General features: G+C 36.2%; 1 protein-coding gene across 1 annotated transcript; it reads right to left on the reverse strand.

Annotated features, from left to right (window-relative positions):
• Positions 1-5865: 5865 nt before the first annotated feature.
• On the reverse strand, positions 5866-99358 carry GABRG1 (gamma-aminobutyric acid type A receptor subunit gamma1). The gene is made up of 9 exons (XM_005892924.2): positions 99162-99358; positions 73976-74124; positions 49781-49848; positions 29972-30192; positions 29045-29127; positions 26313-26450; positions 26038-26190; positions 21686-21897; positions 5866-12099 (listed from the first exon to the last, which is right to left on the reverse strand). Exons 1-9 carry the CDS (start codon positions 99263-99265, stop codon positions 11830-11832), a joined length of 1398 nt encoding a protein of 465 aa, XP_005892986.1. The 5' UTR covers positions 99266-99358; the 3' UTR covers positions 5866-11829.
• Positions 99359-144179: the final 44821 nt, after the last annotated feature.

Raw genomic sequence — 144179 nt, forward strand, 5'->3', positions numbered from 1 at the left:
TATCCTGTGACTTTACTATATTCATTAATTAGCTCTATTAATTTTCTTATGGAATCTTTAGGGTTCTCTATATATGGTATTATGCCTTCTGCAAGCAGTGAGAGTTTTGCTTCTTCTTTTCCAATCTGTATTTTTTTTTTAATTTCCTTCTCTTCTCTGATTGCTGTGGTTAGGACTTCCAAAACTATGTTGAATAATAGTGGCACCCTTATCTTGTTCCTGACCCAACAATTCCAATACTGGGCATATGCTCTGAGGAAATCATAATTGAAAGAGATACATATACCCAAATGTTCATTGCAGCACTATTTACAATAGCTAGGACATGGAAGCAATCTAGATGTCCATCAACAGATGAATGGATTAAGAAGTTGTAGTTCATAAATACAGTGGAATATTACTCAGCCATAAAAAGGAATGCATTTGAGTTAGTTCTATTGAGGTGGATAAACCTAGAGCCTATTATACAGAGTGAAGTAAGTCAGAAGGAGTAAAACAAATATTGTATATTAACACATATATATGGAATCTAGAAAAACCGTACTGATGAACCTATGTTACTGATGAACCAGCAATGAAGACACAGATAGAGAACAGACTTGCAGACATGGTGGGGTAAGAAGAGGGTGGGATGAATAAAGAGAGTAGCACTGAAACATATACATTACCATATGTAAAATAGGTCAGTTCAGTTCAGTCGCTCAGTCGTGTCCAACTCTTTGTGACCCCATGAATCACAGCACACCAGGCCTCCCTGTCCATCACCAACTCCCGGAGTTCACTCAAACTCATGTCCATCGAGTCGGTGATGCCATCCAGCCATCTCATCCTCTGTTGTCCCCTTCTCCTCCTGCCCCCAATCCCTCCCAGCATCAGAGTCTTTTCCAATGAGTCAACTCTTCGCATGAGGTGGCCAAAGTATTGAGTTTCAGCTTCAGCATCAGTTCATCCAATGAACACCCAGAACTGATCTCCTTTAGGATGGACTGGTTGGATCTCCTTGCAGTCCAAGGGACTCACGAGAGTCTTCTCCAACACCATAGTTCAAAAGCATCAATTCTTCAGTGCTCAGCTTTCTTCACAGTCTAACTCTCACATCCATATGTGACTACTGGAAAAAACCATAGCCTTGACTAGATGGACATTTGTTGGCAAAATAATATCCCTGCTTTTGAATATGCTATTTAGGTTGGTCATAACTTTCCTTCCAAGGAGTAAGCGTCTTTTAATTTCATGGCTGCAATCACCATCTGCCAGTGGGAATTTGTTGTATGACACATGGAGTTCAACCCTGGGCTCTGTTACAACCTAGAGGGATGGAATGAGGTGAGAGAGGGGAGGGAAGTTTAAGAGGGAGAGGATGTATGTATACTTATGGCTGAGTCCTGTTAATGTATGGTAGAAACCAGAACAGTGTTGCAAAGAAATTATCCTCCAATTAAAAATAAATTTAAAGAAAAGAGTATAGGTTCTTTCTTTCCTTACTCATCCTTGAGAAGAGACAGGGAAGATGGGAGGGATTATGCACACAGTACAAATGGTTCTAATTCTTTTGTGATAGTCCTTAAAATCCAGAGTTTACATTATAAACACAGAACTTACAAGCAAAAAACTTGAACCTGACATGTGCCATGTTATCAGGGTCACCCAAGCTTATGGTTTCTAGTTAACCAAATGAAATGCTTACTACTGCTTATTCATATGGCATAAGCTTTTTTACTTGTCAGCTGAGAGTATTAATTTTAAAATGTGTACCAAAAGAGTATTCTAATACTAATTATTAAGATGAATGTAAAGTGAGGTTTTCACAGTTTCAAAATTTTATTGAGAATAATCTTTTAAAAAGACAAGCCATAATGAAGAGTTGAAATTTTTGCACAGTAATTTGAAGGTAAACAGTAAAAAATTAAAAATCTAAATCTTAATATGAATATAAACAATTTTTCAGTAGTGCACTTGAATCAGTATTCAGAGATTTGATTTATGGTAAATGTTGAATATTTCATTATTAAAGTTACCTATTATGTAGTATTATATTAAAGATGCTTTCCTATTTAGTCAGAGTATAAAACTTTTAACACACTAATTTTTGTGACTATTGGAATTGTAAATTTTAATTACTGAAGTGCACATACTGAAAGGCAGAGAGAAAGCACATGAATAATGTGCAAAGTAAATCAAATATTTATTCCAATAAAATTATTCAGAAAGAGCTGTTCAGATTTTGATACTGTGAAAAATGTTAAAAGCAAGATAATGCATTGGCAAAAACAGCTTTAATGAAGAAACATCCTTTATGCTGTCTAAAGGGGGAAAATATTACAATTACTTTAGTAGTTGCATTTATCACTTTTCTTGTACTTAAAGCATCATGTGTCAATTTTAGTGGTAGCAGCACTCTTCTCTCTAGATTAATCTACTTTATCTACTTCAGAAAACATTGAAATAATTATGAAGCATGCATTTGAATTAATAAAACAGATTCACAACAGTTTTTTAAGCAGATTTAAAAAAAAGATCATAGCTGTGATTAATGTCTCTGAGAGGAATTGAGACTGTAAAGTACAGTGAAGAGCAATGAATTGCATTATTGGGTTGGCCAAAAACCTCATTCAGATTTTTCTGTAATATCTTATGGAAAAACTCACAAAAACCTTTTGGCCAATGCAGTATTTTTTAAAAATCAAGAAAATGCATTTAAAAACATGTGGTGCCTTTTAAATAGCCCAATAAAGTTATTTCAAAAAAAAGGGGCCAATTTTTTCTGTAAAGTGCCAGAGGGTAAATATTGAGGCTTTATGGACCACTTGATCTCTGGTACCTACTCAACTGGGCTTCCCACCTGCCAGTGCAGGAGACATATAAGGGCTGTGGGTTGACCACTGGGTTGGAAAGATCCCTTGGAGGAGGACAGCATGGCAACCTATTTCAGTATTCTTGAGAATCTCATAGACAGAGGAGCCTGGTGAGCTACAGCCCAAAGTTTTGCAAAGAGCTGGACACAACTGAAACTCTTAACACATATGCACACACACCACTACTCAATTCTGACAATACAGTGGAAAAACAGCCCCAGACAATACATAAATGAAGGGGTATGGCTGTGAACCAATAACTATTGCTGTGATAGAGAGCCACCTTCTTTTCTAAAAGGTAAATGTAGGCATAGCTCATTTTATTGTGCTTTGTCGATCTTGTATTGTTTACAAATTGAAGATTGGTGGCAACCCTGGGTCAAACAAGTCTGTTGGTGCAAATTTGTCCAACTGCATTTGCTCATCCTATTTCTGTGACACGTTTTGGTAATTCTCTCAATATTTTGAAACTTTCCACTGTTTCTTTTGGTAATCTGTGATCAGTGATCTTTGCTGTTACTCTTATAATTATTTGGTGGTGCCACAAACCACCTCATATAAGGTGGCAAACTTGATTGTTGAAATGATAACAAAAAATTGAGAATATTACATAAACCTAGTTGACAAAGCAAAGGTAGGGTTTGAAAGATTAACTTCAATTTTGAATGATGAAGACGTCTTCTGTGTGTAAAAAGCTATCAAATAGCACTCCCTACCCTGCTTATTTAACTTATATGCAGAGTACATCATGAGGAACGCTGGGCTGGAAGAAGCACAAGCTGGAATCAAGATTGCTGGGAGAAATATCAATAACTTCAGATATGCAGATGACACCACCCTTATAGCAGAAAGCAAAGAGGAACTAAAAAGCCTCTTGATGAAAGTGAAAGAGGAGAGTGCAAAAGTTGGCTTAAAGCTCAACATTCAGAAAACGAAGATCATGGTATCTGGTCCCATCCCTTCATGGGAAATAGATGAGGAAACAGTGGAAACAGTGTCAGACTTTATTTTTCTGGGCTCCAAAATCACTGCAAATGGTGACTATAGCCATGAAATTCAAAGATGCTTACTCTTTGGAAGGAAAGTTATGACCAACCTAGATAGTATATTCAAAAGCAGAGACATTACTTTGCCGACAAAGGTCCGTCTAGTCAAGGTTATGGTTTTTCCAGTGGGCATGTATGGATGTGAGAGTTGGACTGTGAAGAAAGCTGAGCACCGAAGAATTGATGCTTTTGAAGTGTGGTGTTGGAGAAGACTCTTGAGAGTCCCTTGGACTGCAAGGAGATCCAATCAGTCCATCCTAAAAGGAGATCAGTCCTGGGTGTTCACTGGAAGGACTTGATGCTGAAGCTGAAACTCCAATACTTTGGCCACCTCATGCGAAGAGTTGCCTCATTGGAAAAGACCCTGATGCTGGGAGGGATTGGGGGCAGGAGGAAAAGGGCACGACAGAGGCTGAGATGGCTGGATGGCATCACTGACTCAATGGACATGAGTTTGAGTGAAATCCGGGAGTTGGTGATGGACAAGGAGGCCTGGCGTGCTGCGATTCATGGGGTCACAAAGAGTCTGACACAACTGAGCGACTGAACTGAACTGAACTGAACTACAGAAATATAATTCTTGAAGAGTAAGTTGATATGGAGAACTCCATTTTTTGTCTTACTTTAAGAAATTGCTGCAGCCACCCAATCTTTATTACACCCACCAGTTCAGTCAGCGGCCATTAATATCTAAGTAAGACTCTCCACCAGGAAAAAGATTATGACTTGCTGAAGGCTCAGATGATGATTAGTATTTTTCAGCAATATTTTTAAGTTAAGGTATGTACCTTTTTAATAAACAAAACTATTGTACACTTAATAGACTACAGTGTAGTGTAAATATAAGCTCACTATTAACTGTATTGGGAAACCAAAAAGTTTATGTGGCTCATTTTATTGCAATATTCACTTTATTGCAGTGGTGTAAAACTGAACCCGCAGTATCTCTGAGGCATGCTGTGCAGTCTGTATTATATTTGATTAGATATCAGGGTAATTTTTTAGAACACTTTTAGCACCTGTTTAAAATGTTTCGGCTGACATTACATCCATATTAGATAAAGATTATGTTCTTACTGAATAATATAGGATTTCTGTCCCTAAACACAATTGAGTAGATGTTTTTTTCTTAAGTTGAAATGCCTCTTTCGGAAAGCGATCTTGTTCTAATGTTGAAATGTGAACAATTTTGTTGTCATCAGAGTAGTTCCTTGTAATTGAAAGAGAAGCATCTGTACAACTTAAGGTACATATGTTTCTTTAGGTATATGAGCCTAGAGAATGCATTTAACATATTGATCCTCAATTTTTCCATCTGTTACATATAGCTCTTTACTTTGAAGACTAGGCTATTCATATATAATGCACTTAAAGTTTTAGACACATGGCAAGTGCTCAGAAAACGCTAAAACCTCCCACATTTTATTCAGTTTTTTATAGAAACAGCATTGGACGTTAAGGAAGAATCACAAACTCCCCTCCTCCGTTTTTTAAAGTACTATATTTTAGTGGTAGAGAATTTTCCTTCACTAGCTGTTTCCTCGAATGAAATAATACATTTTCATATCAGGGTATTTGGAATGGCCTGGGTATTAATCCTAGCTAATACATATTGTTCTCATTGATTCATGTGGGGAATACTATCTGGCTGTTCTGATTAAGATGAAATCACAGGTTGTTAAAATAATCCAGAGATTCATTGTTTTTGCAGTGAGAATCATGCATAAACATTAACTATCTTTGCCTAAGCTTTTAGTTCATTTAGCTTAATTCATTTTCAGATCTCTGTGTCAAAGAGAAACTCTTAAATTTATTTCCTTAATTGGAAAAAATGTGAAATGACATTATCAGAAATTAACTTCTATGCTAAAATCATCGTTACAGATTCAGAACCAAAAAAGTGACCTATCTGTATGAAAACTGCAAAAAAGACACACTGTAAGAGAATGTAACTTTTTGTTTCATAATAAGTTACTGCATTTATTTGCACTTAGAATCATTAAAGGACAGAAGGCTGATAAACTGAGATACTTTTGGCACACACTCACAAAATGCTCCCCAAAATGATGTCAGAAGCTGACAACAGAAGCCATTGCAATCACAAGCCATAAAATTTTATTATACAAAGTGACTATGTATGGACACAAATAACTGTTATTACAGTGGTTTATCAAGATCCAAACCATTTATATTTAGATCATCTATATCTTAAAAGTCTTTTAATTAGTAACTCTTTTCAGCTTAACTGCATTATAGTTATCATAGGCTCATCTTAACTATTCACACAGATTCAAAGGTACCAGGTACATTCCATTGTCCAACAATAATTTATTTTGAGACAAATACTTCAGAAATTGTTTGAGAATCAGAAATCAACTTCCTGGATTTGTCTGGTCACTCAGCCACCTATTTCTACTCACGCTTCTCCCTCCTTCCTCTCTTTGTCCAAATATAATATTTTTCCTTAGTTAGAGAGAAAGAAGAGAAAGTTACTTGAAGAGAAAGCCCTTTCAGTGAAGGAACAGATTTTTACAAAATAATAATAATTTGGACAGACTGTACTTCAGGAGATTATTCTTTTTTGTCATCCCTAATGTGGGAAAACCTTAGATCAGTAGGAAAAATAAGCATGTGATTAAAATGTTACAAGTAACAACAAGATCATAATACTTCCAAAATTACCTTGTAATGTTTTACTGTCAGTTTACACTCACATACCTACAATGCAATACAGGATCCCCTCTCCTACCCACAGCATGTCACTTAGTTAATATTGTCTGTTAATCACAGCTTCTTGTTTGCCTTTTTTTTCCTTTTATTTCAGGATCTATCTTTCCCCCTACTCCATTGAATTTCTATTCCTATTTCTATTTCTATTCTATTCATTCTCTCTCCTTCCATGTATTATAGTAGAAGCTTCCTAACTGGTTTTTCTTATTCTAAGCATCACACACCAGTAGGATGAAACTTTCATGATATTAATAATGATGCTTCTGTACTCATGTAACATCATAAACTCCTCAAGAATTGGTATCACCCAGTTCTGTTCAGTAGCTCAGTCATGTCTGACTCTTTGCAACCTAATAGACTGCAGCAAGCCAGGCTCGTTTCACCCAGCCCTCTGAAATTTGTATTCTTGCCTGTCTATCATGGGGCTAGACCTATCTATCTAGCCTCATCTTTGCTTGTCCCTGTATGAATTTTAACCTTCAATTAAAATGAACTTTTATGTGTACCCAAATAAAAGCAAACTTTTATTTGATTCTGCTTCTTTATTCAAGATGTTTACTCAACTGGAAAATGTGTTCTCTATTAACCTCACCTATTGACATACTGAATTCTCAAACTCCCATTTCTAAGCACATATTCTCCAAGAAACTTTCTCAGAGTTACCCTCCCTCCCTTAGATTGTATAACTCATCTTCTGATGATATGATGATTTTCCTAAGAAAGTTCATTTTTATATTCCCTCTTGTACCTCATTACCTTATACATAGGAAGTGCTGCATAAATATTTGAATTAAGTTATGTTATTTTCAAAATGAAAACACAAGAAAAGCAGACCTGACCTTACATTGACTAGAGCAGTGTGGTCAATAGTGTCTGGAAACAACATTTAGAAAATTTGTTAGAAGGTTGGGAATGGACTTTACTATGGTAAAGTAAAAGTAAAGCAAATGGACTTTACTATGGTAAAGTTTACTATGCTTTGTCAAGGGCTCTCCAGCAGCAAAAACCATGACGACCAAAAGAAACAATACAAGTAAGTCTGGACTTTGTCTGGTGTGACAAAGGGAGTTACATAAATTTGATGATGTAAAGAAAAATAGCTTGGTCAGAAATTATTTTCAAAATGTTATTCTTGGGACAAATGCTAAATCATTAAAGGTCTATGGAACCACTTCACTTAAACTCTAGCACTAAGATCAATGAAATATTGTAATTGAAAATGTGGTATCTTGCTGAATTTTTCAAGAGTGAAAATAGGCACTGGTATAAAACTTTGGGGACTTCCCAGGTGGTTCAGTGGTAAAGAATCTGCCTGCCAATGCAGGAGACACAGCGGGCACAGGTATGGTCCCTGAATCAGACAGATCTGGAGGAAGAAATGACAACCTGTTCCAGTATTCTTGCCTGAAAAATCTCATGGAGAGAGGAGCCTGGTGGGCTACAGTTGATGGGGTGATAAAGAGTCAGACATGACTGAATGAGCAACAAAAAAATAAACCTATGATTTTATACATGCATTTATTTATTATGCATTTATTCATTTATTGGTAATCAATTTAAATTTTAAACTCAAACATATCATCTGATCTAAATCTCTTGCATAATCAAAGTACAAGATGCCTTTCTTCACAACACACTTGACTTGAATTACAATTTCACATCTTACAGTTAGGGGCCCTTGATGTGAGAGCCCTGTCAATCATTATTTTTGATGTTGAATCCTTGGAAAGGATGTAGCTCTCAATATGGGTCTTGTTATTAAGCTGAAATATAAGATATTTTATGATTAAATTTAATATCAGAATATGGGAAAACACTAAAGGGGGAAAAAACCTTGGGGATTGTTTCAATATTTACCCACATTTATTATGAAAAGTGAAATGTTAGTCACTCAGTCGTGTGTGACTCTGTGACCCCATCAACCGTAGGCCGCCAGTTTCCTATGTCCATGGAATACTCCAGGCAAGAATACTGAAGTGGGTTCAGTATATTTCAGTATACTGAAATACTGAAGCTATTCCCTTCTCCAGGGGATCTTCCCAACCCCTGCCTGCAATGGGGAATGAACCTGAGTCTACCTCATTGCAGGCAGATTCTTTACCATCTAAGCCACCTGCTGCTGCTGCTGCTGCTGCTGCTAAGTCGCTTCAGTCGCGTCCGACTCTGTGCGACCCCATAGACGGCAGCCCACCAGGCTCCGCCGTCTCTGGGATTCTCCTGGCAAGAACACTAGAGTGGGTTGCCATTTCCTTCTCCCCATATTTATTGTACTTTAAACTAAAGTTAATAAGTTTTAAAAACTCCTTAGTGAAATCTATATCTTTAAAATATGATGTATCCAATGAATTGTCTAATTTCTGCTTATATATACCTTCTATATAGCTAGATTTACTCTTGAATTATGCTCTTCTGAATTCTCAGAAAATCTAAGTTCTTTTTTTTTCAGAGATGACTTGAAATTTTAGGAATTTGATTTCAATTGAGTCTATCTATGCAATTCAAAAATAGATAAAATATTTTCATGCACTCATAAATCCAAGAGAATAAAATCATGCTAGTCACGATTTTCCTTTTCAATACTTCTAGATCCTGGTAACATATTTAGAGGATAGTGCTATGTGAATTAACACTTCTCCAAATTATTTTAAGTCCCTCTGGTCCAATTATCCTTTCTCTATCTATATCTTTTTTTTTTTTTTGGTGTATGTTATTCGGTGTATATTTAAACAGTCAGAAAACACAAGTACCAGTGAATCCAATAAAATCAAGATGTAACTCACATGGAGAAAGAGGAGGAATTTTTTTTTAAGAAATCTTTCTTAAGATAATAAAAATAATACTTGAAAGAAGAGAGAAACAGGGATTAGACTGCATTTCCTTTTAAAGTAAGATCTACTTGATTTGTAAAAATAATCTAATTGTAACTTCTTTTCATTCTCATTTTTAGAAAGAATAAAATTTGTACACACTTCCCTTTCTGATCCACATGTTTAAACAGAACTGCTCAGAATACCACTGGCTTTGAAAACAAATCAGATGTCTTGATGGTATATACAATGAATGTACATAGAAAAGCATCTGTCATATTTTTATCTAATTTTTATCATATTTTATTTTCTCTTATTCACAATGTGAAAATTGTTAATAGTGAAGTCGAGTTAATGGAACACAGTGAGAAAAGCAAAGTTGTTCATATTAATTTTTAAGAATTTTGAAGTATGGTCATGCTCAGATAGACTTGAAAGAATAGCAGAATTAAAACTGCCCCCATGATAATGAGCAGGCCAGAGCTTAAAACATGGAAATACCCATGATACATTTTAATGAAATGATTTATTCTTCATTGGTACTTCATTTTTCATTTATCTTTAAATGAATGTTTACTTTAAGAATATTCTCAATATGCAATGTTATAAAAATGAAAGCATGAGCACTTTGTAAGTGATTATATACATGGCCAAAGTTTAATTTGGCTCTCCATTCAAAAAAAGCAGTGTCGGTGGATATTTGGGCAATATCACTTAATTCATGGTTACTTTTCCCCAAGATTTATAAGCAAAGTGAAAAAATTCAGATGTAGGCTGTTGATACAAAATGAAATATACTAGACTGAAAAAAACCCTATATATTCTCAAAACCTAAGTAATACCATGCCAGAGCATAATCATGTATTCACTAACCATGTGGTGTCAAGTGCCCAAGGGATAGCTTCCTCCACATACCATAAGATGGTCAGGACCATAAAACGCTTTGTCCTGATGGTTGCTGTTGACAATGGAAACAATTTTTAAAAGCTACCCTCAAGATCACTCTGGTGATTTTCCAAATGATTAGGTTATGGTGAATGAATAGGGAGTTCTTATAAATAACTGATATGCCAAACTAGTTACAGGAATATAATAATTAAAGCCTGAGTTTAACTCGCCTCTTAACAAAACAGACATTTGGAAACTATTAACCAACAGGCTCTAAACTATAGTAAGATTATTTTTGTTCCTGTCTCTCAGAATTGAGAGTTCCATACACTCATTTTCATTAGAGGTACCTCTAACAGAATTTCACCTTTAATATAATTTCTGTGCCTGCTCACATTTTCTAAAAAAGAGAATGTCATTACAATTTGTAACAAACTCGTAAACCTGACCAAGTTGAAATTTAGGAACTGGAAATGACGATATACAACACAGTCCTGAAACTGTGTTTCCAGAATATTACTGGTCTGACAAATGTTAATAGCATGTACTTAAGACAATATCCTTAAATTGAATTTCAAATCAATTTGCTGGATAATATTCTTTAGCCACATGAGTAAATACAAGCCCTGTTCCTCAATGTTTGTTGTTGTTAATTTAAGGAATATAACACTTTTGTAAAAGGTTAAGAAAAAGTCATAATTTCAAGGTTGGTAGATCTAAACATTTCAATATTAATTTCTTTGTTCTTCATAAATGCTATGAAACAAGAATAAAATGGTTAAATGTAATATTTTTCATTTATTTTCACCTTGTATTTAAGTGTCTTTGATAGTTTCCATCCTAGTTTGCAAGCCACCAAACCTAAATATTTCATCAGGAAATGAACTAGATTAAAGGTAAGCTAAAAACTGGCTTTTTCTTCTTTAAAAAATAAAAATTGTAAAATTAATTTGTTTGGAGGAGTAAAGCTTCTTAGAAATCAACCCAATGAAATCATGGTTCACTGTTTTCAACTAGTTCTATTCCAAACAAAGCATAAAAATAAAAAGCAAAAAAAAAAAAAAAAAATCAAATTAACAATATTTTCTAGGCAAAAACAGATTACATAGTATTAGGCATTAGATTAGGCTACCATTACAAATGATTGATTAAACTTAAATAAAATTTGTAATAAATTATTCCATTTTTAAAATATGAATCACAGAACTCATAAATTCAAACTCCTAATAGGATATATGTAAAAATAAAGAAAATTAAAGTACAAATATACAATACTATTTTAATAGGCTGAATTTTGCAATAATCTGTTTTATATAAAGTACATTAAACTGAAAGCCACTACTTTATTTACCTATGAAAGCCATAAAATAGGTAAAATAACTATTCACATTTAAACCATTGGTTTCTCTGCATTTTAAATTCAAACTTCATGCAGTACTGAAGGACAGTAGATTATATTGGATTTAGTCAGACTTCTTTTTCATTTTTTCTAGTAAGTAGAATTTATAAGTAAAGATAGCCAACCCAATAAACCAGATTGAACAGGGCAAAAGCTGTTGGGAAAAATATTCGAGAATAAGAATCAATTTTGGCAATGCGTATGTGTATCCTCCCTTCCCTCCAAGATCCTGTTCTGCAGTCTTCAAAGCAACAGAAGAAGCTGGCACAATCTTTGCCCTCCAAACACTGGTAGCCATAATCATCTTCTCCTTGTGGCAGAGAAAGGCTATTCATTGGAATCAGAGTAGATCCAGGATGGAGTCCAGAGGACATCTGAGTAAGATAATAAATGAGTGTTGAGAAAAAAAATAGCCTAAAAAAGATCAATTTGTCCCCTCAAGGCAAACTCTAAGAGTGATATGCAGTAAAAAAAAAAATCATATTTTTCAAAAATCAAACAAATATTCAATCCTAACATCTTTTTTAGACTATAATTTACTTTGTAGCATATACCAATATTATTTTATGGTCCAAAGATTTTGAGGGAAAAATACACTAAAAAATGAAATATATTTTTATACCTTTAAAAAGATGATCTACTAAATTATTATTGACCATGAATCTAATTCTAAAATGAGGATAAACTATATTTTCTATGATATTTTACAGTAAAATATTTAAAATACTATAAACATCTGTTGGTTTGCTGTGGTTATATTCTATACTGTATTTTAGTCATAATGAAAACAAATAATAAAGATTCACAAGTTGGTATTGATTTTCTTATCACTTAATACCTGTATAGCATATGTTCAAATGTTAATCAGAGTGAAGGTGGTTAAAATACAAGATTGTTAGTATCTGATTTTGGTAAAGCAGAAAATTTTAAGAAGGTGTAAATGAATAAAAAATATTTGAGGTCTGGAGTTGTGGATAAGCACAAAGCATTGTGTTTGGGAGAAAGAACATGCAGGAGTTAAAAACTCAGCTTGGAAACAACTGATATTCAAAATTTTGCTCATTCTACCAAAATTTGTCTCATTCCAGTCTTCCCCATAGCTGGGGAAGAATTATATTAATGAATGCTTAAATTAAATGGCAAATAAATTATGAATGAAAATTGCCATTTTTAGTAACCCTTATTCTTTAGGACATCCACGTATTTCAGGGGTTATTTTAGATGTGAATCTCACAATATAGTATAATCAGTGGTTTTATTTTATAAACACTGAATACAATGCTGAGATTATCACAATTGTTTTATCCTGATTTTCAATTCTAATGAGAATGTTTATAAAAAATTTTTCATCCTAAATTCTGAAATAAATCTCAAAACTATGAAAATTAAACACTGTATGAGAAAGATTTAGAAAATCAAGCACAAAATGAGAATTTAAAAACATTTGGACTTATATTCAAACCCACTTTATTTCTAAAATAAACATAGAATCTGAACCAATAAACATTAAACATTCAGTAGATGCAAAAAAATAATCACATTTAATGATGTTTTAAAAAGATAAATCTATTACACAAGTTACACTATCCATATTAGAAAAAAACTGTGCAGCTCAAAGATAAACAATGCCCTAAAAACAAATAAATGTGTGACTGAACCTGTGCACACGCATCATGAACAACAGAGGCAATATATAATTATATGTTAATGATGATCTTCTGAGACTGTTACTTGGGTTTACTTGACTGGACTCCTAAATTTTAGTGGAGCACTAACTTATGTACAAAATTGAGATAAATTTGTATTAATTTTCTTATCACTTGATACTTAAATAGCATATGTTCCAATGTTAATAAGAGTGAAAGTGGGTAAAATATAAGATTGTTAGTATGCAATTTCAAGGCTATAAGACATAAAGCACATTCCCTTTATCACTCAGAACTGCCATAAATGGACACCGTGTGTTTGTTGGAAGATATCAATTTTGTATGAGAAGGATGATCAAACATAAAAGTGCACAAAAATGGAGGAAAACTGCAAATGTTTCACTTAAAATATGAACCAATCCCTGGTGGCCAAAATCATGGAGAACATCTATTGCAGAGACACTTCAGACTGATGGTTTTCTAGTTTCCTGCTATCTCCCTCAAAACACTACTAATCATAAATTGAAACTACACTTCATTGAATGATGAACGTGACTTGAAGTGAATTTTGCATGTGCTAAGAAAAATAACTAAAGAGTTGATACAATATCAGTAAAATAAAATATTTGTGATATACAGATTTGTAATCTGGATCCACTGAAATATGAATTGGAAAAGTATAAACATTATAAACTTTATTTATCTGAAATACAACTGCACAGCCTACCTTATAATTTCTCAAATAAAGATCCTGATGTCCACCCAAAATAACAAACATTGAGAATATAAAATAGACCTGTTTAAATAATATAAAGAAAACAACAATCGAATAGAATTTTCTTTTACTTCAAATGATGTAGTTTTGAGAATATACCATCTTTTTGTTATTTCAAAAAAATCATTAAGAATATAGCTGAACTTAACATTTTGAGGAATCAATCCCATTCTATTAAAGATACATATGCATCTGGTTATATACTAAATACTCTATTGCTTATAGTTTAATCATATAGTTTAATATACAAATCATATAGTTAATATACAAAATATACTTTAAGCACCAAGGCCAATACTTTCTATTTAGATCATATACTACTACCATTGATAATATTTAGTATTAGCAATTAGCAGACATTGCAGACATTATTAGGTCATGTTATTGATATTATGAAATATTGACTGGTATCACTATTATTAATTTTTCATCAAAAAGTTACATATGAGAATACTTAGTTAATTATCAGTCAAAATTTCAAATATTATGAAACTATATTAGTGTTAAAATAGATGTGAGGTAGATTTTCGTCAGAGTTGTCAATCTTGGTACTTCAAGAATATAGAAGTTAATGTAAATAATTATCAGAGGAAAGTGAAAAATAGAAAGTTAAAAAAATAAACAAATAAACCTAATTCTGAGGGTTGGGACCAAGGCTGATAAGCAGAGAACTTGTACATTTATACATTGTTTGATTTGTTCATTTGTTTCAACCATACACAAGTAAGCTTCTTACTGTATTTCAGATTTCACCAATATCAAATAACCAGTCCTGGGAGCTTTGCCAAATACCATTATAGGAAAGAAAGTTGATAATTGGTGAAACTGTGTATTGATACAGCTTTTCATTATTTTTGTGCTCTAAAAGGTAGAGGATTGCTTATTTATAAAGATATGATATGTATTAGCTGAAGAATGGGCTGTGGGTTGTGTACTCTGGACAAAACAAATACACACACACAAGAATACCTTTCACACTGTATTTCCACTCTTATATTCTAGTGACATTCTCAGTAATATATTACATCTTGAACTTGTGCAGTAGTCTGTATCTCCTTGCTTCTTTGGTAATTCAAAAGTATTCCATGCTACTTACAATTGTCTTTCAAAAATACAGAAATAAATATGCCATCTTTTTGAAAACATTCATAGCTTATCAGTGCTGACAGGGCAAAATCTAAATTTCTTAACATTGTGCTGGAGATTTCAACATCTTGGCAATAAACAACTTTTCTATCCTCAACTTGGCTTAATTTCTTTCCTAAGATTCCTATTTTTAAACCAGCATTGTCCAGAAGTTTCTACTAGTTACATGTGGCTATTAAGCACTTGAAATGTGACCACTGCTACTAAGATTTAAATTTTTGGTTGTTTTTAGTTAATTTAAATCAACCTAGCTAGTGGTTATTGCATTAGACAAAGAGCTTGAGAAACACACCAGTCTACTTTTTATTCTTATATGTAAACCTCAACCTGGATTACATGGTTCCTTCTCTCAAAGGTTCTTACTAATTTGTTTCCTGAAAACTGCAATTTATTCTTCAGAGAACTACTTCAATGATGTCATGCTCTCTTTGTAGTTTTCTCTATCAAATTCCCACTTGGAAGAATTAGTTTACATACACTTTGAATAAATTATTTACAGTGAAATGAGAGAAGCCCACCCACTGCACTGTCACTCACAATGGTATAGCTCTTTCTCAACACCATGTGCTTGTTAGTGTTTCACAAACTACATTACATAATGTCTCAAGATTCGTTTTGTGCATGAGACAGGCCACTTAGTTTGGACTCTGTGGTGGCTATCTCTATTTCAGTATGAACATCTTCAAATATGCTTAACATATCTGTCGTAGAAAATATTTTGCTACTGCAAAGGTATTTGAAACCAGTTATCTAACTTCTACTTCCTTACAGTGTCTTTGTTTACTTTCGATTTTTACATTGGACTGTTATTTGTACTGTATTTCTTATCTTCTGTTTATACTTCTAATTCATTTTTCCACAACTAGATTTACAGAGCCCTGAAAGCAGAGAACACATTCTGTCATTATTCTCTTTATAGTGTCTTGTCCATTCTTAGTCACTCAGTCGTGTCCAACTCTATGCAACTCCATGGATTGTAGCCCACAAGGCTTCTCTGTCCATGGAATTCTCCAGGCAAGAATACTGAAGTGGTTAACCAACCATTCCCTTATCCAGAGGATCTTCCTGACCCAGGGATCTAACTTGGGTTTCCTGCACAGCAGGGAGATTCTTACTTCAGAGACACTAGGGAAGCCCATCTTGCCCACTGTTGGTGAAATAAACTTCAAACATTTAACATTTCCACCAACTGAGAGATTACAAATAAGAAAGTTCCATCCTCAAATGGGTATACCAGGCTCCTAAAATAGGTATAAAATAGTTTTCTGGTATTTTTATCATCAAAGGGCTGAATATTTGAGTTTTAAAATGAACAACTCTTTATTTGGATTATTACCATTGATTTTCTGAGATCTTTACCTCTTTCATAGGGGATCTTGATTCTATAATTCAATATATTTAGTATACTAGATTTAACTGAAAATGGATATTGATACAAACATACCTGAATCATATTCTCAATGAATAGAAATAAAATCCTATTAAAATATATTCAGTTCAGATGCTCAGTCGTGTCTGACTCTTTGTGACTCCAGGGACTCCAGCAGGCCAGGCTTCCCTACCGTCACCAACTCCTAGACATTGCTCAAACTCATGTTCATCCAGTCAGTGATGCCATCCAACCACCTCATCCTCTGTTGTCCCCTTCTCCTCCTGCCTCCAGTTTATCTCAGCATCAGGGTCTTTTCAAATGAGTCAGTTCTTCATACCAGGTGGCCAAAGTATTGGAGTTTCAGCTTCAACAACATCCTTTCAATGAATATTCAAGACTGATTTACTCTAGGATTAACTGGTTGGATCTCTTTTCCATCCAAGGGACTCTCAAGAAGCTTCAACACAATAGTTCAGTTCAGTCGCTCAGTCATGTCTGACTCTTTGTGACCCCATGAACTGCAGCATGCCAGGCCTCCCTGTCCATCACCAACTCCCGGAGTTCACTCAAACTCACCTCCATTGGGTCGGTGATGTCATCCAGCCATCTCATCCTCTGTCATCTCCTTCTCCTCCTGCCCCCAATCCCTCCCAGCATCAGAGTCTTTTCTAATGAGTCAACTCTTCGCATGAGTGGCCAAAGTACTGGAGTTTAGTTTTAGCATCACTCCTTCCAAAGAACACCCAGGACTGATCTCGTTTAGAATGGACTGGTTGGATCTCCTTGCAGTCCAAGGGACTCTCAAGAGGCTTCTCCAACACCATAGTTCAAAAGCATCAATTCTTCAGCGCTCAGCTTTCTTCCCAGTCCAACTCTCACATCCATACATGACTACTGGAAAAACCATAGCCTTGACTAGACAGACCTTTGTTGGCAAAGTGATGTCTCTGCTTTTGAATATCCTATCTAGGTTGGTCATAACTTTCCTTCCAAGGAGTAAGCATCTTTTAATTTCATGGCTGCAATCACCATCTGCAGTGATTTTGGAGCCCAAAAAAATATACACAATCGTTACAAAGCATCAATTCTCTGGCGCTCAGCTTTCTTTATAGTCCAACTCTCCCATCCATACATGACTACTGCGGAAACCATAGCATTGACCTGGGTTCATGTACTGTTGAAGCTTGGCTTGGAAAATTTTGAGCATTAGTTTGCTAGCAAGTGAGATGAGCGCAATCATGCAATAGTTTGAACATTCTTTGGCATTGCCCTTCTTTGGGATTGGAATGAAAACTGACCTTTTCCAGTCTTGTGGCCACTGCTGAGTTTTCCAAACTTGCGGCATACTGAGTGCAGCACTTTCACAGCATCATCTTTTAGGATTTGAAATAGCTCAACTGGAATTCCATCACCTCCCATAGCTTTGTTCGTAGTGATGCTTCCCAAAGCCCATTTGACTTCACATTCTAGGATGTCTGACTCTAGATGTGTGATCACACCATCATGGTTATCTGGGTCTTGAAGATCTTTTTTGTATAATTCTTCTGTGTATTCTTGTCACCTTTTCTTAATATCTTCTTCTTCTGTTAGGTACATGCCATTTCTGTCCTTTATTGAGCCCATCTTTGCATGAATGTTCCCTTGGTATCTCTAATTTTCTTGAAGGGATCTCTAGTCTTTCCCATTCTATTGTTTTTCTCTATTTCTTTGCATTGATCATTAAGAAAGGCTTTCTAATCTCTCCTTGCTATTCTCTGGGACTCTGCATTCAAATGGGTATATCTTTCCTTTTCTCCTTTTCCTTTAGTGTCTCTTCTTTTCTCAGTTATAGTAATAAAGACCCCGTCAAAATGGAACTGACATTCACAATAAAAGATAAAGAAGAAAGAAATAAAGAAATACAGACATAAGAAAATGGTAGAAGGATGAAAAGAAGGATGAAAAGATAGAAGGAAGGAAGGTGGGGGATGGAGTAAAAGAAACAGAGAAGAGGTCCATTGTATAATATCACATGGAGAATAAGGTAGAAAGCATTTTTATTAACTTATACTTTTCTTAGAGAGATCATTGAAGCTAAAAATCTATTGTGTTCAAGTATCATCTCTTTCTCCTGGAGGAGGGCATGGCAACCCACTCCAGTATTCTTGCCTGGAGAGTCCATGGACAGAGGAGCCTGGATGGCTACAGTCCATAGGGTTGCAAAGAGTTGGACACAACTGAAGCAACTTAGTACTTACGCATGCATCATCTCTTCCTAAGTAAAATAAATTGAACTTTTCAGGGATTCTCAGCTAAGCAGTCAAAGAGATCTCAAGAATGGCCTTGAGTATCACTGAAATAGACACGTTGACCTTTCAATGACTCTAGGCAAGATCTTTGGTCCTGGCCCATTGCCATAAATAATTTGGTGAAGGAAAGGAAATGCTTGGTTTTAAACTATTCACAATTTGGGGCCTATAAAATAAAGTAGAGTGTTGGCAGAACAGAGACATAGAGAATGAGAAAGGAAGATAAACTCACAAACTATTGAAACAGGTATAAAGGCAATGTGCTGCAAGATTTCTGGGTCTAGGCTTGCCTTTGATTCTCCTGGCTGGAACAGAAGAAAAACACAGATTCCACAAAGCCCTTAAATAGAACATTTTGAGACAACAGCAAACAGAGCTATCTATTCTTCATAAAAGTGTGTTCTGATTTACCTGATTAGCGAGACCATATGGTTGAACACTGAACTAGGCAGGGAGTCAGCTTTGATTAGTGATCCAGTTTTTCACTTAAAGTGTCATTTAGTATTGAAAGAGCTAATGAAGCATGTAACTGAACAGAAAGAAGATACTATAGAATTTTATTTTAGATAGCTCTAAATATATTTCTTCTCTAGGTAGTCAATTACATGTTTAACTTTTTGATATTTATAATTTAATGCTTTTAAGCACTCATTTATTTTTTATTCCCTACTTTTTCAGCTTTAGTATTTAGCTTCTAGGGCTTGGTAATATATTGTAAATATTCAACATATAGATAATTTTTTTTCTTAAATAACTGTTCTAGAACAATACCTAGAACCTGGGTGTCCTTGATAAATATTTGATGAATGAACAATTATATGAACATCATAATTTTAAAGCTTGCACTCCAGTGTTTCAGCTTCCTGAGTGAGGCATCTGGTAAGGTGATTGAGAGCACATGACCTGGAGTCAAACTGATTATCTGTAGTCCTACAATAGCCTTAAACTATATTAGTATCTATATCACATATTCTTAGAATGAAATTCTAGAATCCTTGTGAGACTGTACATTGTTATCCTATAGTGTCAATTATTTTTATTTTAAACATTTTCATTTACAATGTTCAGAAATAAAATTGTCAAGGTAGTAATTGAGCATAGCTGTGGATGAGTAAATGATGAAATGGAAAATCCAGAGAGGATTCTTGGCTTGGATTAAAGGAAGAAAGTAGAAAACCTATGTTTTTCTTTACTTAAAAAAATAGCAACTGGGTATTAAACTTGAAGTCATTGCCTCCTGATGCTTTGTCCATTCAGAGCCCATAGTTAATCTTATTAATAAGCTAAAATGACATCAGTTTGAGAGAATCACAGGCTAATTTTACCACGTAAATTCTGAAACATGTACCACCAACAATGTGTTCTTCTTCCTTGGAATATTGTGGAAATTTGGAAGCAAATACATAAGGCTTTGGTCCTTGGAGTACAACATAATATAATTTTAAAGCGTGGCAAAATTATATAAACAAACTGATGAAAAATGAGGGACAGGAGAAAAAGCATTATATCTTAGAACTTACAAATTTAGCACATAACCTGAAAAATCCCATGCTTTGTTATGTATCTGCTATGGTAGGCTTGGGCTTCCCAGGTATTGCTAGTGGTAAAGAATGCATCCACTAAAGCATGAGACACAAGAGACCCGGGTTCAATCCCTGGGTCAGGAAGATAACCCTGGAGGAAGATTCCCCAGTCCAGTATTCTTGCCTGGAGAATCCTATGGACAGAGGAGCCTGGCTGGCTACAGTCCATACGGTGCAAAGGGGCAGTGTCTGAAGCAACTTAGCACACAAGCATGCATGGTAAGTTTACAAGCTTGCCACTCATGCATAACTGTTTTATATACTTTTCAAGTATATTGCTATTATGGAACAAATCTGCTTGGAGAACATTTAGTGAAATTAGCAATGAAGTGTCTTATTTTTCAGAATCTTTTAAGAACAGACAACATAAAGGAAGGGTTACAAGCTTGACCTCTGGCACCAAAAAAGACCTGGGTTTGAGTCTTGGATTCTTCACTTTCTAAGGCTGTCTTTGTGCAAAGTATTTATTAGGTGCCTATGAGCATAAATGAAATCATGCATGTAAAATAGAGGAGTTCCTGGCACACTCAGTAAAAGTATTACTTTAAGGTTGTTATAATGCCATTATAAAAAGAAATTATAGTTAGTCATCCAATACTTAATTATTTTAGAGTCAGTAGAATTAATTCTAATTAACAAACGATGTTTTATAAGTTAAGGTAGACATATGCTTACGAAGGGGGAGTGAGAGAGTACAACTGTATCTGTACAAAAGCCAAACAGATATCTTTTCTCTGACATAGAAAGCTGTGTTTTTCAAACACAGTTGAATACCAACATTAAAGAGGGATATTAATCTCTAAAAATTAGGTTTGTGGGACAACCATATTAGAAATTAAAGTCCTATCACAAAAATAGATTCAAAGAGAGAGCTTAAATAAGGAGTTTTCTAGGGCAAAGGATTTACTGCTTGTGGAAAACTTCACAGCATAATAACCACTCTTTGCAGAGGTGATTCAAAAGTAATTTCTAGGGAAAAAATATAAGTATACTTCTGCTAGTAGGAAATATTAGGTACTCAGTTTCATTTTAGTATCTTTTGTCAGGGTACCTCTAGCATCTATATCAGTCTAAGAAAATACAACATGAGAACTCAAAAGAGTATCTCCAACAGTAAGTTGTTTATAGAGATAATTTTTTTTTCACATACCGAGGTCTTGATTTTTGGCTTTTTTTCTCTAGTAGTCTTAACTTTTTTGTTGCTGGTAAAATAATGCAAGGTGCCATACTCCATCAAAGCTGCAAAAACAAAAATGAAACAAACAGAAACAAAGAGATCCATCGCAGTCACATAAGAAACCTTAGGTAAGGACTTCCTGGCAATTGTACTCAGAGTTGTCATAGTCAGCACTGTGGTGATACCTGTGGAGGGAGGGAAGAAAAATAGATGATGAAAATGATCTTAGACCATTTTTGTTCTTCCATTTGATATGGCAATATTGTTTGCATAAATAAAAAATAGAAACAAAAAATATGATTATTCATGATTTACAGGGGAAAAAAATCTGGTAACCATAGCTACATTGTGTTCAGTGTGTTCTTGTATGACTGTTAATCATGTAAATTCTCTGGACTGAAAGTAGGTAACTCCGCATATCTGTCCTTGCCTTCTTCCAGAATAATAGACTATCCAATTTTCATCTGGCCTGTGCCTGCCCGGAAGTACACATTTATTTGCCAGCATCCTTTAGCTATGTGTGGCCACAGGCTGAAATGTAGCCAAGAAGAATCAAGTCAAGGGTGTAAACAGGGACCAAAAGATGTCCTTAGACATTAGAGAGATAGGAAATGCCCTTCTTGTCCTCTTTCTCGGTTGATTTCTGCTGGAAAATGATGGCCAGACCATCAGAAGCCACGTTAGACCCCTGTCTAATTTAATCTACAGTGATTTAAGGTTTCCTGTCACACACAGTTCAAATTAATCCAAACTGCCATAACATTTTTATAACTTGTATTAAAACTATTTTTTTTAGTCTCACTAAAGAATACAGGCAAAATGATACCAAGGGACTATTTTTAAAAGACAAGAGTAAATCATATTTTGAAGAAGTCAACATATAAAATGAGGATGTCCCCCTGGACTGAAGCCCTGTGTATGGATCTCTGAGGCTGTCTATTTCTCTTTATCCATGGCCTTCTTGTGTTCTTACCACTGCTCATTTTACTCCCCCTGACAGATGCACATGCTCTACCTCCTCTTATCTAAACTCCCTTACTTCTCATTCTTTGTCTCATGAAACAGAGCACCATTAGTGGAATTGTTTTCTCTCCAAGAAGTACTAAATATAATGCCAGATGAATCTTAATTTGGGCAGTTATTTACACACTGGTAATATCTGGGTTGAAAAAAATAGCACCTCTTTTGTATGATGAAGTTAATAGCCAACTTTTTCTTTCGTGTCTACATTAAACCACACCTTAATAATTTCTTTCATATGCCCATCGTTTTATTTTTGTCATCACTTCGGATTGAAAAAAATTAAGGATGATACAGTTATGATGGGTTGGAAGTCATGGAGACAAGTTAAGTTCAAATTCTGACACTCCCACCTATTAATTCTGTGACCTCAGGGAAGTTTCTTAACTCATCTGTGTCCCTCAGCTAAAAAATTGACATGGAAATGTAATACATTTTGTTTAATATATTTATAAAAAATGTATTTACTTCACTTGGGTTTAAAGTAGATGTAAAATCTTTCTTCCCTTCTAATACTAGAGTTTAAATCTATAATTTCCCCCTCTAAGCAAGGCTTTAGCTGCATTTTACAAATATTTATATGCTAATTTCTTACTAAAATTCAGTTTGAAATGTTTTCTAATTTCTCTTATTTAACCCAGGGGCTATCTAAAAGATCATTTTAAAAAATTCCAAATAAATGAGGCCATTATTAACCTATAAAAAGTTTTATTAATTTTTCATTTACTTTCATTTTGTTCAGAAAATATATTCTGGAAAATTTTAGGCTTTTGAATGTTGTCAATACCTTGGTTAATGTTTTGTATGCATTTGAACATGTTGTATATTCTGTAGTTAGGTACAGTGTTTTATAAATATCAATCAGGTAAAGTAGGTTGATTATTTCATTTAAATTTTATATATCTTAATTGATTTTTCCATGTAGTTATTCTGTAAATGAAAAAGAAAGGGTATTAAAATATCCAATTATTACTGTAGATTTTTTGTATTTCTCTCATTATTCCTGACAGTTTTTGCTTCAATTATTTTTAACCCAAAATTATAATTAAAGGATTTTCATATAGTAAGTGTGAAATAATCTCAGTGACTACCACTCTTCTCTCTTCCTTGCTGAGTGCACTATTTTTTGTAATTTATTAAATCATAACATTCCTATGGTCAAAGGTAGATTTCCCAAGGTATCCCTTGCTTCCATTATTATGTCTCATTCCAAGTAGATTGATTTCATTATCAGTGATGAAATTAAATTTCACTTGACTAAAATACTATTACATATCTATTTCATGAAGTAAGGAAAACTATAGCAGAACTTAGCTTTTAGATATTTACCTATTTTATTTAGTGTTTATTATCACAGAGTTTAGCTTAAAAATAATATGGTGGATTTCCTATTAAAATATCTCTGAGTTCATGAAATTAAGAAAACATTTAGAATACCAGATATCCAACAGAGATTTCATTAGGTCTCTGCCACCTCCTCAGAGAGGACTAATCTAACTCCACAAGATAACATAGCAAATGAGTATCTACCCACATACCTTGTCATTCTCTAGCCATTTACTTTGATTTTTCTTTATAGCTGTTATTACTCACTGACATTTTATCATATGCTTTATACATGTGTACATCACTTTTGTACCCCGCTAAAACATACATGTTTCCTGTTTTAACATGAACATTAGCACTTTATAACATATGTTCACTGTTAACATTGCAGCACCTAGAACACTACGTATTTCACATAAAGCAGTTGAAAAATTTTGTTAAAATGCAATGTTGAATAAATGAGCTGAGGAAATTGTCATTCAGTGACATATATATGCATGTATGCATATATAATTTTTAAAATATCCTTGCTCCTCCAACTACATAGGATTCACAATTTTAAGAGATATTTTCTAAGTAGACTTGACTATGGCTTATGTTTATAGTTGATACGGTAACATTATAAAATATGAATTCATGTAAAAATACAATTCCACAATTGTCTATTCTCTTTGACATTATGGCATAGGCTTTTGGCTTTGTAGAAACCTAAAGGTATAAAAAATACATCCAAATTATCTTTGCAAAAATACGAAAATAATGTTTAAAAACAACATACAATATTTACTATACTCAGTTGTTGTTGTTTAATTGCTAAGTCATGTCCTAACTCTTTGTGATCCTGTGGACTATAGCCCAACAGGATCCTCTGTCCATGGGATTTTCTAGGCAAGAATACTCAGAGTAGCATACAAAAAGAATCTAAAGTAATTTATTTACCTTGTAACATAAAATAATTTGAAATAATTACAGAAACAACATTCAGATATGGATGCATTGTCCCCAGCTGTATCTATACCTCTCTTTAGACCCTCTGAGAGTTGCAGTTCCAAGTACAGAACTAGGTACTTCCTGTTTTATCTTGCTACTTTTATGTGATTTGAATTTTACAATTTTTTTTTTACTATTTACTAAATGGAGTTATTTATTTACCAGCTGCAATAGAACCACAGGAAAACCTCTTTATTTTTGAAAATAGAAACTGTCCCAACTTTTTTTGTTTTTAAGACACGATTATCAGTAGTGAGATTCATGCACTATACTGATGTGGGGAAGTAATCAATTAATCAATAATTTATCTTTGTATATCTATATAAGAGTTTAGGTTATCATTTTCTTTTAAACAAAATGTATAGTAATTAGGGACATTTTCTTATGCCTAATTACTGATTACACTGATTATTGCAACAGATTGCCAAAGAAAGAAAGGAAAAGTTTCTTTTATCAAGTACTAAATACTAATTACCCTTTTAATCAATACAGGCAACTCTCAAAAGTTCACAGAATAATAACACATTTTATAGATAACAGAAGCCCAGAAACTTCTTGTTCCTGTCCTTTGGAACAGTTGAATATTCATTAGTACCATTGTAAGAGCAGGGGATTTAAAAGCCTTCTAAATACACGCTAGTCAATAAATACTGCCTATTAGTGATTCAGCTAAAAATAGTCTTGATGAAAAGTATTGACAATACTGACCACATTTAAGATGCATGGATTATGTATGATTTTCATGCATTAATTCTTATTTAGCTTTTATGCTTCCCTTGACCTCTATTAAAAACATTTCTGAGATTTCCATCTCTTTACAATTCTATTTCTTACTTGTTTACATATATTCACTTCAACATCACACTGCACTAGAGTTATCTGTCCATTTTTGTCTGACTGTAGTCAGAGGAATATTTCTAATATATTAAATTATAAACTTTTAGCACATTAAAAGTTGTATGACACTATGGCATAATATTACATCATACCTAATGATGTTCTTGCAGGTACTGCATCTTTATTGATCCAAAAAGATACCCAAGAAAGTACAACTGTCAGAATACATGGAATGTACGTCTGAATAGTGAAATATCCCATTCGTCTACTCAGGTCAAAGAAAATTGTCATGATAATATAGTCCCCTAGAAGGAAAAAAAATATTTTGGATATAAAATACAAATAAGTATAGGATTTCAAGCCATAGATTTAAATACAAATGCCACTTGATGCTAGCATTAGTCATTGATTTGTGTTCCTTTCTTACCAGAGATTGTGTGAGAGATTTCAGTTGTGTTCCGTAATCCTACAAATGCAAACTGATATAATCTCCAGTATTTAGGATCAGCCACTTCTACAGAAGGCTTTTTCCACTTATACTCAATTTCATTTTTAGGATATCCATCTAAGTAAAAATTAAAATTAAAAATATATACATTAGCAGATCCAAATCTGTTACTGTTGCAATACCAACATTATCAAAAGACAAATGTTTGGAAATTCTTTCTCATTTTTATATTTTGATATATAAAAATACTGCATAAAATTGGTGAGTATAGTATAAAGAATAATCCTAATGATTAAATAATGATAGTCCATGCTAATTACATTTAAATCAAGAAATAAAATCTTGCTAGCATTTAAGAAAAACCTTGCATCCACTCCAATAGTGTTTCCCCATTCAACAAGAGGTAACCACTGACCTGATTTATGTGATAATCCTCCCCTTGTGATTTTGGTTATATATATTTTTGATAAGCAGTTCTTAAAAATATAGTTTAGGTTCTTTTTGAACTCTGCTTGATTTTTGCCATGCTGGATGTATTATTTTATATCTTATTTATTATAATATAGTGTTTATATTCATCATTCATGCTATTTTATGTAGCAGTAGTAAATTTTTTCTGTTGTAAAGATGTGCCAAAATGTATTCATCCATTTTACTGTGTCCACACTTGTAATCTTTCCTGTTGGCTATTACTAACACTGCAGTTTACAATATTATTCTACATGTCTCACAAAACACATATATGCAAAAGTCTCTCTGGTACAAATACTTAGACATGAAATAGCTGGGTTGGGGATTACATATACTTCCCACTTTATGAGATAGTGTCAATCTCTTTTCCATAGAGAATATATTAACCTCATCTCTCACCAGGCAGAGTTTGAAAATGCATGTTGATCCATGTTCTCATTAAAGTTTATGTGGACAGGCTTCTTTATTTTCACTGTAGAGTGTTTTTTTTGTTTTTTTTTCCCCTGAATACAAATGAAATCTAGAACAAATTTCACGTGCTTATTAGATTTTTGAGTTTGTTCTTTGGATCATTGCTTATTCAATTGCCCATTATTTTACTGTTTGGTTTTTTTTTTTTTTTTTTCCTATCTTTTCTTGGTCTGAATTCTTATATATATTCTGGATACTAGACCTTTGTTAGTTATCTGTGTTGAAAACATCTACCTTCTCTATAGCTGTCTAGAATGGAAGTGCATTCTTTTAAAAAATATATGCTTTTATTTTTGCTACATATCCTAGAAATACACAAGGTATTTTGGACCAAGTTAAGGAAATTTGGGAAAATCCCTGTTGGGTGGGCTTGTGATTAAATCCTCTCAAGGAGTTAATTCACTCAGGTATGCTGATTTAGACCTTAGTCAAATAAGACAGTGAGGTAGTTACTTAACCACTCTAAATTTCATGATTTTGAGTCTTAAAATGGGAACTATAATGACATCTTCTAAATATATTTGTTGTGAGATATTAGATGGATAAGGCTTAATTCTCTATTGGACTCATATAGAGTGTGTGAAAAAAAGATGGTTATAATTATTATGTTGATGTTAGTGACACCCAATTGCACTAACAGGGATAGAATATTCCCAGTAGAGACAATCAAAGCTAAAGAGATACTACACCAAGAATTTAGGCATGATATCTAGAGGAGAATATATCTTCAAATATTCCTGTATCAGCTACTCCTTGAATGTTCCTTTAATCAAGTCTTTGTTATTAATTGACTGTTTTATTCATTGAGAGGTCAATGCTAGAAAATCAAAGTAGTGAGACATGAGATTATGAATTAAAAAGGACATTTTAGTGAGATGAAAATTTTAAAAAGTCAAGAAAATCCTTAATAAAGGGCAATAAGAGATACATGGGAATGTTTAAAGTGAAGAAGCAGGATAAAGACTTATGAATACTTATAATCTACTGTAAATAAATTCTAGAAAATATCTTTAAAAATCAATTTTAAAATAGGAAAATAGAATTATATCATTCACAGACATAGGCAATATCATTTTTAAAGGTATTTTATGTGTTTTAAAGACTTGCTCAATTATATATGTAGAAAAATATTTTTATAAAAACATATGTGAGAATAAATGTTAATAAATATAAAATAAAACTGATATTGATATAGAAAGATTATAGCTATTTCCTTGCAACAAATATTCAGTTTATGTACCTAAATTATTTCTCTCTAGAAATTTATCTTTGTTTCATTCATTCTTTTGAATGAAATAAACATTTCTTCCTTGACTTTTCCAACTCATTAAAGTCTTCTTAAATATTTGCTATTTATGTGGTAAAATTCTTCACCAGACCAATTAAATATATTTTCAAATACAATGTAATAAACTTAAATCTGGCCTCCTAGAAGATGAATAAAATTTCAATCAACTTTTTATTCATGGCACTGTAAAAATATTTGAATACAAATCTATCTTCAGTAGTCCTTTAGTTAATCAAAATAGGAAAAGGATTCAGATAGAATGAATATTTGTAAATAATAAGATATATATTCAATATGCATTTTATTATCACTTTTGAAAGTAAGAAATAAATGTTATTTATAAATTTAAGACAGTTAAACATAATTTAAACTTCTGCTAATTGTATAAATCACAGTTTATCTCACATCATTTTACATTTTTAAATAAAAAGGGTCATAGACTATAAAGTTCTATGAAAATATCAAGCATTTTATCACTTACAACTTGAAAATTCCAATGGACATGAATGTTCATCCATAGGAAAGTTATGAAGCTGAAGATAACATTCTGCATTAATTGTCAGTCTATTTAGATGGAAAAACAAATATTAAATAATGAGAAATAATTTCAGGTATTAAAAATATTTTCTTTAATTTTAAAACATAATTTTGTCCTACAATAATGGACTGTGATACAATATAAAATAATATTAATTCTGAAGTCTCAAATCTTAAGCAGTAATATTATAACATTCTTAAATGGTTAATAAAATTCTGACATTTTTCTCTCCAGCCAACTAACTTGCCTCAATTAGCCCAAGTGTGGTTTCTGAGTTTGTGATTAAAATTTTATACTTCAGAATCTCAACAAACACACAGGCATACATACACAGGCAGATTAACAGAGTGTATTCAGTTAAGTATGGTAATTTTTTTTCTTTGGATCATAAACACCTTTCCATTAAAGGGATGATTTATAATGAGTCAATATGTTCAAGACAATGAATTAAATAAACCTGAATCTTACCTATTAACCCTCATTCAATCCTCTGTTAGGGATGTTTTACTACACCACTGAAAATCAAAGTATTTTAAAGTGTTATAGCAGGGTGGACTCCTAAAGAAAATCTTTGTCAATCGTTTGCCTTATAGGTTTAAAAATATAGTGTTTATGCCACAGCCTTTTCTGCTTCAAAACAGGGAAATCGAGGAGTTTTTCCTCTTTGCTTTCAGTCCTATTCACATACTGGTAATGCCAAGCTTAAACAAGTGTTTCCACAATATTTCACCTTTTTAAATTTTAGTGTATGAAAGAAGCTTCATATTTATTACTTTGCAACTTTGAAAAAGGGAAATTTATGCGCTTCAAATATTAATATGGAAACTAAATTAGAGCAACTACAAGTTTTTTTTTTTTTAACAGTAATACCTTAGAGTATATAGAACTCGTCCATCATTCCATATTCGAAGAAGACGATTAGGAGTTGTTATCCAATGAGCATCAGATTTTCTTGAGTTTCTGAAGAAAGTGTCAGGAATCCAAATTTTCCCAACCATATTACTGTTAAGCATGAGCACTTTCATGGTACTATTGAATTTTAGACGACTATCAAACCAGGTTTGGGCAAAAATTATATCTATTGTGTATTCCTAAAAGATAAAAAGAGAGTAATGATTCATGATAGTAAAGCTTCTATTTTAGTTATTCTCTTCAGAAGTTTGAATTTTTATATTTTAAAATTTCTGTAAGTAAATAGCACTTGAACTCAATCTTTTCATAGAAAAGTGTATGCCATTATCTTAACCTTTCTTTTTCATTGTTTACATGAGTCATGTAAAACAAAATCCAAGATTTCTAGCAATAACTGCTGTCCAGTGTCGCTTCACACACTTTTTGTAAATTGTATTCAACATTTTATAATATGGTTATTAATATAAAGGTCAATCACTTTCATGTTAACAACTATATAAAAATTTCGTGATATTTATGAGTGATTAAGTCACACAAAAAGGCACACACTAAAATATAAAAATTCAAGCACTCACCAAATTATCTAACACCATCAGATTATCCTTTGTCCAGAAAACTAATTTCAGTCATTTAGATTCAAATGTTTTAAAGCAAACACACTCTCTTTTTCTCTCTCTCTTTCACACATACACACACACACACACAGAAATTCATTAAGCACTTATAATATGCTAAGTATTGTGTTGAGTTCTGCAAGTATCAAAAATTGAGAGAGAGAGAGAAATAGAGTTTTGCATGTATCAGGGCTTCCCTGATAGCCCAGTTGGTAAAGAATCCACCTGCAATGCAGGAGACCCTGGTTCAATTCCTAGGTCAGGAAGATCTGCTGGAGAAGGGATAGGCTACCCACTCCAGTATTCTTGGGTTTTCCTTGTGGCTCAGCTGGTAAAGAATCCACCTGCAATGGGGGAGACATGGGTTCTGATCCCTGGGTTGGGAAGATCCCCTGGAGAAGGGAAAGGCTTCCCACTCCAGTATTTTGGCCTGGAGAATTCCATAGACTGTATAGTCCATGGGGTTGCAAAGAGTCAGACACGAATGAGCGACTTTCACTTCCAAGTATCATGTCATTAAATCCTTACTACAGTCCTATGAAATAATTACTACTATAATATTTATTTTAAGGAATGTTTATTAATAGAAACTGGAGAAGGCAATGGCACCCCACTCCAGTACTCTTGCCTGGAAAATCCCATGGACAGAGGAGCCTGTTGGGCTGCAGTCCATGGGGTCGCTAAGAGTCTGACACGACTGAGCGACTTCACTTTCACTTTTCAATTTCATGGGTGGAGAAGGAACTGGCAACCCACTCCATTGTTCTTGCCTGGAGAATCCCAGGGACAGGGGAGCCTGGTGGGCTCCTGTCTATGGGGTCGCCCAGAGTCAGACACGACTGAAGCAACTTAGCATTAATATAGACATAAAATAATTCTCCCTACATCACAGAGTAGATGGTATGAAAACTGAGGCATTGTTAAGTTGAATCCCAAATCCACATACATAGCAACCACATATAATGGTCATCATAGTGAGGCCTGATGGGTGCCATAATTAGAGGAAAGCCTCTGTTCATAATCAGAAAGACTGTAAATAGGAAATTGCATGGTTATGAGAAAATTCTTAGAAGTAGGTGCTTAGGTATAACCTACCTTTGTATCCTGACAGTTATGCCTACCATATTATAAAAGTAAAAAATAATTTGATAAAATTAATGAATAAGAATGCATAACCAATGCTATTGAGAAAGGAAAATAGGTGTATGTATGTGTGAAACTTTGATGTTAGAAGGTTAGGAAAAGAGTAAACCAAAAAGTATGAAGTTTTATATGAGTCATTTGAGGTGGGAGAGATTACTTGCTCACTCTTGATGTAATGCTAGCTCTTGTCCAAACTTACCCAGAAAGAAATATTTAATATAATAAATAGAAGTATGCTTGAGAGTTTGACTAATGAAATAAAAATCTTTAAATGGTAGAGAGAATTGAACAGCAGAAACTGCTTAAGATAAAGTAAGAGGCTAACATACCCCACCAGGATTATGGATTAACAAAGATACAACATTGGTTGGTAGAGGAAACCTTAAGCTACTTGGTATATTGGCTGCAGTATTCCTAATGAACAGGACATTAAAAATGACACTTGAGAACTAGCTTGTATAGGGCTGGGAAACAGCCCAGCAAACAGTTGTGGATCCTGCTTTTCAGCTGGCAGTTCCTTCTTTAGCAGACCTGTTTGTAACTGTGCTACTCACTGTTGGATGAGTTATGACTTCCAAAGCATCAAATTTTCTCAAGCAGAGATTTTTGGGAAAATGGGAAGATTTTTTCTGCTCACAATTCCCTCAATCTAGGTTCGAGAAGAGAAAGATACAGAGCATGTGTCTTGATAATCCATCCTTCCTAAACTTTTTGCAGAGGTTAATACTTCCAAGCTGTTTTAAATTACTAATCCTTAATAAATGCTTCACTGAGATAAGAAGTTATTCAAGCCTGTGCCATTTTATACATAATTGAAAAATCCCATTTTATTTGCTCATTTGTATTAGTGTAGTTTCAAGAAAATGATCAAACCCTGTTCTTGTACTTCATGTTCCTATTTACAGGTTATAATTATCTACATAATAACTAAGCAAAAGAAACATGAAAAGGAACTTCCAGTCACTCAGAACAACAAGGAGAATAGCTTCTAGGATAAACATTTCAAGACGAGGAGCAGTGCATTTAGCATTTCAGATCATATGTACATTGTGAAACTTTGCCTCCTTGCAGTTAGCCCAGAAAATAGCATTAGTGGGTAAAGGTGAAGAAGTGAGCCATCTTGACTTCTAACTCAATCAATCAAACCATAATTGATGAAAGTGAGTGTCATGCCCTTTTCCCACTTCACTGTCAGCTTGCAATTACGTGCTGTGTCTAAAACTTAAATGCACAGGTTAACTCAGTATCTTTTTTTAGTAATGAAATTAACATCACACAAAATGCAGACCTAAATAATTAACTTAGGTGCATAATTACATCATGAAATTGGGTTGATTCTCATCTGATCTTAGGAACCTGGCATTGATCTCTCCCTAAGCTATTGATTCACATGGCCAAAACAGTAAAATAGATCAGTGGTTAGCAGTGAATCAGATACTAAGGCTATAAACATGTAAAGAAAAGGTACAAGTGTAGCTAATCACCAGCACAAATAGCTTTAGTGATGCAAGTTCATAGGATTCTTCCCCACTTTGCTCAATTATTATAAAAGCACCAACTTCTTGATACAGTCACAAGATAAGAAAAAGACTTGGTATTCCTTTCTTCAAATGAAAAAGAAAAAAAGGTTTTGTCAGATACTTAAATCATTGAAGTCAGTCATCAATACATTGACGGATATTATGACATAAATCCTCCATTCAGTTACCAACTGGGTTCTATTTTTATGTCTGTAAATTTAGATTGCCAAAAGTACATAATGCCATGTACATTCATCAAATAACTTTTTAACAAATATTTTTCAGTGTTCAAGTTACTTCTATATTGTTCTCAGTTTACAAAGATGAATGTGAAGTTTTTCCGTTATGTATATTTACATAATAAAATTGGAAATTAATACTACTTAGGAGAGACAGAATTAAAGAGAAATAAAAACAAAAGAGATCATTTTCAGCTAGGAGAAATTAATAAAGACTTCATGATGGAAATTTTATTTAACCTGAATTGACTTTTAAACAGTTGCAAACTAACATTAGAGATTTTTGTCTCTAAAACAAAAGTTAATTATGCTGTCCAAATTCAAATACTAACACAAACATAGAATCAGAGAATTTCTGATGTATCATTATGCTTCTAGAATAGCAGTCTTCGCAGTATCATTGGAAGTGCTGGCTTCCAGTGTTTACTTATCACAAAATAGAGTTCTCTATGCAGATAAAACCAAAGCCTGTTGCAGGACTTGCACAACTTCTCCTAGAGAGATTTGTCATGATTTCTGTTATAGCAAAATGTTAAAAGTGGAGACTTTTAACAAGATTTATCTACTTCAGATTTTATTTAAATTGATGTGAGTTAAAATCCATTGCCCATCGGAAACCTAAGGCTTTCATACATTATTTAAAAGCCTTTGGACTGAAAAAAAAAAAAATATATATATATATAACACAACTAAGGAATAGGACATTCTCTTTAACTGTATGCTGCTGCTACTGCTGCTAAGTTGCTTCAGTCGTGTCCGACTCTGTGTGACCCCACAGACGGAAGCCCACCAGGCTCCCCCGCCCCTGGGATTCTCCAGGCAAGAACACTGGAGTGGGTTGCCATTTCCTTCTCCAATGCATGAAAGTGAAAAGTGAAAAGGAAGTCGCTCAGTTGTGTCCGACTCTTAGTGACCCCATGAACTACAGCCTACCAGGCTCCTCCATCCATGGGATTTTCCAGGCAAGAGTACTGGAGTGGGGTGCCATTGACTTCTCCGCTTTAACTGTATACATAATTTTAAACACTTTTAAGATAAACTACAACAAATACATCAAATGTGTGTTATAGTGAGAAGTTACGATGTAATCTAAAGAATACTGGTTGAATGGAGACAGGAAATCATGTCAGCTCCCAATTCTGTGAGTTCCTAGAGTAGGAAGCTGATTAAGTCCTTTATTCTTTTTCAATGGAAAAATGAGGGCACTACATAAAATTATCATTCTTATCTTTCCTAGCTCTAAGTTTCAGTGATCATATTCTAAACATAAGAATAAAGGCCCTGTTGACATTGTAGCACCCAGTGACTTATCCTTATAAAAATACTTCTGATTTAAGATATTGAGAGAGTCAATTCCTATGTGGTTGATAAGAAGTCCAGGGTCCCCAAGGAGGAGATTTTTCTTTTTTCTTTTTTCTCTACATTCCTCAGTGTTAGTCACATAAAACTTCATTTTCTTTAAGCCCAGAACTGATAATTACACAACAAACAACTCAGTTTAAACTCTGCACTAGGAATTATATAACAACAATGAATCCTGCTTGAGAGTGATTTCTCTTTCCTGAAAACCTTCTGACTAATTCTGATACCTTCACTTCAGTTCAGTCAGATAGTTCAGTCCCTTGCTCGTGTCTGACTCATTGCAACCCCATGAATTGCAGCACACCAGGCCTCCCTGTCCATCACCATCTCCCAGAGTTCACTCAGACTCACGTCCATCGAATCAGTGATGCCATTCAGCCATCTCATCCTCTGTCGTCCCCTTTTCCTCCTGCCCCCAATCCCTCCCAATTCAGAGTCTTTTTCAATGAGTCAACTCTTTGCATGAGGTGGCCAAAGTACTGGGGTTTCAGCTTTAGCATCATTCCTTCCAAAGAAATCCCAGGGCTGATCTCCTTTAGGATGGACTGGTTGGATCTCCTTGCAGTCCAAAGGACTCTCAAGAGTCTTCTCCAACACCACAGTTCAAAAGCATCAATTATTCGGTGCTCAGCTTTCTTCACAGTCCAACTCTCACATTCATACATGACCACTGAAAAAACCATAGCCTTGACTAGACAGACCTTTGTTGGCAAAGTAATGTCTCTGCTTTTGAATATGCTATCTAGGTTGGTCATAACTTTTCTTCCAAGGAGTAAGCGTCTTTTAATTTCATGGCTGCAGACATCATCTGCAGTGGCACTTCAGTTCAGTTCAGTTCACCCTTTGTGACTCCAAGAATCGCAGTACATCAGGCCTCCCTGTCCATCACGCACTGCCAGAGTCCACACAAAACCATGTCCCTTGAGAAGGTGATGCAATCCAACCATCTATCCTCTGTCATCCCCTTCTCCTCCAGCCCTCAACCTTTCCGAGTATCAGGGTCTTTTCCAAAGAGTCAGCTATTCATATCAGGTGGCTGAACTACTGGAGTTTCAGCTTCAACATCAGTCTTTCCAATGAACACCCAGGACTGATCTCCTTTAGGATGGACTGGTTGGATCTCCATGCAGTCCAAGAGACTCTCAAGAGTCTTCTCCAACACCACAGTTCAAAAGCTTCGATCTTCTGTGCTCAGCTTTCTTTATAGTCCAACTGTAACATCCATACATGACCACTGGAAAAACCATAGCCTTGACTACATGGACCTTTGTTGGCAAAGTAATGTCTCTGCTTTTTAATATGCTGTATAGGTTAGTCATAACTTTCCTTCCAAGGAGTAAGTGTCTTTTAATTTCATGGTGGAAGTCACCATCTGCAATGATTTTGGAGCCCAGAAAAATAAAGTCTGACACTGTTTCCCTATTTATTTCCCATGAAGTGATGGCACCGGATGCTATGATCTTAGTTTTCTGAATGTTGAGCTTTAAGCCAACTTTTCACTCTCCTCTTTCACTTTTATCAAGAGGCCTCTTTAGTTCATCTTTGCTTTCTGCCATAAAGGTTGTGTCATCTGCATATCTGAGGTTATTGATATTTCTCCCAGAAATCTTGATTCCAGCTTGTGCTTCCTCAAGCCAAGTGTTTCTCATGATGTACTCTGCATATAAGTTAAATAACTAGGGTGACAATATATAGCCTTGATGTACTCCTTTTCCTATTTGGAATCAGTCGAATGTTCCATGTCCAGTTCTAACTGTTGCTTCCTGACTTGCACACAGATTTCTCAAGAGGCAGGTCAGGTGGTCTGGTATTCCCATCTCTTTAAGAATTTTCCACAGTTTATTGTGATCCACACAGTCAAAGACTTTGGCATAGTCAAAAGCAGAAGCAAATGTTTTTTCTGGAACTCTCTTGCTTTTTTGATGATCCAGTGGATGTTGGCAATTTGATCTCTGGTTCCTCTGCCTTTTCTAAAACCAGCTTGAACATCTGGATGTTCACAGTTCACGTATTGCAGAAGGCTGGCTTGGAGAATTTTGAGCATTACTTTACTAGCGTGTGAGATAAGTGCAATTGTGCAGTAGTTTGAAAATTTTTCGGCATTGCCTTTCTTTGGGATTGGAATGAAAATTGAACTTTTCCAGTCCTGTGGCCACTGCTGAGTTTTCCAAATTTGCTGGCATATTGAGTGCAGTACTTTCATAGCATCATCTTTCAGGATTTGAAATAGCTCAACTGGAATTCCAATACCTTCAAAAGTTGTGTTCATAGTGATGCTTCCTAAGGCCTACTTGACTTCACATTCCAGGATGTCTGGCTCAAGGTGAGTGATCACACCCTTGTGATTATCCAGGCATGAAGATCTTTTTCTACTGTTCTTCTGTGTATTCTTGACAACTCTTCTTAATATCTTCTGCATCTGTTAGGTCCCTACAATTTCTGTTCTTTACTGAGCCCATCTTTGCATAAAATGTTCCCTTGGTAACTCTCATTTTCTTGACGAGATCTCGAGTCCTTCCCATTCTGTTGTTTTCCTCTATTTCTTTGTATTGATCGCTGAGAAAGTCTTTCTTATCTTTCCTTGCTATTCTTTCGAACTCTGAATTCAAATAGGTATATCTCCTTTTCTCCTTTGCTTTTCATGTCCCTTCTTTTCACAGCTATTTGTAAGTCCTCCTCACAGCCATTTTGCTTTTTTGCATTTCTTTTTCTTGTGGATGGTCTTGATTCCTGTCTCCTGTACAATGTCACGAACGTCCGTCCATAGTTCATCAGGCACTCTGTCTACCAGATCTAGTCCCTTAAATCTTTCTCACTTCCACTGTATAGTCATAAGAGATTTGATTTAGGTCATTCCTGAATGGTCTAGTGGTTTTCTCCACTTTCTTCAGTTTCACTCTGAATTTGGTAATAGGGAATTCATGATCTGAGCCACAGTCAGCACCCGGTCTTGTTTTTGCTGACTGTATAGAGCTTCTCCATGTTTGCCTGCAAAGAATATAACCAATATGATTTCAGTGTCAACCATCTGGTAATGTCCATGTGTAGAGTCTTCTCTTGTGTTGTTGGAAGAGGGTGTTTTCTACGACTAGTGCGTTCCCTTAGCAAAACTCTATTAGCCTTTGCCCTGCTTCATTCCGTATTCCAAGACCAAATCTGCCTGTTACTCCAGGTGTTTCTTGACTTCCTACTTTTGCATTCCCGTCCCCTATAATGAAAAGGACATCTTTTTTGGGTGTTAGTTCTAGTAGGTTTGTAGGCCTTCATAGAACTGTTCAACTTCAGCTTCTTCAGCATTACTGGTCAGGGCACTTGGATTACCGTGATATTGAATGATTTGCCTTGGAAATGAACAGAGAACATTCTGTCGTTTTTGAGATTGCATCCAAGTACTGCATTTCGGAGTCTTTTGTTGACTATGATGGCTACTTCATTTCTTCTTAAGGGATTCCTGCTCACAGTACTGTAGATGTAATGGTCATCTGAGTTAAATTCACCCATTCCAGTCCATCTTGTTTCGCTGATTCCTAGAATGACGATGTTCACTCTTGTCATCTCCTGTTTGACCACTTCCAATTTGCCTTGATTCATGAACCTAACATTCCAGATTCCTATGCAATATTGCTCTTTACAGCATCAAACCTTGCTTCTATCACCAGTCCCATCCCCAACTGGGAGTTGTTTTTGCTTTGGCTCCATCCTTTCTTTCTTTCTGGAGTTATTTCTCCACTGATCTCCAGTAGCATATTGTGCACCTACCGACCTGGGGAGTTCATCTTTCAGTGTCCTACCTTTTTGCCTTTTCATACTGTTTATGGGGTTCTCAGGGCAAGAATATTGAAGCGGTTTGCCATTCCCTTCTCCAGTAGACCACATTCTGTCAGACCTCTCCACCATGACCCATCTGTCTTGGGTGGCCTGACACAGCACGGCTTAGTTTCATTGAGTTAGACAAGGCTGTGGTCCATGTGATCAGATTGGCTAGTTGTCTGTGATTGTGGTTCAGTCTGTCTGCCCTCTGATGCCCTCTCTCAGTGCCTACCATCTTACTTGATTTTCTCTTACCTTGGACGTATCTCTTAATGTATATTATGGGAGTAGGTCTGGTCAGTACAATTCAGTCACTAAGTCCTGTCTGACTCTTTGAAACCCCATGGACTGCAGCACTCCTGGCCTCCCTGTCCGTCACCAACTCCCAGAGTTTACTCAAACCCATGTCCATTGAGTCAATGATGCCATCCAACCATCTCATCCTTTGTCATCCCCTTCTTCTCCCAGCTACAATCTTTCTGAGCATCAGGGTCTTTTCAAATGAGTTAGTCCTTCACATCATGTGGTCAAAGTATTGGAGTTTCAGCTTCAACATCAGTCCTTCCAATGAATATTCAGGACTGATTTCCTTTAGGATGGACTGGTTGGATCTCCTTGCTGTCCAAGGGACTCTCAAGAGTCTTCACCAACACCACAGTTCAAAAGCATCAATTCTTCGGTGCTCAGCTTTCTTTATAGTCCACCTTTCACATCCATACATGACAACTGGAAAAAACATTGTTTTGACTAGACGGATCTTTGTTGGCAAAGTAATGCCTCTGCTTTTTAACATGCTGTATAGGTTGGTCATAACTTTCCTTCCAAGGAGTAAGCATCTTTTAACTTCGTGGCTGCAGTCACCATCTGCAGAGATTTTGGAGCCCAAAAAAACAAACTCTGCCACTGTTCCACTGTTTCTCCATCTATTTGCCATGAACTGATGGGACTGGATGCCATGATCATAGTTTTCTGAATGTTGATCTTTAAGCCAACTTTTTCACTCTCCTCTTTCACGTTCATCAAGAGGCCCTTTAGTTCCTCTTACTTTCTGCCATAAGGGTGGTTCCATCTGCATAGCTGAGGTTATTGATATTTCTCCCCAGCGACCTTGATTCCAGTTTGTGCTTCATCCAGCCCAGTGTTTCTCATGATATACTCTGCATATAAGTTAAGTAAGCAAGGTGACAACATAAAGCCTTGACGTTACTCCTTTCCCAATTTGGAACCAGTCTATTTTTCCCTGGCCAGATCTAACTGTTGCTTCCTGACCTGCATATGGATTTCTCAGGAGGAAGGTCAAGTGATCTGGTATTCCCATCTCTTTCAAAATTTTCCACAGTTTATTGTGATCCACACAGTCAAAGGCTTTGTCATAGTCAATAAAGGAGAAATAGATGTTTTTCTGGAACTCTCTTGCTTTTTGGATGACCCAGCGGATGTTGGCAACTGGATCTCTGGTTCCTCTGCCTTTTCTAAATCCAGCTTGAACATCTGGAAGTTCACCATTCACGTACTGTTGAAGCCTGACTTGGAGAATTTTTAGCATTACTTTACTAGCGTGTGATGAGTGCAATTGTACAGTAGTTTGAGCATTCTTCGGCATTGCCTTTCTTTGGGATTGCAATGAAGACTGACCTTTTCCAGTCCTGTGGCCACTGCTGAGTTTTCCAAATTTGCTGGCATATTGAGTGCAGCACTTTCACAGCATCATCTTTCAGGATTTGAAATAGCTCAACTAGAGTTCCATCACCTCCACTAGCTTTGCTTGTAGTGAGCTTCCTAAGGCCCACTTGACTTCACATTCCAGGATATCTGCCTCTAGGTGAGTGACCACACCATCATGATTATCGGGGCATGAAGATCTTTTTTTGTACAGTTCTTCTGTGTATTCTATTCACCTCTTTTTAATATCTTCTGCTTCTGTTAGGTCCATACCATTATGGCAGAGACATTACTTTGTTGAATAAGGTCCATATAGTCAAATTTGTGGTTTTTCTGGTAGTCATGTGTGGATGTGAGGGTTGGACCATAAAGAAAGCTAAGTACCAAAGAATTGATGCTTTTGATCTGTGGTGTTGGAGAAGACTTTTGAGAGTCCCCTGGACTGCAAGGAGATCCAACCAGTCCATCATAAAGGAAATTAGTCCTGAATATTCACTGCAAGGACTGATGCTGAAGCTGAGGCTCCAATACTTTCACCACCTGATGTGAAGAACTGATTCATTGGAAAACACTCTGATGCTGGGAAAGGTTGAAGGCATGAGGTAGAGAGGCAACAGAGGATGAGATGGTTGAAGGGCATCACCAACTCGATGGGCATGAATTTTAGCAAGCTCCTGGAGTTGGTGATGGACAGGAAAGCCTGGTGTGCTGCAGTCCACAGGGTTGCAAAGAGTCAGACATTACTGAGTGACTGAAGTGAACTGAATTGAATCTTCTAAAATGGTGAAATATTATCCCTTTGAAGTGATCTTTAGTCCATGATAAATCATCATCTTATGTGCTAAACTGCTTTTTCCTATTCATTGTTTTTCTGTTTTTTAAAAAATATTATTAGCAACATATTACTATTTGTCACTCTCCTCATATAAATAAATTTTATATTAAGAAATGAAACAATCAAAGTGGTTGCTTAATAACTTTGAATTCATCACTGAAAACCCTTGGTAGGTACCATATAACTCAATTTAAATAAAGAGGTGAAAACTGTAGATTCAAAAGGTATAACTGTATTAACTATAACATTTGACAAATGAAACAGGGCCTTAAATTAGCTAGGTAGGAAGCAAAACTAAAAACCAGATTTTAACGACATTTTGACAGAACTTTCCCCCTAATCCTAACCTGAGGCCAGAACTGTCAAGCAGTACTAGCCCATTATAGAACATTCTATATCTATTAGTACATAAAGGACTCAAAATTATAACTAAGCTGGGAGGCAAATCATTAAAAAAGAATTCAACATTAGACACCTCCAAAGACTAACCACAGTATTAGAAAATGAATTATTAAATATATATTTAATATAGGAGGCAATATTTAATATTTTTAAACAGGAATTAACTGTAATAATCAGAGAAGGCAATGGCACCCCACTCCAGTACTCTTGCTTGGAAAATCCCATGGACGGAGGGGCCTGGTGGGCTGCAGTCCATGGGGTCGCTAGAGTCAGACACTACTGAGCGACTTCACTTTCACTTTTTACTTTCATGCATTGGAGAAGGAAATGGCAACCCACTCCAGTGTTCTTGCCTGGAGAATCCCAGGGACAGGGGAGCCTGGTGGGCTGCCGTCTATGGGGTCGCACAGAGTCAGACACTTCTGAAGTGACTTAGCAGCAAGTGTAATAATAGCCATGATATAATACATGGAAAGATACCATGTTATAGTAAAAATATGCATAATAATATAGTATTTGGGGAAACCATGTATATAAAGTTATTAAAATGTTAAAATAGTAGCTAACAGTGGTGACCACTGTATAATGATAATCCATGATATTATTCAAAAATAGTTTAGAAAATATGGCATAGGATCACCATTTGCAAGTTAAAATATGTATGGATTTATAACAGAATTTTTCCTGACCCTTCGTCCTCTGTATTTATCTAATCCTCCCCACTAGGTTTTATGCTTCTCCAAAGAAGGCTATATATTTTCTAACTCAGTAATCAATGTATCAACTGTCACAATAGAAGTGTTACATAAATAAAAGACAAATAAGATCATAGAATAAAAATTTTAAAGTGTTTTTTAACATTAAGAAATAGTATAAATTATTTTAATAATTTTTGCAGGTTTAGTTGTCAATTTAATTTCTTTATTATAAGAACTCTAACTTCCTATTCTTGGAGCAAATGAGCATTCTGGATCAAAGCAGCACAGAGATGAAAATAACACTTATCTATTTATAATTTTTAATTTTATTTCTGTTAGTGTTGAGTCAAAAGTTACCTAAAATAGAGCCAGTGAAAAGAAATTGACTTTAAAGGATATAATGAAAAAATAAATCTTAATGTAATATGCAAAAAAAGAAATAAAAACTATGGTAGCAAGCTTTAAAATGTTGCACAAATGAAACAAGTAAACTTAATGTGTTGCTGCTTTATAATTCCTAAAAGTAATATAGCTGGCAAGGAGTGACTATTTCCTGTTAATATAGTAAAAGTAAAACATGGAGTTAATTTAATATTTAGAAGCTATGTTTAAATCTTTATTTCCTTAAATCTGGAAGCATCAGTAACAAAAAAAGAGAAGAAAGGAAGGAGAGGAATGGGAAGGAAAAGAGTAGAGAGGAAGAAACCCCAAGAAAGAGGGGCAGAAAGAGACAAAGACAGAGAAACGGAAGAACTTATGAACATTGGGTAGAGAAGGAAATGGCAACCCACTCCAGTATTCTTGCCTAGAGAATCCTGTGGATGGAGGAGCCTGGCAGGCCGCTGCCCATAGGGTCGCAAAGAGTCAGACACAACTGGAGTGACTTAGCATGCATGCATGCATTGGAGAAGGAAGTGGTGACCCACTCCAGTATTCTTGCATGGAGACTCCCAGGGACAGAGGAGCCTGGTGGGCTGCTGTCTATGGGGTCGCACAGAGTCGGACACAACTAAAGCGACTTAGCAGCAGTAGCAGCAAGAACATCATGACCAATTGTATGAACCATGCTAAAGAAATGTGCTCCTTGAAAGAAATTCATGATTCACGAAGAAAAAACTTCTCCCCAAGCACCAGCTTTCTCAGTATATTTGGAATGGTTAAACAAAAGTTATATGTCTAGGGATTTAATGATAAAAATTGAGTTTGATAAAATAAGGTAAAATTTTAAAAAAATCTTAAAAGTCAGTTCTCACCATTCTCAAATGAATTATTTAAATATACCTCACCCTCTAACTATACCTCATGGACTTCCCAGGTGGCTCAGTGGTAAAAAAAAAAAAAAAAAAAATCTGTGCTAATTCAGAAGCCGCAGGAGACACCTGTTCATTCCTGTGTCAGGAAGATCCCCTAGAGAAGGAAATGGCAACCCACTCTAGTATTCTTGCCTGGAAAATCCCATGGACAGAGGAGCCTGGCAATGCTACAGTCCATGGGGTCACAAAGAGTTGGACTTGACTTAGTGACTAAACCACCACCCTCTATATGGTGGCTCAGTGGTAAAGAATCTGCCTACAATGCAGGAAGCCGCAGGAACCAGGGTTCTATCTTTGGGTTGGGAAGATCCTCTTGAGGATGGCATGTCAACAAACTTGAGTATTCTTGCCTGGAGAATCCCAGGGACAGAAGGGCCTGGCAAGCTACAGTCCATGGGGTCACAAAGAGTTGGACACGACTGAAGAGACTTAGCATGCACTCAGGCACCTTCTATACAGACATTTGATGCTTGCCCATTCTGCTTAAATGATAGAACAAAACTTCTTTACTAAAAAAATCTCTTATCCACCTTATTTCATTTCCATGCAATAATAATTAATGTTTATAACTTTTATAAGTTCACCTATGCTTTAAGATTATTTATACTTTTATAGGGAACAGTTGAACTTTCCTTTTCTGGAAAAAAAAGCCTGAAAGGGGGCATTATTGTTAAATATTTCTATACTGGCAAGAAAGAAAACAACTTGTCTTTTGCTAAATACAATAAATCCTATTTGTGTACTGCTCAGATCCTGATGCTGGGAAAGACTGAAGGTGGGAGGAAAGGGGGATGACAGAGGATGAGATGGTTGGATGGCATCACCGACTCCATGGACATGAGTTTGAGTAAACTCTGGTAGTTGGTGATGGACAGGGGAGGCCTGGCATGCTGCAGTCCAGGGGATCACAAAGACTGAGGGACTGAACTGAACTTCCCTGTGTTGTCACTCCAGCAGGTAGTTACTCTGGAATCTAGCCCAGCTGGTGCCCTGGCTTCTTTCTAATTTGCCCTCTTTATAACTGGTGCCTTCATTCTTCAGCCCTGTCTCCAGTACCATAACCAATAAAAATTTCAAGGCTGAAGAATCTATCCAGCTTAGGAACCATAGTCTCAGATCATGTGACCTATGACCCTGGCATTTACAATGATATAAAGTTAAATTCTATAGACATGATTTGGGATCTTGTTCTTGAGAAGTTTTTTTATCACTGTTTTTCTCTCTGATCTGACACTTTCAAAGTACCTATACTGATAATCTCTTAATATTGGGCTGTATAAGTGTGTTGCTGCTACTGCTGCTAAGTCGAGTCATTCGTGTCCAACTCTGTGTGACCCCATGGACGGCAGCCCACCAGGCTCCCCCGTCCCTGGGATTCTCCAGGCAAGAATACTGGAGTGGGTTGCCATTTCCTCCTCCAGTGCATGAAAGTGAAAAGTGAAAGTGAAGTCGCTCAGTTGTGTCTGACTCTTAGCGACTCCATGGACTTCAGCCTACCAGGCTCCTCCGTCCATGGGATTTTCCAGGCAAGAGTGCTGGAGTAGATTGCTATTTCCTTCTCCAGGGGATCTTCCCGACCCAGGAATCGAACCTGAGTCTCCCGCATTGCAGGCAGACGCTTTACCGTCTGAGCCACCAGGGAAACCCACGTCCAAACTATAGCTGTAATTTTCAATGATTACTGTTCTGTACTTACTCCTCTTGTGTTGCTGCTGCTGCTGCTGCTAAGTCACTTCAGTCGTGTCCCACTCTGTGCGACTCCATAGACGGCAGCCCACCAGGCTTCCCGGTCCCTGGGATTCTCCAGGCAAGAACGCTGGAGTGGGTTTGCCATTTCCTTCTCCAAGGCATAAAAGTGAAAAGTGAAAGTGAAGTCGCTCAGTCGTGTCCGACTCTAGCGACCCCATGGACTGCAGCCTACCAGGCTTCTCCGTTCATGGGATCTTCCAGGCAAAAGTACTGGAGTGGGGTGCCATTGCTAGATACCCATTATATCATCTTGGATTCACTGGAGCTTTCACTGATTTTTATTCAGGGAATTCCCATAACCCTTGGCTGTTATATGTGCTACCAGAGGATAACTGCAATTGTTTAATTACCCTGAGATATTTACTCAAAAGAGTGAAAACACATAATCTCCTCAAAACTTGAAAAATTAAGAGGATGAAATACTTTAATTTCAGTCTAATAACCTCTATTAACATTTTGTGCCTTCATTTTTTATTGTATTTTTTTTTCTGTTTACATTTAGATAGTTTTAATTAGAGCATGCATAGTTGAATGGCCTCTTTCCAAGTTATTATTTTTTTTTTTCAATTCTGATTAGTTGCATCTGTTACTCACTTTGCACTAAAATTTTCAAAATAAAAATTATGGGACAATCTATTTATTGACTAATTTATTCATTCTTTTAACATGCAATTATTGAATATCCAATGTTTGACAGTGACACCAGGATTGAAGCCATTAACCTAACCTTGAATTTAAAAAAAAAGAAAAGAAAGATACATATGATCATAGAATGATACTGTTTTAGGTCTTACCAATAATCTACAGATACTATTTTATGCAGCCAAGTTTGAAAAAAAAAAGCATTTTGTACCAAACCATATTTTATTTCATTTGAAAAAGTAAAATTATTAAACTTATATAGTAGCTTTGATTCTTATCAGTACCTTAAGTTGTTTATGTAGTTAAGAGGGGGAAAAGACTTGCTTGCTTAATTCTATTCAAGTCAAAGCAATTCTATTCATTTTATAATAACTGAATTCTAATGTTCCTGCATTGTTTAGTTAAAATAGTTTTCTCTGTAAACTGTTCCTTCGTTCCTAGTATGACATGCTTCTGTTTTAATAAACACTATTAAATATTCTAGTTTTTTTCTTATATGTGCTTTAGTATCACCAATTTTAATAGTAATTTCATTTAATTAGCTTTAAAAAAAAAACTATCACTGTCCAAGGTTACAAGTGTGTGATTTGCCCCACTGGAAACTAAATATTTAATACTATGAAACTTTTATGCAAGAATATCATCACAGAAGTCTCTTGATAGCTATTCATGTGAAAGTATTTCTGGAATACTAATTCAGTCTTGAATTCTACTTCTTTTTAATAACCTCATTTTTTCTTTAATGAATTCATTCAAATTGAAGACAAAGGGCTCAAATAAAAAATACACAATGCAGGAAAATTTAGACTTCCACATCCCTAAATGGGTTTGCCTAAGTATTAGTAGAGACTGAATATTTTAAGATTCTTTTAAAGAGAAAATTAACATCTTAGTAAGGCATTACTTTATAAAATCTTATATTTGCATAATGTTAAATTAATACACACAGCTATATAAACTTCTTTATATTTATGAAAACCAAGTGGTTGTATACAAATTTGTTTGGAGTTAGAAGGAAAACTAAAACACTTTCAAATTTTACCTTCCCTTGCTTTATCTTCATTTTCTTGTCAACTTATCAGTTTAATTTGCTATCTCAGCTTCATCTTACAGGTCCTTAAATGTATATATTCCTCAAGGTCTGATATTGTTTCTTTTTCCTTCTCTCTTTACTTTCAGACCTTCCAATTCCTCAGAGGTTTAGCTAATCCCTGACAAATATTTGCGTCAACCCTTTACCCTGAGAGCTGGCTCCAATTTTCAGATTATCAAATTCAACTTATCCACAGCCAGTTCATATTCATTTGCATTGGGGCAACAAAGATGTCCATTATTGTGTGGAGAGAATCCTGCCACTATGGTGATCAATATAGGCACTGTGAAAGTTAATGACAAACACATGAACATCATGTTGACTAAGAGAAAAACCGATCATGACTGTAATACTATAGGACAAAGTAGACACTGATAACTGTTAGGTATATAATGATGGTTATTCAGGTATAATAAAGGGCTTCCCCATTGGCTCAGTGGTAAAGAATAGCTTGCCCATAGAGGAGGTGCAGGTTCGATCCCTGGGTCAGGAATATCCCCCTCAAGTAAGACATAGCAACCCACTCTAGTATTCTTGTCTCGGAAATCCCATGGACAGAGGAGCCTGGTGGGCTACAGTCCATGGAGCCACAGAAGAGTCAGACAGGACAATGACTAAACAATAACATTCAATTATAAAATGGTTAAGACTAGAATAAAGGGACAATTTGTTGTAATAATGAATAAATGAAGTTGGGGAGAAAAATCATCAAAGCCTTAGAAAATTATCTTTGCATGGTATTATGCACTGAATTCGGAGAAGGCAATGGCACCCCACTCCAGTACTCTTGCCTGGAAAATCCCATGGACAGAGGAGCCTGGTAGCCTGCAGTCCATGGGGTTGTGAAGAGTCGGACACAGCTGAGCGACTTCCCTTTCACTTTTCACTTTCATGCATTGGAGAAGGAAATGGCAACCCACTCCAGTGTTCTTGCCTGGAGAATCCCGGGGACGGGGGAGCCTGGTGGGCTGCCATCTATGGGGTCGCACAGAGTCAGACATGACTGAAGCGACTTAGCAGCAGCTGCAGCATGCACTGAATGGTGTCCTCCCACAATTTATATGCTGAAGGCCTAACACCCCAATACGTTAGGGTATGACTGTTTTGGGAGACAGGGCTTTTAAGGAGATGATTAAGTTAAAATGAGGTTGTTAGGGTGGACCTGAATCCAATCTGACTGCTGTTCTTATAATAAGGGAAAGTTTGGATATTTGGATGAAACTTGGATGAAAATTTGGATACACAAAGAGCACAAGGGAAGTGGATGCACTGAAGAAAGCCTATGTGATTCAGCAAAAAGGCGGATATATGCAAACCAAGGAGAGAAGTCTTAGAAAAAAGTAAAGTTGCTGACACCTTGATTTAGCTTTTGTCCTTCAGAACTTGAGACATAAGTGTCTATAGTTAGAGCCATCCAGTCTCTGATACTTTATTACGGCAGCCTGGGAGGCTAACATGGGTGTCCATCAAAGGAGATGAAAATAAAACATGATAGAACCCATTGAAAAGCAACAAGTAGTCTGACTCAGAAATGGGATTATTAGGGTTCGGATCAGTACATTTTCAATCTACTTTAAATAACGTCTATGGGTTGTATTGTAGGTGTTAATTATGTCTTTTTAATGGTAAGGAAAACTATTCACTCTACATTAATTTTTAGCCTAAATGACCTTCCCTTGGCATTTTTTCATATTCTCTCTCTTGCCCATAGTTCTCTTACACTCTCTTCCCTCTCTACCACCAACTTCTTATCTCATTCTCTTCTAAGTCAAGTTTCTTAAAATAGTAGTTACAGTGTAAGTCAATTTTCTCAAAATAGTAGTTCATAAAATTAACCTGCATTCCCACTTAATCTCCATCATCTTGAAATCAGCATATGATTTCATGTCTGTGAACCTGTATTTCAGGGCTCTGTGCCAAGAAGTTGGGTATGAGACCAATTATGAGGCTGGAGCAGACATATGATTCAGCTCTTATTCTTTTCTTACTTTCAGCATTCCTCTGAATTTTATCTGAGAGAATCAGTACCATCTAGCCAATACCAGTAGGCCCAATTTAATTCATTTATCATTGGATTCTCATGTACATAGACAATTGTTTATTAATTCCTTCTTCTTCATCCTCTTTTCTTCCTCAGATACTTTAATACCATCTTCTCCCTGCTTCTCTTACCCACTGACTTTTCTGAGTATGTCCCTTTTCTGCACTTCTCTGTTTTTCCACCTGTAGTTTATACACGTTGGCCTCAATTTACCATCTGATTGTCAGATCTGTGTTCTTCTTAATATGTATCTCCCTTGGATCACTTCTCAAGGCTTCAAGCTATATCTTATACTGCTTATTCTTCTTCCTTTCTCAATTTATATCTATTTCCAAATCATCTCCAAATCAACTTATTCCCTGAACTTAAAATCCAAATCATTGCTGGACAGTTCCTCCTGAATGTGCCTTTAGCATTTGAGGGCATATGTGACTATATTCCCAATCTCAAAAGATGACTCTGCTGTCCACAAAGTCATCTCTATACCTTAGAGTCAGCCTATGCACAACCGGAAAATCACTTCACCTTTTCACCCCGAACTCATTCAGAATTAGCTCTCAGAAGTTGCTCACATATTCATTCTATTGCTGTGGTATGTACTCAAGAACTTTATGCAAATAATAATTTTTAATATCATAACTCACCATATTTATGGGATCAACTGGTCCAATGCTGTTTACATAAACATCAGTTTCAATTACTGTGGGCCTCACTGCAAAATACCAATACAAAGAATGTTCAAAGATATAATCAGAGGTGGTGTTAAATCTTATTTAAATAAGTCTTTACTAATCGTTAATACTTTATCATTTTAGTTATAAAACATTTTGCACTATGAAATGAAGGAGCATGATTCATTATATAAACACAACCATCTTTTAAGTCAATTATGTAACTAAAAAAGACCATTTTTGACTAAAAATATTTCAGCGCATAGCCTAAAAATGTTAAAACTGTTCAAACCTTCCATGAAAATTAATAAAGTTAATTCAGTTAAAGTTGTTAGATGACTTACTCTGCAACAGTTATAGAATTTAGGACCAGATGGATTTTAGAGCCTAAATACTGTTACGTAAGCCTGTGCATGTGCACATGTTCAGTCACTTCAGTGGTGTCTGGTTCTTTGCAACTGCATGCACTGTAGCCTGCCAGGCTCCTCTGTCCATGGTATTCTCTAGGCAAGAGGGAGTGGGTTGCCATGCTGCCGGGAGCCGGCATATTGCATATTGAGTGCATATTGCATATTGCATATTGAGTGCAGCACTTTTCACAGCATCATCTTTCAGGATCTGGAATAGCTCAACTGGAATTCTATCACTGCCGGTAGCCAGCGTGAGGAACTCCGCCCATGACAAAGGTCATGAGGAAGGAGGCTCGGCATAAGCAAAGGCGGGATCGAGCCTCAGAGTCCCCCTGGAAATTCTCGAGCAGAGTCTGCCTACTTTCTGCTTTGTGCTTTCACCTACACCTCTGACTTTACGGGGGGCTGTCCCCCACTACCTCTCTGAAAAAAGAGTTAGCTTACAGCTCCAGTTAATAATTCCTGGGTGTGACAGTGTTTAACCTACAAACTCCTTTGGAAATCCTCTAGCCTGCCTGAATAGGTTTTTCCGGCCACATGTGATCGTTCAGAGCCTCCCTACTGTGAGAGGCAGGAGATGTTCTAAACTGTCTAAACACAGACTCTTTTGAGTAGTTAAAAGATTGATTAGAAATTGTATTGGTGAAGGATTTTCACTTTTTGGGCCAATGTTTGCTGCTAAGTTTCCATATCCCTTACCTGCTGTGTCCCTGGCAGTGTATTGATTAATATAATTGGTGTAAGTAGTAGCTTTAATGTTTGTAACCTGGGACCCTTGAGTTAATTCTTTTTCTTGTTATAGCCCACCATACCTTTGCTCTGTAGGAATGCAACTTTATCTAATGCTTTTGGAGGGTGGCTCCTGACCAATCACCTTTAGAGAAAAATAAGTTTTCTGAAGAAAGGGTCTTAAAATGTTAACAGGCCTCCGGGCCAGAAGATGATGCAAATCACCTAAGCTTTTGCATATGATAAGTTTGCAGGAAGAAAGCCTGGCTTGCTGCAAGACTCTACCCCTTCCCCGATTATCCTCTATGCATAAACTAAGGTATAAAAACTACTTTGGAAAATAAAGTGCGGGGCCTTGTTCACCGAAACTTGGTCTCACCATGTCGTTCTTTCTCTTACCTTCTGGCTGAATTATTCAGCCTCTTTTCTACACTGAATTTCCTCACTGAGCTATCCTTATTTCAGCCTCTTTTCTTCACTGAATTTTACTGAGCTATCCTCATTCTATTACTCTTTATATCCTTAATTAACATTTAATTAAGCAATTGTTTCCTGATCTTTGCCTACGCCATCTCTCCTTCGAATACCCTGGATCAGCTGGGGCTGGTCCCCGGCACCATGCCCTCTTTCAGGGGATCTTCCCGACCCAGGGATCAAACCCATGTCTCCTGCATGACAGGTGAATTCTTTACTGCCAAGCCACCTGGGAAACCTGTTAATCTATTTAGTGCATATCAGTGGTGTGCTAGCAAATGTTACCAAGCTTACTCTTAGAGATGAGTAAAAAGCCCTGATTTGTATCTTTTGCTGATTTCAATGTTGCAAATACTCCCACAATAACTGATGTAGAGATACCACTGTGAAGTCACTGAGTGCAGAGTGGGGACAATATGTAATTAGTGGCTATTGTGAGCCAGTATAAACCAGTCCCAGCAATACTAGAATTTGAAGCACAGTTATGATGATCAAAGGAGGTGATGAATGTAAAGCATCTACCTCTAGGTCTGATTCTTATCAGGAGCATAATCAGTGTATATACACCCCCTTCTTCCCTTGTTAACAATATTCCTTTGGATTGTTTACAGTTGGCTCCAAGGAAAGGTGTATTTTCATCTAATTCTCAGAGTATACTATATAGCCACCACTGTGAACTTCATCTGTACGCAGCCATTTGTGCTTTCTGAGTTAGTCTTTAAATGTCTATAGTCTTATATTCTATCAAAATGTGTAGCATGGTTCAGCCTTTTAAACATTTACTGAATTATATGGTTAACTAATACACTCTATAGTAAATATTTTGTGATTGCTAAATAGTGATTGTGATTTAGGCTTTCTGCCTTTGTCAGGTATTTTTGGCTTCCTATAATGAGATTTACCATAGTAATGATAATTTATATTCATGAGATTTTTTTGTTTACTATGAAAAACATTTTCACATAGTTTATTTTTATTCCCTACTCCCCTAAAGGTTCATTTATTGATTCCACAAATACTTGTTGAGGAATACATGTAAGGGTTTCATAAGTGGACAAGAAGGGAACAAACGTTGTGAGAAAAAATCTATAATAGATCTCAAAGAGATTTACATAGAGATAATGCAAAAGCAGAAAAACCACCTTATACATTAAAAGTTTCTAAAGTAAGCATGTTTCTAGTAATATTTATTCAGTCATCCTTTCTGGATAACTTTATGTGATTTTCCCTTTCTGGCCCAGTGTTTATCATTCTTACAATGCAAACACTATATTAGACCTGGCAGGATGAATCTTCTTAATATGTAGCTGAGTCTGCCTGTCTGATTCCCTTGCCTGTCCAAAATCTCCCTGTCTTGGTAACCTACTCTGGCAGAGCCTCCAGGCTGGTAAGCTTCCATGGAAAACTTAAGGCATTTTGAGAAACAGTGCTTATATTATTTTAAAACCATATTTATTTTTAATCTTTGAAATTATAAATAGTTTCAGCAGGCAAAACTACAGGTTTCGGTACTTGAGTGCTCAGTTGCTCAGTCCCACTCTTTACATCTGACTCTGTGACACCATGGACTGTAGCCTGCCAGGCTCCTCTGTCCATGGGATTTTCCATGCAAGAATACTGTAGGGGGTTGCAGTTTCCTCCTCCAGGTGTAGGCTTCTAGATTTACACAATACATGACAATGTAATTGGATCTACTAACCAACAATTAAATTTCTTAAATAAAAGTAGGTCTTGTAAAGTAGAGAAGGTTTTATAGCTTAACTGGTGACTTCTAAATGAGTTCTTTCAATCAGCTGCCATTTATTTTTGACTAGCTATGAGTTGTAAATGTTCCCTGGTGGCTCAGAGGATAAAGCATCGGCCTGCCATGTGGGAGACTCAGGTTTGATCCAGGGGTTTGATCCCTGGGTTGGGAAGATCTCCTGGAGAAGGAAATGGCAACCCACTCCAGTATTCTTGCCTGGAGAATCCCATGGATAGAGGAGCCTGGCGGGCTACAGTCCACGGGGTCACAAAAAATATCATGTTATTAAGCTAATTATAACTATATTCAGAGTGGTTTTATGCAAGTCAATTAATAACAAGACAATAGGTTTATTAGTTTCATTTGCAAGTACATTTTTTACTAGTTATAAGCAATTAAGTGCAGTGAACATGTCTTATTTGATTAGATTTTTGGTTCACCTGATAAACCAACAAACACTGAATACCTGCTCTTTATTGCATGATACTTGGGGCTGAACTTAGTCTATACCAAGAACTAAATGATTCTTGAGGACATTATTGGGCTTCCCTGATAGCTCAGTTGTAAAGATTCCACCTGCAGTGCAGGAGACCTAGATTCAATTTCTGGGTTGGGAAGATTCCCTAGAGAAGGGAAAGGCTATCCACTCCAGTATTCTGGCCTGTAGAATTCCATTGACTACACAGTCCATGGGCTCACAAAGAGTCAGACACGAATTAACAACTTTCACTTTCACTTTCAATAATTAAAAATGTGAGCATCTTTTCATCCACCTGTTGACCAGCTATATGTATTCTTTGGAAAAATGTCTATATACGTCTTCTGCCTATTTTTGGATTGGGTTACTTGTTTTTTTCAATATCGAGTTGTAGATACTGTTTGTATATTTTGGATATTAACTCCCCATTGGTCACATCATTGCCCATATTTTCTCCTATTCCATAGGTTGTCTTTTTGTTTTGTCGGTGATTTCCTTTGCTGTGCAGAAGCTTTTAAATTTAATTAGGTACCAGTTGTTTATATTTTGCTATTATTTATTTTTCCTCAGGGTACTAATCTAAGAAAATATTGCTACAATTTACGTCAGAGAATGTTTTGCCTATGTTCTCTTCTAGGAGTTTTATGTTGTCATGGTTTTCATTTAGGTCTTTAAGCCATTTTGAGTTAATTTTTCTGTATGGTATGAGGGAGTGTTCTAATTTCACTGATTTATAAGTAGTTGTCGAGCTTTTTCCAATACCAGTTTTTGAAGAGACTTAAGTCATTTAATATATATACTCTGAGATGAAAAGATAAAATGCTACTTTGCACTGTACATTTTGTTGTTGCTGTTCAGTTGTTAAGTCCTGTCCGACTCTGTGACTCCACGCACTGCAGCACGCCAGACTTTCCTGTCCTTCACTGTCTCCCAAAGTTTGCTCAAACATGTGCCCATTGAGTCACTGAACCATCTCATCCTCTGTCACCCCTTCTCCTCTTGCCTTTAATCTTTCCTAGCCTCAGTGTCTTTTCCAGTGAGTCAGCTCTTCATACCACGTGGCCAAAGTATCAGAACTTCAGCTTCAACATCAATCCTTCCAATGAATATTCAGTGTTGATTTCCTTTAGGATTGACTGGTTAAATCTCCTTACTGTCCAAGGAACTCTCAAGAGTCTTCTTGAATGCCACAGTTTGAAAGCATCAGTTCTTCTGTGCATACATGACTACTGGAAAAACCATACATGACTATATGGAAAAACCATACATGACTATATGGACCACCCAAAATCCATACATGACTACTGGAAAAACCATAACTTTGACTATATGGACCACTGTCGGCAAAGTGATATCTCTGCTTTTTAATATGCTGTCTAGGTTGTCATAGCTTTCCTTCCAAAAGAAAGTGTCTTTTAATTTCATGGTTACAGTCACCATCCAAAGGAATTTTGGAGACTGAGAAGAGAAAATCTGTCACTATTTCTACTTTTTCCCCATCAATTTGCCATGAAGTTATGGGACGGGATGTCATGATCTTAGTTTTTTTGAATACTGAGTTTTAAGCCAGCTTTTTCACTCTCTTTTTTAACCCCCATCAAGAGGCTCTATATTTAAATAAAAATTAATTAAGTAAGCTTGAATTTAAATGTGCTTGCTTAGCCATACTAACATAATTCAATACTCAGTAGTCAATAACCATTTTCAAATATTCAATACTCATAAATATAAGGCTATTATTAATATATATGACATAGTTAATACATATAAATTTAATTATTGAGAGTGTCTTAAAGGAAAAAACACTGATCTCTAATTCTGAATAAATGTCTCTTTAGGCAGAAGGCTGAGCAACTTATCCCTGGGCTTATACCTAATCAGGGGTAAAGAAAAAGAGGACTGGTAAGATTTAAGGAAAGAGAAGCAGTGGAGTCTTTACACACTCATACTTTAGAATGGCTCAGTTCAGTTCAGTTGCTCAGTCATGATCGACTCTTTGCAACCACATGGACTGCAGCACTCCAGACTTCCCTGTCCATAACCAACTCTTGGAGCTTGCTAAAACTCATGTCCATTGAGACAGTGATGCCATTCAACCATCTCATCCTCTGTCATACCCTTCTCCTCCCGCTCTCAGACTTTCTGAGCATCAGGGTCTTTGCAAATGAGTCAGTTCTTCGCATCAGGAGGCCAAAATATTGGAGTTTTAGCTTCAGCATCAGTACTTCCAATGAATATTCATGACTGATTTCCTTTAGGATTGACTGGTTTGAGCTTCTTGCCATCCAAGGGACTCTCAAGATTCTTCTCCAACACCACAGTTCAAAAACATCAATTCTTAGGGGCTTAGCTTTCTTTATACTCCAACTCTCACATCCATACATGACTACTGGAAAAAACATAGTTTTGACTAGATGGACCTTGGTTGGCAAAGTAATGTCTCTACTTTTTAATATGCTGTATAGGTTGGTCATAACTTTCCTTCCAAGGAGCAAGCATCTTTTACTTTCATGGCTGCAATCACCATCTGCAGTGATTCTGGAGCCCCCCAAAATAAACTCTGTTACCATTTCATCATTTCCCCATCTAATTCCCATGAAGTGATGGGACCAGATGCCATGATCTTAGTTTTCTGAATGTTGAAATTTAAGCCAATTTTCACTCTCCTTTTTCACTTTCATCAAGAGGCTCTTTAGTTGTTCTTCACGTTCTGCCCAGAGAAGGCAATAGCAACCCACTCCAGTACTCTTGCCTGGAAAATCCCATGGGCGGAGAGGCCTGATAGGCTGCAGTCCATGGGGTCGCAAAAAGTTGGACATGACTGAGCGAATTCACTTTCACTTTTCACTTTCATGCATTGGAGAAGGAAATGGCAACCCTCTCCAGTGTTCTTGCTTGGAGAATCCCAGGGATGAAGGAGCCTGGTGGGCTGCATCTAAGGGGTCGCAGAGAGTCAGACATGACTGAAGCGACTTAGCAGCAGCAGCACTTTCTGCCATAAGGGTGGTGTCATCTGCATTTCTGAGGTTACTGATATTTCTCTGAGAAATCTTGATTCCAGCTTGTGCTTCATCCTGCTCAGTTTTTCTCATGATGTACACTGCATATATGATAAATAAGCAGGGTGACAATATACAGCTTTGATGTATTCCTTTCCCGATTTGGAACCAGTCTGTTGTTCCATGTCCAGTTTTAACTGTTGCTTTCTGACCTGCATACAGATTTCTCAGGAGGAATGTCAGATGGTCTGATATTTCCATCTCTTTAAGATTTTTCAACAGTTTTCTGTGATTCACACAGTCAGACTTTGGCATACTCAATAAAGCAGAAACAGATATTTTTCTGGAACTCTCTTGCTTTTTTGATGATCCAACAGATGTAGGCAATTTGATCTCTGGTTCCTCTGCCTTTTCTAAATGCAGCTTGAACATCTGGAAATTCACAATCCATGTACTGTTGAAGCCTGGCTTGGAGAATTTTGATCATTACTTCACTAGCGTATGACATGAGTGCAATTGTGTGGTAGTTTGAACATTCTTTGGCATTGCCTTTCTTTGGGATTGGAATGAAAACTGACCCTTTCCAGTTTGTGGCCACTGCTGAGTTTTCCAAATTTGTTGGCATATTGAGTGCAGCACTTTCACAGCATCATCTTTTAGGATTTGAAATAGCTCAACTGGAATTCCATCACCTTCACTAGCTTTGTTCATAGTGATGCTTCCTATGGCCCACTTGACCTCACATTCCAGGATGTCTGGCTGTAGGTGAGTGATCACACCATCATGATTATCTGGGTCATGAAGATCTTTTTTGTACAGTTGTTCTGTGTATTCTTGCCACCTCTTCTTAATATCTTCTGCTTCTGTTAGGTCCATACAATTTCTGTCCTTTATTGTGCTCATCTTTGCATGAAATATTCCCTTGGAATCTCTAATTTTCTTGAAGAGATCTCTAGTCTTTCTCATTCTATTGTTTTCTTCTATTTCTTGCATTGACCACTGAAGGGGCTTTCTTATCTCTTCTTGCTATTCTTTGGAACTCTGCATTCAAATGGGTATATCTTTCCTTTTCTCCTTTGCCTTCACTTCTCTCCTTTTCTCAGCTATTTGTAATGCCTCCTCAGACAGACATTTTGCCTTTTTGTATTTCTTTTTCTTGGGGATGGTCTTGATCACTGCCTCCTGTACAATGTCACAAACCTCCATCCATAGATCTTCAGGAACTTTGTCTATCAGATCTAATTCCTTGAATCTATTTGTCACTTCAACTGTATATTCATAATGGGTTTGATTTAGGTCATACCTTATTGGTCTAGTGGTTTCCCCTACTTTTTCAATTTAAGTCTGAATTTTGCAGTAACAAATTTGTGATCTGGGCCACAGTCTGCTCCCGGTCCTGTTTTTGCTGACTTTATACAGCTTCTCCATGTTTGGCTGCAAAGAATATAATCAATGTGATTTCAGTAATGACCATCTGGTGATGTCCATGTGTAGAATCTTCTCTTGTGTTGTTGGAAGAGGGTGTCTAGGAGATTTTATTTTCTTATGGGTACCATTCACATAAAAGGAAAATACCTGGACCAGAGACAGCTTGCCAGTTTTTTGGCCACTAGCAGTACATATATCCAGACTAAATTGTTGATGAAAGTAGGTAACACAGGTGAAAGATATAGAGAAGCATCCTCAATTCCAAGTCAAAGAAATGAGCAATTTAAAATGCCTATGAACAACAGCAAAAGCATTCCTATACTCCTACCTATAAAATAGTCATTATGTATATGTTTGCTTCTCAACTTTAAAATGCAGATGTGAGTTCTATGCTATTCTTTGATCACTCTTCCCCTTGGTATATATGTTCTGTCATTGTACAGCAATAGTGTCTAAACAAAATACAGTGGCTTAGAACTTGTACCTGCCCCACAGGGAATTAAATCAGACAATCCATAATCAACTTTCCCTCAAGGCATGTACTAATTCCTAAATTGTGTATGTGCACGTGTGATGCTGAGGAAACAAATATTAAATCAGCTTCTGAACTCTAAATTAATATGTAGAGATCTCAGCTATTTAGAGAAGTCTAGGGCCACCAAGGAGAGGGAATCCTAGTACAACTCTCAGGCTATAAGTTGAGAAATTTCAAATGACTGTGCTCTAGGAGAAATAAAAGTTTTACAAAATGAAATACACCAATTTTGGCCAAATGAAGTTTGGCCAAACTCACCCTGACTACACAAGCAAAATTACATCAACTTTGCAGGAAATAACATCATCTAGAATATCTATTGTTTTAAATATGTCGTGGCATTCAATAAAAAATTAACACACATTTCATGAAACAGAAGTAAATCACCTTTAACCAAGACATAAAATTTTCAAAAATTTTTGAAAGGTACACAAATAACAAATTATTGTGATTATCAGAGACTTTAATACAACTATGAGAAAATTGATGAGATGATGTCAAATTTGATAAAATGCCTAAAGTTGATTTAAAAGTTACTAATGTTTAAAAGTGATTTTCAACAGAAATAATCAAAAAAAATGGAGTAATGTGTATAAATTTTGAAAAGGCAATAATAGCCATTCTGGGGTTTTGCATACATTGAAAATATGATTAAAAACTGAAGACCACACAAAAATATTTTAATATAAAAACTGAAGTAAATTTTTGCCAGGAGATTTACACCAAAAGAAATACTACACGGCATATGTTTCTAAATGGAAATACACTACTGAAAAGAGGACAGAATATCAGAAAGAGTAATTTCTTGATTAAAGTTAATTGTTGTTCAACATTTAAAAATAATAGTTTCTTTTAGTATTTCAAAATATAGACTGAAAATATGTGAATGTAATAGCAAAAAAAATAAGGACTAGAGTTTATGTAGTAAATGGCTTGTGAGGTCCTCAAATCATGCTAAAGTTACTAATGTATGAGTAAATCTAATAAAGAAGGCATATTTTAATCACTAAAATTGATAAACAATTGTACATATAATAAGATAATGTCAAAAGAAAATAAAATTATAACTAGATGATGAATTCAAAAGAGGGAATGAACTGAGGGAAAATAAAATCTGGATAAAATTGATCGTACAACAACAAAAAAAACAGAGCCAATATATTGGAAACCATGCAACCCCTCACTCACCACCAACCAAATATACACCACCCACAACAACAAATCCATTCAAAGTTGAGGTTTTGCTCTACTGACATAAGAAATAACGATAAACTAGTAATCTTGCAAAACACTCATAAACATCAAAAAGAAATAGGAAAACAGCAAGGAAAGGATCCATACTAAAATGTTGAAGAAATAAGAAATCAAGATCCAATGCAAATTAACTGTGGAAAATCCCCTCAATACACGTAAGCAGGAAGTTAAAAAAAAAAAAAAAAACAGGTACACACAGTCAAGCAGTCACTCTGGGATAAGAAAAACTTCCTTGTATCATAAATTCAGAAACTAAAAATGTGCCATTCCCCCAACACAAACATGAACATAGGAAGAGATGAATAGGAAATTTATTGAACTTAGGAAAGAAATGGAATACAATATTATAAGATAGAAAAATAAATAAATAAACTAAAAATAATGAATAAAAAACGAGGAAAATATCGAGAATATAAATGAGTTAAAGAGAGAATTCAAAGAGAATGAAAGAAAATAGAAAGCTATGATTAACACGCCTGTAATTGTAGCTTAAAAAGAAAACCAAAACAGTCAAAGAAAATCAATATTCAACACTATAATGCAATAAATAAATAAATCTATTAAATCTATCCAGATTTAATCTATCCAGAAAGAAAACCTGAAATTGCATTTTAAAAAGACATTGATTACCCAGAAAAAAATGTTACCTAAAATGAAAAACTCTAAGATACATCTTAACGAAAGTATTCAGCTGAAAGACAAAGAAAAAATCCATAAAGTCCTCTAGCTTTCATAAAACAGAGATTGAATCAATAACCAGGGCAAGAAAATTGTATTGGCATTAGATTTTCTCAAAAATGACACTACAACTCAACTTCAAAAAAAATAAACCTAATTAAAAAACAGGCAGAGAAACTGAATAGATGTTTTTCCAAAGAAGACACACATATGAAAAAATGTCCAGCATCACTAATATCAAGGAAATACAAATCAAAACCACATTGAGTTATCACCTCATGTCTGCAAGAGGGCTTTATCAAAATGACGAGAAATAACAAGTGCTGGTGTGGATGTAGAGAAAAAGAAGCCCTAGTGTATTGTTGTAAGTGTGTGTGCTCAGTCACTCAATCATGTCTAACTCTTTGTGGTCCCATGGACTGTAACCCACCAGGCTCCTCCGTCCATGGAATTTCCAGGCAGGAATACTGGAGCGAGTTGCCATTTCCTACCCCAGGGGATGTTCCCAACCCAAACTTTGAACCCGTGTCTCTTGTGTCTCTAGCATTGGTGATAGGTTCTTTACCACTAGCACCATCTGGAAAACCCAGGGAACTATTTGTAGGAATGTAAATTGGTAGAGTCACTTTACAGGAAATAGTCTGGAGGGTGTTTAAAAAATTAAAGATAGTTATTCTACCCATTTTTTAATTGGGTTGTTCATTTTTGATGCTGAGTTATATGAGATGGTTCAGTCAGATAATTTGCAAATATTTTTTTTTCCTATTTAGTAGTTTTTCATTTTGTTTTTGATTTCCTTTGCTGTGCAGAAGTTTTAAGTTTAATTAGGCCTCATATGTTTAGTTTTTCTTTTATTTCCTTTGTTTTAGGAGACAGATCTGAAAAAATCTTGCTATGATTTATGTCAAAGACTAATATACTTGTGTTTTCCTCTAGGAGTTTTATAGTTTCCCATCTTACATTTAGGCATTTAATCCATTTGGAGACGTTCAACATCACTAGCCATGTTGCCATTTGCAACAATATGGGTAGGTTTTGAGGGTATTATGCTAAGTGAAACAAGTCAGAGTAAAACAAAGTAAATTTAATCTCATATGTGTAATCTAAAAAACAGGCAAACAACCCTTCCCCCCCCTCCCCTGCCAAATGCAGACTAATAGATACAGAAAACAGTTAATTGGTAGAAAGGAGAGTGGTGGGTTAGGGACAAAATAGGTGAAAGGGATTAAGAGGTACAAACCTACATTTATAGAATGAATGGGTATATAATATAAAGCATAAAAAATATGATCAATGATAGTTTTATATTTTATGGGACCAGACAATTACTAAATGTATCATGGTGACCATTTCATAATGTAAAGAAATGCCAACCACAAAGTAGTACACTTGACACAATACTGTACCTCAAATATATATATATATTTAAAAGAAACACACGAAGCACATCAACTCTGAAACAGTCTAATAAAAGAAAACTCAGTGAAAGAAAGCCTGAACGAAGAATATTATATGCAGCCAATGTGTCCTTCAAGCACTGGGTCAATGAAAAAGAGTTTTCAATGTAGAAAAACTTCTAAAAATATATACTAGATTGGAGAGAACTGGGAAAATAGCAGAAGAAAAAAATGCTAATGATGAGCCTTTTAACACATATCCATGCAGATCAAATACTAAAACAAAGACTGAGACAAGGATGTGAGACTATTTACAGTTGTTATATGTTGTTGTAAAGCAGAAAATATGTTAACTAAAAATAATAAAGCATTGGAGAGGAAAAATTAAAACCTAGAAAAAGCTTGCTGTTTCATGGATAATAGGTGGGAGTTAAATTATACCAAAATCATCTGATAATAGAAAGATCAAAGACTTTAAAAAAGGGGACTAAGCCCATTAGGAAAGTTAAAACTATAAAGGTAAAGTAGAACAAAAATATAAAGGTTTGAAAATACTAAAATATAAACATTATCAATTAAAGTGCAAATAATCCAATCTCATATAGAAAGACAGTAACTATGACTAAAATGTTATGAAAGAATTGAGAACAAACCTATCAGTCATATTGACAAATATAATGGAATCAAATGATCTGTTAAAAGAAAAAAAACAAATTGTCTTTATCTTGGACTACAGAACAAGACCTAATGACATGGTGCATACAAGCGACATAGCTAAAACAAAGTGATCAACAGAGGCAAAATTAATGAAGACAAAAAGATACAGGCAAGTGGAAACAGTAAGAATACTAGGATTAGCAATATCTTGATATTAGATAAAGGAAAATGTAAGTCAAAAAGCCTTGTGATCTGCTATGCTCAGTCATGTCTGACTCTTCGAGAGCCCATGGACTGTAGCCCATCAGGCTCCTCTGTCCATGGGATTTTCCAGGCAAGAATACTAGAGCAGGTTGCCATTTCCTCCTCCAGGGAATCTTCCCAACCCAGGCACTGAACCCATGTCTCTTGTGTCTGTTGCAGTGGCAGGCAGTTTTTATTCTTTACCACTGAGCCATCAGGGAACCCCAAAAAAACGTTATAGGTGTGACAAATAGCTGACAAGTAAGTTCTCTTTTTAATGTTTAAATCCACAAGTCAGTATGAAGCTATAACACACAATTTTTCTACACTAAATAAAATGCAGCCACCTTTGCTTCTCTGGTGGCTCAGCAGTAAAAGAATCTGCCTGCAATTCAGGAGATGCAGGTTCAATCTAGAAGGGTCTGGAAGGGCCCCTGGAAAAGGAAATGGCAACCCTTCCCAGTATTCTTGCCTGCAAAATCCCATGGACAGAAACTTAGTGGATTACAGTCCATGAAGTCACAAAAGAGTCAGACACAATGACTAAACAAAAACAAACAACATTTATGAGGTAAAATATACAGGGAAGAAGAAGAAAAAAAAAAAGGAAACACAAATAGTAACACATCAAAACTTAAAGAGGGAAAATAAATCATTAAATTTCAAGCTCAAAAAACACAATACAAAATAAAATAAACAAAATAAAATGAAAGTTATAATAAAGACAGAGTAGGAATTATGAGATAGTTAATAGAAAACACTAGAATGCATTTGCTATTATTATAAATGGAAATCCTGAAAAAATCCCACTACTCATAATTTTCATGATTAGAAAAAATGGGGTAATAATACAAAATATGAAGTAGGAAATAACAAATGGGAACTAAACATTGAAGCAGAGAAAAAAAATGATCAAAAGATTAACTATTTCCAAATAGCACAAGACCTGGATGAATTTATATGGAATTCTACCAAATTTCCAAGAGTCAGACAATGCCAACACCTGGACAAAGAAAGTGTTAGACCTTTGTTGAGCATCTTTTCACATGCCTCTTGGCCATCTGTATGTCTTCCTTGGAGAAATGTCTATTTAGGTCTGCCATTTTTTTGATTGGGTTGTTTGCTTGTTTTATATTGAGCTCCATGAGCTGTTCATATATTTTGGAAATTAATCCCTTGTTAGTAAATTCATTTGCAAATATATTCTCCAACTCTGAGGGATGTTTTTTCATTTTGTTTATGGTTTATTTTGCTGTGTCAAAGCTTTTAAGTTTAATTAGGCCCCATTCAACATCATTGTTTACTAGAGAAATACAAATCAAAACTATAATGAGGTATCATCTCACCCCAGTCAGAATGGCCATCATCAAAAAATCTACAAACAATAAGTGCTGGGGAGGGTGTGGAAACAAGGGCATATACACTGTTGGTGGGAATATAAATTGATACAGCCACTGCAGAGAACAGCATGGAAGCTCCTTTAAAAACTCAGAGGGTAACAGGCAGGAAGGCCAGGGGTCTCCAAATGGAGGAAATAGGCTGCAAGTGTCAGACATTTTTATCTCTCTTAATCAGCAGGAGGAAACAAACTAGCGAAATTTTTTTCCTTCTCTATACAAATTTAAAAGGAGGTTTCTCTTAAAATACTATGTTGCCATAATGACCCCTGGTTTCACCTGAAGTTAACTATTCTCAAACCTTGAGTTAACCAATGCATTTCTCTTATGGAAATGTTTGTCTTAAGCTATGTTAATGTACTATGCATTTACCCCAAACTCTGTCTTCAAGTCAGGTTCCTCCTAATGGCTCAGAACCTACTTGACAAACCAGTATGTTATACTCAGATATTGTTCCCCTAATTTATGTAAACAAAACTATTTTTATGGTAATCTGCCCTTCTACAAGATTCAAGTCAATCATTTTATGGCCCGAGATGAATCATCTGGTGCCAAGATTATCCCAAAATGCATTTTATGGATGAGGGGCCTGGTGCCATTCTGAGTTTTAAGACATTCCTTTCTTTCATTGACAGACTGCTAGTCACTATATAACATCCAGTTGAAGACTAGCAGGGGGGTACTATTTCTGCCTCCTTCTGATGCTTATGTCAGAAGCTTTCTCTATCTCCTTTATACTTTAATAAAACTTTATTACACAAAAGCTCTGAGTGATCAAGCCTCGTCTCTGGCCCAAGATTGAATTCTTCTCCTCCAGAGGCCAAGAATCCTGGCGTCTTTTCGTTCAGCAACAACCTTTCAAATCTGAAATAGAGCTACCATACGATCCAGCAGTCCCACCCCTGGGTAGATATCTGGAGGAAAGCATGATTTGAAAAGATTCATGTAGCCCAATGTTCTTTTCATTTTTGTTTAGTTGCCAGATCATGTCTGACTCTTTTCTGACCCCATGGACTGTAGCCTGCCAGGCTCCTCTGTCTGTGGGATTTTCTGGGCAAGAATAACTGGAGTGGGTTGTCATTTCCTTCTCCAGGGGATCTTCCCAACCTAGGGATTGAACCTGCATCTCCTGCATGCATTTCCTGCATTGCAGATGGATTCTTTTAATGCTAAGCCACCAGGGAAACCCAACCCCAATGTTTAGTGCAGCACTATTTACAACAGCTAGGACAAGGAAGCAGTCTAAATGTCCATCAACAGGGCGAATGGATAAAGAAGATATGGTACATATGTCTCTTTCAATTCTGGTTTCCTCAGTGTGTATGCCCAGCAGTGGGATTGCTGGATCATAAGGCAGTTCTACTTCCAGTTTTTTAAGGAATCTCCACACTGTTCTCCATAGTGGCTGTAATAGTTTGCATTCCCACCAACAGTGTAAGAGGGTTCCCTTTTCTCCACACCCTCTCCAACATTTATTGCTTGTAGACTTTTGGATCGCAGCCATTCTGACTGGCGTGAAATGGTACCTCATTAATCACAGCACTGTTTATAATAGCCAGGACATGGAAGCAACCTAGATGTCCATCAGCAGATGAATGGATAAGAAAGCTATGGTACATATACACAATGGAGTATTACTCAGCCATTAAAAAGAATACATTTGAATCAGTTCTAATGAGGTGGATGAAACTGGAGCCTATTATACAGAGTGAAGTAAGCCAGAAAGAAAAACACCAATACAGTGTACTAACACATATATATGGAATTTAGAAAGATGGCAACAATAACCCTGTCTACGAGACAGCAAAAGAGACACTGATGTATAGAACAGTCTTTTGGACTTTGTGGGAGAGGGAGAGGGTGGGATGATTTGGGAGAAGGGCATTGAAATATGTATAATATCATATATGAAACAAGTCACCAGTCCAGGTTCAATGCACGATACTGGATGCTTGGGGCTGGTGCACTGGGACGACCCAGAGGGATGGTATGGGGAGGAAGGAGGGAGGAAGGTTCAGGATGGGAAACACACGTATGCCTGTGGGGGATTCATTTCGATATATGGCAGAACCAATACAATATTGTAAAGTTTAAAAATAAAATAAAAAAAGAAGATATGGTACATATATACAATAGAATATTCCTCAGCCATAAAAAATAAATAAATAAAGCCATCTGCAGCAACATGGATGAATCTAAAGATTGTTATACTCAGTGAAGTAAGTCTGACAGAAGGAAATAAAGATTATATGATGTCGCTTATATATGGAATCTAAAAAAAATGTACAAATGAACCTATTCACAAATAGAAATAGAGTCACTGATGTAGACAACAAACTGATGGTTCCCAAGGGGGAAGCAGGTGGGAGGGAGGGAGGGATAAATTGGAAAAAATTGAAATTCACATATATACACTACTATCCATAAAATAGATAACTAATAGGAATCTAATAAATAGCACAGAGAACTCTACTCAATACTCTGCAATGACCTATATGGAAATAGATCTAAAAAAGCATGGATATATGTATACATACAACTGACACACTTTGCTGTACAGCAGAAATTAACACAACATTATAAATCAACTATACTCAAATAAAAATTAATTTTAAAAAGTGCTAGACCTTTGAGAATGAAGGAAAATACCCTTTCATGAAACAAATGTAAAAGGGTAACAAAACATATGAAAACGTTACTCAAAAATAAAATGGAAAATGAATATCACTTATAAATACCAATGCAAAAATACTAAATAATATATTAGTAAGCAGAATCCAACACCTTGATAAGTGTCTTAGTCCAGAATTCAAACATCTTTATCTTTAGTAAGATCAGTATCTTACTAAAATATCAATATTTAGTAAGAATTTGTAAGAAAGTAAGAATTAGTAAGAAACTATTGATCCAGAATTCAAATAGTTTCAATTACTATTATATACCATACTAATAGATTTAAGGAGGGTAAAACTCAAACTTATGTCCATAAATGTTGAAAAAGACTGAAAAATTTCAACACTGATTCTTGATTTTAAAACTAAATCAAATGAATCAAGGGATAAGTTCTTAATGTGACTATTCATATAAAGGAATACTTGAATCATTTCCCTAAGAATGAGAACAAGGAAAAGTTATCCATTATCTCCGTTATTATTTATTATATTAGACTATGAGACATTGTAATGTTTTTAGACAAGAGAATTCAATTAGTTTCATATGAATTGGTAAAGAAAAAAGATTTTTTTGCATATGGTATGATAGTAAAATTTTGAAAAGAAATAATGCTTAAACTAATAAAAATTGATTAAGCTAAAAGGATATAAAATAAACATTCATAAATCAATAGCACTAAAATACAAAAACAATAATCAGAGGATATTATGTTTGAGGAACTATCATTTATGGAAGAAAAACTTAAATGTTTAGGATTCAATTTAACAAATGTGACAAAAATCAATGACTAAATCTTAAAACATTCCAGAGAGATAGAAAATAAGCATGAAGATTTAGAAAGACAGCCCATGTTCCTGTTTTAAATGACTCAATATTATAAAGATGCTAGTTCTCCCAAAGTTAATTCATAAGTTTGACAGAATCTCAATAAAAATACCAACAAATCTTTTTCAAGTGAAACTAAACTTGTTGTTGTTCCTATATACAGGAATAAACCTCATTCATATATATATATATATATATATATATATATATATATATATATATATATAAAGACACACAATAGCCAGGAAAACTTAAAAGGAAAAACAAACTAAAGTGAAAATATGAGGTGGGGCTAGCTTTAGGTCAGGCATTAAAATACTTTAAAGGCATTACAAGTACCAAAATACTGTTGAATCTCTACTGTTAATGTAGTGTAGTGGCAAATAAATAGAAAAACAAGTAAGAAAATGGAATAGAAAGGTCATAAATAACCAAAATACATAAGAAAATACAATATACAGTTGACATCTCACATAATGGAAGCAAAGATTGACTTTTTAATAAATCATGCTGAGTCAACAGAAAAGCCATTTGAAAAAGATAAAAATTAGATTCATACTTTACACCATTCACAGGATAAAGTTCGAGTGCATTAGGGAATTAAATGAAATAAAACCATACAAATGCTTAAAGTAAACATAGTTGGATTCCATTCAAAGTGGAATATAATCAGTAACACTGAAACCAAACTGGTAAAAAATGGGTAACATAACAACACTGAATGGGGATAGGGAAGAACAGAACTAAGTAATTTTGGGGAACAGTGTTTTCATTACAGACTTCAAAGATAAATACAAAACTAATTGTATACGAATGCTTTATTCATGTTAGTTAATTTTTAATAGACCTGTTAAAATTATAGAACAACTTTATGTATTTATTAGAATTGAACAAATAAGAAAATATACAATGGGAAGATGAGAACCAGGTACCTATTTGTTGGAAAAAAGAAGTTATAAATAAGGAAAAGTGAAAGGTTTGGATTCATGGTTCATAATACATGTACATATGGATATACACAGGAATGTGTGAATGTGTAGGTAGAACATATATTTTCTCCATCTGTCCAATGAAGTCAAGAAGCAATGACCCTCAATATTAATGAATATACCAAGGACCCTTGTAGGGGTGTCTGACATGGGCGACCCCATGGACTTATACAGTCCATGGAATTCTCCAGGCCAGAGTACTGGAATGGGTAGCCTTTCCCTTCTCCAGGGGATCTTCCCAACCCAGGAATCCAACCAGGGTCTCTTGTATTGCAGGCAGATTCTTTACTAACTGAGCAATCAGGGAATCTTCCTTCATAGCTCAGTTGGTAAAGAATATGCCTGCAAAACAGGAGATCCAGGTTTGATTCCTGAGTTTGGAAGATTCCCTGGAGAAGGAAGAGGCTACCCACTCCAGTACTCTTGCCTGGAGAATGGTATGGACAGACGAGCCTGGCAAGCTACAGTCCATGGGATCGTGAGAGTCGGATGACTTAGTAACTAAACCACTACCACCACCAAGAACCCAGATTTTGGTTTCTAAATATCATTCTACAAAAAGTGGAATCAGGGTCTTCTGTAATGAGTCGGCTCTTTGCATCAGATGGCCAAAGTATTGGAGCTTCACCTTCAGCATCAGTCCTTCTAATGAATATTCAAGGTTGACTTCACTAAGGATTGAATGGTTTGATCTCCTTGCAGTTCAAGAAACTCTAAAGAGTCTTCCCTAGCACCACAATTCAAAAGCAGCAATTCTTTGGTGTTCAGCCTTCATTAGGGGGCTTCACTCATTGCTCAGTTGGTAAAGCTGGTAAATCAGCCTGCAATAAAGGGGATCAGGGTTCGATTTCCAGGCAGGTAAGACCTCCTGGAGAAGGAAATGGCAACTCACTCCAGTATTCTTGCCTGGAGAATCCCATGGAGAGAGGAGTCTGGCAGGCTACAGTCCATGCGGTCACAAGAGTCAAACATGACTTAGCGACTAAACCACCACAGCCTTATTTATGGTTCTACTCTTTCATCCATACATGACTACTGGAAAACGCATAACTTTGACTATAGGGACCTTTGTTAATAAAGTGAGGTCTCTGCTTTTAATAAACTGTCTAGGTTTCTCATAGCTTTTCTTCCAAGGAGCAAGCGTCTTTTAAATTTGTAGCTGCAGTCACCATTTACAGTGATTTTGGAGCCCAAGAAAATAAAATCTGTCACTACTTCCACATTTTCTCCTTCTATTTGCTGTGAAGTGATGGGACCAGATACCATGATCTTAATTTTTTGAGTGTTGAGTTTTAAGCCAGCATTTTCACTCTCCTCTTTCACCCTCATCAGGACACTCTCTGCTTTCTGCCATTTGAGTGGCACTATCTGCATAGCTAAGGTTCTGATATTTCTCCCAGCAATCTTGACTTCACTTTGTGATTCATCCAGCCCAGCATTTCACATGATGTATTCTGCATGTAAGTTAAACAGGGTGACAATACACAGCTTTGTCATACTCCTTTCACAATTTTGAACCAGTAAGTTGATGCATGTAAGGTTCTAACTATTGCTTCAGGCTTCACAGGAGACAGGTAGGGTGGTCTGTTATTCCCATCTCTTTAAGAATCTTCCAGTTTGTTGTGACCCACATAGTCAAAGGATTTAACATAGTTAATGAAGTAGAAGTAGATGTTTTTCTATAAATCCTCTGCTTTTTCTATAATCCAATGAGTGTTGGCAATTTGATCTCTAGTTCCTCTGCCTTTTCTAAATCCATCTTGTACATCTAGAAATTCTCAGTTCATGTACTGCTGAAGCCTAGCTTGAAGGTTTTTTAGCATAACATTATTAGTATGTGAAATAAACACAATTTTATGGTAGTTTGAACATTTTTTGGCACTGCCTTTCTTTGGGATTGGAATGAAAACTGACCTTGTCCAGTCCTGTGCCCACTGCTGAGTTTTCCAAATTTGCTGACATATTGAAAGTAGCACTTAAACAGTGTCATCTTTTAGGATTTTAAATAGCTCAGCTTGAATTCTATCACGTCACTGGCTTTGTTCATAGCAATGTTTCATAAGGTCCAGTTAAGTTCACATTCCAGGATGTGTGGCTCTAGGTAACTGAACACACCATAGTGGTTATCCGGGTCATTAAGACATTTTTGTATAGTTCTTTTGTATATTCTTGCCACCTCTTCTTAATTGTTTCTGCTTCTGTTAGGTCTTTACTGTTTCTGTTCTTTATTGTGCCCATTCTTGTAGGAAATGTTTCCTTGATATCTCAAATTTTCTTGAAGAGGTCTCTACTCTTTCCCATTCTATTGTTTTCCTCTACTTCTTTGCATTGTTCATTTAAGAAGGTCTTCTTTTCTTTCATGTTGTTCTCTTGAATTCTGCATTCATTCAGGTATATCCTTCCCTTTTCCCCTGCTTTTCGCTTCTCTTCTTTCCTCAGCTATTTGTAAAGCCTCCTTAGACAACCACTTTGCTGTCTTGAATTTCTTTTCCTTTGGGATTGTTTTGGTCTACCAGATCTAATCTCTCTATCAGATCTAATCCCTTGAATCTATTTGTCAGTTCCACTGTATAACTGTAAGGCCTTTGATTTAGATCATACCCGACTGGCCTAGTGATTTTTCCTACTTTCTTCAATTTAAGTTTGAATTTTGCAATAAGGAACTGATGATCTGAGCCACAGTCAGTTCCCAGTCTTGTTTTTGCTGATTGTATAGTGCTTCTCCATCTTCGGTTGCAAAGTTTATAATCAATCTGATTTCAGTATAGACCATCAGGTGATGTCCATGTATAGATTTGTCTCTTGGGTTGTTGGAAAAGGGTGTTTGCTGTGACCAGTGCATCTCTTGGCAAAACTCTGTTAGCCTTTGCCCTGCTTCATTTTGTGAGCACACGTGCAGAAAAGCACAAAATATCAGTCTGTGGTATTCTTGGCAAAAATGCATAAGCACAATTTAATAATGAAGATATCAGACAAATTGAGTGGTTTACTCTGGCTAATATACTTTAAAGTTATCAAGTTCATGTACCAAAAAGAAAACTGAGAAACTATATCAGATTGGAGGAGAGTATGGAGACATGAGAACAAAATGCAATGTGTGATCTTGGTTAGGGTTCTGAACTAGAAAAAGGGTCATTAGTGAAGTATCCAGCATCATTTGAATAGGTCTATAGATTAGTTAATATTATCGTATTGATACTACTAGTTCGTTGATTTAGGTAATGGTTCTATGATTACATAAATGTTAACAGTACATTTAAAGGTTTATGGGAATTCCATGCATAGATAGCATTTTGTTGTTGAGTCACTTAGTCATGTCTGATTCTTTGCAACCCCATGAACTGTACCCCTCCAGGTTCCTCTGTGAATGGGATTTTCCAGGCAAGAATACTAGAATGGATTGCCATTTCCTTCTCGAGGCAATCTTCCTGACCCAGACATTGAACCCACATTTCCTCTATATGCAGGAGAATTCTTTCTACTGCTGAGCCACCAGGGAAGCCCATATAGTATTTTACTAAGTCTAAATTCTATTTTGAAATGAAATATTTAAATCAATGTAGGAACACAGGAAATTAAATAAACAAAAAATAAATTAACATAATAAACAAAATAGTGACATTTAAGAAATTTGACAAAGCCAATATTTGATTTTATGACAACTGATAAAAAGTTTTAAGTCCTTCAAGATTTATTCATAAGTGAAAGAATAGTTTATCAGTATGAGTGATAAAGGGGAAAAATCCTTAGTGCTAAAAATCACTAAAAATATCACAAAAGCTTTATGAAACAATTTAACATTAGTAAATTTAAATTCCTTGAAAGCCCACCAAAACTGATTATTGAAATAATGGAACTGTTAAAAATTTTTCCTAAAATGCAAACTCTAGGTCAACATGATTTTACCAAATAATCTTTTCAAATTTCTAAAAGAAACAGTATCCATTTTAAATAACTCTTTCAGTGAAGAGAAAAATGGGGAACCATAACTCATTTGTAGATGCTAGCATAATCTTGACTCTATAACTGAAAAAAAAATTTTTTAAGCAAAATAACTAATTTTCTTCCTGAACATATATATAAAATTCTAAAATAAAATATTATCAAATTGAATCTAGTGATATATTAAATATCTTACCATGTAACAACCAAGTGACATATAAGCATGCAAATTTGGTTGATGTTTTAAAAATCAGTCAAATTTATAAAACAAATGGTAAGTAGAATAAACAGCAAAATATGATCAATATGATTGCTTCGAAAGATGCACAGAAATCATTTTAAACATTAGGGAGGAAGAAAGAGCCCTAGCAAAATTTTTGAAAATGAAGTAAAAATTCATTAGTTGAAAAATGGACACTATTTGCAAAGTAGTCATTATTTGTAATAATCACCATTCAATAAATAAAGTTGATAAATTCAGCAAGGCTGCTGAGGCTACAATAGATAGCAAAATGTCTATCATATTTCCATATGCTGCTAATAAACACTTACAAAATAAAATTTAAAAAAAATTTATGCTTATATAAAAACTCCAAATACAGATAATTACATCTAGCAAAATATGTTCAGAACTTCTTTCAGAAAACATTAATAAAAATAGAATACCTATAGAAGGATATATGATGATCATGAATTTGGTTTGGAAAAATTCAATATGGTAACATTTCAATTTCCCTATATTGATCATAGATTGAATACAATTTCAATAAAAATTTTTGCTGACTTATTAATGTATTTTGCTCCTTTGTTTTAAATTGTCACAGGAGAAACAGAAGTTAATCATGTTATAAGAGGTATACAAAAATGCACAGAACTGAGACTAACAATTTTGACAAAGAAGAACAAAACTGGATTACCTACGCTAAATATACTCTCAAGGCTTATAATTCTACATTATCTAATACAGTGCAGCAGTACTTTACAGAATTAGAACTCTTAGTTACATTTGAAATATTCTGTTTAATGAAATATCTCAGCATTTCATCAAAACTTTGATGGCTATTTTATCAAAACTTTGCCATTTCACCCTTTGTTGTAGCAGTTGTAAAATAATGACATAAAAAATATTTAGATATCTTTCTTCCCACATCAAACTGTGAATCTTTTGAAGCAGTACCAGTCCAACTAATAACTGTCAAACCTAGCAGTTTATAACATTTGTCAGAAAATCAAAAAATATGAGATATGATTAAAATAACATCAGCAAGTGTGGCTTTCATAGGCACTAAAATCCAAGAATGATTACTCAAACTTACCTCCTATATCTGGGCGAAGTTTATTGTCATAGCCTTGAAGCAAGGAGTTGAGAATTTGTGTTATATCTCCTTCGTGAATCTTTGGTGCCAAGACCCAAGTTTTGTTCACTGTTAAGTCCTCATCATCTTCATCATCTGCTTTATCAACACTAAGGAATTCAAAGAAAAATTTGTATGATAGTTCAGTCAAAGGAGGATTTTAAAAAATAGTTTAAGGTTGCTATAATTGTATATGGGAGTAATAAGAGGTGAAAAAAAGCATTAGAAATATCTTATACTAAGTAAGCCTAATACCTAATACCTTCATCATATGAACTGTCCTGTTTCAATAATATTCAAAAATGAAGAAATCAATACAAGGAATAATCGTGTATATTAATATAATAAAATTTTCCCATCCCACAACTGTTATTTACAATGACAGAGATCATGCAGATAATAGTGTAAGTAGTGGCCCTAGATTTGTGCAGATCACAATCTGTAGAGTCATATACAGTGATTCTAAACCAGACAGTAAAATAAAAATTAAAAGGTAAATATATATAGGAAAAGTTACAATAATTAGTCTAGTAAATGTATTTAAAATGCAAGTATAAAAAAGAAGACAAGGAAAGATGAGTGAAATAGAGTTCAAAGAATAAAAGGAAGAAGTATTAAATACATCTGGTCACAGCAAACACCCTCTTCCAACAACACAAGAGAAGACTCTATACATGGACATCACCACATGGTCAACCGAAATCAGATTGATTATATTCTTTCCAGCCAAACATGCAGAAGCTCTATAGAGTCAGCAAAAACAAGACCAGGAGCTGACTGTGGCTCAGATCTTGAATTCCTTATTGCTAAATTCAGACTTAAACTGAAGAAAGTAGGGAAAACCACTAGATCATTTAGGTATGATCTAAAGCAAATCCCTTAATATCATACAATGGAAGTGACAACCCTTATGATTATACAGTGAAAGTGACAAATAGATTCAAGGGATTAGATCTGATAGACAGAGTGCCTGAAGAACTATGGACAGAGATTCATAACATTGTACAGGAGACAGTGATCAAGATCATCCCCAGGAAAAAGAAACGCAAAAAGGCAAAATGGTTGTCAGAGGAGGCCTTACAAATAGCTGTGAAAGAAGAGAAACAAAAGGCAAAGGGGAAAAGGAAAGAAATACCCATTTGAATGCAGAGTTCCAAAGAATAGCAGGGAGAGATAAGAAAGCCCTTCTCAATGATCAGTGCAAAGAACAGAGGAAAACAATAGAATGGGAAACACTAGAGATCTCTTCAAGAAAATTAGAGATACCAAGGGAACATTTCATGCAAAGATGGGCAAAATAAAGGACAGAAATGGTATGGACCTAATAGAAGCAGACAATATTAAGAAGAGGTGACAAGAATACACAGAAGAACTGTACAAAAAAGATCTTCACGACCCAGATAATCACGATGGTATGATCACTCACCAGAGGCAGGCATCCTGGAATAAGAAGTAAAGTGGACCTTAGGAAGGGTCACTATGAACGAAGCTAGTGGAGGTGATGGAATTCCAGTTGAGCTATTTCAAACCCTAAAAGGTGATGCTGTGAAAGTGCTGCACTCAATATACCAGCAAATTTGGAAAACTCAGCAGTAGCCACAGGACTGGAAAAGGTCAGTTTTCATTCCAATCCCAAAGAAAGGCAATGCCAAAGAATGCTCAAACTACCACACAATTGCACTCATCTCACATGCTAGCAAAGTAATGCTCAAAATTTTCCAAGCCAGGCTTCAACAGTATGTGAACTGTGAACTTCCAGATGTTCAAGGTGGATTTAGAAAAGGCACAGGAACCAGAAATCAAATTGCCAACATCTGCTGGATCATCGAAAAACCGAGAGAGCTCCAGAAAAAATATCTACTTTTGCTTTATTGACTATGCCAAAGTCTTTGACTGTGTGGATCACAACAAAGTGTGGAAAATTCTGAAAGAGATGGGAATACCAGACCACCTTACCTGCCTCCTGAGAAATCTGTATGCAGGTCAAGAATCAACAGTTAGAATTGGACATGGAAAAACAGACAGTTCCAAATTGGGAAAAGAGTCCATCAAGGCTGCATATTGTCACTCTGCTTATTTAACTTATATGCAGAGTACATTATGAGAAATGGTGGACTGGATGAGGCACAGGCTGGAATCAAGACTGTTGGGATAAATCTCAATAATGTCAGATACGTAGATGACACCACCTTTATGGCAGAAAGCGAAGAAGAACTAAAGAGCCCCTTAGTGAAAGTGAAAGAGGAGAGTGAAAAAGTTGACTTAAAGCTCAACAATCAGAAAACTAAGATCATGGCATCCAGTCCCATCACTTCATGGCAAATAGCCAGTGAAACAATGGGAACATTGACAGACTTTATTTTGGGGGGCTCCAAAATCACTGCAGATGGTGACTATAGCCATGAAATTAAAAGACACTTGCTCCTTGGAAAAAAATCTATGACCAACCTAGACAGCATATTAAAAAGCAGAGACATTACTTTGCCAACAAAGGTCCATCTAGTCAAAGCAATGGTTTTTCCAATAGTCATGTTGGACTATAAAGAAAGCTGAGCACCAAAGAATTGATGCTTTTGAACTGTGGTGTTGGAGACGGCTCTTGAGAGTCCCTTGGACAGTGAGGAGATCCAACCAGTCTATCCTAAAGGAAATCAATCATGAATATTTATTGGAAGGACTGATGCTGAAGCTGAAACTCTAATACTTTGGCCACCTGATACGAAGAACTGACTCATTTGAAAAGACCGTGATGCTGGAAAAGATTGATGGTTGGAGGAGAAGGGGATAATAGAGGATGAGATGGTTTGATGGCATCACTGACTTAATGGTATGAGTTTGAGTAAGCTCCAGGAGTTGGTGTTGGACAGGGAAGACTGGAGTACTGCTGTCCATGGGGTTGCAAACAGTCATACCCAACTGAGTGACTGAACTGACCAAACTGATGCTTCTTCCTTCTAAGTCAGAAGAACCCAGACCCCAGACATTTATTCCAACAATTTGGTTGAAAATTGTGTTTTCAAATCATTAAGTGAATGACTCACTCTTCATATATACATGATTGAAAACTCTGATTATCAATTTTAGGACTAGAATTTAGACTTTAGGGATCAAATAACCCACTGCCTTTATTTTATAAAGAGGAAACTGAAGTTTGTAGGGAACTAAAGAAAGCACAAACTCATTTGTTTGCAAAACTGAAACTCAAACCCTGGTCCTACAGCTAATGCTTCCTGTTAACCTGTGTGTTTAATAAGCATAAAGCTTCAATTTACTTATGAATTATATTAGAAACATATTGTGGTAGTAATATGTGTGTGTGAGTGGGTGGGTGTGTGTGTGAGCTCAGTCTCTCAGTCATGTCCAACTGTCTGTGACTCCCTGGACTCTAGCCACTAGGCTCCTCTGTCTATGGAATTTTCCAGGCAAAAATACTTGAGTGGGTGGCCATTTCCTACTCCAGGGGATATTCCCAACACAGGGATTGAGCCCAAATCTCTTGCATCTCCTGCACTGGCAGGTAGATTCTTTACCACTGTGCCACCTGGGAAGCCTCAGTTGTAATATATTTATCTTTGAAAAGTCAAAGTCACTCACTTGTGTCCTACTCTTTGCCAGTCCATGGTATAGTCCATGAAATTCTCCTGACCAGAATACTGGAGTGTGTAGCCGTTCCCTTCTCTAGGGAATCTTCCCAGCACAGGGATCTAACCCAGCTCTCCCACATTGCACACAGATTCTTTACCATCTTTGAGTGAAATCATGCTAGACTTACACTCATCTTTAGTAAATCTTAGTCCCCAGTGAAAATATATATATATATATATAAACTTTTATTGGTAAAATTAGGTAAATCTATAATACATTATTTACTTATATATGTTTCAGAGATGGGCTTCCCTCCCACAATAGATATTGAAGTTTATCATAATAGCTTTAGTTGTCATTTCTACACTATTCATTCAGCTGTCTTTTGCTGTGGACCTAAACATCTTAGCTAATGCAGTCCTTAACTCTTTTATCATTTTTTTCCAGTTTTATTGATACATAATTGACTTACAACATGGTATATATTTAAGGTATACAACACGACGATTTGATCTATGTATACAGCAAGATGACTACCACAGTAAGTTTAGTTAACATTCACCCTTTTTATCCTTTAAACAGTATAAATTAACATTGTAAATAAAAACTTAACCTTTGAAATATGTGTGCCTCATTTCATCTTCACAGTTATTATATTGATAGTTATTAACAGATAATGGGATGTATTAGTCTTCTCAATATTTCTCATCTTCTTCCTGTCAGATAATTATAGTTTTCACTTCACTGGCTTCTAACTTGGTTATGTGACCTGAGTTCTCCTTTCTCAAAGAGAATTATACATCCCTGACCCACTAAACTCAAGTTTGGCTCAGCAGTTTGTTTTGGCTAATGGAATATGTAACGTGTGCCACTGCCAAGCAGAAGATCTAATGTCAATGCATGTTCACCATATCTCTCTTGTCCTTCTGTGAAAAGACCCAGACACACTCAGAGGCTACTACTCCATGACTTGTCTATCAGAGTAAAGGCAACCTGAACAGAGCCACAGTTGACCTACAATGGACACGTGGCCTGAGTGAGAAATAAACATTTAGAATTGTAAGTCACTAAGATTTGGGAGTAGTTTATTACTAGAGTATATAATTTTATCCCTTTTGTAAGCTACTGAGACTTGGGGGTCTCAGTATACAAATTATTATATATTATATACTGTATTATATTGTATACTGTATATATTATGTGCTGTATATTATATACTGTAATATATTATATTATATACTGTATTATATTATATACTATATATTACCACAGTATACAAATTTTATACTTCTGGTATATTAACAGATTTTTAATGTTCATTCATAATTATTTTGCTGTATTTAACTTAAAGAGTATATACTACTGAAATACAGTTACATGATTTCCTTCAAATAATTTATTTTCTCTCAATAAAAGGTATATATATGTACATAGATACATTCATTTATGAACTAAGGAGTCGAAAACACTGAAGTATTAGGAATCCGTGCTGGTATGTCCTCCAGCAAAATTTTATGAAATTAGAATTGCTGAGATATTGTCAATAACCAAAACTTTAGGGCATACATCTATCTTTAAAACCCAGTTTTATAAAAATAAAAAAATTGATGGATAGAGAAGATCATTACACATATAAGAACTTGATTTTTCTTTGCAATATGATTGTAGTCAAAAGGATGTTCCCAGAAAATATAAAAGCTTTGCCTAATTTTTAGGGCAACAAAATCTTGGTAATCCCAAAAGTACATGCTCACACTGATGTATATTTCCATTTTCACAGAAAGCCCAGAGGTAATATGAAAATTTACCTCAAAGATATTACAAAGCTAACTTCCCTCACTTTTGGCAATAACAGAAAGGAACTTTCATTATATTAATAGCTTATTATTCTACATTTTCTTCTACATTTTCTAAATTGCCTTCAGAATATTAACTACTTTAATATCATACTGGTATTATTTTGTGGATTAAAAAACACTTGTAATAAGTTAAACATAGTTTGTATAGCTTATCAATGTCTCACTGTCTTTAATAGGCTGGAAGATCTGTAACATTTACGTATGTCGAGTGAACATTCATTTGGGAGAAATAAGTAGTATTTTCTTAGGAAATTTCCCTGGGAATTTCTAGACTCATTCTCAAGCACTTCTTTTAAATAATGTGAATAAATATAATTTTATAATTACTGGAAATACATAGACTCCTCAGTATATAATTTTATAATTTGTTTATTTTAATGAGTGATGTTTTCATTTTTATTAACAACTGTTGAGGGCCAGTAATGCACCATTAAGTTCCTATTATGTTTTCAGAACTGTGTGTAAGGTTTCTTCCATATTAAGTTATGTTATTTAACACAGAGTAGCCCTATTAAATAAATATTACTATTCCTATTTTACAAATGAGAAAAAATAGATATACAGAATTTTCAGGACCCACACTATTAAACAATAGAGGCAGAATTTGAAACAAGATTGATGTAGTTTGAAGGCTCATTTTCTCTTTGAAGTTTCCATGGTATCCTATCATTAAACAATCCAGTGTGGTTGAATTTTGAGTCTTCTAATTGATAAGAACACAACACTTGTGGTAAATAGTTAGCAAGTGCATTTGGATTGTGCATGTGTAGGATGCTTAGTCTCTGCCTTGAGTTCTGAGAAGTTAGAATGATAATTTCAAAGAATCACACACGCTCTCTCTAATGAAAAAGATTTTCTAACAGGTATGCTTAATCTTCAATCCAATGCTTTCATTCATTTATAGCAGAAATAACAAGTGCTACAAACATGTTAACTACAGAAAACATAAAGACAAATAAAACTGTATTCCTAAAAAAAGAAAAAAAAAAACTGTATTCCTGATCTAAATGATCTTCTTGTTATTGTTTAGTCACTAAGTCGTGTCTGATTTTTTGGAACCCCATGGACTGTAGCCCACCAGGCTCCTCTGTCCGTGAGATTTTCAAGGCGAGAATACCAGAGTGGGTTGCCATTTCCTCCTCCAGGGGATCTTCCCAACCCAGGGATCAAACCCGAGTCTCCCACACTGGCAGGAAGATTCTTTATCACTGTTCCACTAGGGAAACCCCTAAATGACATTATTTTCTATTAAAGGAGATAATTATTCAAACAATAGGGCTTCTGTGGTAGCTCAGCTGGTAGAGAATCTGCCTGCAATGCACTGCAGTATTCTTGGGCTTCCCTGTGGCTCAGACAGTAAAAATCCAAATGTAACGCAAGAGATCTAGGTTCAGTCCCTGGGTCAAGAAGATCCCCTGGAGGAGAGCATGGCAACCCACTGCAGTGTTCTTGCCTGGAGAATCCCCATGGACAGAGGAGCTTGGGAGGTTACAGTCCGTGGTGTCTCAAAGAGTCAGACATGACTGAGCAACCAATCACAGCACAGCACATTCAAACAATACAGAAAACCATTATATACAAAGATGCTTATCACAGTGTTATGTATAGTAGCACAAACTTTAAACAGTAAGATCATGTTTAAGTAAATTATTATATGCCTATAGCATCTAATGGATTTATCCATTCAATTGGTGATTGTGAAGTGTCTTGTAAAAATATTAAATTATTTTCATAATTGAATGTTATATACAAAGTAACACATAATAATTTGCTTTTATCAAACCCTAGGTATAAAATAGCTAGAATATTTAACAAGAAAGTAGCATAATGAATATATTAAGTATTCTACACTCATGGAGCTATAGAAAATTTAATTTTTTCTGTATATTAATAGTATGCTGCTATAATTTTGTAATATAAATACAAGAAAAGCAGTTCATTTGACATTAATACCTACCTAAAAATGAACTGCCTCTTCCTATACACCAGATAATGCCCTGAGATAAATTTCTAATCATAAAAATTAAATAATTAAATAGAGGCTTTTATGGAGAGAAGTAGAGCTTTATACTCTGCCAGGAAAATGAATGTGGCAGCCCTAAAATGTTGCCACTCGGCTTTCCTGGGATGGGAGTATGGTTTACTGACAGCCCAGGTGCCAGTTCTCTGGACCAGCACTGTGTCTGCACCAGATCCAAGCTCCCCCGGGCAGCTTTCAGGCAATAACTCCACACTGTGGCAATGGTTGGAGAAGGTAATGGCACCCCACTCCAGTACTCTTGCCTGGAAAATCCCATGGACAGAAGAGCCTGGTGGACTGCAGTCCATAGGGTTACGAAGAGTTGGACATGACTGAGCAACTTCACTCTCACTTTTCACTTTCATGCATTGGAGAAGGAAATGGCAACCCATTCCAGTGTTCTTGCCTGGAGAATCCCAGGGATGGGGGAGCCTGATGGGCTGCCGTCTATGGGGTCGCATAGAGTCGAACACGACTAAAGCGACTTAGCAGCAGCAGTGGCAATGGTAGTACAGACCCATTCCTGCAGGACGAGGGACCTCTCTACAGGGCAACTTTGGCTGGATGAATCCAGAAGGCTGACTGCCTTTGTTGAGAGGGCACTCTATTCTGAGACTCTTTTGAATCAAACATCTTCTTTGCCCTATACTTTCATAGGGGTCAGATCTCCATTATTATCTGAAGGCTCTCTCTGCTTATTTCTACTTCCTCTCCTTTACCCTGCTGGGCATTTCTCTCAAAAATCTCTTACATGTCTAATCCCATCTTGGCATCTGCTTCTCTGAGGCTTTTGCTTCTCACATTCCTTAATTGACCCTTGTGATCAGTTACTAAAGGAAGTTTTTTGAGTCACCTGCATCAATATTGGGCTTCCCTGACAGCTCAGTTGGTAAAGAATCCACCTGCAATGCAGGAGACCCTGTTTTGATTCCTGGATTGGGAAGATCCACTGAGAAGGAATAGGCTACCCACTCCAGTATTTTTGGGCTTCCCTGTCGCTCAGTTGGTAAAGAATCAGTCTGTATTTATGTCTTACTAAGCTATTTTAATACATTTACAAGTCTGATTATAGTAAATATATAGTAAATGATTCGATGTAAAAATACTTTAATGAGTATATTACTCTTCCTAATACAATAAGTAAAAGTTTAAACTTATGATAACTAAGAGATAAGTTAAGTATAGACAATATATGCTAATGCATATAATCATGAAAGAGTTCATCTCTACAGCTAGAAATATATATATATATAAAAAACAAGTCAATCAATCAATATAATTTTTCATAAATAGGGTAAACATTCATCAAGATTTGCCCAGGACAATCTTGATTTATACCTGTTGTCCTAGAATAATTATAAATAGTACCCTCTTTTACTCACAGAAAGCCTAATTTCAATTATAAATTGTATAGCCACCCTGGATATAGTTCATATAAAGTTGACTTCAATGCAGGTATCCTTGTTCTGACACCTGGGGAAGACCCTTCCATTAATCTGTTAAGACAGTGCAGATGAAACTCAAAAGCCAGGCCTCATCGGTAAACTGAGCTCATGACAAATTAGTGCTTTTTTATAAACATCAGATACATTTCCATAAGTCAACTGACAGATTCCAGGGAAGAAATATAATGTTCTAATGCTTCTAAGTAGACTATATCTTAAAGTCAAAGCTTACAGGAGCTAACTTTTAAAGAGTATTTATAGGCGCCGATCTTAATTTAAAAGTCAGAAAAAATAAAATTTTAAAAATTCAATTATTTTTCTTCTTTTTGCCTTTATATTCTCATCACATTTCTTTAGTATAGAGTTCTTTTTAGGGTAGTGATGCTGACTCATTTTCATTGTTCCTAAATGTTGGTAGGGAAGCAAAATAAGTAAGAGTGATAGATAACAATGTTACAGATCTGAACCTTCAGAGGTGAAATGACAGTCCACTCAATTCTGTGATTATCTAATAAGCACAAACGAATTTGGGACCCATCACTTAAGGCACTAGAGAGGAATGCTTTGGAAATCTGAAGAGGTAGAAGGGAAGCATGCCTAGAGTATTAAGTAAGTGTATTCCACCCTGTGCTTTCAGCCTATTCAGTGCTTAACTCTACCATAAATTAATCACACTGCATCTTATTCAACTACGTTATTTGTTTATGGTGCTCTATAAGCTCCTTGAAAGCCGGGGCTAAGCTTTTCAATATGAAAACATTGTTGCTTAGCCTGACATATAATGTACACAATAAAAAAAAATTAACTAAATAAATGAATAATAATGTAAAGAATATTAGAAATCATCTTGATGTTCATAGGTAAAATTATAGTGAATAAAGAAAATAAATAACTAAGAACTGTAAATATTGGCCTTAATCAGAGAATTCATTATTGTTCAGTTCAGTACAGTCACTCAGTCATGTCCGAAACTTTGCAACCCCATGGACTGCAGCACACCAGGCTTCCCAGTCCATTACCAACTCCCGGAGCTTACTCAAACTCATGTCTACCATGTCGGTGATGCCATTCAACGATCTCATCCTCTGTTGTCCCCTTCTCCGCCTGCCTTCAATCTTTCCCAGCATCAGGGTCTTTTCCAATGAGTCGGTTCTTTGCATCAGGTGTCCAAAGTATTGGAGTTTCAGGTTCAGCATCAGTCCTTCCAATAAATATTCAGGACTGATTTCCTTTAGGATGGACTGGGAGGATCTCCTTGCAGTCCAAGGGACTCTCAAGAGTCTTCTCCAACACCACAGTTCAAAAGCATTAATTCTTTGGTGCTCAGCTTTCTTTAGAGTCCACCTCTCACATCCATACATGACTACTGGAAAAACCATACATTTGACTAGACGGACCTTTGTTGGTAAAGCAATGAAAAATGTCTCTGCTTTTTAATATGCTGTCTAGGTTGGTCATAGCTTCACTTCCATGGAGCAAGCATTTTTTAATTTCATGGCTGCAGTCATTTTGCAGTGATTTTGGAGCCCCCCAAAATAAAGTCTGTCACTGTTTCCACTGTTTCCCCATCTATTTGCCATGAAGTGATGGGACTGGATGCCATGATCTTAGTTTTCTGAATTTTGAGTTTTAAGCCAACCTTTTCACTCTCCTTTTTCACTTTCATCAAGAGGCTCTTTAGTTCTTCTTTGCTTCTTGCCATAAGGGTGTCATCTGCATATTTGAGGTTATTGATATTTCTCCCAGAAATCTTGATTCCAGCTTGTGCTTTTTCCAGGCCAGCATTTCACATGATGCACTCTGCATATATGTTAAATAAGCACGGTGACAATATACAACCTGATGTACTCATTTCCTGATTTGGAAACAGTCTGTGGTTCCATGTCCAGTTCTAACTGTTGCTTCTTGACCTGCATACATTATTGTAATTTTTACCTAATATAAAATTAATTTTAAAAACACAGTAGCTTTCTCATCCTAGTACTAATCTATCATAAAGTTCAGAAAAAACAATTCAATACAATCTAAAAAATAATTATAAAAAATATAGCAAGAAAGGTGTACATCTTATGTGAGGAAACTAAAAAACTAATTGAAGCATATAAGAATAGAAAAAATAAATGCAAGGCAAATATTTTGGCTATAAAACAGTCATATTAATATATAATTCTCAAAATAGTTTATAAATCTAAGAAATCTATATTTTAAAAATTTTGTTGATGTATTGCAGAAACTAAACCAATATTATAAAGCAATTAGCCTTCAATTAAAAATAAATTAACAAAAAGAAAGCTTCCTATGTAAAATGTTAAAATCATTATACTGTAATTAATCCTCAATATGAGAATTACAAGAAATTTTTGAAAAATAGATTGTGAGATGAAATTTGCCTTGCCAGAATAAAGAGAAAAATAGTAAAGGTACTGTAATTAAAACCATATTGTGGTAATACATAAAGAAATCAGTGAGAACGAAATCAAACATTCAAAGTGATATACCAAATGTCCAGAAATTCTGTGTATGATAAATGTGACTAGTCAGCTTAGAAATGAGAGCATGAATAATTCAGTAAATGCCTGTTAAAACATTTAGAAAAAATAAATTACTACTTACATAATAAATTACTAATATACCCAGGTGGGGCTAGTGGTAAAGAACCCACCTGCCAATGCAGGAGAAACAAGAGATGTGGTTAGATCCCTGGATCTGGAAGATCCCTGTAGAAGGAAATGGCCACCCATTCCAGTATTCTTGCCTGGGAAATCCCATAGACAGAGGGGCCTGGAGGGCTATAGTCCATAGGGTCGCAAAGAGTCAGAAGCAACTGAAGTGACTCAGCATGCATACTAAATATCAAAATATAATAAAGTATAAAACAATTAAAGAAAATATCAAAAATATTTATTTTCTAACTTTTTGGGGTAAGGAGTTCTTTCTACACAACATGTTGTCAAACCAGGAGAATAAAAAAACTGACAAAAAAAAAATAAATTATGGAGGACATTAGACAGAATTCAGACAAAAACTAGAGATGAATGATAAAAACAAAGATATTTACAACATAACTTGTACAGGAATTTCAGAGGGAAGAGAAGACTAATAAATATATGAAATTACGCTAATATTTACTGGTAGCAAGGGAAAATAAGTTTAAAGCATGGCAAATTTTAGCCATAACACTGGCAAAACATTAAAAGTTTTGGTACTAGTATATTCAGTACTAGCAATAATATAGATAAATGGCATTTTTATAACCATTTCTGTTCAGTCACTCAGTCATGTTTGACTCTTTGTGACCACATGGACTGAAGCACACCAGGTTTCCCCATCCTTCACTATCTCCTGGAGTTTCCTCAAACTCAGGTCCATTGAGTTGATGATGCCATAAGTAGAATAAACTACTCTTAAGAACAAATTGGGTAACTTGGAAACACTGATGAAGTAATAAAATTAAAACACGAGAATCCCATGGACAGAGGAGCCTGTGCAGGCAATAGTGCATAGAGTTGGATGCACGGAGTCAAACATGACTAAAGTGACAACACACATGCAAGCACATGTGTATGTATGAACACAGTGATAAAAAAGCCACGTTCCCTGGAAGAAAAACTATGACCAACCTAGACAGCATATTCAAAAGCAGAGACATTACTCTGCCAACAAAGGTCTGTACAGTCAAAGCTATGGTTTTTCCAGTGGTCATGTATGGATGTGAGAGTTGGACCGTAAAGAAAGCTGAGCACCAAAGAATTGATGCTTTTGAACTGTGGTGTTGGAGAAGACTCTTGAGAGTCTCTTGGACTGAAAGAGACCAAACTAGTCAATCCTAAAAGAAATCAGTCCTAAATAGTCATTGGAAGGATTGATGGTGAAGCTGAAACTCCAGCACTTTGGCCACCTGATGCAAAGAAGTGATTCATTGGAAAAGACTCTGAAGCTGGGAAAGATTGAAGGCAGGAGGAGAAGGGGATGACAAAGGATGAGATGGTTGGATGGCATCACCAACTCAATGGACATGAGTTTGAGGAAGCTCTAGGAGTTGGTGCTGGACAGGAAAGCTGGGGTGCTGCAGTCCACAGGGTCGCAAAAAGTTGGGACACGACTGAGCAACTGAACTGAACTGAGATACATAGTCCCTCATTTTAATGATGATGTGGTATTCTATGTTACAGAAGTATCATAATTTATTCAGTTAGTCCGTAAACAGTGAAAAGGAACTAAAAAGCCTCTTGATAAAGGTGAAGGATGAGAGCAAAAAAGCCAGCTTAAAACTAAATATTAAAAAAACTAAGATCACAGCATCTGGCTGTGATTCACTTCAGTCAGTTCAGTTCAGTCGCTCAGTTGTATCCGACTCTTTGCAACCACAGGAATCACAGCACAACAGGCCTCCCTGTCCATCACCAACTCCCGGAGTTCACTCAGACTCACGTCCATGGAGTCAGTGATGCCATCCAGCCATCTCATCCTCTGTCATCCCCTTCTTCTCCTTCCCCCAATCCATCCCAGCATCAGAGTCTTTTCCAATGAGTCAACTCTTTGCATGAGGTGGCCAAAGTACTGGAGTTTCAGCTTTAGCATCAGTCCTTCCAAAGAAATCCCAGGGCTGATCTCCTTCAGAATGGACTGGTTGGATCTCCTTGCAGTCCAAGGGACTCTCAAGAGTCTTCTCCAACACCACAATTTAAAAGCATCAATTCTTCAGCGCTCAGCTTTCTTCACAGTCCAACTCTCACATCCATACATGGCCACTGGAAAAACCATAGCCTTGACTAGACAGACTTTGTTGGCAAAGTAATGTCTCTGCTTTTGAATATGCTATCTAGGTTGGTCATAACTTTCCTTCCAAGGAGCAAGTGTCTCTTATTTCATGGCAAATAGAGGGGGAAAAGGTGGAAGTAGTGACAGATTTCTTCTTCCTGGGCTCTAAAATCACTGTGAATTGTGACTGCAGCCATGAAATCAGAAGACATTTTCTTCTTGACAGGAAAGCTATGACAAACCTAGACAGTGTGTTGAAAAGCAGAGACATTACTCTGCCGACAAAGACTGTAGTCAAGGCTATAGTCTTCCCAGTGGTCATGTATGGTTGTGAAAGCTGGACAGTAAAGAAGGCAGAGCAATGAAAAATTGATGCCTTTGAACTATGGTGCTGGAGAAGACTCTTGAGAGTCCCTTTGACAGCAAGGAGATCAAATCAGTCAATCTTAAGGGAAATCAACCCTGAATACTCATTGGAAGGACTGATGCTGAAGACGAAATTCCAGTATTTTGGTCATCTGATGCAAACAGCTGACCAATTGGGAAAGTTCCTGATGCTGGGAAAGACTGAGGACAGACAGAGAAGACAGTATCAGAGGATGAGATGGCTGGATGGAATCACCGATGCAATGGGCATGAATTTGGGCAAATTTTGGGAGATGGTGAGGGACAGGGAGGTCTGGCATGCTGAAATCCATGGGGCTGCAAAAATTCAGAATGACTGGGCTTCTGAACAACAACAACAACTACTAAGTATATATATAAATCTAGAAAAATATCTTTGATATTAGTTGTGTGACAAAAACAAGTGTTAGATTTCATTTGTAAAAAAAATGTACACACAAATGTGTATACACATACTTGTTTAAACTTTCAGAAAAATCTGGAGGCATAGGCTTTAAATGGCTAAGTAATTTTGAGAAGTAGAAACGTAATAAGTATTATTCTATTATTATTAACATTACATGGTCAAAAACATTATGACACTAGGGAAAAAAGTTTTATTTTTTCCATGTACTTCAATAACATATAGGAGAAGGAAATGGCAACCCACTCCAGTATTCTTGCCTGGAGAATCCCAGGGACAGAGGAGCCTGGTGGGCTGCTGTCTATGGGGTTGCACAGAGTCAGACACGACTGAAGCGACTTAGCAGCAGCAACAACATATATGTATATCACTAAGAGATTATTTAAATTATTTAAGAAAATAAAGAAAAATAAATTCTAATTATTTGTGGTAAAAAACTTAAAATATTTTATGTCCACAGAATAGAATAGAAATTGGATTAAATATTAGTGATTCTACAATTTGAGATGTGGAATATTAGTCTAGAAGAAAAAATAAAATATGATATCTTCATCCACTGTGAACTTTATGTGACTTTCTTGATAAAGTAGGATACATAGAATCTGTCAAACTACATTAAGGTTAAGAAATTAATGACCATAGAGACTGCTTGGGCACACAGTGCTTCATTCTTAGTTTCAAAAAAGAGTATAACAAATTCCTAAATCTGGTAGAACATAATTTGATCTGATTAGACTAGATATAGGAATGTAGAGTTATAATAGTTAATAAGAAAAGGGAAAGACTCATATCAGAATATATTTTTAAAAAATTAATTAGTATAGTGACATATATTTAGAAAGAAAACAAAAAGAGAAAATTACAAAATAAAGCGGCTTATTTTTTCTTAACATCTTTGCTCATAGTTATGAAATTCTCATGGTTTAGTGATTGATCCAAAAATACTAATAATAAAACAATGTTTTATGCAAGTTTTTGGATTTTTTATTTGCTTTGTTTGACACACCAATTCTATTTTCTTGAAACAGAGTTTATAAAATTGTGAACCATGATTCCAAAGAATAATATTTAGGGGGGATTATAAATGTTTTTTGAGCCTGTTTCCAAGTGAATATTTTTTTGAGGAAGGGAAATAAACCATAATTTTCTTCTATTAAAAAATTACTGCTGGATTGAAAGTATATTAAAATGAACACCAAATTTTTCATTATTTCATTTTATATTCATAGAACACAACACAACATAAATTAGACTTAGAAACAATATAACTCTTCATGACATTCACATTCTCTAAGTCTTTGATGCTCAGATAAATTATATAAGACTGCTAAAATTTTTGCAAAATTGAGGCATAATATTGAGGGTTATTAAATTATAAAAGATATGAAAAGATCTTTAAATGGAAGAAATAAGTGGGAATTTTTCTTCTGAATGCAAAAAGGTATACTTTTTCCTAAGTCTTGAGATCGTAAAGTAAGAGGTAAAATATTTTCACTGACATAAGTATCTTCTCAGAACTTTCACTTTAAAAGGGAGAGAATACAAATGAGTAGAACAGAAACAACAAAACACTTTCAACAACTACAGTTATGACAATCTGAAGGTTTTCAGAAAGAATTGTTACTAAGGAAATGACAGGAACAAATGTACACTCATAAGTCACCTGCACAGAGTAAGAAATCAGTTTAAAGAACACAGATGTCTGATTAAAACTTAATCTAACCAATAGAGCTACCTTGTTTCAGTCAATATGACTCTTTAGTAGAAAAGTAATCCTTGCTCAAAACCCTCTACTACATGTGTTGGAAAATTATTCTGATAGTTATACACATCTAGGATGACTGATGGAGAAGGCAATGGCACCCCACTCCAGTACTCTTGCCTGGAAAATCCCACGGACGGAGGAGCCTGGTAGGCTGCAGTCCATGGGGTTGCTAAGAGTCAGACACAACTGAGCGACTTCACTTTCACTTTTCACTTCCATGCATTGGAGAAGGAAATGGCAACCCACTCCAGCATTCTTCCTGGAGAATCCCAGGGACAGGGGAGCCTGGTGGGCTGCCATCTATGGGGTTGCACAGAATCGGACACAACTGAAGCGACTTAGCAGCAGCAATAGCAAGATGACTGAGAGGTGAATGACGTGCCTTTATTAAAGCAGTTCTCAAATTCTGCAAGCACGAATCATGGTCCTAGTAACATACCCAAAGATTAACTTGTTTTCCAGAACCCTATTGTCTTATAGTTAAGTAGCGAACCAAATCATACCCTGATCATAACAATGTTAAAATTTTATATTAAACCTAATTTTCTAATCATAAGCCTTCTGATATGCCCATCCACCTACAGGTTGAAGTTCAGGGTCTATGTTAACTTTCTTTCTATATCCCTGTGTTACTCAAAATATTTGTCTAAAAGTAAGGAGAAATGTTAAATCTCCAAATGGATTGTATTTAGGAGAAAAGGATTCCTACAGTTCAGAAATTTACTATTTAACTAAATTATATAGATTTTAACAGAATGTTAGAAAGTGAAAGTCACTCAGTTGTGTCCGACTGTTTGTGACCCCATGGACTATACAGTCCATGGAATTTTTTAGGCCAGAATACTGGAGTGGGTAGCCCTTCTCCTCTCCAGGGTACCTTCCCTACCCAGGGATAGAACCCAGGTCTCCTGCATTGTGGGCAGATTCTTTACCAGCTGAGCCATAAGGGAAGCCCAAGAATACTAGAGTGGGTAGCCTTTCCCTTCTCCAGCAGATCTTCCCCACCCAGGAATTGAACCAGGGTCTCCTGCAGTACAGGAGGATTCTTTATCAACTGACCTGTCAGGGAAGCATTGCCATTTTAATGAAACACATTAAATGATCAAAGTAAATAATATCCTGGGAATATAGTCTTCAAAAGGCTCACCAAAATGTGAGGCCATATCTCTGGCCACAGAATATAATGTTCTCTCTCTATGTATATTTTTTACTAACGCTAACGCTGTCATATGAACTTATGCATATGACAGCTAAGAATATTAGTCTCTTCCTAGAGTTGCAACTGATACCAGTCTCCTTGATATTTCCTTATAGCTCGTCTAGAATTCTGAGGAAGAGTTATAGTATTTTACTGTTTTTGCTTTTATATTGACAGACCATCTCAACACTAACTACTAGAATTTAAGTCCACTGAAGATCATGGCATCCAGTCCCACCACTTCATGGGAAATAGATGGGGAAACAGTGGAAACAGTGTCAGACTTTATTTTTCTGGGCTCCAAAATCACTACAGATGGTGACTGCAGCCATGAAATTAAAAGACGCTTACTCCTTGGAAGGAAAGTTATGACCAACCTAGACAGCATATTCAAAAGCAGAGACATTACTTTGACAACAAAGGTTTGTCTAGTCAAGGCTATGGTTTTTTCTGGGGTCACGTATGGATGTGAGAGTTGGACTGTGAAGAAGGCTGAGCGCCAAAGAATTGATGCTTTTGAACTGTGGTGTTGGAGAAGACTCTTTAGAGTCCCTTGGACTGCAAGGAGATCCAACCAGTCCATTCTGAAAGAGATCAGCCCTGGGATCTCTTTGGAAGGACGGATGCTAAAGCTGAAACTCCAGTAGTTTAGCCACCTCATGCGAAGAGTTGACTCATTGGAAAAGACTCTGATGCTGGGAGGGATTGGGGGAAGGAGGAGAAGGGGACAACAGAGGATGAGATGGCTGGAAGGCATCACTGACTCGATGAATGTAAGTCTGAGTGAACTCCAGGAGTTGATGATGGACAGGGAGGCCTGGCGTGCTGCAATTCATGGGGTGGCAAAGAGTCAGACATGACTGAGCGACTGATCTGATCTGATCTGGGGGTGGGGCTGTGCCTTCTTTGTCCAGCACATATACTATCACATATATGTCCTGTCTACAATATACAAACACTACTAAAAGACTATGTCTTGCTTACCACTGTATCCCAATTCCCAGACTCTGATTAATAAATATTAGGGCTGAGTAAATATTTGTTGAATGAATGCTAATGTTTAATAACCGATTACAAAATTAATAGCTAAGACTCTTTCCTGAAACATGGGGCTTCAGTTGGCTAAACTATTTTAGTACCGATAGAATTAGATCCTGAGCTATTTAAAAAGAAGAAAACCATAGATTTCATCTCCTGCTAACAAGTTTCTGCTAAAAGTCTAATGATAAGGCATCCATTACTTTGTTAGAAGACTTTTGTATGGATGAAAATCTGTCTTCACATAGCTTTCACTACTTAGTTATGGATTGTTTATAACATCTATAATTAGTAAATTCAAGCATGATTTTCTCTGGCATCCTTAAGAATATAAGATGCCTCAATACAAGTTTCCTGAATTCCAAATTCTCACTTTTAATTCTTTATCCAGTGGGGTTTTTTTCTAGATCAAGAAGCCCAGTTTGTTGAAGTTTTTTTTCCTAAAATAATTAATCCAGCACTGCACATAATATTCTAGATTATGTGTCAGGTACACAGTGGATAGTGTACCTACTGTGCTTCTCTCAATCACACTCAAGTGTCTCCTCCCCTCTCTTCTCTTCTCTCTGCTCCTCTCTTTTTCTCTACTTTCCCTTCCTCATCCTTTCCCTCCCTCCCTTGCTTTCCTCATCCACAGTTATGTTAATGGGTTTGATTTACATGGCATTTGTAATCTTAGAGGAAAGGTGATTAAAAATTCAGGTTCTGTGCAGAGAGCACATGGATCTGAGTCATAGATTCAGCATTATCAGCAAGATGATCTTTGCTGTTGTTTATTTAGCTGCTCTACTATGTATTATTTTGGGCTTCCCTGATAGCTCAATTGGTAAAAAGAATCCGCCTGCAATGCGGAAGACCTGGGTTCATCCCTGGGTTGAGAAGATCCCCGGGAGAAGGGATAGGCTACCCACTTCAGTATCCTGGCCTGAAGAATTCCATGGACTATACAGTCCATGGGGCCGCAAAGAGTCAGACACGACTGAGTGACTTTCACTTTCTTTCTATGTATTATTTAGTGCCTACTCTGTATTATTTAGGGGGGCCCCCAAATCACTGCAGATGGTTACTGCAGCCACAAAATTAAAAGACCCTTGTTCCTCGGAAGAAAAACTATGACCAACCTAGATAGCATATTAAAAAGCAAAGACATTATTTTTCAAACAAAGGTCTGTCTAGTCAGAGCTATGGTTTTTCCAGTAGTCATGTATGGATATGAGAGATGGACCATAAAGAAAGCTAAGCACTGAAGAATTGATGCTTTTGAACTGTGGTGTTGGAGAAGTTTGAGAGTCCCTTAGACTGCAAGGAGATCCAACCAGTGAATCCTAAAGGAAATCAGTCCTGAATATTCATTGAAAGGACTGATGCTGAGGCTGAAACTCCAATCCTTTGTCCACCTGATGCAAAGAACTGACTCACTGGAAAAGTCTCTGATGCTGGGAAAGATTGAAGGCGGCAGGAGAAGAGGATGACAGGATGAGATGGTTGGATGGCTTCAACAACTCGATGGACATGAGTCTGAGAAAGCTCTGGGAATTGGTGTTGGACAGGGAATGGATGCAGGGTGTGCTGCAGTCCATGGGGTTGCAAAAAGTTGGACATGACTAAGCGACTGAACTGAACTGAACTGAACTGAATTTAGCTATGTAGTTGTGTCAAACTCTTTTGTGAACCCATGGACTGTAGCTAGCCAGGCTTCTCTCTCCATGGGATTTTCCAAGCAAGAATACTGGAGTGGGTTGCTATTTCCTCCTTCAGGGGATCTTTCAGACACAGGATCCATCCTATGTCACCAGCATTGCAGGAGGATTGTTTACCACTGAGATATCTGGCATCTTTAGTGAGTTCCTAAAAATTGATGTGCCCTGATTTTTCCATCTGTAAATTTGGGAGAATAATGGTATCTAATCTTTATTTTCCCTTCATGCTTGATTGTAGTTCCACTAAGTAACATTCTAGGTTGAACTGTCTCTTTATTTTGGAGACATTTCCCCCATGGTTTTCTGGTATTGTCAATGAGTAATCTTATGGTGTTCTAATTTTCTTGCCTTGACTGTGATATTTTCTATTAGTACCCTCCAGCCTTAAAAAATAAGCAGGGTAACAATATACAGCCTTGACATATTCCTTTTCCTATTTGGAACCAGTCTGTTGTTCCATGTCCAGTTCTAACTGTTGCTTCCTGACCTGCATACCAGTTTCTCAAGAGGCAGGTCAGGTGGTCTGGTATTCCCATCTCTTTCAGAATTTTCCAGTTTATTGTGAGCCACACAGTCAAAGGCTTTGGCATAGTCAATAAAGCAGAAATAGATGTTTTTCTGGGACTCTCTTGCTTTTTACATGATCCAGAAGATGTTGGCAATTTGATCTCTGGTTCCTCTGCCTTTTCTAAAACCAGCTTGAACATCTGGAAGTTCACGGTTCACGTATTGCTGAAGCCTGGCTTGGAGAATTTTGAGCATTATGAAACTCCAATACTTTGGCCACCTCATGCAAACAGTTGACTCATTGGAAAAGACTCTGATGCTGGGAGGGATTGGGGGCAGGAGGAAAAGGGGATGACAGAGGATGAGATGGCAGGATGGCATCACTGACTCGATGGACATGAGTTTGAGTGAACTCCGAGAGCTGGTAATGGACAGGGAGGCCTGGCGTGCTGCAATTCATGGGGTCGCAAATAGTCAGACATGACTGAGCAACTGAACTGAACTGAACTGAACCTTAAAAATTTAGACCCCTCTGTTTATCTTTGGAGTTAAGGTATATTTCCTTATTCTGACTACAAGATGTTTCCCTTTGAGTAATATCATAAATCTCAGCCTTAGCAGTGAGTATAACAGTAGTACTCATGTAAAACACTGGACACAAGTACTGTCCATATGTTTAGTACTCATGTCTAGTTTATTCACCACTGTAAACCAGCAAGTTGTACTGTGTAGAACATAGCTGGTATTCAGTAAATATTTGTTGAATGAAAGACTGATATTTCTCATAATTTAAAACTGAAAATGTGAAAGTGTTAGTCACTCAGTAGTGTCCTACTTTGTGATCCCATGAACTGTAGCCCATCAGGCTCCTGTCTGTTGAATTCTCCAGGCAACAATATTGGAGTGGATAGCCATTCCATTCTCCAGCGGATCTTCCCCACCCAGTCTCCTGAAATGCAGGTGGATTCTTTACCATCTCAGCCATCAGGGACGTTTCTGATGGCTTTATGGTATCTCTAATTCAAAAGAGATTTAATAATATGAAAAGTAGTTTCATAGTTCAGTTCATTTTAAGATATTTAATAATAATGCACAATAATTCAAAGAGCTTGACTTTAACTAGAATAAATAATTCTAGAGTTACTGTGATTCTGAGAATATCTGTTATGTCATTTGAGTTAAAAATTTAGGTGACATTACTTTGCACAAATTTTCTTTCTTAGTCTTGAAACAAGCTCGAAACGTAGATGTCATTTCTGCTTTTCACAAATGAGGACTCTGCTCAAAGATTTGTCTGAAATCACCCTAGTGGGAAGGGGTGTAGCTGAAACTAGTGTTATATCTAATGATCAGGTCCAGGATTCTCAGTTGGTATCATGCATATATGTGAATTAATCTCTAGAGGCCTGTGGCTGTCATTTTATCATATTTTGATAATATCTCAAGAGCCGATTTTTTTTTTTCAGTTTTCCACCCTGCTTTGCCTCCTCTTGTTTGGGACCCCATCGTCATTATTATTTTCTTATATAAATCTTAATCACCTGTATATAAATATAAAACACCAGATATGTCTATTTCATTTTTAAATGAAAAATCAGACATTTCCTTTTGTTGCTTAACCAAAAATGTGTCTCATACTATATAATGGGATAAAAGGGAAGAAGAGTATACTTGAAAGACTCTATAAACAGGGGATTTATTAATTATGCATTTGCATTTTAGCTTCAAAATTATTTTGTCTCTCATTTCTTCTTAAAATATCTAATTGTTATAGAACATTATTAGTCATTTTGTCTGTAAGTTTGCACCCATATTTTATTAGAGAATGAAGCAAAAAATCTAAATGTCTAAAGAAAAACCATGTATTATCATCTCCACAAAATATATTACTAAAATTATTTGAAAATAATATATTTTAAAAGCAATTATACTTGAATATTGTCATTTAGGCAAATGATTGCTATATTGTAGGATTATTGATTTAAGAAATTGTTTTTAAAAATAAAAATGAGTTCTCTTCCTTGAGCTCTCTCAAAATATAACTTCTTAGTCAAAGCTCACTAAATTAGTTTAGAACAGCCAAAATCTCACACCACTTTTTCAATTCTTTTACAAAGTCTGATCAAAATGAGGTTGTTTTCAACATTACAAATAAGACAACTCAAGCTTGAGAAATTTTAACCAACTTGCCAAGATGCCACAGAGCCTCACTGAGAATAAAACACAGGAACTGTGACTTCAGGTTTTAGCTACAACAACAGGATCGGTTTTCATAATTCAGCAATATAAAAATCAATAAAATGTCTCTTCTTTATACTCTTGATGAAAACTAATGAGGAAACAAGCTATTATCTCTGATTAGATACAGAAAAATAATGGCTTCCAATTTGGTAAATTCCAAAATAGGTGACTTTGAAGATTTAATTTAGAAACTGGCATCAGACATCAAAATTCTTAGAAAGAACCATCTGTGGTTAGCTTTAGGAAGGTCTCTCAAAAAAGGAAACAGCAAGAATAAAATATGAACATAAGTGGTTTATACATGTCTACATCAATTATCTTCAACTAAATATTAAAAGGATGAAAAGTTCATCACAACTGTAGCGACTTTGAAAAGTGAATACATACATTCTCATCATTAAGACCCCAAGAGCTAATTACAACAGCAACATATAGCTTTATTTTTTTTTTTTACTATGTATTTATTCACTGGCCAGAAAAATTTATATTCTGTTTGGTACTATAATAAAATAATTCATCTACTTTAGCTGTTAACACATTTGTCTCTCTCTCACTTATCCATAATGGCAAAAAAAGTACATGACATTCCCAATTAAAATTTCCCTCTTGAAAACTCCTAAGAAAAGCCAATGACACGACTACTGAGTTATTTTCTTTCGGTTCAAATCTTGGACATACTGTATATGAAAACTTGAAGAAATCATAAATGATCTACTACTCTCCTTCATTTCCTAAATGAAGACACTGTGTTCAAAGAAATTAAGGACTCTTGACACATAGAATCATGTCTCCAGACTGCCAGAGTCCATCTCTGTCTACACTACCACAAAACTCTCTATTTCTGAGCAGCTTGAAAGAGAGTTCTGGAACCTTGATAATGCAAATATCCTCAAGAAGAAAATATATTATTTAAAACCAAACATCTCTTTAGAAAGACAGTATGCCCTTTAGTAAGCAGCTTGTCTATTAGGTTGCAAAAGAAACTTGCACTTGGAGTGATAAAGGAGCATACAGGTTGCTATTTTAGAAAACCACTGGGAAATCTGTTTTTACTTATGAGAACACAGATTCATTTGCAATATTATGAAGATGCAGGAGAGCACTGATACATGGCCTACCAAGGTATCTTTCATAATTTTATAATAGATTCAAAGAAATAAACCAATATGACACACTTAAATATAAGAAGTTATTAATTACGTAGTATGTTTGTGCCCATACAGAACATTTACGTTTCTAAGGGGAAACTAAAACCGTAATATTTAAAAAACAATGTCAAACATATTCTGGCAAGACTCGTATTACTTAGCATACTTTATTCTCTGTTTTTGGAGAGAAAATACAGTTGTTCTATAGGCCAGTAGTGGCAAAAAAAAAAAAAAGCACTCTAGCTATATGCTAAAAATAATCATCATCATAATAAATTTTAGCAATGATGCAAGTAGTTATAAAGGCATGTTTCCATCTCTATAGTGATTACATTTTACTCTTGAGTTCTAAACACTGCCCCCCCCCTTCCTTTTCTGTCATACACATGCGCGCGCGCACACACACACACACACACGCACACACATGCATTCCAGGACATTCACATCAACATAACACTTTCATTTACTTGTACACAGCCAATTAAAATAAAAATCATTCAAAACTGACTCAATAAATTATACACAATTAATTTCTAACAAATATAACACACTTGCCACCCTGATGGATTTTTTTAGCCATATTTATGATCTTTCTTGACTAAAACTTTGCTTATTTTTTTAGAATAACAAAAAAGAAAAGATAAGGGAAAGAGCAATATTAGTGTATAGAAAAGCATCATACATCCAATGCTGTGTAACAAGTTTCTAAAATAACTTTGTCTTTAAAATGAAGAATCATTCAGAAAGTTCATCAGTGGCATTCATTCACTAAATGCAGTTACAAAATCATTTCTCCTCCCCTCCCTACTTCCAGTAACTGAGTCTTTACTAGTTTCCACTGCGCTTCAAGTCAAAACCAACTGAGCTAATTTCGGTGCTGCACACATAGGCTCATTTCATTCTAACAGAAAATGAGTAGATCTAATAAAAATAAATAAATAAACTGATGGTAAAATATCCCAAATGTGCCCGGGGAAAAGCAAATTATTTAACCCAGAATGATTTCTAAAGAGAAACGAGGAGGGAGTGGGTAGATAACAGAGAATAGTTTGAAGTCCTTGAATTTACTCACCAGTTTCCCAGATGCACGGTCAGTAACAGGAACATCAACCTCACCCCTCTCCTTTGATTCCACAGAAGAAAAGGGGAGAAGAGAAGAGCTTTCCAAGAACCCATGGGGATCGCTTTTTCTTAGTTTTCCAGCCAGGACTTTTCCTCCCACCTCAGCTGCAGACTGGTGAGTACAGAAAGGAGACTGTGGAAAGGCTGTACACCTCCCAACCAGGTAGGATGCGACTCCCAGCGGAATTGAGCAAAGCGAGCCAATCAGACCGAGAGGATGCTGGTAGAAATTAGCTGAAAAAAAGTTGGGCCAATCAACAGCCCAAGGAGGCGGAGCTTCCCCTACTAGAAATCGAGCCCAGTAGGGAAAAGGGCTCTTTTCTTCCTAAAAGAAAAACAAACCTCTTCTCCCTGGCAGCCTCAGAGAAACAGTTGAGTGGCTCTGACAGATTTCCCTCCCTAGGGAAAGGCGGCTTCCTTCTTTTCCCCTAGCCTTCCCTCCTGACCGACTCTATTTCGGGAGTCTCCTCTCCCGCGTTTGGATTCTGAATCTGTCTTCCAAGAGGGATCCGTGGGGAGCTTGCCATGCCTAATTGGTTTTCCCCAGGCTCGCGAAGGTTCTGCTAATTTTGGTAATTACTGTTGTTACTTTGCGAGGGGCGGTGTCTCATTTCTTTGCAGACCCAGCACCTGGCATAATGCCCCACACAAATATGTTCTCGGGAGGTGTTGAAATATATAACTGTATGAGTGAATGAGCCAGCTGGGTGCATTCCTCGTAATCACGTTTCCTACCCACCCCACTTCCGTTGCAGTTACAAGTGAGAGGATTTGCCTTCTCCTCGCTCTGGGCACCAAATGATACTAAGGAACAATACCAGGCAAAAATTATCTCATTTTACAAAAACATAAACAAAAATCCGATTTTAGAGAGATTATTTCAGTCCTAGGAGCTGTAGATCGAATACATGTGTAATCCTTGTTCTCCCCTTTGCGTTTGTTGAGCTCCAGTGTTTGGTACCTAACTTCAGAGGCTCTGCTTTGAGTTTGCAGCAGAGCCCAACAGTTGCTATGGCAACTAGAAAGCCTCTGGCAGCCTGAACAACTGTACAGGCTGACAGTGGTGGCGGTGGAAGCAGGCTCGCTCTGCCCAGCCATCTTCCTCCTCTATGCCCTCCCAGATCGCTGCTTCCCGCAAAACCCGTGGGGTTGGAGCCTTTGTGTCCTTAATCATCTCACAACTACCTGGAACTGACCAGATTCAAGGGTGAACTGCAATTTACCATGGAGTTACCTTAGAGTATTTGTCACCCCAGCAAATAGTTCAAGGTAGTGGTAACAATGTGTATAAGTATCTGTTGCTACCCTAGCTTCTGAAATCACTTAAAGGAACTGGATGGGGTAACAAGGTTACAGATATTTTCTTGCCCAGAATAACAGATGGTGAAAAAAAAAAGGGGCTTTTCTCCTCTCTCTTTGGTTCTCGTCTCTTTAGTCGTCTCTGAATATAGGTATTGACTTCCTTATTTTTCTTCTACCCATTAATTACTAAGCATTATTCTCTTTCATCAAACCACATTAGTCAAGGTACCTCATACTAAATAATTTGAATAACAATAGTTTCATTATAATAAATTTTGAGAAGAATTGAATACAGTTAAAAGTTGATTGCAAAAGGAATCTGGGTAGTAGTTGTTGTTGTTTTTCTGGCCAATTAAGAACACACTTTGCATAGCTGTTTAACTGTTTCATTGGGTGTACACACTAATTCACTGCTCTGGTTAGCCAGCAAACTTAGGAATGAATTTATTAGAAGTATGTGGTGAATAACAAATACTTGTCTAGGTACTCTTTGCATTTTTCAAAGATTAGGTAAGTTTTCTGCATATAATCAATATGATATCAATTTAACAATATGATATTACATATATTTATACAACGGTAGTTGAAAGTTCTCCCATCAAAAATTTTACTCTTATTGTTCTAATGCATAACTGAAAGATGCTGAGAGCCATTACAAAATATTAATGGAGAGGAAAGGTGAAGGATATATCCTTAGGCTACTATACATTGTTTATTGTTGTAAAAGATGAAGGACTGGAATAATTTCCAAACTGGGAAATTTTCTGTATTTTCTGAAATACACATTTTTGCCAATTTGGGGCTGAAATATTTCAAATTTATTTAAATCCTTTCTTTCAAACAATGTCATGTGACTTTTTATTCCTATGTCTCTTCCTTTGATTTTTCTTTTCCTTTTTGTAACATTTGTCTTCTGGGAAAGGGATCCTATTCTGCTGTCATAGTTAATTATAACTCCCTGTAAACTATGTTAAAGGGATGTGTGCCCTCCAGAACCTGATTTTGTATATCAGCCATGTCTTGACCCTGACAGTCTGTCTCATTTGATTTACTGAATCAGTTGTGTGTGTGTGTGTGTGTGTGTGTGCGTGCGGTGGGAGTTGGGGATGACACACAGTGTGAGCTCTGAAAAAAGCCAAGAAGGAAAACGGTGCTCTCAAACCAACCATAGTGTGTCATAGAGGAGCCTTATGGAGAAACAGATTAGGTGTTTTACACAAGTCTAGATTAGAAGGCCAGAAGCTGCTATAGGGAAGAATCTAGACAAAACTCTCTGTCTTCCGTTAAGGCCGTGGTTTCCAAACCTGGGCATCTTTACCTCATAAGACATGTATCAGTGTCTGGAGACATCTTCAGTTGTCACAGCTTGGAGGGTGGAGTGAGCTACGGGCATTGAGTGAGCAGAGTCCAGAGTTGCTACCACACGTGGTAAAATGCAAAAGAGAGCCATCCCACAGCAAAGAATTATTGCGTTCAAACAGTCAATAGTACCAAAGATGAGAAGCCCTGCATTATGTATAAAAATAGAAAGAGTAGACTCATTCCCTTGCAGCTGATGATTTCCTAATATTATCATTGAAATCATCATACCCCTTCTCCTTCCTTTGATGTGCATGTTAAGCCGCTTTAGTCAAGGCCAACTTTTTGCAACTGCATGGACTGCAGCCTGACAGCCCCCTCTGGGCATGGGATTCTCCAGGCAAGAATACTGAAGTGGGTTGCCATGCCCTCCTCCAGGGGATCTTCCCAACCCAGGGATCAAACCTACATCTCTCAGGTCTCCTACATTGGCAAGCAAATTCTTTACCACTGGTGCCACCTGGGAAGCCCTTCTTTTGACCAGCTGAGCCATAACCATTATTCATTAATCTCATATCTAGTTGTAATGACTATAAACTGATATTTCACAGCAATTTTTAAAAATGTATCCAAATATTAGACTAAAATGAATATTTGTACATTAGAATAAAATGTTTGGAGTATCTACTTACAATGTGAAGACATGGGCTTCTACCCAGACCAAATGAATTAGAATTTTTAGCAAGAATCTCTGGAGCTTCTTATGTGTCAAAATGTTTGAAAAATATAATCTGATAATCGTCCCACAAAATGACTAGTGAGACAGTGACCTGATTATGAATGTGCAATTCTGGCCCTAGGAAAGCTAGATTTCCAAATGATTCACCTGTCTGTTGTTAATATATTCATTGAAATATTTGTGAATAAATTTTGATGTCAGACACTGTACCTGACATTAAGAATACAGTAGTGAATAAGACTTACAACTTCTTGCCTTGCTTTCTTCATCTATAAAAAGGTGATAAGAATTTTTAGTCTATTGAGTTGTTTTAAAGATCAAATGGATGAACACAAGGGGATTGCTTTGAACAGTATGTGGATAATAGAGATTACTCAAAAAATGTTATTTGTCACTGTCATTTACTTGTTGAGAGTGGATTTCAAATATAATTTGCTTACTCCAGCAGTTGGTATAGAATCTGGCACAAAGCAGTATTCCTAGAATTTTCAGTCTTAGGGGACTATGGAGAAGATCAGAAGAACACTGATGTTCTCATCCTACCCTCAACATTGTCCTGAAAACTGGCTTCTCCAGAGCAAGAAGACAATTGGAGTCATGTCCAGTTCTACTGATAACACTTTTCTTCTGATGGCCACAAATTCTATACAGTTAAAACTGTAATTGTAGCTTCCTAAACTTATCATTCAATATCATAATTTTGTGTTTGTTTTGTCCTGTCATATGCTATTCCTTCAGCTTATGGGGCCCTTCCTTCTTCTTCATCTGCCTAGTCTCTCATTATTCTTCGAGAATGTTTAAGTGTTATTTTTCTCCAGGGAGTCTTTATTGATTGTTCACTACTTGCTAGTCTGTGGTACAGTTCTGTCATCCAATAATAGTTAATGTTAATTGAGTGTTTGCTGTGTCACCAGGCATTATTCTTAATGGTTCTGCATTATAGATGTATATAATACTCTCACAGCTTAAAGTAACCATTTCATATTTGTATCACAGAACATAACACATTTTTCTAAATGTGCCAAAGCTATCTGTATTTCTACCCAAATTATTAATTCTGTGTTTTTAGATTTTACATATAAAAGATTTCTAGTACTTCCTAGACCTGTTATTATATATATATTTAATATTATTGTAGTTTATCTATCTTTAATATCATATATCTATTCTATCAGTACATTTCTCTCCTTAGAATTTAACTCCATGAAGTCAAAGATTTCATTTGTGTTCATCACTCACTCCTTTTGTCCAAAGCAATGGCTAGTAAGTAGTAGGTACTTGATAAATATCTATAGAATGAAAATAAGTGTTCAGAGAATAAATAAACACATGCATGGCTTTAATCCTTCTATAAATTTCTGGAGCCATTAAGGGACCTCTTTCAACAGCATAGGTTCCAAGTGCCCATCTCTAATTAGACAAAATCCAGAGCTTGTTGCTTGACTTATTCCTTCTTATCACACCATGGGAATTAATTATTTTTCTCATTTACATATTGCCATGATAAATCTTAACACACTCAGGCACTTTAATTTATGCAATAAGATTATTATTTAAATCAAACAGAAGAGAGGGCCAGCATACAGAAATTTCACAAAACTGAAAGTACATACCCTTTCTTTGTCAATCTGTTCAATCTCCTTAATCCTGTACCTGGCCTCTGAAGTACAGCCAAGAGAGGAAATACTGATCATTGGTGGCAGGTAGCCATGGATTTAAAGCTTCTAAATCCATCCCATTTTTTGGTTTATATATTGTAGTTTCCAATAACCTTTTGCCACTGGTTATCACTATTCTTTCTCGTATCTTCCATGCTTTCTTTTCTAGCTGATTTCCTCTCAGTATGCAAATATGTCCGTAAAAGTGAAAGTGAAAGTCACTCAGTTGTGTCCGACTCTTTGCCACCCTATGGACTATACAGTCCATGGAATTCTCCAGGCTAGAATACTGGAGTGGGTAGCCAGCCTTTCCCTTCTCCAGGGTATCTTCCCAACCCAGGAAGTTGAACCCAGGTCTCCTACATTGCAGGCAGATTATTTATCAACTGAGCCACAAGGGAAGTCCAAATACATCCATGTAGACCATTAAATTTTGTACATGTACTACATTAACCTTATTACCTCCTCTGTTTTTTATGCCTATTCCTTACTCCCACTAATAACCATTCTTCTCTATTTTGTCACCACGCATTCACTCACCAAGCTTTGTGGTCTGGCCTCTGCGCCATGACACTGATGGCTCCAGGTTGCTAAATTCAGTAGAAGTTTCCCACATTCACCTTGTATTTCATTTCCATTGGATCCAGTTTATTCTCTTTCTCAAAACACTTGGCATCATGATACCATGCTTTCCTGGTTTGTTTGTTTTTTACATCCTTTAGCTGATTTATTTTAGGCTTCTTTGCATGCTTATTCTACCTGACCCCAATGTTTCTGAGTTCCTCAAATATGAGTTCAACTTCTTTTCTTTTTTGCATCACACTTTCACATTGAGTAAACTCATCTATTTCCCAAGCTATTTATATAATTTTAAAACCTGAAGTGTATCCCCTCAAATTTAAAATCCAAGAATTTCTATTGGGCCATATATACATATATCAAATCAATCCCAGCCAGGTAGTCAAATGAGAAACCTCACATTTTTTCTAGATATGTGTATTGTCTAACCTGTCATTAATACTTCAATATTTGCAAAGCATATTTCCAGTCGCACATGAGTGTGTGCTAAGTCACTTCAGCCGTGTCCAACTCTTTGCAACCCTATGAATTGAGCCTGCCATGCTCCTCTATCCATGGGGATTCTCCAGGCAAGAATACTGGAGTGGGTTGCCATGCCCTCTTCCAGGGGATCGTCCCTATTCAAGGATCAAACCCACCTTTCTTACATCTCCTGCATTAGCAGGCAGATTCTTTGCCACCAGCACCACCTAGGAAGCCTGTATCTCCCATCAACCAATGTAAATAGATTGCAGTGGCCATGGTCTCATATATAAAATAGCCTGGGTTCAAACTCAAGATCCTCTACTACTAATTGTGTAAGAATAGGAAGTTTACTCATTTTTCAGTGTCTTAATTTGCATTAGATTGATGTGAAAATTAAGTTAGTCAATTTGCATAAGGCTCTTAGAATAATGCTTGGCATATAGTAAGTGCTCAATCTTAACAATTATTACTATTGCTATTGTTATTATCATAATCCAACTAGTTCTCCTGCCAATTAATCCAAGCAGCCATCATCAGTTACATGGACTAAGTGCCTACCATTTTCAACCTTGCCTACTCCTAAATTACTCATTATATAACTAGCTGAATGGTAATTTTAAAGTAGAAATCTGATAATGTTTTTCTTATACATTCAGTGATTTTCCTGTTGTACTTAGGACAAAAGGCAAAGTTTTATCCTGGACTTTGAGACCCTCCAGCTTCTGGTCCCTACATCTCTCCCCTGCACCATCTTTTCAGTTCTTCCCTTCTCTCAACGTGTTCCTACCAGAATGAACTTACTTTTTTGTTTTTCCCATTGCCAAAACTCACTGTTAATTTTGGGCTTTACAAATGTTTTCCCTTTATCTTGGTCACTCCACCTCACACTTCACCCTATATCTGGCTATTCCATTACCCTCTTTTCAGTCTCAGCTTAAATGGCACATTCTCAAAGAAGCCCCAATTTCCAAATTTAAATTATGTCCTCTGTTATGCCATCTAGTAGCATTCAGTACTTTTCCTTTCTGACACTTGAAGTATAACTCACTGATTTATTTAATTCAAGAAATAGTCATAGAGCACCAAAGTTTTAAGCATTGTTTGATACATTTAAGGTTTTACGCATCCTTTGATATAGTGAACATATCATAATGAATAAAACAGAGATTCATGCTGTCATGGAGCTTACATTTTATTGAGCTTTAATAAATGAATGATATATTTTTCATTCTTAAATATATTTTTCACAATCAATTATTTTTGACTCTTTAAAAAAATTATTTTTAATTGGAGAATAATTGCTTTACAATGTTGTGTTGGTTTCTGCTGTAAAACAACCTGAACCAGCTATAACTATATAACCATCCCCTCCCTCTTGAGCCCCTCTCCCACCCTCTTCCCCATCTCACCCCTCTAGGTTGCCAGAGAACACTGAGCTGAGCTCCCTGTGTTTTATAGCAACTTCCCACTAGCCGTCTATTTCTCCCATGGTAGTGTGTTTATGTCCATGCTACTCTCTCAATTCGTCCCATCCCCTCCCTCTACCCCACTCCGCCAGGGCTCACCTATTTGCAGGGCAGGAACTTAGGCACACAGACGTAGAGGATGGGCTGGTGGTCACAGCAGGGGAATGAAAGGGCGGGACACATTGAGAGAGTAGCACTGAAATACATAAATTCCCTTTTGTTTAATTTTTACCTCTTATCTACACTGTAGCTCCTTGATGACAAGAGATTTTGGCTTTTTTTTTTCCCCTTTTGTACATCGTCCCCAATGTCTGTGATTCTGCCCCCATCATATCCATTTGTTGAATGAAGAAATGAAGTACATTTCTACATTCACTGTCTCTAAAACTTTGAGCAGCATACTTCATTTCTGTAAGCTTACATTTATTCTCTATTAAAAAAAATGTACAGGATATCAATATGAAGTTTGCAGAGTTGATGTACTAGTATTAGATAATACAAAAATGCCGAGCACATAATAGACCTCAATATATGGCTAAGATTTGGAATCAGGAGAGTAAACTCTTGTTAACATCATAAAGTATATGATTAAATTACACTTGTAAAAGTAAGGTGTGTAGAGTCACCTTCAGTCAGTTCAGTCACTCAGTCATGTCCGACTCTTTGCAACCTCATGAACCGCAGCACGCCAGGCCTCCCTGTCCATCACCAACTCCTGGAGTCCACCCAAACCCATGTCCATTGAGTAGGTGATGTCATCCAACCATCTCATCCTCTGTCGTCCCCTTCTCCTCCTGCCCTCAATCTTTCCCACCTTCAGGGTCTTTTCAAACAAGTCAGCTCTTCGCATCAGGAGTCAGCTTACATAAATTTAAATCCTGTCTACACTAATTATTTTTGTGACCTTTGGCAAAACACAACATCTCTCTGAACCTCAGATTTCTCAATTACAAAGTGAAAATGAAAACTCCTAAAAAATTGGTATGAAGATCAAATACAATAATCTTATTATAACTTTTAATAAACAATTAAATAATGTAGAAATATTAGTTATGTTACTAATAATATCAGACAACAGTAGTATCACTGTTATTCTTTGATGATCAGTACGAAATGACAGTAATTAAAGAAGATATGACAAAGAAATGTGAAATGACAAAGAAATGTCAAGTTCACCATTTTTTAATCCTCACAGTTTTCAATTATTCCAATTATTATTGGAATTCTTTATTTGGACATCTTAATTTATTAAAATCCTGAAACATTTCTGTGAGACAGTTACTATTGTAATTCCTTTATTTTACAGATAAGGAAATTGATCTAGTAGATTTAGTACCTATTCATGTCAGACAGCAAGTAATTGACAGAATTCGGATTTGAATCCAGGGAGTCAGCATTCAGAGCCCACATTTGAACTACTATGTGATATTGTCTTCAGCATGACAGATGAATCATGATTTCTTCTTTAAAGAAGATAATTTATATATCTGCCATGACACCCTTTCCCACCTCAGGTCAACCAACACTGTTATTTTAGTGACTATGTACAAGGGCATCACTGTCATGAAAACCTTCTATATTTTACTTTAAAGGCCCACCCCATAAAAATGTCGAAGGTGGGAAAGAGCTTTTGAAGAATGACGCTTAAGCAGCCATGATTCAAAGGAATACAGTCCTGTTCAGCATATGAGACACTTACAGGAAGAGATCCAGGACTTGGAGATATATCAAAGCCTGACATTTAATGAAAACCTTAAAGGTCTTGATGAAGCTTTATTATATCAATTACTCATTCACCTTGTATATAGCCCAATATATTTTATTTTAAAAATGTCTTGCTAGCAGGACTGGCATTGAAATAGTAGCCCCGAGGGCATCTCTGAATGTGTCCTTATCTAGTACTTAACTCGCTACTCATCTAGTTAATAGCCTACAATATGTCTATTTATGTGGTTTTGACTAGCAGCTAAAGAATCATATAGTTTCATATGGCCACTATAGTCCACAGAGAGAGAACCTCCTTCTGCTTGCATATTTACTCCCTTATTTGTCTCACAGTAACTCTTGGTCCAACGAAGCATGCAGTGATTATATGTTAGTATCAGAAAACCATTTATAGTCCTCAAATCTCCTTTTAGACCCATGAACAGATGCCATGCATACCAAAAGAATTGTTCCTAATCACTCTGGGGAGCCTTTGTGAGAATAAATTCTAAGCCAACTAGATCAGAGTAGAAGAATTATAATGCTGAATTGTCAACATGTGTTGCAATAGGTACATTCACTAAGTGAAGATTCTGGATTCTATATGTTTAATCAAAAGTGTTTCTAACGTTGGCTTCAATGGTTGACTGATCCTTTACCCAAAAGTAACAAGTTATGAAGTTAAAATATCCATGGTACTGGAAAGCAGGTATCCAGAATTTTTAGAAGAGCTTTCTCTGGTGGCTCAGATGGTAAAGAATCTGTGTGCAATTCAGGACACCCAGGTTCTATCCCTGGGTTGGGAAGATCACCTGGAGAAGAGAATGGCAAACCACTCCTGTATTCTTGCCTGAAGAATTCTACGGACAAAGGAGCCTGGCAGGCAACAGACAGTCCATGGGGTCACAAAGACTCAGACACAACCGAGTGACTAATGCTTTCACTTTCACAAAGTTTTTAGAAGAAATGGACTTTAGCATATGGATTTGTCCAGCTTACCAGCTCCAATATAATGGCCTCTAAATTTGTCCAAGCATACTCCCTTAATTTTAATGTATTCACTGGGGAAGTTCCAGCCACCTTGAACCTCTTGGGTGTCTCTTACATGTAGGCCAGATAATAGTGGGAAATGCTGCCATCAAACTGGATTCCCCATTTCAGTGGAGTTAATGGGAGCTCAGGGATTCTATGTATTCAATGGGCTTGATAGAATTCTAGAATGTCAGGGGCCTAGTGAAAACACTTATAGTCAGGGTTAAGGTGGGCATCAGTACAGAAATATATACCAGAGGCAACATGATAATCAACCTGGTTTGATCCACAGAGACCTTTCCTGTTGTTGCTGTTTAGTCGCTAAGTTTTGTCTGACTTTTTGTGACCCAAAGAACTGTAGCCTACCAGGATTTTGTCCATGGAATTTTCCAGGCAAGAATACTGGACAATTCCATTTACCATTGCAATGGAAAGAATAAAATATTAGGAATATATCTACCTAAAGAAACTAAAGACCTATATATAGAACACTATAAAACACTGGTGAAAGAAATCAAAGAGGACTCCAATAGATGGAGAAATATACCATGTTCATGGATTGGAAGAATCAATATAGTGAAAATGAGTATACTACCCAAAGCAATTTATAGATTCAATGCAATCCCTATCAAGCTACCAACAGTATTCTTCACAGAGCTAGAACAAATAATTTCACAATTTATATGGAAATACAAAAAACCTCGAATAGCCAAAGCAATCTTGAGGAAGAAAAATGGAACTGGAAGAATCAACCTGCCTGACTTCAGGCTCTACTACAAAGCCACAGTCATCAAGACAGTATGGTACTGGCACAAAGACAGAAATATAGATCAATGGAACAAAATAGAAAGCCCAGAGATAAATCCACGCACCTATGGATACCTTATCTTTGACAAAGGAGGCAGGAATATACAATGGATTAAAGACAATCTCTTTAACAAGTGGTGCTGGGAAAACTGGTCAACCACTTGCAAAAGAATGAAACTAGAACACTTTCTAACACCATACACAAAAATAAACTCAAAATGGATTAAAGATCTAAATGTAAGACCAGAAACCATAAAACTCCTAGAGGAGAACATAGGCAAAACACTCTCCGACATACATCACAGCAGGATCCTCTATGACCCACCTCCCAGAATATTGGAAATAGAAGCAAAAATAAACAAATGTGATCTAATTAAACTTAAAAGCTTCTAAACAACAAAGGAAATTATAAGCAAGGTGAAAAGACAGCCTTCAGAATGGGAGAAAATAATAGCAAATGAAGAAACCAACAAACAACTAATCTCAAAAATATACAAGCAACTCCTACAGCTCAATTCCAGAAAAATAAACGACCCAATCAAAAAATGGGCCAAAGAACTAAATAGACATTTCTCCAAAGAAGACACACAGATGGCTAACAAACACATGAAAAGATGCTCAACATCACTCATTATCAGAGAAATGCAAATCAAAACTACTATGAGGTACCATTTCACGCCAGTCAGAATGGCTGCGATCCAAAAGTCTACAAGCAATAAATGCTGGAGAGGGTGAGGAGAAAAGGGAACCCTCTTACACTGTTGGTGGGAATGCAAACTAGTACAGACACTATGGAGAACAGTGTGGAGATTCCTTAAAAAACCGGAAATAGAACTGCCTTATGATCCAGCAATCCCACTGCTGGACATACACACTGAGGAAACCAGAATTGAAAGAGACATGTGTACCCCAATGTTCATCACAGCACGGTTTATAATAGCCAGGACATGGAAGCAACCTAAATGTCCATCAGCAGATGAATGGATAAGAAAGCTGTGGTACATATACACAATGGAATATTACTCAGCCATTAAAAAGAATACATTTGAATCAGTTCTAATGAGGTGGATGAAACTGGAGCCTAGTATACAGAGTGAAGTAAGCCAGAAAGAAAAACACCAGTACAGTATTCTAACACATATATATGGAATTTAGAAAGATGGTAATGATAACCCTATATGTGAGACAGCAAAAGAGACACAGATGTATAGAACAGTCTTTTGGACTCTGTGAGAGAGGGAGAGGGTGGGATGATTTGGGAGAAGGGCACTGAAACATGTATAATATCATATATGAAACGAGTCTCCAGTCCAGGTTCGATGCACGATACTGGATGCTTGGGGCTGGTGCACTGGGACGACCCAGAGGGATGGTATGGAGAGGGAAGAGGGAGGAGGGTTCAGGATGGGGAACACATGTAGACCTGTGGCGGATTCATTTTGATATATGGCAAAACCAATACAATATTGTAAAGTTAAAAAAAAAAAAAAAATTGCTGGAGTGGGTGGCCATTTCCTTCTCCAGAGTATCTTCCTGACCTAGGGATCGAACCCATGTCTTCTGCTTGGCAGGCGTGTTCTTTACCACTGAGCCACCTGGAAAGCTCCACAGAGATCTGTACTGTTAGCTAAATGGTATCGGTGTCCTTGGAACTGAAGTAGATGATCAGCCTATAGAATCTTATTGATTTGTATAATCAAAAAGTCACTAGGTCCAGTGAAGATGTGATGTGAATTATCGCAAAAGAGTTCAAGTCCCTCAAACCAGTTTCTAGTTTTGAATCTAGGGCCTCTTAATGAAGGGGAGGTGAGATTTGCTTAAAGAAGTTTATAGATACACATACAAAAATTAATTCTATAAATTTATGTCCTGGCCTTCCTCAAAGAAGTCCTGCCACCGTTTATCAGAGTGACTATAGAAGCTGAATAACCAGATTCCTTGAGACTATAAGGCCCTCGTTCTAACTTACAGCAATTACTGGAGACCCCAAATGCCACCATGGTCCAAGGTAGCCACAGTAGGCATCAATAGATATAAGATCATTTATAGTTTGGGATACTCCCAAAATAGACCTACGTGCACCTTAACATATCATGTGGTTTTTTTCCCAGTTATACATAGTTGGGAGGCACATACTTAGCAACTGGTAGAATATTGGAGAAGGCAATGGCACCCCACTCCAGTACTCTTGCCTGGAAAATCCCATGGATGGAGGAGCCTGGTGGGCTGCAGTCCATGGGGTCACTAAGAGTAGGACATGACTGAGCGACTTCACTTTCACTTTCATGCATTGGAGAAGGAAATGGCAACCCCCTCCAGTATTCTTGCCTGGAGAATCCCAGGGATAGGGGAGCCTGTTGGGCTGCCGTCTATGAGGTCGCACAGAGTCGGACATGACTGAAATGACTTAGCAGCAGCAGCAGCAGAACAGTGGATTAATTCTGTGACCTGTGGGGAAAAAGCTCAATTAAAAGTCACAGAACAATGCAATACCACATCTCTGCCACATCAAAGACATAAAAGAAGACAGAGTGGTGCTTCTTACTAAATAGAAATTTAGCTTATCTGTTTGGCTTATTCATAAAGCAAATGGATATAAGAGAAAAGAGTGGATTAGCAAAAATCTAATTGGGTAATGATTCCAATTTCAGCTCTTTTCCTAGATGTGATTTTATTGCTGGAGTGAATCTTCTCATAACTGGTGTGTAGAAAATAGATCAGTGGTGAAACTCAGTAGAAGTTTACTTTCAGACCAGAGAGTCAGAATACACTGTTGCTGACTCACCTCAGGGCCAAATCAAACATCCAGCCCAGTGACATAACCTAGTCAAAAGAGAGCTTCTGTGTGTGCTAGTTGCCCAGTCATGCCTGACTATTTGTGACCCCATGGACTGTAGCCTGCTAGGATCTTCTGTCCATGGAATTCTCCAGACAAGAATACTGGAGTGGGTAGCCATTCCCATCATCAGGGCATCTTCCTGACCCAGGTATCAAACCTAGCACTCCTGAATTGCAGGCAGTTTCCTTACCATCTGAGCCACCAGGGAAGCCCTTATTGTATAAGACATCATATTTTTTCATTAAATTGAAGATACCATTCTGACTGGATCTGGTGAACAAGAAAGAACTACTCTAGACACCTTGATAAGCCACATGCATACTAAAATGTGGGAAAAGAACTCCACAAAAATGAGGGGCCTTATTTACACCTTGATGAAATTACTAGGGGTTCAATGACCTGGGCATGGAGATATTCCTGTGAAGGTGAAGGAAAACTTCATGCATAAGGTCCTTTCTATTATGAAAGAAGGAACATACTGTCTCTTTGGATTTTAGAAGCAACATATCCCTTGTTTAGGTTTATTTCTCCAGCCCATTTACCAAGTAACTTTAGAGTATCTGTTTTTATTAAGGATTTTATTATTTTTACTAGGACTTAAAAACATAGAAAACTCTGCAATAGATTTAGACTACTGCACAAGAGCCTCTACCACTTGAGCCAAAAGTGAATGCTAATCCAATTATGTCTGAAAGGATTTTAGCAGATAGGGATACTGTATGGCATTTATGAACAGACTTCTGTTGGTGAAACACAAAGCAGACTTTTAAAATTTTAGAGCAAAGCTGTACCATCCTCTTCAGATTAATATTCTCCTTTGAAGAGATAAATTCTGGCTTGCTACAGGTCTCTAATAGAGATTGAACACTTACCATAAGCCACCAAGTTACCCTACAAGCTGAGTTACCCTTCATGAACTGGTACTGTCAGCATGGACAGAAGTCCACAGTCAAATGATAGCAACACATAAGAGATCAGGCTTGAATGAGGCCTGAAGGCATAGATTAAGACATACAAGCAAATGGCTAAGATGTCTATGCCCCCTATTCCCTAGCTCCTTTGTGTTCCTCTCAGTCTTCATGCTCAGCCTCACTTTGTTGTTTTTATTCAGTCACTAAGTTATGACCAACTCTGTAACCCCGTGGACTGCAATACACCAAGCTTCCCTGTCCTTCACTATCTCCTAGAGCTTGTTCAAACTAATGTCCATTGAGTCGGTGATGCCATCTGGCCATCTCATCCTCAGTCGTGCCCTTCACCTCCTGCCCTCAATCTTTCCCAGCATCAAGATATTTTTCAATGAGTCAGTTCTTCACATCAGGTGGCCAAGTACTGGAGCTTCAGCTTCAGCTTTAGTCCTTCAAATGAATATTCAGGGTTGACCTTCCTCAGGATGACTGGTTTGATCACCGTGCGATCCAAGGGACATGTAAGAGTTGTTCTGCAGCACCAAAATTCAGAATTATCATTTTTTGTGTGTGTGCTCAGCCTTCTTTACAGTCAAACTTTCATCTGTACATGACTACTGGGAAAACCATAGCTTAGATTATATGGACCTTTGTCAGCAAAGTGATGTCTCTGCTTTTTAATATACTGTCTAGGTTTGTCAATAGCTTTCTTCCAAGGTGCACATGTCTTTAAAATTTCCTGGCTGCAGTAACCATCCACAGTGATTTTGGAGCCCAAGAAAATAAATCTGTCACTGTTTCCACTTTTTCCCCTTCTATTTGCCATGAAATGACAGGACAGGATGCCATGATCTTAGTGTTTTGAATGTTGAGGTTTAGGCCAGATTTTTCACTCTTCTTTCACCTTTATCAAGAGGCTCTTTAGTTCCTCTTCATTTTCTGCCTATCTCAGGTTGTTAATATTTCTCCTGGCAATCTTGATTCCAGCTTAATTAACATCCCTTGTGATTAGAGAAATGAAAATCAAAACTACAATGAGGTATCACCTCACAAGGTTCAGATGGCCATTATCAAGAAATCTACAAACAATAAATGCTGGAGAGGATGTGGAGAAAAGGTCACCCTCTTGCACTGCTGAGAATGTAAATTAATATAGCCATTATGGAGAAAAGTATGTTGATTTCTTTAAAACTAGGAATAAAACTACCATATGACCCAGAAATCCTACTACTGGGCATATACCCAGAGAAAACTACAGTTCTAAAAGACACATCTACCCCAGTGTTTATTGCAGGACTCTTTATAATACCAGGACATGGAAGAAACTAGATGTCCACTGACAAATGAATGGATAAAGAAGTTGTGGTATATATGTACAATGGGATATTACTCAGCAATAAAATAAGTGAATTCAAGTCAGTTCTAGTGAGATGGATGAACCTAGACCCTATTATACAGAATGAAGTAAATCAGAAAAGGAAAAACCAATATCGTATGTTAACTCATATACATGGAATCTAGAAAAATGGTACTGATGAACCTATTTGTAGGGCAGCAATAGAGATGCAGATATAGAGAACAGGCTTGTGGACACTGTAGCAGAAGGAGATTATGGGACGAATTGAGAGAGTAGTACTAAAACATATACATTACCCTATGTAAAATAGCCAGTTGGAATTGGCTGAATGATGCAGGGAGCTCAGTATGGTATTCTGTGACACCCTAGAGGGTTAGGATTGGGTAGGAGGTAGGAAAGAGGTTCAAGAGAGAAGGGGTATATTTATACCTATGACTGGTTCATGTTGATGTATGGCAGAAACCAACCCAATGCAATTATCCTCCAATTAAAAATAAATAAATTTTAATAAAAGAAAAAATAATCTTCACCTAGAGTTTCATTAAACATTTCCTATGAGTAGTAAATAGAGACTGAAAAAAAAAATCAGGCCTTATTTACAAATGATTCGGTAGAATTGGCACCCCAAAGTAGATAACTTCAGCTTAACAAAGTATTATTCCATATCCTCCCAAATAAATTGAAAAAATCTTTTTCCAGGAGGCAGAACATTGAGTAGTAAATAGTTTTGTTGGATTTTTTTAAAATAAGAGATTGTTAGGAATAGAATCTACATTGATATATAGGTTGTGTAAAGTCAGAGACATGGAAGAGCCATATTTGAAAAATCAGTGACAAGAAGAATGGGGAAGAGATATTTGAATAGATCTCTCTGAAGGAACAGAATATCAAGTTATTTTTCATTCCATCTGTGATTCTCACCAAAGATACCCTCAGCAGAATAAGTCCTTTATATTCACATGAACAAATGTTGTGCTATATGACTACCCGCTTTCTCCAACCATCCATGTTCTTACAGACTATAATCTTACACAAAGTGATGAAAGTTACACATAGATTCAATAAATAACATAGATTCACTGAGAATGGTCTGACTTGGAAATTTTCCAACCAGTCAATATCAGATGCTAATACTTAGCTCCAAACATTATACCATTCCTTGAGGGCATTAATTAGCCACCCAGCAGCAAGTGGATTGAATTGGACCCTACCATGGATGCCATTTCCTTCAGCAAGTTAACCTGAGTTTCAAGATTGGAAGTTGTGAGAAACACCCTAGTTTCCAGTTTTTCTTCACTCTTCATCCCTTTGCAGCCAGCTTTCTTCCAAAATTTCTATCCCTGCTGACTTACAGCCATTTTTTACCCACCACCACCCATGATATTCTATAGCAGTCTGACTTATTTTGAACAAAAATAAAGGGTGCTCTGAGAGAAGTACAAATTACAAAGTCTCCAAGAATATTAATGTCTAAATATTTGAGAATAAACATGGGCTAATGTGTTATCCACCCAGTCCATTCTAAAGGAGATCAGCCCTGGGTGTTCTTTGGAAGGAATGATGCTAAAGCTGAAACTCCAGTACTTTGGCCACCTCATGCAAAGAGTTGACTCATTGGAAAAGACTCTGATGCTGGGAGGGATCGGGGGCAGGAGGAAAAGGGGAAGAAAGAGGATGAGATGGCTGGATGGCATCACCAACTCGATGGACGTGAGTTTGAGTGAATTCCAGGAGATGGTGATGGACAGGGAGGCCTGGCGTGCTGTGGTTCATGGGGTCGCAAAGAGTCGGACACGACTGAGCAACTGAACTGAACTGAACTGAACTTAATGTGTTTTCACTATGTAAAACATATTTTTAAATTAAATTTTTATCAACAGACCCCACATACACACAATCATCAGATATTGCCATATATTTTCTGTATTTCTACACTGTATATGTGTTCCATTTTAGCCATTAGTATTTCATATTATAGTGTTTGTCATAATACCATATGGCAAATTATCTGTAGCAAAGACTCTTTTGTCTGTGCTTCTAATAATGCCTAGCAACAGTAAGTACACTAGTTGTTGGATGAAAAAGTAAATTTGTAAATTATCTTTCAGTCAGTCTATCTATCTAGATAACTAGCTATAGAAATAAGACTAGCATTTACGTCAAGAAAGCATAATGAAGAATTGAAGACTTGTCATAAATTTGAGTGCATGGGATGGGATGTCAGGGTTAATGCAGGGAGATATTTCTTAGTAGAAATTGAGATGGTACAAGGGTCTGGTACAAGTTAAGTCTTTCAGAATTGTGATATATTGCATTTTTATTGATTCAAACAAAAGTTAGAAGTTAATCAGGTGAATTGTATTACATCTCATGGGTAAAAGAGAAGAATATATTTGTCTGGATATCAAAGGTTTTGATAAAGAACAAGAGTATGGACAATTAATCTCTGAAACAAATTATGAGGCACAGAAATGAGGAATAAAAAAGCAAATAATGTCAAACAAAATATTTTACAAATGGAGTAGATGAAGAGAAGGAAGCATCTACAAATTTGCATAACACGTATACATAATAATGTAAGTATACCCACTCCAGTATCCTTGGGCTTCCCTTATGGCTCAGCTGGTAAAGAATCTGCCTGCAATGCAGGAGACCTGGGTTTGATCCCTGGGTTGGGAAGATCCCCTGGAGAAGGAAAGGCTACCCACTCCAGTATTCTGGCCAGAAGAAGTCCATGGGGTAGCAAAGAGTCGGACACAACTGAGCAACTTTCACTTTCACTTTCCCCAAGATTAAATATTTGGTTAATACAGCTGATTCCTAGAAGTCTTTATAGCATTTTCTGCCATATTTTCACATCAGAAGAATTATGAGCATCAGTGTGCTATTCTCTGAAAATGAATTTTTTTTTAGTATTACTATATTGCTTCTTCAAATTCAGTAGTTCACTTGGTAAAGATTTCTTCATTATTGCTAAATTTTTTTAATTGAAGTTGCTCAATCGTGTCCGACTCTTTGCGATCCCATGGACTGTAGCCTACCAGTCTCCTCCGTCCATGGGATTTTCCAGGCAAGAGTACTGAGTTGGTTGCCATTTCCTTCTCTTGGGGATCTTCCTGACCCAGGGATCGACCCCAGGTCTCCTGCATTGTAGACAGATGCTTTACCATTATTTTGTCATTATTGCTAAAGACATCCATAAATATATTTCCAAAAATAAATAATCCTTAATTATTTATAAATAATCCATATTTAATCCATAAATAATCTTTCCCAGAACAAATGTTTGAAATAGTTATGAAGGCATGGAATTAACTGCCATTGTCTTTAGGAACGAATTTGTTATCAATATTTTTTTTCCACTGAGAAAGTTTAACTTAAAGAACATGTTAGATAATTTCATTCCTTTACAAACATTGAAAAATAGCACAGGACTTAGTAAGTTTGGAACCACATTTCCAAACTAGGCTATTGAACAGAAAGACCTAGTGGAGGCTTTAAAAATAGAAATTTCACCACCCTATATCACATGATTCAGTTTCACTAGGTAAAATCCTGAAATTTATATTTTTAACAAACTTCTCAAGAGATAGTAATACTAACGCAAAGGATATATAGACCTGCATTGAAACCACTGATACCATATACAATTGCAAAATGTGGTCGATACATATTTGCTCACTGAATATATAAATGACCAACTTTGCAGCTTGGCTAAATGTATCACATTCCTAGGGATGTTAAAATATTTCTCACAGCTTAACAAGTATTTATAAGCCAACATCATGGTGATCTTTCTCTTAGGGTTTGGTAACTTCTAAATGAAAAGATGAATGGGATTCATTGTCTTTGAACTCCATTTTACATAAATAATATGTATGTATTTTTTTCTCTAAGAAGAAGCTCCATTTCATTCTCACTGATTCAGCAAATATTTGACTATCAATAAGGGATTCTTTCTTCCATCTCCCAAAGGTTAAGAACCATTGCCCTAAATTACTCATATTGCTATTGATTTGCATGCATGCTAAAATCTTTCCTCTAGGCTCACAACCAACATCATTTGAATGTTAAACAAAGTGCAATTACCAAGAATCCATATGCCCTTAGAATAAAAAGGAAAGAGTATGATCAGGAAACAAGGCCAAATAACATAATTTTTTCCACAGTAATTTACATGTAGAATAGCCTCAGAGGTTTAAGCTTTTCATATTAGAATTCAAGACAGAAATCCTTGCTCTGAGATAACTTCATCAACCCTCTCTATAGCTCAACTGGCTACATTGGAGGAACTTGCCTCTGACAGACATGGTAAAGGGTCATGGCTTTGAAGTCCTCAGGGTACATACTGTTTCAGTCTGTTTAGTAGCTGTAGTCTGTGTGGATTTAAAGTTGGTTAGTCAACCAAACAAGGACACTACAGATTTAATTGATCAATGTCACCCTGAAAGAAAATGAAAAAGTATGTTTTGCAAGGTAATGAAAAATATGAAGCTAGGAGAGAAAGCTTTCTTATCTACTGCATGACAGAATTTAGCTTTGGGAAATCTTGACACAGTTAAAATCTAACAGAAACAAGTATAAAGAACATTGCTTATATCTCATGATTATTGAGATATATGTTACAAGTGTTAAAATTTACCCTGCTTAGGAGTTTGATTCTGTAGGTTTTGACACTGTCACTATGAAGTGACAGTAAAATATTCCCACTATCCCAAAAGTTTCACCATGTTCCTCTGTAGTCAATCTATCTCATACCCAGTCCTGGCAATCACTGTCTTGATACCTGTCTCTATACTTGGCCTTTTCCAGAATGTCATATAAACAGAATCTTGAAGAATGCAATCTTACATTTCTGTGTCTTTCATTTAGCATAATAAATTTGAGATTCTTCCTTATTAGAAGTTATCAATATTCTGCTTCTTTTATTTGGGAAAAATATGTAACTGTATGGATGGTCCAAGATTTATTTATTCATTCACCAGTTGATATATAAATTTTCTTTTTTCCAGCTCCTCTATAAGCCTTTGTATACAGTCTTTTGTGGACATATGTCTTTATTCTTTTTGTTAGATGCCTGGGGTGGGGATTACTGGGTTGCATATGCTACATACTAAATTATATTATATAACATAGATACATCTTATACATTGTATAAAAACAACTAAATTGTGCTCTAAAGCAAATGACTGCACCATTTGCTTTCCTGGAAGGAGTGTATGACAGTTGCTCAGCGTTCGTGTCTGCACTAGATATTGACATTTTTAGCCATGCTAATATATGCATAATGAAATCTCATTTTGGTCTTTATTTGCATTTTCCTAAAAAATAGAGATGTTGAACCTCTTGAAAGTGCTTGTTTGCTATCCAAATCTCTTTTATGGTTAAGAGTCTGTTCAAAAGATTTTTTTCCCATTTTTTAATGGATTTATTTTTGTTACTATTATTACAATTGAATTGTGAGAATTTATATGATTTTTAATGGATATGTGACTTGTAAATACTTTATTCAATCTTTAATTTGTCTTTTTATTTTCTTCAATGTGTATAAAAGACCAAAGTTTGTAATTTTGATTAAATACTGATATCAGTTTGATTTCTTTTATGGATTATACTTTGCATGATAAAGAAATTTTTTCTTAATCCAAGCTCAGAAAGATTTTCTCTTATGACTTCTAAAGCTCTGTAGTTGTAGGTTCTGTGTTTAATTCTATGATCCAATTAGTGTAGATTTTTATGCCTTGTGCAAAGTATACATAAAAGTCTCCTTTTGTTCATACAAATACCCAACTGGTACATCACAACTTGTTGAGATGACTATTCCTTCTTAACATTGTATAACCTTTTCAACTTTTTTTTGAAAATTAATTACTAACATATATGTAAACCTATTTCTGTACACTGTTATGGTTCAATGGTCCTTTTGCCTATATCACACTATCTGGATTACAATAGATTTGTTGAAAAAGTCTTCAAATCAGATATTGGAAGTTCTGTTACTTCTTGTCTTCAAAATTGTTTTGACTTTTAGGTTCTTTGTGCTGTGCTTAGTCGCTCAGTCGTGTCCGACTCTTTGCAACCCCGTGGACTGTAGCCACCAGGCTCCTTTGTTCATGAAGATTCTCGAGGCAAGAATACTGGAGTGGGTTGCTATGCTCTCCTCCAGGGGATCTTCCTGACGCAGGGATCGAACCCAGGTCTCCCACGCTGCAGGCAGATTCTTTACCGTCTGAGCCACCTGGGAAAACCTTAGGTTCTTTACCAGTCCATAAATATTTTAAAACAAGCTTATCAATCTGTAACAAAACAAAAAGTCAAAAATACCACTGGGATTGTGTTTGATATTGTTTTGGATCCACAAATCAATTTGGGGATAATTGATATCTTAATAATATTGGGTCTTCCAAATCAACTTTCCATGTATTTAGGTTTTCTTTGATTTCTCTCATTGATGTCTTAGTTTTCATCATATTCATCTTTTATCCACTTTGACAAATTTTTCCCTTTTAGTGCTTCACATTTTTGATCCCACTGTAAATAATACTTTAAGTTTTTTGTTTGTTTTCAGCTGCTTGCTGCAAGCATAATTTTTGTTTCCTCATTTAGTTTTTATTTTTAAAATCTTGACTACATTCGGTTAAAATTACTCCTGTAGATGTCACTTTACATGATATTTTAAGTAATAAAACTTAAAATTCAATTTAAATACTTTATCACCTATATACATAAAAATTATTTTTAATGTACCCAAGTACATCAAAGTATGAATAAAATAAGTTTTAGTTATTTCTTTCTCATCTCTGTACTTTTAGATTTTGTTTGTTTGTTTTGTTTGCCTTATTTTTCAGTTAAGACTTTTATTATGAGTAATAATGGTTACAGAGTACATCACTGCCTTATTCTCCATCTTAGCAGGAATTAATTCTCAATATTATATCTATAATATCAACTGCAATTGTTTGGTAAATACCTTTAACCAGGTTGAGATTGTTTTCTTTTGTTCCTCCTTTGCTAACAGTTTTTATCATAAATGTCAAATTATTTTTGAAAAGGCAAGGAATGGAGTATTTGTAAAAGCCTCTGGAGAGTGTAGTTTTGCCAACTCCATGACTTATACATAGCTCAGCTGGTAAAGAATCCACCTGCAATGCAGGAAACACCAGTTCAATTCCTGGGTTGGGAAGATCCCCCGGAGAAGGGATAGGATGCCCACTCCAGTATTCTTGACTAACCAAACCTGTCAATCCAAAGGGAATCAATCCTGAATATTCATTGGAAGGACTGATGCTGAAGCTGAAGCTCTAATATTTGGCCAGCTGATGTGAAGAGCTGACTCATTAGAAAATACCCTGATTGCTGGGGAAAGGCTGAAGGCAGGAAGAGAAGGGGATGACAGAAGATGAAATGGTTCAATGGAATCACCAACTCAGTGGACATGAGTATGAGCAAGCTCTGGGAGATGGTGAAGGACAGGGAAGCCTGGAATGCTGCAGTCCATGGGGGTCACAAAGAGTTGGACATGACTGAGTGACTCAACAATAGCAATGTTACACCAATTCACAAAGAGTTTAAGAAAATTAAAACAGTTTATATAATTCCAATTATGCACTCTCGTCCATTCTGTTATTTTTCTCATAATATTACTTTTATATATAAGGCCCACATTATATTTGTTCACTTTTACTTTAGAGAATCAAATATATTTTAAAGTATTAACAATAAGAAGGTATGCAATTTCTATCTGCATGGATTTAAAAAAATTTATTTCCCATATTCTTTTTGCTTTACCTAGATTCAAGTTTCTATCTGGTATAATATTTTTTAACATGGTCTGAAAAATTTCTTAACATGATCTGCTGGCAGTGAAAAATGATCTTTATTTCATTTATTTTTTGTAAGATATATTCTTTGGATGTAAAATTCTGCTTTGGGTGTTTTTATTTTTCACCCTGTGGTTTAAAGATGTAAAACTGTCTTCTGGCTTGCATAATTTCTGATCAATAAGATTATTTTTAAATTTTTTGGTGTGTAATGTTTTCTTTTTAGTCTGATTATATTAAAATTTTAAAATACTTTCCCACATATTTTGACTATGATGTATCTAAGTGGATAGTTTTTTGTTTATTTCTCTTTGAATATATACACATTAAGATTCTACAGGCATCTTGATCACTATATCTTCAAATATTTCTTCCCATCCCAATTTTCTCTTCTCCTTCCGGAACATTTATTATACATGTACTTGACTATTCCATGTTGTTTATCTACTCTTCAGTTCAGTTCAGTTCAGTTGCTTAGTCGTGTCCAGCTCTTTGCGACCCCATGAATCGCAGCATGCCAGGCCTCCCTGTCCATCACCAACTCCCAGAGCTCACTCAGACTCATATCCATCGAGTCAGTGATGTCATCCAGCCATCTCATCCTCTGTCGTCCCCTTCTCCTCCTGCCCTCAATCCCTCCCAGCATCAGAGTCTTTTCCAATGAGTCAACTCTTTGCTTTCAATCTTTCCCAGTGTCAGGGTCTTTTCCAGTGAGTCAGTTCTTCACATTAGGTGGCCAAAGTACTGGAGTTTCAGCTTCAGCATCAGTCCTTCCAATGAATATTCATGAATGATTTCCTTTATGATTGACTGGTTTAATCTTACAGTCCAAGAGACTCTCAAGAGTCTTCTCCAACACCACAGTTCAAAAGCATCAGTTCTTTGGTGCTCACATTTTATGTCACATTTAATGTTGATATAAAGTAAGGAGTAGAGAACCAGACTTGTTTTTGTTTGTTTGTTTGTTTGTTTTTAGTGTTTCTGCTCCTCTTTTAACTTTAGTCATTTTGGCACACCTGCACCATAGATAGGCTTTTTCTACATGCCCTTGCCCTCCATTAAGTGTCAGACCATCGTTGCTTGTTACTTAATGCTTGAACTGTGTGAGATGTGGGGACAGTAATTTGCTTTTGCCTTGGTTCAGCCTGAGCCATGGAGAAGGCAATGGCACCCCACCACAGCGCTCTTGCCTGGGAAATCCCATGGACGGAGGAGCCTGGTAGGCTACAGTCCATGGGGTCGCTAAGAGTCGAGCATGACTGAGCGACTTCACTTTCAATTTTCACTTTCATGCTTTGGAGAAGGATATGGCAACCCACTCCAGTGTTCTTGCCTGGAGACTCCCAGGGACAGAGGAGCCTGGTGGGCTGCCGTCTATGGGGTCACACGCAGTTGGACATGACTGATGTGATTTAGCAGCAGCAGCAGCCTGAGCCATAGACTAACCCACTGTTGGCAGACTTAAGAATAGGACTTTCTTTGCATTTATTCTCTTTTCCCTCATGGCAGTCAAGCTCTTCTTTATGTCTTCATTAGTCTTGGGTGAAAGTTTCTAGAATATTCTGAATAACAATCAGTTCAAATTAAAAAAAATATTGTTTAAAATATTTGTATATATAAAGTTGTCAAAATTCAGAAATAAGTCAAAACTGGTAAAATCAATTATAGTTGCCATTAGGTAATAAATTCCATAAAATTGATAATAGCTGACATTAAATGAAGAATTATACTTTTTAGTAAGATCTATGTTGTCTTTTTGCATATATTTAGTATTTCATTTAATCCCTAAAATAAATCTTCCACTTTAATATTATTATATTTATTTTATAGATAGAGTAATAAAAACTCAGAGAAGTTAAAAACTGGCCCAGTGTTACACAGCTACTAAGTGGCAGAGCTGGTATTTAAATCTCAGATCTTACCAACTCCAAAACCCTGCTGCTTTCCACTGTACATCAAAAGAATTTAAGTAGCTGCTTAATGCTAAAAGCATATTTGCTTCATTTAACTAATGTGATGCTAGCAAAACATCAAAGAAGGAAATTGGAGATTGGATACCAATGGTAAAAAAGCATTGATTTGTTTAATCATAAAGGAATCTTGGGACTCAAATATCTAAAATAAATAAAATGACTTTTCTCACCTAAATATAAAAATATCCTCTCAATGTTTTTCTCTTCATTCTAATTTAGTAGATGCATGGGTTTATTGACAGTAATTTATGATTATAAATTAAACTCGGGGTATCAGAACCTATTAATGAAGAAATCAGTCTCACAAGCCTCAGCAAGTGTTTTCTTATCATAGTGTCTCATTAAAAAGATCATAGGCTTACTCAAAGACAAGATTAAATAATTGTGATGTTATAGAAATGAACATAATTGATCAGATATAGAAGTACAAGCAGCAAAGGTGACTACCAAGAAATATTCAGTTCAGTTCAGTCAGTTGCTCAGTTGTGTCCAACTCTTTGCAACCCCATGAATCGCAGCACGCCAGGCCTCCCTGTCCATCACCAATTCCCGGAGTTTACCCAGATTCATGTCCATCGAGTCAGTGATGCCATCCAGCCATCTCATCCTCTGTCGTCCCCTTCTCCTCCTGCCCCCAATCCCTCCTAGCATCAGGGTCCTTTCCAGTGAGTCAACTCTTCGCATGAGGTGGCCAAAGTATTAGAGTTTCAGATTCAGCATCAATCCTTCCGATGAACATACAGGATTGATCTCCTTTAGGATGGACTGGTTGGATCTCCTTGCAGTCCAAGGGACTCTCAAGATTCTTCTCCAATACCTCAAAAGCATCAATTCTTCACTGAGAAATATTAGAAAGTAAGAATCATTCATATAAGCAGTATAAGCCATGGTCTCTGAAGCTTAAAGTTACTCTTTGATAATAAAATAGATGCTTATTATTATCTCATATATATTTGAAGTTAGAATGATGTATAACACAAAGTAAATAAGTGTTCTGTCAATTTGTGACCTCATTTCCTGATAAGACATAATTTCCAGTTAGAGGACATGGTCTCCTGTGAAGTTGGCAGTAAATTCTGATAATTTAAACTCCATAGTTTGAGCTTCATCTCATGTATGACCATGTGATATTGACAACTAAATAAGTAAAAAGTTGGATCCTGAGTTACTGTTGATGATGAGTCACTGGAAGTATCATCAATGCAAATGAGGGCTCTGTTTATAGTTGAACAGAGGAACTCTTGTAGCCAAAGAAATTGAAAGTAGAACTGTCTTTAGTCACCAGGTGGAAGAACATTGATACTTTGGGAAAACATGAATTCATTGGAGACTCCAGAGATACCATAATTCAGACTGGAGATAGACATCAGTCATTGCAGTTGGTCCATAGGGGGCAGAGGGGCAAGGACGTGAAGAAAAAATTTATTAACAAAGGCCATGAAGTAAAATGTGAGATTCCCAAAACAGACCAGAAGATGTGGAAAAACAGCTTCTACTTTTATAAACATTAAAGGTTAAATGTTATAGACTGTTACTTAAAAAAGAGAAACTAGAAATTAATGATAAAAGCCACCTTCCTTTAGAGTTCATTATGTATAAGTATAGTATAGGTAATTCTACGTAGTTTTCAAAAGTGAGTGTAAATTTAGTTATACTCAATAAATCCTTTAACTTCTAAATTTTATGAGTTAAATGAAGAAGTGAAGTGAAGTAAAAGTCACTAAGTCTTATCTGACTCTTTGCAAACCCATGGACTACAGTCCACGGAATTCTCCAGACCAGAAAACTGGAGTAGGTGGCCTTTCCTTTCTCCAAGGGATCTTCCCAACCCAGGGCTTGAATCCAGGTCTCCGACATTGCTGGTGGATTTTTTACCAGCTGAGCCACAAGGGAAGCCCAAGTTAAATGAAAACACTTTAGTATTGTTTCATATTGATATAAGAAACATATGAATGTTTTCTAAACTTTAGAATTAAGATTTTGGTACTTAGAATGAACAGAATGAGAAATAAAAGGCCTTTCTCAAACACTCCTGCCTTAAGTCTTAATAGTGTTTGGATATGATATACCTCACAGTAGCATTTACTCCTGTATTCTGAAAACTGTATTTACTGTTTGTCTCCTAAGTAAATTGAGATTTCAGAGGGAAAGAAATCATGCATTACCCATCTTCATGCCTCCAGTGCCTAATATATGCATGGAATAAAGGAGAGGCATAGTATTTTTACTGAAATAAACTGAATTAAGTAGAATAAATAAAGACTAATGTAGAGAGAAGAGATGTGCCATTACATTAAGAGGACTGGTGTGTGGATTAGAAAGTGATCTTAAATGGTGAGCCTGGCGTTAATTAAATGATGTTTAAAGGATTGAGTTCTTTCAGTGCAGATCTTGAACTATATCAATTATTTGTAAACATTTGGGTTTTGTTTTGGTTTTATTTGTAGTCCTATTCTCAGATGAATACTTATCACAAATCCCAATTACAAAAAAAACTAAAAATAAATATGAACTGGATAAATCAGGGATGCAGGTTGTGGAACCCTGCTTGGTTCTTCCACTGCTGTTTGTTCTTATCCCATAGCATCCAACAACAGGAATCGTTAATCAATCTCCTAAAAGTGTTTTGTAAACTCAGCCTCTGTTCACCAAAGCCATATAGAAATGTGGAGACAGTTTTAGGTGAAATAGAAAAGAGTGGCTTTGATTGCTTTGCTCAGCAAAGGGGACCACAGTGGGCTGAAGCCCTCAAAACTACACCCCACTGGAGGATGTAGTGAAGAGTTTTGTCATGTTCAAGAAGTGGGATGTTATCAACTTGTGAACAATTCTTGGATTGATTAACATCAAAATGTAGTTTCAAGCATCATGGACCTCTGGTCTCAACCAGTCCATGTACTTATGGTCACAATTTTCATCTGGAGTTGGTCTGCTTCCTGTAAAAACAACTTAGGAATGTGTGTCAGGCCCTTATCTATATCTCTTAGGGAACTGTGTGTTTGGTAATTCTGCTGTGTGACAGAATTATAGTCTAAATTGTTGCCAGTTCCCCAGCCCAACAGCTACTCTTTGTTTCTACATCTTTATATTTCCCAATCATTAATTCTTGAGTCAACATTTTACTTCAAAAGACAAGGACATGGGGACTTTTACGCAGTTCCAAGAGTTGAAAAAAAGTGGAGTTTGAAAGCCAACAATTTGACTATGTGATCTTTAAGAAAGGAGTAGGTATAAAAAACACTATGCATATAAATGTGTATTTGTAAATAATAAAATATGTATGTGTAGTACATAAAATATAAAGTAAAAATATAAAAATAAAACTGATAAATATAATAAAATAGTGTTTCATAGTTAAGCTAACATACCATCACCATACCCAGCTCTTGTCATGCCTGTCTTGCTATGATTGAACCATTGTCAAGACTTTCCTATAAAAACAATTAAAATTATCAAGGAGTTAGGATTAAAAGGGTTTCTCTACTTGTCTTTAAACAAATTTGTTCTTGTTCTTACAATTCTGCATGACTCCTTTTAATATACTTTCTTTATAATATATAAAAGAGCTGTAACTGCTAAAGATGTATATAAAAGAACAAGGTGACTCAGTATCCTTTTTGAGGACTCTTTCTCAAGTGTGATTCATCTTGAATTCCATATTTTACTCCTCAGTTGTTTGGTGAAAAACAATTTCTCTAATCTAATTAAATTATTGCCATTCTCATGAATTTGATGAGTGCAAAATGATATAGTAAATATTTTCTATTAATTGCATCTTTAAAATATAAATGAAAAATTATTTTTAAATTGCTATAACAAGTTTATCATTATTTAAATTGGTGTAGGTTATGTTTTACTTTGTAAATATCAAAGTAATCTGATAATTACTTTGTCATCTTGGCTTGAATATGATCATACATATTTCATATTTTCTTTGTCTCTATTAATGCTCTTTATGCTAATACTTTGTTCTGATTAATGTATTTTAAAAAGTGCCTAAGTTTTTATGAAAATGCAAGATACAAATTCTTCTAAAATTATTACTGCCAAGGAAATAGAATAATATCTCTGTTGTGTGCTTCAAACCTACATTTAAAACCCAACATAGGTTTTATAATTTATACTTGTAGATAGAAACAATTATTTTGATTATTTCATATATTCCTTTTATTCTTATATGTTCAGTAAGAGAACATTTGTGTAGAAGATTAAGCAAAGAAGAAGTCTTTGCTTTTATGGAGGCTAGTTATATAACATGCAGAAAACAAAAATTCTATTAACAATAATACCTTAAGTTTCTTGAGTGTTTAACTTCCTCCAGTCTCTGTTCTAATATATTTAAATATGTTAAACAGAAGAGAGTTTAGGAACAGACTCACAGCTAAGCCGCTTGGTAATGACTCTATGAACCTCTGTCACATCAGGAAAGTGAAGGATCAAGAAGCTGCTTCTGCAATCATTAGCTCCAAAAGCACATAATTGGTTTGCAGTTATAATAACGATTAGGACACTCCCTTCAGAATACTGGAATCAGGGTCCTATCATTAATCCTTCAGTAGCAAAAAATAAAATAAGAGTCTTTTTAACTCCTCTAACCCCAGTTAGCTCATTTCCAAATTCAAAGTTTATACTAATTCATCTGATTGACAAAGCTGAACTCAAATCCAAGATCCTAGATTCTAAGAAATCTGTGAAATACTTCCAGCAGGAAATTGGAATAGGAGTTCAAGTGAGCCAATCTATTAAATCCAACAACCACAAATATTATTTTTGTGTGCTAAGATTGTTAATCATTTTACAACTTGAGATTGGTTATTTTAAGAATTGCATTCGGTAAGTGTTGCGAGAGGGCATCAGAGGACAGACACACTGAAACCATAATCACAGAAAACTAGTCAATCTAATCACACAGACCACAGCCTGTCTACCTCAATGAAACTAAGCCATGCCCTGTGGGGCCACCCAAGATGAGCGGGTCATGGTGGAGAGGTCTGACAGAATGTGGTCCACTGGAGAAGGGAATGGCAAACCACTTCAGTATTCTTGCCTTGAGAACCCCATGAACAGTATGAAAAGGCAAAACGATAGGATACTGAAAGAGGAACTCCCCAGGTCAGTAGGTCCCCAATATGCTACTGGAGATCAGTGGAGAAATAACTCCAGAAAGAATGAAGGGATGGAGCCAAAGCAAAAACAATATCCAGTTGTGGATGTGACTGGTAATAGAATCAAGGTCCAATGTTGTAAAGAGCAATATTGCATAGGAACCTGAAATGTCAGGTCCATGAATCAAGGCAAATTGGAAGTGGTCAAACAGGAGATGGCAAGAATAAATGTCAACATTCTAGGAATCAGCGAACTGAAATGGACTGGAATGGGTGAATTTAACTCAGATGACCATTATATCTACTACTACGGGCAGGAATCCCTTAGAAGAAATGCAGTAGCCATCATGGTCAACAAAAGAGTCCGAAATGCAGTACTTGGATGCGATCTCAAAAATGACAGAATGATCTCTGTTCGTTTCCAAGGCAAAGCATTTAATATCACAGTAACCCAAGTCTATGCCCCAACCAGTAATGCTGAAGAAGCTGAAGTTGAACGGGTCTCTGAAGACCTACAAGACCTTCTAGAACTAACACCCAAAAAAGATGTTCTTTTCATTATAGGGGACTGGAATGCAAAAATAGGAAGTCAAGAAACACCTGGAGGAACAGGCAAATTTGGCCTTGGAATCTGGAATGAAGCAGGGCAAAGGCTAATAGAGTTTTGCAAAGAGAATGCACTGGTCATAGCAAACACCCTCTTCCAACAACACAAGAGAAGACTCTACACATGGAAATCACCAGATGGTAAACACTGAAATCAGATTGATTATATTCTTTGCAGCCAAAGATGGAGAAGCTGTATACAATCAGTAAAAACAAGACCAGGAGCTGACTGTGGCTCAGATCATGAACTCCTTATTGCAAAATTCAGACTTAAGTTGAAGAAAGTAGGGAAGACCACTAGACCATTCAGGTATGACCTAAATCAAATCCCTTATGATTATACAGTGGAAGTGAGAAATAGATTTAAGGAACTAGATCTGATAGATAGAGTGCCTGATGAACTGTAGACTGAGGTTAGTGACATTGAACAGGAGACAGGGATCAAGACCATCCCCATGGAAAAGAAATGCAAAAAAGCCAAATGGCTGTCTGGGGAGGCCTTACAAATAGCTGTGAAAAGAAGAGAAGTGAAAAGCAACTGAGAAAAGGAAAGATATAAGCATCTGAATGCAGAGTTCAAAAGAATAGCAAGAAGAGATAAGAAAGCCTTCCTCAGCAATCAATGCAAAGAAATAGAGGGAAACAACAGAATGGGAAAGACTAGAGATCTCTTCAAGAAAATCAGAGATACCAAGGGAACATTTCATCCAAAGATGGGCTTGATAAAGAACAGAAATGGTATGGACCTAACAGAAGCAGAAGATATTAAGAAGAGGTGGCAAGAATACACAGAAGAATTGTACAAAAAAGAGCTTCATGACCCAGATAAACACGATGGTGTGATCACTCACCTAGAGCCAGACATCCTGGAATGTGAAGGCAAGTGGGCCTTAGAAAGCATCACTATGAACAAAGCTAGTAAAAGTGATGAAATTCCAGTTGAGCTCTTTCAAATCCTGAAAGATGATGCTGTGAAAGTGCTGCACTCAATATGCCAGCCAATTTGGAAAACTCAGCAGTGGCCACAGGACTGGAAAAGGTCAGTTTTCATTCCAATCCCAAAGAAAGGAAATGCCAAAGAATGCTCCAACTACCGCACAATTGCACTCATCTCATACGCTAGTAAAGTAATGCTCAAAATTCTCCAAACCAGGCTTCAGCAATACGTGAACTGTGAACTTCCAGATGTTCAAGCTGGTTTTAGAAAAGGCAGAAAACCAGAGATCAAATTGTCAACATCCTTGGATCATCAAAAAAGCAAGAGAGTTCCAGAAAAACATCTATTTCTGCTTTATTGACTATGCCAAAGTCTTTGACTGTGTGGATCACAATAAACTGTGGAAAATTCTGAAAGAGATGGGAATACCAGACCACCTGACCTGCCTCTTGAAAAACCTATATGCAGGTCAGGAAGCAACAGTTAGAACTGGACATGAAACAACAGACTGGTTCCAAATAGGAAAAGGAGTATGTCAAGGCTGTATATTGTCACCTTGCTTATTTAACTTATATGCAGAGTACATCATGAGAAATGCTGAGTTGGAGGAAGCACAAGCTGGAATCAAGATTGCCAGGAGAAATACCAATAACCTCAGATATGCAGATGACACCACCCTTATGACAGAAAGTGAAGATGAACTAAAAAGCCTCTTGATGAAAGTGAAAGAGGAGAGTGAAAAAGTTGAATTAAAGCTCAACATTCAGAAAACTAAGATTATGGCATCTGGTCCCATCACTTCATTGGAAATAGATGGGAAATGGTGGAAGCAGTGTCAAATTTTATTTTTTTGGGCTCCAAAATCACTGCAGATGGTGAATGCAACCATGAAATTAAAAGATGCTTACTCGTTGGAAGAAAAGTTATGACCAACCTAGATAGGATATTCAAAAGCAGAGACATTACTTTGCTAACAAAGGTCTGTCTAGTCAAGGCTATGCTTTTTCCATTGGTCATGTATGGATGTGAGAGTTGGACTGTGAAGAAGGCTGAGTGCCAAAGAATTGATGCTTTTGAATTGTGGTTTTGGAGAAGACTCTTGAGAGTCCCTTGGACTGCAAAGAGATCCAACCAGTCCATTCTAAAGGAGATCCGCCCTGGGTGTTCTTTGGAAGGAATGATGCTAAAGCTGAAACTCCAGTACTTTGGCCACCTCATGTGAAGTGTTGACTCATTGGAAAAGACTCTGATGCTGGGAGGGACTGGGGGCAGGAGAAGGGGACGACAGAGGATGAGATGTCTGGATGGCGTCACTGACTCAATGGACATGAATTTGAGTAAGCTCTGTGAGTTGGTGATGGACAGGGAAGCCTGACGTGCTGCGATTCATGGGGTCGCAAAGAGTCGGACACTACTGAGCGACTGAACTGAACTGAAGCCAAATTAAGGAAACAATTCCATTCAGCATTTCAATGAGAAGAATAAAATACTTAGGAATACATCTCCCTAAAGAAACAAAAATCTTATATGTAGAAAACTATAAAGCACTGGTGAAAGAAATCAAAGATGACACAAATAAATGGAAAAATATACCATGTTCATGGATTGGAAGAATCAATATAGTGAAAATGAGAATACTGCCCAAAGTAGTGTATAGATTCAATGCAATCCCTATCAAGCTACCAACGGTATTTTTCAAAGAACTAGAACAAATAATTTCACAGTTTTTATGGAAATGCAAAAAAACCTTGAATAGCCAAAGCATCTTGAGAAAAGAATGGAACTAGAGGAATCAACCTGCCTGACTTCAGACTATACTACAAAGCTACAGTCATCAAGAGAGTATGGCACTGGCACCAAGACAGAAATATAGATCAATGGAACAAAACAGAAAGCCCAGAGATAAATCTACACACCTATGGGCACATTATCTTTGACAAAGGAGGCAAGAATATATAATGGAGAAAAGACAATCTCTTTTACATGTGCTACTGGGTAAACTGGTCAACCACTTGTAAAAGAATAAAACTAGAACACTTTCTAACACTATACACAAAAATAAACTCAAAATGGAATAAAGATCTAAATGTAAGACCAGAAACTATAAAATTCCTAGAGGAAAACATAGGCAAAACACTCTTTGACATAAATCACAGCAGGATCCTCTATGACCCACCTCCCAGAGTAATGGAAATAAATACAAAAATAAACAAATGGGACCTAATTAAACTTAAAAGATTTTGTACAATGAAGAAAACTATAAGCAAAGTGAAAAGACAGCCTTCGAAATGGGAGAAAATAATAGCAAATGAAGCAACTGACAATTAATGTCAAAAATACACAAGCAACTCCTGCAGCTCTATTTCTGAAAAATAAACAACCCAATCAAAAAATGGGCCAAAGAACTAAACAGACATTTCTCCAAAGAAGACACACAGCTGGCTAACAAACACATGAAAAGATGCTCAACATCACTCATTATCAGAGAAATGCAAATCAATGAGGTACCATCTCATGCTGGTCAGAATGGCTGCTATCAAAAACTCTACAAAATATAAATGCTGGAGAGGGTGCAGAGAAAAGGGAACCCTCTTACACTGTCGGTGGGAATGCAAACTAGTATAGCCACTATGGCTCAGAGGTTAATGCATCTGCCTGGAATGCAGGGGACCCGGGTTTGATCCCTGGGTTGGGAAGACTCCCTGGAGAAGGAAATGGCAACCCACTCCAGTATTCTTGCCTGGAGAATCCCATGGAGGGAGGAGCCTGGTGGGCTACAGTCCATGGAGCTGCAAAGGGTCGGACACAACTTAGCGACTTCACGACACCATGACAACAGCCACTGTGGAGAACAGTGTGGAGATTCCTTTAAAAACTGAAAATAGAAGGCCATATGACCCAGCAATCCCACTGCTGGGCATACACACCAAGGAAACCAGAATTGAAAGAGACATGTGTACACCAATGTTCATCACAGCACTGTTTACAATAGCTAGGACATGGCAGCAACCTAAATGCCCACTGGCAGACGAATGGATATGAAAGCTGTGGTACATACACACAGTGGAATGTTACATAGCTATTAAAAAGAATGCATCTGAATCAGTTCTAATGAGGTGGATGAAACTGGAGCCTATTGTGCAGAGTGAAGTAAGTCAGAGAAGAACACCAATACAGTATATTAACACATATATGTGGAATTTATAAAGATGGTAATGATGACCCTTTATTCAAGATAGCAAAGAGACACAGATGTAAAGAACAGACTTTTGGACTCTGGAAGAAGGCAAGGGTGGGATGATTTGAGAGAATAGCATCAAAACATGTATATCACCATATGTGAAATGGATTCCCAGTCCAGGTTCAATGCATGAGACGGGATGCTCAGGGCTGGTGCACTGGGATGACCCTGAGGGATGGGGTGGGGAGGGAGGAGAGACGGGGGGTTCAGGATGGGGAACACAGGTACACCCATGGCTGATTCATGTCAATGTTGGCAGAAACCACTACAATATTGTGGAGTAATTAGCCTCCACTTAAAATAAATTAATTAATATATATAGAAAAAGAAAAGAGCAATGTTTGACAGTAAATAAAACTGTGTGATGCGTTATAAAAAAAATAAGAATTGCATTTAGACAGATTGAGAAAACCTGTATCTCTCCTCCAAACCTATCACCATGATTTGGTGTAAATGCTATTTTTGTTAAAGGAAAACTTTTAATAGCCCTGGAAAACAAAAGTGCATCATAAATAGGACATGTATTTTGAAAAACTTCTAGGAGATAAATAATATTTAGGATTATAATGATAAAGAAAGATTGAAGAAAGCCCACCACAATGTAAAATATGTATAAGAGCAAGTCAGTGAAAGGTTATTGTAATTTCATGATAGTTTAAAATTAGCAACGAGAAATAAGTAATCAAGAGGCACTCCTCAGTTAATTCTCAGTGTCTTAATTAATAATACACATTCTCCTGAAGTTAAATTTATTACAATAGCACAGCTGTTTATAATAGTTTATAATATTATGGCAGCAGGGGATTGCTATTTAGATACCTATATAAATAATTCTGCATTTTCATTCAGTAAAAAATTCAATTTTTTTTCTTTTTTTTAGAATTGGAGTATATTTAATAGACCTAAGGAAAAGGACCAAAATTAATGATCAAAATAACTGAACTCAAAAGAAACAGAATTCACCAAAGAAAATTCTGAGTACGAGAAATTCTCAGAGCAGTTCTGGGGAAAAATTAAACCATGATAAACAAGGCTATTGTAAGAGAGGAGAAGATACTAAACAGCACAACACCCTTGGTATTTTAAAATGTAAACTAAGTAAGTCTAAATTTGGCCAAAAATAAAATTCATTGTCTAAAAGGGAAAATCAGAGAACTCTTCAGTACCTAAAAGATCAGTCTACAGGAGATATTTAGACATTTATGTAATGTGTTCTCTTTAAGATGAGAACAAAGAAAATGGAAGAGGAGAAATGTGTGGCCTTTTTGCTCATTGTCCTTATTTGTCTTTTAAGAGGATAATTTCCCTAAAACTAGTCCTCAGATTGAAAGAGGCTATCAAATTCTGAGGAAAAATTAGTTCATTCTTTCCTTAACTCTGACCAGTAAACTGGCAAAATTATAAAAATCTTAAGATAAAATTTAAAAGCTTTGAGAGGGAAAGAAAATAGTATCTCTAAAGGAATAATAATAAAATTGCATTACCTTTCTCTTTTCCAATACTAGACACTAGAAATACAATAATTTCTTTAAATATCTGAATGAAATTTATTTTCAACTCAGAGTTGTATTCACTATAATACTTAAAATCTGGAAAATGAACAGTTTTTTTCAAGTCAAAAATTACTCACCAAATAATGATTGGTAGTTAGTCAGTTTGTCATTTGGAGAGTTTTGAAAGAATTTTATGAGAATAAAAGGCAGAATTTTTTACAAATGTATTTAAATAAAGAGATAGGTGTATAATACAATAAACATTAGCTAAAAAATAAAATGTCTAAAGCAATATTGAAAATCTAAATTGTTTATTTCATAGTGAAAGACATTAAGATATCGATCAGTCCATATATTTTAAAAGTTAATGATTATAAGATGAAGTCTAGAACTGATTAATGTGATAATATTCTATGACAGTATGACTGATTTCATGAACAAATTTCAATATCAATTATCCTTCTTGAATAATGATGAAAAATTCCATGATAATCTTGATAGATAATGAAAAAGCATTCAAAAAATTTAACATGCATTTGTGATTATAAATGACTAATAATAAATTTTTATGTTAAAACAAATTTTAGTTAATAAGATATATCTATCAGAAATCTATCAAAAACTTCAAACTTAATGGTGAAATATTAGTTACATTTTCAATTATAGTCAAGGACTAGACAAGAATGACCCTACTATTCAATATTATATTACTAATTTTTTATTGACTTTCTTTTTTAGAGGTATTTAAGATTCACAGCAAAATTGAGGGGGCAACTGAAAGTACTTTGATAAGTAACACTCACATATTGTATCTTTTGAAAAGGAAGCATTCTAACTGTCATTGTTGCTGCTGCTGCTGCTAAGTCGCTTCAGTTGTGTGACCCCCATAGACGGCAGCCCACCACGCTCCTCTGTCCCTGGGAGTCTCCAGGCAAGAACACTGGAGTGGGTTGCCATTTCCTTCTCCAGTGCATGAAAGTGAAAAGTGAAAGTGAAGTCGCTCAGTTGTGTCCGACCCTCAGCGACCCCATGGACTGCAGCCTTCCAGGCTCCTCCGTCCATGGGATTTTCCAGGCAAGAATACTGGAGTGGGGTGCCATTGCCTTCTCTGCTGTCATTAATATATCACAAAAGTCGGATATGTAACCTCCATAAAAACAAGGATTATTTTGTCTTCAGAGACTAGAAATTGCATTGCACCTGAAAGAGAAAGTTGTTCAGTCATGTGCGATTCTTTGCAACCCCATGGATTATACAGTCCATGGAATTCTCCAGGCCAGAACACTGGAGTAGGTTGCTGTTCTCTTCTCCAGGGGATTTTCCCAACCCAGGGATTGAACACAGGTCTCCTGCATTGCAAGTGGATTCTTTACAGTCTGAGTGACCAGGGAAGCCATGGTAGATACTTAATACCTAAGTAATAAAGTGCCTCAGATATGCAGATGATACCACCCTTATGACAGAAAGTGAAGAGGAACTAAAAAGCCTCTTGATGAAAGTGAAAGAGGAGAGTGAAAAAGTTGGCTTAAAGCTCAACATTCAGAAAACAAAGAACATGGCATCTGGTCCCATCACTTCATGGGAAATAGATGGGGAAACAGTCGAAACAGTGTCGGACTTTATTTTTCTGGGCTCCAAAATCACTGCAGATGGTGACTGCAGCCATGAAATTAAAAGACACTTACTCCTTGGAAGAAAAGTTATGACCAACCTAGATAGCATATTGAAAAGCAGACACGTTACTTTGCCAACAAAGGTCCGTCTAGTCAAGGCTATGGTTTTTCCAGTGGTCATGTATGGATGTGAGAGTTGGACTGTGAAGAAAGCTGAGTGCCGAAGAATTGATGCTTTTGAACTGTGTGTGATGTTGGAGAAGACTCTTGAGAGTCCCTTGGACTGCAAGGAGATCCAACCAGTCCATTCTAAAGGAGATCAGCCTTGGGTGTTCTTTGGAAGGAATGATGCTAAACTGAAACTCCAGTACTTTGGCCACCTCATGAGAAGAGTTGACTCACTGGAAAAGACTCTGATGCTGGGAGGGATTGGGGGCAGGAGGAGAAGGGGACGACAGAGGATGAGATGGCTGGATGGCATCACCGACTCGATGGATGTGAGTTTGAGTGAACTCCGGGAGTGGGTGATGGACAGGGAGGCCTGGCGTGCTGTGATTCATGGGGTTGCAAAGAGTTGGACATGACTGAGCTACTGAACTGAACTGAATAAAGTGCCAGACAAAATAAGCATTGATAACATTCTTATACAGTGTATGGAAAATTAAACCAAAATAATAGTTACAAACTTATGGAAAATCTAGATATAAAACTTGTAACTGTGTAGAATCCATTTAAAGCAATTCTGACGTTTTTATTAAGAACATAAAAGAAAACAAGGATAAACTTAGAATATTTCATATTATGAAATAGGAAATGTTATAATGTTTATAATATAAAGATATGAATATTTATAAACATTATTAAGCTTAATATAAAAAGGAAAATGACAGACTGTAAGAAAATAATTGAATATATTGAATCATTAGTAGCAGAATGTATAGAGTTAATTTTTTAAAAAAATAAGTCAATGAATTAGGACAATTCACCAAATAAATAGCCAAAAAGTATACAGAAATAATCTCCCAAGTTGAAAAGTAGTAATAAAAGGAAGGAAATGTAAATTACAACAGCAGTGAATATTATGTCTTACAATTTAGAATGGAAAAACTACTTTAAAATTTGTTAATACTCTTCAGTGGTGAAGGCGTGGGAAAGAGTTCCAGCATGGGACTTGAGGGTAATTATGTCAAATGTCATGTAGCAAGTTTAGAAATGTGTACAAAAAAGTGGGAGGGGAGAAATAATGACAGGCAACAAACATGGATCAGAGAGATGGTTGAGTGTGGGCAGCAGTGGGGACTAGATATGCCTAGAACAATGAAAACAGACAAAACTCAAAAAAAATGCATAAAAGAAAGAGGCTAAAAGGTGCAGTGAACAGGATTAACTTTTTTCCTAAATAGACAATATTGTACATTCCATGGAAAGAGCTTGTTGATCAAAGTGAAAGAAGAGAGTGAAAAAACTGGCTTAAAACTCAATATTAAAATAACTAAGATCATGGCATTTGTTCCCATCACTTCATGGCAAATAGATGGGGAAATAATGGAAACAGTGACAGACTTTATTTTCTTGGGCTCCAAAATCACTGAAGATGGTGACTGTAGTCATGAAATCAAAAGACACTTGCTCCTTGGAAGAAAAGCTATGACAAGCCTAGACAACATATTAAAAAGCAGAGACATTACTTTGCCAACAAATGTCCATCTAGACAAAGCTATGGTTTTTCCAGTTGTCATATATGGATGTGGGAATTGGACTATAAAGAAAGCTGAGCGCCAAAGAATTGATGCTTTTGAACTGTGGTGTTGGAGAAGACTCTTGAGAGTCCCTTGGGCTGCAAGGAGATCCAGTCAATCCTAAAAAAAAAAATCAACCCGAATATTCATTGAAAGGACTGATGCTGAATCTGAAACTCCAATACTTTGGCCACCTGATGCAAAGAACTGACTCATTTGAAAAGACCCTGATGCTGGGAAAGATTGAAGGCAGGAGGAGAAGGGGACGACAGAGGATGAGATGGTTGGACAGCATCACTGACTCAATGGATATGAATTTGAGCAAGCGCCAAGAGTTGGTGATGGACAGGGAAGTCTGGTATGCTGCAGTCCATGGGATTGCAAAGAGTTGGACATGACTGAGTGACTGAACTAAACTGAATACAGTTTAATTGAAAAATGGTAATATGTCACAGGGACACAGGAGAAAATAGCCTTCCCTTTTGAGATAGCATTAGGATGACAGACTTACAAAAATAATAGAAGTAAAAAATCAACCTAAAACTAAAAGGGATAATCTAAGGCTAAGGGTGTCCTGAATAAAAGAACACGATAATGACAGTCAAGGGAACTGGAAGCCACTTAAATGAGATCCATGCCTGAGATTGATCTATGAAAGATAATTCATAGAAATTATGAGTGTTTAAAGTTGAGAAATAAGAAATATTTTGAAAACACATAAAAATATTAATGTTTACATTATAGAATGGCACACATATATGTATACACTGAAATTATATATATATGTATTGTGTGTGTTGTGTGTGTATATATATATATATATATATATATATATATGAAAGCTTTGTATAAAAAAAAGAGAGTTTTCCCATTAAAGATGTTTATGAAAACAAAAGAGAGAAAGAAAGAGCAAGAATGAGATTTTCAGAGAACCAGATCCAAATACAATAGTTATTTGTATCATAAAAGCAATAACTTGACGAGTCCAGGTGTTGGCAGTCAGTCTTCTCCACACCATCTGGCATTTATTTAGTACACAACTTTAAGTGCTGATTCTACCATTTATAAATGTAGAAATTCAATAAGCTTTCTCCAGGTACTATTCACACAGTGTAGTGACAAGTGTTTTCTGTGGATCAGATTGTCCCTATAATTTTAGTGCATGAATGCATGCTTAGTCATTCAGCCTTGTCTGACTCTTTGCAACCCTACCCATTATAGCCTGCCAGGTTCCTCTGTCCAGGGAATTCTCCATGAAAGAATACTGTGATGCCATTTCCTCTTCTAGGGAATTTTAGGGCAAGTGGAAGTATTTGAAACCACATTCCATTTGTAATTTTGCATATTATCAGTATACAATTGTTGCTGACACTGCCTTTTTATTTTAATATTTGTCATTGGAGATGAGTTGTGCCAGTAGCAAATGTGGAGATCTTTTATAGTAATATCCCTGGTGGCTCAGATTGTAAATAATCCGCCTCCAATGCAGGAGACATGGGTTTGATCCCTGATCAGGAAGATCCTGTAGAGAAGGGAATGGCTACCCACTCCAGTATTCTTACCTGGAGAACACCATGGACAAAGGAGTCTGGTGGGCTACAGCCCACGGGGTCACAGAGAGTCAAACATGACTGAGCAACTAACATCATTCTATTTTTAAAAAAGGGCAAAAAGCAGAATTGAAATCAAGCACAATAAGGGATGGTTTTTGAACAATCAGCTTGCTGCTTGTCTCATTTGTCTTCAGTAACAATACTCAGTACTTGACTGGAGACCTGTTGTTATTTGATACAAAAGCCACCAACTCTAGATTTGGGAGATGACATGAAAGAGCATTTACAGTTGAACAATAAGACAGGGGAGTCTAATCATAGAAGCTTTGTGGACTGGATGGGACTGGAGGAAGGTTAGCAGAGAGGATCTGCTGTACAATATAGAAATTTGATCTGGTATAAGAAGCAAAAGTTAGGTTTTTAAATACTGGGAATAGCAGGAATTCAATCTGGAAATTCTAAAATGTAACAGCATCATGACTGAACACTTTCTGGAATAGATAAAATTTGTTTTTTTGTTTAATTTAGTTTAGTTTAGTTGTGTGTGTGTGTGTACTGGGCAAGGGAGAATCTGGGGTTTAAACTCACTGTGATTCACAAGGGGTGGATCCTGTCCTTGGTTAAAGCCAGTCAAAGGGAGATAATAGAATAAATACCCTCCCTGAAAGCATTTGCTATTGTTAGATTTAGTTCTAAACTTTTTTTTAATAAAAACAACTTTAATTTGTTCTTGTTAACTCTCTATAAGTCTCAAAATCAGGTCTATCTTCCTGGTACCAAACATATTACAAATATTAATCTGAAATGCTATGTCTTAAAGGTGATCTGCAAGAAAGAAAAAAGCTATGCGGACATGTGTAGAATTCACATTTTAACCTCTAGTACTTAATAAACGAAGACAGTTATCTTTCTTCTTTCCATTTGTCTCTCAGATTCTTAGAGAAGTGAAAAGACTAAATTTCTGCTCATACAATATCTGAGACTGAGCAGAATTCTTAATTCTGCTGTTTTCTGCTTCCAACTTTATTTAACCCAATGTGTGATTTTAACTCACTATACACTGGGGAAAAGTTGGCTTGAAATTTTTTATGTCTCTTGAATTTTGTGAATTCTCCTGGTCTTTTCCAATTTTTATGTCTAAGTTTACAACTACATTTCTCTATGTTTCATTAACATGAAGTTTCCATTTGCTCACTGACAAATGCAATCTTTCACCACTTTATCTTTTGTTTGCTCTGACAGAAGAAAACGTAATTCATTTTTAAACCACATTTCTCTTTTAAAAGATATTTTTGATACCCTTTTTATTCTCCTCAATCTTGGGATAATATTATCATACTAAAATGGAAGTCACCTTGCTCCAATGATGATTTATAAATATCAAAACTGAAGTCTGAGCATTGGAAAGGAAAGACTACTTCTCTTATTTAACTATTTAGTTTTCCCTCAAAGGGATCTTGAGAACTGCTAATAACTTCTGCATATTCAGAAGTATAAAATCTTTGGCTTTTTAAAAAAATATCAGGACATATTTAGTAATCTTGTTTCTCACTTTTGAGGGTAATTCTCATATTCTCACATAAATCTTTGCTAAGGTGACAATTTTCAATGTTCTTTGTTTAAAAAGTAAATTAAGTGTATCAATTTTTAGAATCAAATTAATAAAGAACCATTAAATGTCATCAATATTTTGGGAGGAAAGGAAGCATGCTTACTTTCTACGAGTTTAAACTTTAGTTTAAATCAACCTGTGGACGCAATGCAAAGGAGTTAATTCAGATTAATATACAATGAATAATAAATATCAAGTGAGGTTTATAGGATGAAATTTATTTAAGGTTTAGTGAGGAAACCAATTGCTTAAGATGGAACTGCACTGGAAAGACAAGCACTTCCTGAAATACTGATCAGCAACTGACCACTCTAGTGAAATAGACATAATTGGCTCATATGACTTGGATACCGGGCTTTCCAGGTGACTCAGTGGTAAAGAACTGCCTGCCAATGCAGGAGCTGCAAGAGAATCAGGTTAAATCACTGGGTTGGGAAGATCCCCTAAACTATCTACAGCAACCTACTCCAGTATTCTTGCCTGGAAAATCCCATGGACAGAGGGGCCTGGTGGGCTGCAGTTAATGGGGTGGCAAAAGTCAGACATGACTGATCGACTAAGCACGTACTTGGATATAGAAATATGAAAGAGATTTGAAGATAGCCTTAGGGATGCTGACTCCTGGTGTTATTACACTTGTTTTGTTTCATTCGTACAGAGACAAGAGTTTTACTCTAATGATTTAATGCAGATGTAAAAGGAAGCTTCAGCTTCAGCATCAGTCTTTCCAATGAATATTCAGGGATGATTTCCTTTAGAATTGACTGGTTTGACTGGAACTCTCTAGAGCCTTCTCCAGTACCACAGTTTCAAAACAATTATTTGGCTCAGCCTGCTTTGTGGTCCAACTCTCATGTCCATACACGACTACTGGAAAAATCGTATTTAAGAGCCAAAGAAAAAAGAAAACCTTATAGACAGCCTACTATGCCCCTGTACTGTACTAGATGTACAGTTATTAGCAGATGGAATTCTTTCAATGACTGTGAAGTAGATTTAAATTAACATAGTCATAATTCACAATGAGTATTTATTTTTAGGTATGATAGCACAATGCAGCATATGTCTAGCTTTTTAAAAATAAACCTATTAGTTATTTTAATGTGTGAGTTTATGCTTTC

The sequence above is a fragment of the Bos mutus genome, chromosome 6, assembly GCF_027580195.1.
Source record: "Bos mutus isolate GX-2022 chromosome 6, NWIPB_WYAK_1.1, whole genome shotgun sequence".
NCBI classification, from domain to species: Eukaryota; Metazoa; Chordata; class Mammalia; order Artiodactyla; family Bovidae; genus Bos; species Bos mutus.

What these genes read in the sequence shown, in the direction of transcription:
- GABRG1 (XM_005892924.2), bottom strand. Translation starts at nt 99,265, where the DNA reads ATGGGTTCTTGGAAAGCTCTTCTCTTCTCCCCTTTTCTTCTGTGGAAT. An exon ending in CAGTTGATCCCATAAATATG is followed by an intron (nt 30,193 to 49,780) that starts GTGAGTTATGAT and finishes TTTATCTTTTAG; the next exon opens with GAATACACAATAGATATAAT. An exon ending in AGCCAAAAATCAAGACCTCG is followed by an intron (nt 12,100 to 21,685) that starts GTATGTGAAAAA and finishes TATCTTACTCAG; the next exon opens with ATGTCCTCTGGACTCCATCC.